General features: G+C 45.4%; 1 protein-coding gene and 1 non-coding gene across 16 annotated transcripts; both read left to right on the top strand.

The window, feature by feature from the left end:
* Window positions 1-7,726: 7,726 nt before the first annotated feature.
* Window positions 7,727-7,830, top strand: LOC117307767 (U6 spliceosomal RNA). The gene has a single exon (XR_004521646.1). It is a non-coding gene; the product is annotated as a U6 spliceosomal RNA (small nuclear RNA).
* Window positions 7,831-19,046: 11,216 nt separating this feature from the next.
* On the top strand, window positions 19,047-121,482 carry ZNF236 (zinc finger protein 236). Of its 15 annotated transcripts, none has more exons than XM_073790828.1 (33): window positions 20,159-20,728; window positions 21,542-21,604; window positions 33,575-33,621; window positions 35,061-35,225; window positions 44,307-44,485; window positions 47,091-47,215; window positions 47,518-47,690; window positions 50,101-50,244; window positions 53,000-53,203; window positions 54,164-54,392; window positions 68,972-69,244; window positions 70,534-70,737; window positions 78,752-78,893; window positions 79,536-79,796; window positions 82,813-83,057; window positions 83,766-83,867; window positions 84,389-84,540; window positions 86,629-86,768; window positions 88,136-88,287; window positions 89,043-89,255; window positions 90,861-91,143; window positions 93,376-93,479; window positions 95,115-95,480; window positions 96,244-96,389; window positions 96,481-96,721; window positions 97,120-97,299; window positions 100,016-100,171; window positions 109,369-109,556; window positions 113,446-113,574; window positions 114,375-114,572; window positions 116,702-116,831; window positions 118,540-118,716; window positions 119,552-121,482. In XM_073790828.1, the coding sequence occupies exons 1-33, from the start codon at window positions 20,665-20,667 to the stop codon at window positions 119,674-119,676; spliced, it is 5,700 nt and encodes a 1,899-aa protein (XP_073646929.1). In that variant the 5' UTR covers window positions 20,159-20,664; the 3' UTR covers window positions 119,677-121,482. The 15 variants fall into 15 exon arrangements, with proteins under 15 accessions (XP_019792792.2, XP_073646933.1, XP_073646929.1 ...); XM_019937237.3 differs by having other exon boundaries at window positions 20,161-20,728; window positions 21,367-21,604; window positions 33,479-33,621; XM_033837849.2 differs by having other exon boundaries at window positions 20,161-20,728; window positions 33,479-33,621; window positions 86,629-86,732.
* The last annotated feature ends 414 nt before the right edge of the window (window positions 121,483-121,896 follow it).

The following is a 121,896-nucleotide window of genomic DNA, read 5'->3' on the forward strand; positions in this document are numbered from 1 at the left end:
AAAGAAAGAAGATACAGTAAAATAAAGTATAATAAAGTTATTGAATTAAAAAATAATTATTTAGAAAAAAAAAGGGACGGATAGAACATTAGGACAAATGGTGGAAGCAAAGCTATACAGACAAAATCTTACACAGAAGCATACTCATGCACCCTCACAAAAAGAGGTAAAGGGGAAAAAATCATAAATCTTGCTCTTAAAGTCCACCTCCTCAATTTGGGATGATTCATTGTCTAAAGGAGGGAGGGAGGGAAGGAAGGAAGGAAGGAAGGAAAAGTATAATAAAGTTAATAAAATTAAAATTAATTATTAAGAAAAAATTTTTTTATAAAAAAACAATGGACGGATAGAACCCTAGGACAAATGGTGGAAGCAAAGCTATACAGACAAAATCTCACAGAGAAGCATACACATACACACTCAGAAAAAGAGGAAAAGGGGAAAAAATCATAGATCTTGCTCTCAAAGTCCACCTCCTCAGTTTGGGATGACTCGTTGTCTATTCATGTATTCCCCAAACGCAGGTGCATCAAGTTGATTGTGGAGCTTTAATCCGCTGCTCCTGAGGCTGCTGGGAGAGATTTCCCTTTCTCTTCTTTGTTCTCACAGCTCCTGGGGCTCAGCTTTGGATTTGGCCCCGCCTCTGCCTGTAGGTCACCGGAGGGCGTCTGTTCTTCGCTCAGACAGGGCGGGGTTAAAGGAGCCGCTGATTCGGGGGCTCTGGCTCACTCAGGCCGCGGGGAGAGAGGGGCACGCAGTGTGGGGCGGGCCTGCGGCGGCAGAGGCCAGTGTGACATTGCACCAGCTTGAGGCGCGCCGTGCGTTCTGCCGGGGAAGTTGTCTCTGGGTCCCGGGACCCTGGCAGTGGCGGGCTGCACAGACTCCCCGGAAGGGGGGTGTGGATAGTGACCTGTGCTCGCACACAGGCTTCTTGGTGGCAGCAGCAGCAGCAGTCTTAGCGTCCCTTGCCCATCTCTGGGGTCCGCGCTTTTAGCCGCGGCTCGCGCCCGTCTCTGGAGCTCCTTTAAGCAGCGCTCTTAATCCCCTCTCCTCGCGCACCAGGAAACAAAGAGGTAAGAAAAAGTCTCTTGTTTCTTCGGCAGCTCCAGACTTTTCCCCGGACTCCCTCCCGGCCAGCCGTGGAGCACTAGCCCCCTGCAGGCTGTGTTCACGCTGCCAACCCCAGTCCTCTCCCTGTGCTTCGACCGAAGCCCGAGCCTCAGCTCCCAGCCCCGCCCGCCCCGGCGGGGGAGCAGACCAGCCTCTTGGGCTGGTGAGTGCCGGTCGGCCCTGATCCTTTGTGCGGGAATCTCCCCGCTTTGCCCCCCGCACCTCTGTGGCTGCGCTGTCCTCCGTGGCTCCGAAGCTTCCCCCTCCACCACCCGCAGTCTCTGCCCGAGAAGGGGCTTCCTAGTGTGTGGAAACCTTTCCTCCTTCACAGCTCCCTCCCACTGGTTCAGGTCCCGTCCCTATTCTTTTGTCTCTGTTTATTCTTTTTTCTTTTGCCCTACCCAGGTACGTGGGGAATTTCTTGCCTTTAGGAAGGTCTGAGGTCTTCTGCCAGCGTTCAGTGGGTGTTCTGTAGGAGCTGTTCCACGTGTAGATGTATTTCTGATGTATTTGTGGGGAGGAAGGTGATCTCTGCGCCTTACTCTTCCGTCATCTTTCTGATTCCCCTTCTTTTTAAAAAAATAATAAATTTATTTATTTATTTTTGGCTGTGTTGGGTCTTTGTTGCTGTATGCAGGCTTTCTCTAGTTGCAGTGAGCACAGGCTACTCTTCATTGTGACGTGGGGGCTTCTCACTGCGGTGGCTTCTCTTGTTGCAGAGCATGGGCTCTAGGTGCGCAGGCTTCAGTAGTTGTGGCACATGGACTCAGTAGTTGTGGCATGTGGGCTCAGTAGTTGTGGCACGTGGGCTCAGTAGTTGTGGCTTGCGGGCTCAGTAGTTGTGGCACATGGACTCAGTAGTTTTGGCTTGAGGGCTCTAGAGTGCAGACTCAGTAGTTGTGGCATGCGGGCTCAGTAGTTGTGGCTCATGGGCTCAGTAGTTGAGGCTCACGGGCTCAGTAGTTGTGGGTCACGGGCTCCGTATTGTGGTTTGCAGGCTCTAGAGCACAGGCTCAGTAGTTGTGGCGCACGGGCTCAGTAGTTGTGGCTCACGGGCTCTAGAACACAGGCTCAGTAGTTGTGGCGCATGGGCTTAGCTGCTCCGCGGCATGTGGGATCCTCCCGGACCAGGGCTTGAACCCGTGTCCACTGCATTGGTAGGCGGATTCTTAACCACTACGCCAACAGGGAAGCCTGGGTTCCCTCTTGACTTCTCTGCTTTGCCCGTTTGGAGCTATGCCTTCCTGGTTCCAGTACGTTTGCCACCACTTACCCTGACTGTCCCCTGGTGTCCCATCCCCCAGGGTCTGAGTCCAGCTTGTGTCCCCCATGTGCCCTCTCTCTAACTTACGGCCTCCGACTGCAGCCTGGTCCCCCAGCGCCGGAGCGGGCCCGTCCCCCAGAGCCCTACTCCAGGCCAGCAGTACCACCTACACACGCTCTCCCTTCTGCTTCTCATCTCTAGTCTGTTGTTGGGTGTCACCCGTACCCGGTGCTGATGGGCACATCTGGTGTCTCTCTGTGGCGCCAAGGCCCCTGAAGCTTGAGCCCCTCTCACGCAGGCTCCTCTGTCGTCTTCCTCCGCATCCTCCCTGCCCCACTTCACTCCAGCTGCCGGGCCCCACGTGGGCTCCGTCGTGCTCTGCCCAGCTGCAGTCGGATGGCACCCTGCCTCGGGGGCAAACCACACACCCTCCCACGTGCACAACCCAGCAGTGCGGGTGTCAGAGGCCAGACACCGGGCTTCTTGATCGAGTCCATCCGGTATGAGTGGTGTCTGTGCTCTAAGTGACTGGCAGATCCTCATACTGGCTGCTTGTCCTAAGGAACAAGAGACATTTCTGGTACGAGGGGCCGAGTAGATGTCCCCCAAACGGACCCAGTTTCCCTTCAGTCCCCAACTCAGTGACTCTGGAGCAAAGCCGCGTGCCTGGAAGGGCTGCCCAAGTTCAGGGTCCCCGCCGAAGACGTGATGCAGGCGATGTGTCCCCTCACATCTCTGTTCAAATCGTTTGTCCTGCAAAAACAAACAAACAAGGAAACGAAACAAAGCAAAGCACCAGGTGTACTGTGGTGAGGGATTGCGGATGACCGTGGTGAAGCTCAGTCTCGGGGACTGTGACGCCGCCTCCTGTCAGCCGCCGGCGCCCGCGCAGTGGGCCAGGCCCAGAGTAGCCACGGCGGCGGCGAAGGAGGACGGCCTGGCTCCCTCTGCAGGGCTGTTCCTGACACTGCAGGGCACCCACCTGGCCGCTCACAGGGTCCCCTCTGAGACCCCACTGAGGGACCAGCCACAGGGGATCCCGTGGCCTCCCGGTGGCAGCTTGGGCAGACCAGACTCCTTCCCGCCTGGCAGGGACAGCGGGAAGGGACACCTTCCTGGACCCCAAGGGACAGGAATGGACTCCAGTTCTGGACGGTGCCACATGCTGAGGCATGCTCCCCCACCCAGAAGGGCAGGTGCAGTGATGTCCCCACGAGCTTTCCTCCCCTCAGCCAGGCAGGTGGTTCTGGGAAGCGCTTCATGAGGCTCCTCAGAAGGTCCCCAGGGGGGTCCACGGTGGCCCCAGCTGGAGACTACATCCCTGCGTTGGCCTCCCTTCCCTGTTCTGCTCCCTGGGGCCCCGTTCCCAAATACGTCCCCAGCACACAGGGCTCTGCTTTTGGTAGAAGCGGGCCAGGACCCCTCTACTCCCCAAATGCTCATTATATGAAAATGAGGACGTGATAGGAGGAGTCCTCTTGTGCATCATTGATTGAGGAAAACAAATAGTCCCATTAGCCTTTCCCAGTCTCATCTGAAATTTCAAAGGCTGTACAGCGTCATGCGCCTCACCTACTTTTCTGACACTCTCCTTTTACCGCCAGGGGAACTGCCAGTGCCTGAAAGGATGAGGTTGTCTGGAGAGTCAAAGAGCATAGCCTCTGAAGAAGGGAGAGAAATGAGAAGGAAGGCAGGCTTCCAGGCAGGCCAGGGGCGTGGCCAGGAAGAGGGGAGGGGCGAGTCGGAGCCACGTCGGAAACTCGGCTCAGCAGCCAATATGGTGCCCAGAGCCCAGAGGCTTAGAAAGGGGCCTGTCGGGCGCAACAAGGGCGGACCTTCGCTGAAGGCTGTCCACGTGCCCAGTGCTGTGTAAGACTCTTACGCACACCGTTTACACTCACAACAACCTCTGAGGGAGGCAGACGGGAAGCAAGGCAGGGGCGATCCTTCAGCCCGTTGGCTTTTCCAACACGCAGAGCTCAGCGGTCCAGCTCTGGGGGCTGGGCTCTCAGGTCAACCTTGGGCTGTTGACATTAACTGTCTAAATGGACGGCGATTGTCTCATTCTAGACTGGAATTTTCACTGAAGCTTTTTCATCGTGCTTTATTCATATTCACTTCTGTTCCTAAACGTGTTCAGCCCAACACCAACACACAAAGTGCCAGGTTGTCACAATCGCCTGGGATAGGCTTGTGATTTTCTACGGACAACTTTGCTGTCTGTTTCAGACCTTAGCTGAGGATAAAGCGAAAGCTTCAATTTCCTTCCTCTTGTGGTGTAATGTCAGAAATATTACTCAACTTTTGTGGACTTCTTAATGTAGCCATTTCCTGTGTCTTAAAGGTAAGTTTCAGGGCTTCCCTGGTGGCACGGTGGTTAAGAATCCGCCTGCCAATGCAGGGGACATGGGTTTGAGCCCTGGTCCGGGAAGATCCCACATGCTGTGGAGCAGCTAAGCCCGCGAACCACAACTACTGAGCCTGCGAGCCACAACTACTGAAGCCCGCGTGCCTAGAGCCCGTGCTCCGCAACAAGAGAAGCCACCATGAGAAGCCCACGCACCACAAAGAAGAGTAGCCCCTGCTCGCCACAACTAGAGAAAGCCGGCATGCAGCAACGAAGACCCAACACAGCCAAAAATTTAAAAATAAATAAATAAAATAAATTTATTAAAAAAGGTAAGTTTCAAAAATCTTTGAATCATAAAAGTGTTAGAACCAGCAAGAACATTTAGCAACCACTTGCTTTATGTTAATAAACTGAGTCTCAAAGAAGTTAAGTGCCTTATACCATGCGTAAATATAAGTCACCGTAAGAACTCTGGCCTCCTGTCTCCCATTCATTGGTGTCACCATACAGAATATCTCTTGGAAAGATCTGGTATGCAATAGAAAGTTGCATCGTCTTTGCTACACATCATTGGAAATTAAAACTCACCTTTGGTATAGTCAGCATGTCTAAAGTTATGCTATTAACAAGACCTACCTCTGGGAGCAGTAGGTATTGTTACTGTCAACTGAAAGAAAAAACTCACAGCATAAGAGCTGTGAGTTTTAAGTTTTATTCAGGGTCTTACTGAGGACTATAGCCTGGGAGACAGCCTCTCAGGAGCTCTGAGCAAACTGCTCTGAAGAGGCTGGGGCGAGTCCAGTGCTTGGGCTCAAGCGTCAAGTATACATGTTGGTAAAACTCTACTTACTGCTAGTCACGAAGAGCAGACATCTCAGGCGAATGATTTTAGTGCTTTTCTATGTACAGAAAGATGCAAGAATCTGAGTTCATTAGAATTCTTGCTGAACTACACTTCTGCCTGTCTAAGGGGCCTGCTTGTCCCAGCACAGAGCATCCTGTTCCCATCATTCCCTCCGTCTGCCTGTCTAAGGGGCCTGCTTGTCCAAGCACAGAGCATCCTGGTACCATCATTCCCTCCGTCTGAGGCAGAGGATACTGTCGGTCAGCAGCTGTAGTGGGTTAACCTTGCAGAATTGCACAAAGCTCTCTGTTCTTCTTTGTTTACATTATGTATGTTATGTATGTTAAGGTATTGTTATGGACTGAACATGTGTGTCCCCCCAAAATTTGTGTTGAAACCCAACCCCCTGTGTGATGGTGTTAGGAGGTGAGGCCTGTTGGAGGAGATTAGGTCATGAAGGTGGAGCCCTCGTGGTGGGATTAGTGCCCTTGTAAATGAGGCCCCAGAGAGCTGCCTCGCTCCTTCTGTCACCTGAGGACACAGCAAGAGGATGGCCGTCTGCAACTCAGAGGAGAGCTTCCCCAGAGCCCGACCATGCTCTCACCTGATCTCAGGCTTTCAGCCTCCGGAGCTATGAGAAATAAATGTCTGCTGTTTATGAGACATGCAGCCTATGGTACTTTGTTATAGCAGCCTGAATGGACTGAGGTATGACAAAGCTAGGAAATAAATATAATTTAAGTCTGCATGTTGAGCTCCCCAGGCAGACAGTGCTGGATGAATGTTGGTGTGTGTTAAGCCTCCTACACCATGGGTCGTAATAGTCCATCTGTTTGAACGCAGAGACATCTAACCGAGGCTGCAGCCTATGAGACGTGAGCATCCACGGATACTATGAGGGTTGTTTAGCTTTAATCATATGTCCACAGAAATGATTCTGTGTTATTGCTGCTATTTCACTTTAATTGGGAGATTTAAATAATATACCCCAAAATGTTGTATGCATACAACAGATGGTATAGGAAATAATTTTAGGCAACACCTCAACAAATATGTTTTATTTAAATATCTCTGTATTTCATATGTATTAAAATATATTGCACAACACATATTGATTAAAAAACTGGTACCCAAAATAAAGTTAAAACTCAACACCAAGAAACCAAACAGCCCAATTTTAAAAATGGGCAAAGATCTGAATAGTTACCTCATGAGGGAAGGTATGCAGATGGCAAGTAAGCATATAAAAAGATGCTCTGAATCATATGTCATTAGAGAATTGCAAATCAAAACAGCAGTGAGATACCAGGACACAGCAATCCGGAACACTGACAGCACGAAATGCTGGCGAGGCTGTGGAGCAACAGGAACTCCATTCATTGCTGGTGGGGATGCCCAAGGGTGCTGCCACTTTGGAAGACAGTTTGGCGGCTCCTTATCAAACTAAATATAGTCTCATCATGTGCTCCAGAAAGCACACTCCCTGGTATTTACCCAAAGGAGGTGAAGACGTACGTTCACACAAAAACCTGCATGGATGTTTATAGCAGCTTTATTCATAGTCGTGAAAACTTGGAAACAAACAAGATGTCCTTCAGTAGGTGAATGGATACGTAAACTATGGTTCATCCAGACAATGGAATGTTACTCAGCACTAAAAAGAAATGAGCTATCAAGCCACAGAAAAGACACGGAGGAATCTTAAATGCACAAAGAAGCCAGTCTGAACAGGATGCGCACTGCATGGTTCTGACTATATGACATTCTGGAAAAGGCAACATAGAGACAGTAAAAAGAGCAGTGTCGGCCAGGGGTTCAAGGCGGGTGGGGAGAGGGTGATTAGGTAGAACCCAGAGAAACTTGAGGGCAGTGAAACTATCCTCTGTGGTACTGTAATGGTGATGCATAACACACACTTGTTACAACCCATAGCACTGCACAGAAATGAACATTAAATTATGAAATTTGGTTAATACTAATGCGTCAATATTGGTTCATTAACTGCACCCAATGTAACATACTAATGCAAGGTCTTATTAATAGGAGAAAGTGTGTATACTGGGGGGAGGGTACGTGGGAACTCCCTGTACCAGATGCTCAATTTTTCTGAAAATGTAAAACTGTTCAAAAATCAACTATTAATTTAAAAAACCCTCAGGTGCTCACCTCGGCAGCACATAGACTAAAATTGGAATGATACAGAGATTAGCATGGCCCCTGAGTAAGGATGACACGCAAATTCCTGAAGTGTTCCATATTAAAAAAAAAACTCCTCAGAGTTGTTGCTCAATGAATATCGTTATTATAAGCGTCCAGTATGTGCCAATGACCGCTTCAGCGCTGGAGGTCAGGCCTGTATCGTAAACGGCCCGGGTCTGCGCTGCGGCGGGGAGAGTGCAGGCGGCGCGATCTGCCACCAGGTGGCGCTCCTCCTCCCCGACTCTGTTTCTCTCATTTCTTCATTTTCTCCATTCTGCTCCTGTCTTTTCCTTCTTTCCCTTCCCGTGTGTACACTGTCATCCCTGGATCTAGTCACCTGGGGATGGAACCCAGCCCCGCCGTCTCCACGAGGGCGGCCTCCACCTTGGCGGGGGGCGCGGGGAGCTCCGGTGCCCCGGGCGGCACGTCGCAGCCTCTGGGTCCCGGCGCGGGTGGAAAGTGATGGTGACCAGCCAGGGCGCTGGGTGAGCGCGCGAGCCTGCTCCACCTGCATCAGTCCCGGGCCCGGGTCCCTTTCCCTGCTCCCCCCACGCCGCCTCTGCCTGTGTGATGAATCTCCAGACCCTGCAGCTCACCCGCTGAGACTCGGCCTCGCCCCTGGCTCCCCAGCCCGGGGTGGCGCGTTCACACCCGGACCACCCCGGGCTGGTCCCCAGCCTCACGCGCCTTGCCTCCCCTCAGATCTCTCCGCCTGGGGAAGCGGATTCGACAATCCAAAACCTAGCGGGGGAGACCCACCCTGCGCTAAGAGACCGGGCAGCATCAAAGTGATTGTGTGACTGTGTGGCTGGGGGCGGGGTGGGGACGACGCGCTGGATGCGAAAGAGGGAGGGCAACCAGCGGGCCCAGAGCGGGGACGCCTGGGTCAGGTCACCGCAGCGCGGGGGACACAGGCTCGGGGCTGGGGAGGGGTCTCCGGGGGAATTAGAAAGGATCACGATGAACAACTTGGATTCTTCTTGCGATAGGGAAAAACGCTGGTCCACGAAATTATGTTAGAATTAAAACTTGCGTTTCTCAAATGACAAACCAAAATGGGCCACAGAATAGAAAGACGTTTATAACACATTTATCTGATAAAATATTAGTATTCAGAATATCTAAAGAATTACTATAGATCTTATAGTAAAAAACATAAACCTAATGCTTAAAATAGGCAAAAATAAAAACAGGCAAATCAGTGAAGAGGAAAAACAAGGGAAGAAAAGTTCAACCTCACTAGAAATTAGGAAAACTCAAATAAGACCCCACAGGTTGACAAAAATTAAGAAGTCTGGTCATACCAGACGGTGATGAGGGTGTTTTCAGACACTGCTGGTAAGAATGTAGATTATTACAATTACACTGGAAAATCATTTTAAATCTCAGTAACTCCATTCCTACAACCCAGCATACTTATGTCCACATGTATAAGAATGTTCAGAGCAATTTTATTTGTAATAATAAGAAAAAGAGAAATAGCCTAAATTTCACCAACAGAATAGATAAGAAAATTTAATATAGTTAATATAACAGAACTGTTTACAGCAGTGAGAATGAACGAGATACATATCACAATATACAAAGAGAAAACAGATGCATAAAGATACGTACATTCACAGGCACTGAGGCTGGCTGTGTTTAGGACTCAGGGCAAATGGGGTGGGATGTGCCCTCCCTTTAAACATGGCTGGTTCTGTGGGCCCGGCCTCCCAGGGAGGCGCTGCCACTGAGCCACATGGTGAAGCTGGGCTCTGAGTTTGCTAGTGAATCATGAGTACATTTTCGTTTTTCTTACAGCCCAGAGTAACGCTCACACCTGTGATCAGTGGGCAAGCAGGACACCCCGACCCCTGATCCCTGGAAGTGTCCTGCTCAAGGGCCACTGACTTTAAACTGTTATCCAACAGACTCTCCCTGGGGAAAAAAAATAGTGTTTGATGGTTTTTGGTTGAAGCACAGAGCAGTCACAGAGTTAAAATCGCTCGGGACCTCAGAGAGACACTAGTTCAGCTTTCTCATTTTACGGCCCGAGACCTGGAAAGGTAAGGCGATTTTCCTGGGCTCACACAGCCTGACACCTGTTTTCTGTCAGCAACTCTGAGGAATCTATGGGAGAAAATGTGTTGGAAGTTTTAAAGCAATTGTTCTTTCTTCTGGTGTCTTAGAGTCTCCTCACTGATGGCAAACTTGATTTTTCCCGCTGTTCCACCCATCAATGCTGATCAGGACCCACATCCACTTTCCTTATTATCCAAGACACTCTCCCCCTGCGCGCATCGTTTGCTTCCTTACTTGAGTGGTGTTTGAATGATGTCATCCCTTACTGCACATCAGCTGACTGTGCTTTTTGAAATCATGCTCTTGGTGGCTCCCGAGTTTACCCCTAACCCCTGCCCCCGGTCGCTTTCTTGCTTTGTGCTCACGCCATCCCGTCCGTGTGGGCCTGTGCCTGTTTTCTTGGGCTACTGAGTGCTTCTTGAGAAAGTCGTGAGACAGGCTGATTGGTGTTACTACAGTTCTAGCTTATACCATTTTATTTATCTACTTATCGTAAGTTATTATTTCTATTATCATGTTATTTCAATTTTCTTAGGTGCCAAACTATATACCTAGTAACCATTTTATTTAGTTATCATAAGTTATTATTTCTATTATCATATTATTTCAATTTTCTTAGGTGCCAAACTAAGTCAGTTTACTTCTGAAAGTACTCCAGGCAGTTTCAGCTTCAGGCAGATTTCAGAGTCTAGTTCAGTTTGGAATCTGTGAATTCAAGCAACTCTGGAGTGAACTCAGATTCCCACTCCCAGATCTCAGCTTCTCGAATGGCGAGGTATGTACTTTCATTTGCTCATCTGGTATGGGAAAGAGCACAGGGCTCTGGATACCTAGAGACCTGCTTTCCAATCTGAACTCCAAGACCTACTGTGTGACCTTAGGCAAGTTATTTAACCTCTTTTGAGAGAGTTTTGTAAAATGGGAGTCTACACTTCTATTCCTGGGACAACTGAAAGAGATTAAACGTGTGAATGTGCCTGGTGGCAAATTAATACCCAATGGTTTTGCTTGCATCTTCATTTTAACTTGAAAACTGGCTGCTGGTATTTAATTCTTGACAGATGAGAAACAAACAGCAACAAATCAAAAAACCTAAACATTATTTCTATGACTTGAAAACTGTGCTAATGCTAAACTCTTCTGTAAAATTCAAGAGGAAGGACTACCTCACAATCCAATCTATGAGACCAGTATTACTCTGACAGTAAGACCAGAAAAACACATTACAAGGAAAACTACACACTACTAACACTCATGAACATAGATGTGAAAGTTCTTAACAAAATTTTAGCAAATCAAACATTCATTCGTGATAGAAACCCTCACCATCTAGGGAAAGAAGGGAATGTCCTCAACTATAAAAAACCAATAGGAAAAATATAATTAATGGGGAAAGACTGAATTCTTCCTAATATGAAAGAGGAAAAAAAAAATTTGCTGTTATCGTGTCTATCCATTAGTACTAGAACTATTATTAGAGGTTCTAGCCAGTGCAACAAAGCAAGAAAAAGAAAAAAAGGCTCCATATTGGAAAATAAGTAAAATACTTAATTTGTAGAAATCATAATCATTTATTTTAAAAACCCTTGGGAATCTACAGAAAAAGCTAGACTGACTTATAAATGAGTTTAACAAGGTTTCTGGATAAAGAGACAATATTGAAAAATCAATTGAACAATCAAGTTGAAGCTAGATAAACAATATATTTAATAAAACCTCAAAAATACGAAATGGGAGGAATACATTTGACAAAAGATGGGCAAGACTTGATCACTGAAAACTACAAATTGTAGCAAAGAGAAATTAAAGAAGACTTGAATAAAGATACTGTGGTCATAGATTGGAGGACTTAATATTGTTAAGGTGCGAATTTACTCCAAATCAATCTAAGGATTCAAAGTAATTCTACTCAAAAACTCAGGTTTTTTTTTTAAAGAAATTGACAAGCTGATTTTAAAATTCAGGAAATGTCAAAATGACTTAGAATAGGCAAAACAACTTTGCAAAAGAGCAAATTTAGAGAACTTAACACTACTAGGTTTCAAGACTTACTATAAAGCTACAGTATTAAAGACAGTGTAGCACTGGAGAAAAAATAAGCAAAAAAGTAATAGAACAGAACAGAGTTTAAAATAGACCAATACCTATATGATCATTTAATTTTAAACAGTGTTGGCATGGCATTTCAATGGAGAAATGATAATCTTTTAAATAAAAGGTGCTGGAACAACTGGATAGTATATTGGAAAAAAAATAAAACTCAACCCTTACCTCATACCGTATACAAAAATTAACTCAAGATGGAGAAAGACCTAAAAGTAAGAGCTAAAACTTCCAGAAGAAAACACAGAAAATCTTAGTGACTTTGGCAAAGTTTCTTAAAAATGATAAAAGTCATGGAACAACTGGTAGTTTAGACTTCAAAAAAATAAAAACTTATGCTATTCAAAAAACACTTTATGGAAATAAAAAGGCAAGCCACATACTAGGAGAAAATATTGCAAAACATATATCTGACAAATAAATTATATTTGGAATATTAAAAAAACTCTACAATTTAATAATAAGATGACAATCCAATTAAAAATGGGCAAAAGATTTGAACAGACAAATACATCAAGGACAATACACGGACAGCAAAGAAGCAGATGGAAAGATGCTCAACATAATTAGTTATTAAAGAAAGGCAAATTAAAACCACAGTGAGATACCATTACACGCCCACTAGAAAGAGTAAAATTCAAAAGGCTGACCATTCCAAGTGCTGGTGAGGAAGTAAACCAACTGGAAGGTCATGCATTGTGGTAGAAATGTAAGACAGTACAACCACTTTGGAAAGCAGTTTAGTAGCTTCTAGAAAAAGATACGACTACCGTATCACCCTGCCATGCCACTCCTAGGTATCTACCCCAGAGAAATGAAAAGTATATGTCCATGCCGAGACTTGACACAAATGTTCACAGCAGTTTTATCTGCAATCAGGGCTGGTATGAGGGCAAGGCAAGTGGGACATTTGCACAAACCTGACAGCGAGCACCTCCTTAAGTTTGCACACAAGGTGCCCTGCTTCTCTCACCCTAGTCCGGATCCTGTTTATAACAGTCAAAACGTGCAAACAATCTAAGCCGCCATCTAAGGTGGGTGGTTAGAGAAGCCGTGGTCCCTCCACACACCGAAACGCTATTCTGTGCTATTTCAACAGCGCGAAAAATGGGACGATACAGAGGAGATAGGCATAGTCCCTACACGGGGACGACTGCAGTTTTGTGAAGCGTTCTGTATTTTTATAAAATAAATAAGTCCTAGGAATATAACGTAACCATAGTTACTAACGGTAACTATAGTTAGTAATACTGTATTGTATATCTGAAAGTTGCTAATAGATCTTAAAAGTTCTCAGCATGAGGAAAAAACTGTAACTGTGTGTGGTGATGGATGTTAACTAGACTTATTGTGATCATTTCACAATATTTACAATTATCAAATCATTACATCGCACACCTGAAACTAGTACAATGTTTTATGTCAATCATATCTCAAAACAAAAGGAAATAATGTTTAGCAATAAAAAGTAATCAATTATTGATTCATGCAACAACATGGATAAATTTCAAAACAATTATTCTGAGTGAAAGAAGTTAGACAAAAAGAATATTGTATGAATTCCATTTATACAAAATTTTAGAAAATGCAATTAATCTATAGTGACAAAAAGAAGATCAGTGGGTGCCAGGGAAATAAGTAGGAAGTAGGGGGAAGGAAGGAATACAAAGGGGAACAAGCAAGTCTCAGGGGTGATAGGATAATTCACAGCTTGATTGTGCTGATGGCTTCACAGCTGTATGTGTCCAACTTACTGAACTTTACTCTTTAGTATGTGCAGTTTACTCTCTGTAAATTACATCTCAATAAAGCTGTGAAAAATAAAATGAGGCACAATAAAAACTTAAAGACATTAACCCTTATTGGATCCTGACTGGGAAAACAAACTTCAGGGCCAATTGGGAGCATCTGAATATGGACTAGGTATTAACCATTTTAGGAGATTATTGCTAATTTCTGTAGGTATAATAATGGTATTGTGGATATGTAAGAAAATTCCAGTGTTCTTAGGAGATACATGCTGAACTATTTAGGGGTAAAATGGGATGTCTACAACTTATTTTAAATAGTTTGGAAAAAAGAAAGAAAAAATAAATAGATAAAGCAAATATGGCAGAAATAGTAAGACGCTTGAATCTAGGTGTCAGTACACAGGTGTTCATTTGACTATTCATTCTTTCAGCTTTTTGAAAGGTTGGTTTGATAATTTTCTCATTAAAAAGCTGGAAAAAGTTACCAAATGGATTTGAAAAAGAACCAAATTACAAGAGATACAACAGAAGATAACTGAATTATCAAACTCAATGAATAGGTTTAACTGAAGACATGGCAGAAGATAAAATCAGTGAACTGCAAAATAAATATTAAAAAAGTATCCATAATGCACTACAGAGAGAAAGAGGCAGAAAATATGAAAGAAAAGTTAAGAAACATGGCAAATAAAATGGGAAGGCCTATCATGAATCTGGTTGGGATTCCAGGAGAAAGAGAAAGTTCACTTATAGTTTAAAATGAATTCTTGAAAGTGTAAATAAAAAGAATCCATACTTAGGCATACCGTGATGAATCTGCATGACACGAACAGCTGAGAGGGGCCTTAACAACTTCCAGTGACGATGATAACCTCCAAAGAACAAAGACTGATGAGACTTCATCACCCATGACAGAAGCCAAGCTAAAAAGTGGAACACTGTCAGTGGACTGAAAGAAAATGATTGTCAACCTAGAATTATTTACCCATAAAAAGTACTTTTAAGAATGAGGGCAGGGCTTCCCTGGTGGCGCAGTGGTTGAGAGTCCGCCTGCCGTGCAGGGGACGCGGGTTCGTGCCCTGGTCCGGGAGGATCCCACATGCCGCGGAGCGGCTGGGCCCGTGAGCCATGGCCGCTGAGCCTGCGCGTCCGGAGCCTGTGCTCCGCAACGGGAGAGGCCACAGCAGTGAGAGGCCCGCGTACCGCAAAAAAAAGAGAATGAGGGCAAAATAATTTTCAGGTGAACAAAAAATGAGAGTGTTTGGCACTAGCCATGCTTACTAAGTGAAGTTGTACAGTACGTGTATGAGACAGAGGGAAAGAGAGAGCAGATGAAGGTCAGAGATACAAGGAATGTGGAGGACAAAAAAATTGGAACATGGAGGTATATTTAGACAAATCAGACTAAATAAAATAATATAATAATATCTTTTGAAGCTTAAAAGTAGAATTAAAACACAGAACTAAGTGGTATATAAATTAGGAGAAGGGTAAATATATTTATTAACATTCAACTTTTATAAGTATTATCTTGAAGTTTCTAGGGTTCCCTTACAGAATACAGCATATAACTTTCAAATTAGAAAGGAGAAAAAGTTGAACGAGAAAAAAATGTCAATCCAAAAGAAGGCAAGAAAGTAGAGAAAAGTAAACTTAGATGATGGAACAAATTGAAAGCAAAAAATAAAATAATAGGCACAAATATTTTTCATACTGTATTTAAAAAATCAACACCAGAAGGCAAGTACAAGACTACTCATAGCAGCATATGTTCATTTACAAACAAAACCATATGACCCAGCAATGCCACTCCTGGGCAGATACCTGGAGAAAACCGTAATTCAAAAAGACACATGCACCCCAATGTTCACTGCAGCACTATTTACAACAGCCAGGACACGGAAGCAACCTAAATGTTCATCAACTGAGGAATGGATAAAGAAGATGTGGTATATATATATATACAATGGAATATTACTCAGCCATAAAAAAGAGCAAAATAATGCCATTTGCAGCAACATGGATGGACCTAGAGATTGCCATACTGAGTGAAGTAAGTCAGACAGAGAAAGACAAATATCATATCAGTTACATGTGGAATCTAAAAGGCACAAATGAACTTATTTACAAAGCAGAAGTAGAGTCACAGATGTAGATAACAAACTTATGGTTACCAGGGGATGGGGGGGAGGGATAAATTGGGAGATTGGGACTGACATATACACACTACTATATATAAAATAGATAACTAATAAGAACCTGTTGTATAGCACAGGGAACTCTACAAATACTCTGTAATGGCCTATATGGGAAAAGAATCTAAAAAAGAGTGGATATATGTATAACTGATTCACTTTGCTGTATCCCTGAAACTAACACAACATTGTAAACTCTACTCCAGTAAAAATTAAAAACAAAACAAAACAGAACTTGACATAACCCCAAAGTCCATCATGGACTGAATGAATACTCTATGGCATAGTCTTACAATGAAATACAACAGTGAAAATAAATGAACTGCAGCTATATGCATCGGCATCACTGTATCTCACAAACACAATATTGAGCAAGGAAGCAGAATTTGGAAGAACTTTAAGAAAATGTTCCAAAGCTGGGCCAACTGACGAATACTTCGTTTATTTAAAGACATCTAAATAGACTGTACAACTGTAAAGGCAAGGGGATGATTATTATAGTATCAGGAGAGCAGGTATCTCTAGGGGGAGGACATTCTCAGTCATCTCACATATGGAGATTCCACGGTGTTGGTCCTGTTTTCTAGCTGTGCCCTGTGTGGTGATTCTGGGGAGGATATGTTTTATGCCCCCTTTTTAAATGTCTGATATAGTTATCAACTTCGAAATGAAAAGGAGGAAAAGAGCAGTCCTCCATGGAACCCTCTGACACACCCAGGAGGGAGAGTATAGAAAACCAACCTATATACAACCTACCAAGGCTGAATCATGAAGAAACAGAAAATTTGGATAAACCGATAATGAGTAAGGAGATTGAAACAGTAATCAAGAAGCTCCCACCAAAGAAAAGCCCAAGACTAGGTGGTTTCACCAGTAAATTCTACCAAACATTTAAAGCAGAATTAACACCAATCCTTCTCAAACCCTTTCAAAAACTGAAGAGAGAACACTCCCAAACTCATTTTTATCAGAATTATCCTGATACCGAAGCCAGATAAAGACACAGCAAAAAAAGAAAACTATAGGCCAATACCTCTCATAAACATGGATGCGAACATTTTCAATAAAATATCCACAAAGTGATTTCAGCAGCACAGTAAGAGGCTCACACACCACGAGCAAGCAGAATTATTCCTGGGAAGCAACGAAGAACAGCACATGGGCTATACCACATTAATAGACAGAAATCATATGCTCATTTCAACAGATGCACAAAATGCACTTCACAAGATTCAACATCCTTTCGTGATAGAAACTCGCAACAAATTGTGTAGAGAAAGAACGTACCTCAACATAATAAAGGCCATATATGACAGAACCACAGCTAACATCTTACTCGTGGTGAAACGTTCAAAGCTTTCCCACTATGACTAGGTACAAGGTACAAGACAAGGGTGCCCACGCTCACTTCTATTCAGCATTGCACTGGAAAGTCCTCGCCAGAAAAAAAGAGAAAAAGAAATAAAAGTCATCCAAACCAGAAGGGAAGAAGTCAAAACGTCTCTGCAGATATGTGTAGGTATACATGTATGATGAAGAAAGAAGCCTACGGAACTACATAGCGGGTACAGTGATGGAGGTGCAGTTCTCTTTCATGGATTAAGTGAGGATCTTGTAACTAATCATGTCCACTTTTCTGCTTGGGCTAAGAAACCTGGAGTTTGATTTCCTATTTGCTTTTTATAAGCATTTCATTAGTTTGGGTGCTGACTCACTTTTTCTATTGTTTCCATTGTCCTGACTTCCTCATGTTTTTCCCCTGATATAAATTGCTTCAAATCTTTTTCAGAACAAAATAGGGTATACATTCACAAACACATCACCATCATCCAAACTGATTTATAAATGACCAAGGATTATTATCTGTCTCCATTTTCTCAGCCTTACAAGGTACTCCAGCCCTAACATGCATATGGTAGTACTGTCATATATATATATATATACATATATATATATATATTTTTTGCGTTACGCGGGCCTCTCACCTCTGTGGCCTCTGTGGCCTCTCCCGTTGCGGAGCACAGGCTCCGGACACGCAGGCTCAGCGGCCATGGCTCACGGGCCCAGCTGCTCCGCGGCATGTGGGATCTTCCCGGACCGGGGCACGAACCCGTGTCCCCTGCATCGGCAGGCGGACTCTCAATCACTGCGCCACCAGGGAAGCCCCTGTCATATTTTGTCTAAACTTAACGTAGACTTCTGCTGTGATGCAACTAGGAGCATGGGGTTAACAGGTAAGCAGATTTGGTTTGCGTCTTGGATTTGCTTACAGGCTATGTAGCCTTAAGCAAATTCCTTAACCTCTCTGAATCTCATTCCTAAAAGAGTACCTTGAAGGAATGTTGTACGGATTAGAAGTATTTTATGTAAGGCACTAAAACATGCTAAGAAGTTAAAGAACAGTAAATGTTCATTGCTAAATCCCATCTGCCATCCACTGGCTGCCTGATGTCGGGAGGTTGAATAACCTGAGCGTGTTTAGTTTTTTCAGGAATTGGATGTATATAAAACCCCTAACAGATAAGACTCATTTTAGTTTTTCCTACTTTACCTCCTTCTTCACCTGTTGCCTCCAGGTAGAAGACCCTTTACCATCTGTTAGCACCCAACCACTTACTAAGTTTCAGTTAAGAGAGGGGTCTTTTGTATTTACTTTTCTAACTATAATTAACCTTGTCCTTCTCAAAGTTCTCTGTGGATTTTTGACTAGTTTTGTGTTTCTTGCCCCATGGTTCCAAGTTTTTCGGGGGGACAGATTGTCTTGTTAACCTTTGTATTCCCTCATAATACCCTGCGTGCAGTTGGTGGTCATTATTTATGGCTTTGCATTAATTTTTCTGAGGATACTAAGACGATGTTAGACTACTTTCTTTTGGCTTTGTTTGACCTCACCTAACACTCTGCCGTCATGTTCCTGTTCGGGTTTTGGGTTAAGTCAGTATGGGCAACAACAACAAAAATAACAGATGGACACATTTGAAATTGTAAATTTTAATGCATTACATCAGAGGATAGGAACACAAGTGACTTCTGGGTGGGTCCTCCTCAGTCCAAGGTCGATGTTTTGGGTAAATTTAGGCTCCCAGCCTTTTTACCCCTGTGGTTTTCACAGGGATGCTCTCAAAGGCCTTCCGGAAGCAACCCGGGGAGATGGAGCGCCCAGTTTTCCTGGAATTACACGAGCATATACACACACAGGACGCAGACTACGCACGCGGCACAGGAAGGACCCGTGGCTGGGTTGTTTCTTTTACCTGACTCCACCTGGAAAGCTCCTTCTCACTACCTCGGCCCGTTACAAGGACACCTTTCCTACTTACTTTCCCGACGGCCTTACCGGCTGCGTTGACTTCGGCTGCCCAACACCTCGGGAGGCGCCGCCGCTAGGTGACCGCGGCCGCTCGCCCTCCGTCCGCCCAGGCCCGAACGGCCGACCGCGCATGCGCACGGCGCCGCTCCCAGCCCCCACCGCGCGCCCGCCCTCAACGCCCCGAACACGGCCCGCCGGGCCATGGAACCCGCCGAAGTTGGCGGGGTTCGAGCTCTCCCGTTCGCTCGCTTGGGCGCCTTCCCCCCGTGAGGCCCGCGGGCGCTCGGCCGGGACTCGGCGTCCGCTTGAGCCGCTCCGCCCGCCTCCGCCGCTCGGCCGGGTGCGCGCCGCGCCCCCGCGTCCGGTCCCCGCGCGTGCGCGCTCCGCCGAGTGTATGTGTGTGAGTGTGTGTGCGGCCGAGGGGTGGGCCGCCGCCGCCGACGATGCCGCGGGGCCGCCCCCCGAAGCCCAAGGAGAGCAAGGCGCGCGGCGACACCGGTAAGCGGCCCCGGCCCGGCCGCGCTGTGCCGCTCCGCGCGAATATAGTCCCCCGATGCGGTGCGGAGGGCGCCGGGAGCGGGCCGGGCCGGGGGCGGCGGAGCGGGCTGGGGTTGGAGACCGGGGGCCGGGTCCGGGCCGGGGTGGGTGCTCCGCCGCCGCCACCGTCACCGCCGCCGCCGCCGCCGCCGCCCGACTGCTGGGTCGCAGGGTGCGGGCGGAATGATACCGGCGCGGCGCGGCCGGCCCCTCCGCCGGGCTGGGCCTACTTTCCTGGGCCGCGCGGGCGGGCGGCGGGGCCGGGGGCGAGGCGCGCGCCGCCGCCCTCCTCCTCCTCTCTCTCCTCTACTCTCTCTTCTCCTCCCCCCCCGTTCCTCCTCCCCCCTCCACACCCCGTCCTCCTCCCCCGTCCTCGGCGTCTTCCTCCCGCTCCCCCGCCCGCCACCTTCCTCCCGCTCCCCCGCCCGCCACCTTCCTCCCGCTCCCCCGCCCGCCACCTTCCTCCCGCTCCCCCGCCCGCCACCTTCCTCCCGCTCCCCCGCCCGCCGCCCTCCCGGCCCGGCTGCCGCAGGCCGTGGGAGGCCTTTCTGACGAGAAGGCGCCGGCCCGGTGTGCATCCCCGGGGTGGCGGGCCCGGCCCGACCGCGAGCTGCCAGGGCCCCGGGGGGACGCCCGCGGGGGGCTCGGGAGCGGGTCCCCCCGCGGTGACACGGGGGCCGAGACCGTGCGGGGCTCGTGTCCAGGTGCACCGTCTTCCGGCCCCGGGCTCGGTGGCCCAGCGTCACCCTCCCCTGAGGCTCGGGACCCAGGCGGGCGGGCGCTCCGGATTTCGGAAGAGAAAGAGGTCGTGTCTGGAAAGGAAGGCCGTTGCGTCCGTTCCATTTTGCCGCTGCGGCGTTTGGGAAGAGAGGAGGAGAGGCTAGGTGTAAGCTTAGCGGCGTTGTCAGTGCTCTTACTGCAGTTGCTGAAGTTCACGGGCATGGGAACCGGGCTGCAGCGCCCGCGAGTTTCCGCTGGAGAGGTGTCGCTGGAGAACAGTCCAGGTGTGCACGTTTGTAGTTGCCTAGTGGCTGCTAGAGTTCTCGTTAGTGGCTGATGGTGTCTGGAAGGAGGTCTTAAAGGCCTCGCACCCTGATCGGGCCTTATTTTGGTCAGTGTTAATTTTTTTCTCGTTAATATGATTTATGCAAAAAAATAAAGTGCAGTGTCCCGCAGTTCTTAGTCACTTGCAAAAGGCTTAGGGTAGAGAAAGAATGTGAAGTTTACATTGCAATACGGCTGCGACCTCTTCTTCCCCCAGTCTTTCCCGTCTGACCAAATGGCATCACCGTTCACCTGCTTTTTCAGGCCCCAAACTGAAAAATAATTCTTTCCCTTCCTCCCCAAGGCGTTTCATAATTTTGTAGCTTCGCCCTCAGAGGCGTGTTTTCAGTCGGCCCTACTCCCTCCCTCTCCAGTGTGACTGCGAGGCGGGCCTCTGTGGGAGCCTTCTGACTGGTCTCTGCTGGTCTCCATCACCTGTCAGCCTGAGGCATCTCTTTCAAATGTAAATAAGGTGGCCACACCCTGATTAGAACTCTGCAGAGGATCCTTCATCCCTTTAACTTACAGTCCCACTCCTTGCAGGACCCTGCCTGATCTGGCCTGCGTCTGACTCTCCTTTCTCTTTCCTTGCCCTCAGTCCTTTGTTCCTGGACGAGGCCACGTTTGTTTCTGCCTCAGGGCCTTTGCTGCTCCCTATTCTGAGAAGCCACCCCTTGCTCATTCTGGGCTTCAGCTTCCCGAGAGAGGCCTCCTTCCTCAGACCCTTCTGAAAGTTGCTTTCCCTGCCTTAGACCAGTCATTCTCTACCACAGTGGTTCTCAGAGTTGGTTCATGGACCCCTGGGAGTTCTGGAGACAGTTTCAGGCATCTGCAAGGTAAATATTCTCGTAGTGATACTAAGTCCGTTGGGCTTTTTCACTTGGTTAACAATTGCACTAATCATACACAGGCCATTAAGGGTGAAACTGCTGACTCTTCAGCAGGAGCCCTGGTGGCAACACCCAACCCTGTGAGGCAGCGCTATATTCATGTATTTCACTCAAAACAACGTATTGCAACAGAGAGAAAGCAGAAGCAGATACGAGCATCCACCTGTCTTCTGTTAAAGGAGACCTTGAAAAGATGTACAAAAGTGAAAACTCCTCTTACTATGTTTTTGGAGAGTATGTTTTACACAAAAATGTGCATTTATGTTAACATGGACTAGATTTATTTTTCAGTGAATAAGCGTTTGGAAAGTTGCTCAGTTTTAATTTCTAGTAGGGCAGCTGTCAATAGGTATAACCTGTAGAAAGTTAAGGTCTTTGGGGTCCTCCGTGATGTTTAAGAATATCAAGGGGTTCTGAAACCAAAAGGTTTGGGGACTGTTGCTCTAACAGTTTACGATTTTAATTACGATTTTAATGTTTCTCATAATCTGAAATTATTTTGCTTGTTTTTCTGTGTCACTCATTATGAATTTTATTCTAAGAAAAACATGGAAGGTAGGAGGTGGGGATTTTTACACAACACCTATATTTCCCCTATATTTTTATAGGGGAAATGAGGCTCAGAGAGGTTAAGTGATATGGAAGGTCTACTCAGCTAGTAAGTGTCAGAGTTGGATTTGAATCTGCCTTTGAGTCCAAAAGGTCCATTGCATTGCTCTGCCCTCATAACTGTAAAGCCCTACATGTGGGTTAATTCATTTCTTCAGCAAGCATTTTGAAGCACTTCTTGTCGTAGGTGGGCACTGTGTTAGGGGCTGAGGGTGCAGAGTTTAAGAAGAGAGACGAGGTCTCTGCCTTGGGTCTCAGGACGGTGTGTGTCCTCTGACGGCAGGAACACTGTTTATGGCAGCAGGTAACAGTCACTGGTGGTCTAGGCTTCCCGAGGAAAATGATGTCAAAACTGAAACCTCCAGAAATGAGGAGGAGGAGGTCTGCTCAAAAACATTTCCTTTTTTTTTAAATGCAACTTAGCAAAGTGATCGTTATACATATGCATATATTGTTTTCCAGATTCTTTTCCATTATAGGTTATTATAAGGTATCCAGTGGAGTTCCCTATTCCCTATTGCTATACAGTAGGTCCTTGTTGTTTATCTGTTTTATATATAGTAGTGTGAATATGTTAATCTCAATTAATCTTAATTCTCCCTCCCCCTCACCCCCAATCCCCTTTGGTAACCATAAGTTTGTTTTCTAGGTATGTGAGTCTATTTCTCTTTTGTAAATGCGTTCATTTGTATCATTTTTTTTTTTTAGATTCTACATATAAATGATATCATGTGATATTTGTCTTTCTCTAACTTACTTCACTTAGTATGATAATCTCTTGGTCCATCCACGTTGCTGCAGATGGCATTCTTTCATTCTTTTTTTTGTGGCTGAGTAATATTCCGTTGTATATATGTGCCACATCTTTATCCATTCCTCTGTTGATGGACATTTAGGTTGCTTCCATGTCCTGGCTATTGTGACTAGAACTGCTCTGAACATTGGGGTGAATGTATCTTTTCGAATTAGAGTTTCCCCGGATACATGCCCGGAAGTGGGATTGCAGGATCATATAGCAACTCTGTTTTTAATTTTCTAGGGAACGTCCATACTGTTTCCCATAGTGGCTGTATCAATTTACATTCCCACCAACAGTGTAGGAGGGTTCCCTTTTCTCCACACCCTCTCCAGCATTTGTTATTTGTAGACTTTTTGATGATGGCCGTTCTGACTAGTGTGAGGTGATACCTCATTGTAGTTTCGATTTGCGTTTCTCTGATCATTAGCGATATTGAGCATCTTTTCACGTGCCTGTTGGCTATCTCTATGTCTTCTTTGGAGAAATGTCTATTTAGGTCTTCTGACCATTTTTTGATTGCGTTGTATGTTTTTTTGATATTAAGCTGTATGAGCTGTTTGTATATTTTGGAGATTAATCCCTTGTCAGTAGCATAAAAACGTGTCTTAAAGTAATAATTAGCTTTAGGACATAAGTAAAGAAGTCAGCCTCATCTGTTACATAAATTGATGGGGGAGTGTTTGTTGAGCACTCACCTTTGTGCCTGGCACTGTCCTGGGAATATAAAGATGAGTGAGATAGGGTTTTTTTTTATCATTGTTATTTTAGTTTACTCTTAATAAGCCGTAATGTGATCTGGATGGAAACTACATTTTGGGATCTTGTGTGGCTTCTGTTTTTCCAGTAGAATGGTGCAAACCTTTTCTGCCTAGCTTGAACCTTTAGTTGGTCTCCTGCTAAGTTTCTGTTTTCTGTTGAAGGGATATTTGTTAATACTTCATTTCCAGAGAGCTGAGGCAGGCAGACCTTGAGCCAAAGGAATAAACAATTCCGTTCTTGCTCAGATTACCAATTCAGGCCATTTTAGATTTTCTCCGATGAATTCAGTAACTCTGTACTCTTCCTTCAAGGGGCGGAGACTGCTAGCATAGCTAACGGAAGTAGAGCTTGAGCTTCTTACAGGGCAGTAGGGGAAGTGCTCTGAGGCTTTAAGGGGACTCTGCTTCCCTGGCAAAACTAGGTGTCATTGGTGGGTAACAGTTAAGGGGAGATAGATTCTGCTTAAAATAATTACTTTCTATCAATATCAGGTATTGAAGGATGAAAAGATTTCTTCAGAAAGGAGCAAGCTGTACTCTCCATAATCAAACTTTTCAGGTAGACAGAAACTCAGAGTGTTTAGTATTTTGAAGAAAGTGTGATTAGATAAGACACAAAATAAAGATTTTATGATCCTGGAATCAAGTAGTGAGTTAACATGGGTTCAAGATCTTGGTCTTTGACACAAACCTAGCCTGGGAAAACCATAGTAAACCTAATTCTTCATTAGATAGAGTCAATTCAGCAGTTCTAAAATGCTTAACGTATATCAGCGTTTTTACATTGTCTCCATACGCAAAGACAGTGCTCAAGGAATTAGCAATATTTTTCAAACTTCTTTTTTGTTTTAGAATTCTCTCACGTGAAATATCGCAGCAAGACCTCCGGTGGTGGTGTTCACCCTTGGAGCGCATTATGGAGTCATGTGGGGAGCTTTTAAAGCTCTCGATGACCGGGCCTCATCCGGTGACATCTGAGCCTATGGTGGGACCTGGGCATCACGGCTTTTAGAGCTCACAGGAGATTCCACTGTGTGGTCCAGGCTGAGGCCACTCTGCTGGGAAGGAGGGAGGGAGGGAGCTGGGGCTCCGAGGTGCCTTTCTCTAGCATTTCTCTCAGCAAACGTGAAACCTGTTGCTTTTCTGGGTTAAAATGAAAAATGTATGTAATCTAATAAACTGCAGGAACAGACTGTGCTCTCTTAATACCTCAATTCTTTAACTGAATTCAAAACCTCAGTTGTCTGTAGGTCAGACACTAATGCAAACTAGCGAGGCAGTTAAAGGTAGTAGGTGATAGCAGTTGATAGCTGGCTCTGGGGTTTCGGAGAATTGGAGTTCCTATTTTTTCCACAGGGGCCGGCTCCTACTTTGCTCCACTTAATTATTGCCACAGCTAATGATTTTTTTTCAGGAGAAGCCAGAAATGTGTTTTTTGAAACTCCTTTATTATTGTATTTAGGTGACTAATTTAATTGAATAGAACATCAATGTAGAAAAGTGCGTAGATTTTAAGTGAAAAGCTTCATGAATTTTCATATGTAACCAGAACATTAGCAGTACCTTAAAAGTTCCCCTTGTTCTCTCTATTACCTGCTGACCCCCACTGTCCTCTTTTGATACCGTAGATTAGGTTTAGCTGTTTTTGAACTAAATTGAGTTCATAGTATGTACCCATTTCTTTCTGGCTTCATTCATTCAATATTTGTTTTTATGAGGTTATCCTCCCTATTATATAGCAGAAATCTGTTCGTTTTTCATAGGTATATAGTATTCTGTTGTATGAACATACTATCATTTAATTTATCCTTTCTACTATAGATATTTGGGTTGTTTCCAGTTTGGGGTTATTACAAATAAGTGCTGCTGGGAACCTTTATGCATTTCTGGGTCATGGTGGGCAGTGGTGAGTGAGTGTACCAGTTTACTCTCCCACCAGTAGGGGATTAACCTTCCATTTGCTCTGTAGTCTTTGCCTTATCACTCTCTTTGCACTTGGCATTGTCCGTCCTTTTAATATTTTAGCCCTCCTGATATGTGTAGTGTTATCTCATTTTGATTTTTAATTTGCAGGTCTGTGCTAATAAGGGTTTTATGTTTATTAAGCATTTGTTCTCTTTCGTGAAGCTCTTAAGTCTTTTCCCATTTTTCTACTGAGTTGGATGTTTGTTTGTCTTTAGTTAGTAGACTTTTTAGAGCAGTTTTTAGGCTTGCTCAGAGTTCAGCCGATAGTTTGGAGTTCCTGTATACTGTACTCCTTATTTATCTCCTCACAGCCTCCCGTTATTAATGTCTTGTTTTAGCGAATGAACCTATTTTGATTCATTATTATAAACAAAGTCTATAGCTTATATTAGGATTCACTGTCTTCATAGCTTTGCCTGCTCCAGAACGGCATATAGTTGGAATCATATAGCATGTAGCCTTCTCAGACTGCGTTTTACTAAGCAGTGTGCATTTTACACGTCTCCATGTCTCTTGATGGCTTGATATAGCTCCTTTCTTTTTATTGCCGAATAATATTCATTATATGGATGTACCACAGTATATTTGCTTACATTTTGAAGGACATCTTGGTTGCTTCCAGTTTTTTTGGTAATTATGAATAAAATTGGTGTATACATTCATGTGCAGGTTTTTGTGAGGGCATGAGATTTCAGCTCATTTGAGTAAATGCCAAGGAGCATGATTGCTAGATCAGACGGTGAGACTATAAACAGCTTTGTGAGAGATTGCCAGACCTCTCCACAGTGGCTGCACCCTTTTGTGTTCTCACAAGCAATGAATGGGAGTTGCTGTTGTTCTGCATCCTTGTCAGCATTTGGTGTTATTGATTATTTTGGACTTGTAGCCCTTCTAATCGGTGTGTGTTATTGGGTATCTCATCGTTTTAGTTTGCATTTCCCTTATGACTTACGATCTTGAGCATCTTCTCATATGCTTGTCATCTGTATATTTTTGGTGAAGAGTTAACATGTATTTTCAGTATTGATCCGTAGGAGTTCTTTATGTATACTGCACTTGAGTTCTTTGTACTTTCATGTTCACTCTTTCAAGGATAATCTTTTCATGAAAGAAGTTTTTAACCTTAATGTTGTCCAATTTATCAGTCCTTTCCTTTATGCGTAGTACTTTTGGGACCTGTTTAAGTAATTTTTGACAATTATAATCATGAAGACATTTTCATCTAGAAGCTTTATTGTTTTACTTCTCACCTTTAGATTGATACACCAACCAAAATTGATTTTTGTTTCTGGTGGAAAGGTCAAGGCTTTTTACATGTGGATGTCTAATTAATCTGCACTATTTATTGGAAAGATCATCCTTTGTTGTACTGTAGTATCACCTTTGTTGTAAATCAGGTGACTGTGGAGGTGAAGAATTGTTTTTGCATTCAGTTCTCTTCCATTGTTTTTTGGTTTCTGCCTATTCAATTTCTTATTGTCTTAATTACTTTTAGTCCAAGTTTTGGTATCTAGTAGTGTAAATGTAAGTCCTCTACTTTGGTTTTCATTTTCATGGTTATCCTGATAATTTTTGGTACTTCTCAGTTTCATCTAGATTTTATTTAAAAAAAATTTTTTTAATATGATTTGAGAGGTTTTAAAAAATACTTATTTATTCATTTAGGCTGTGCCGGGTCTTAGCTGCAGCATGCAGGATCTTTTAATTGCAGCTTGTGGGCTTCTTAGTTGTGGCATGTGAACTCTTAGTTGCAGCATGCATGTAGGATCTAGTTCCCCGAGCAGCAATCGAACAAGGGCCCCCTGCGTTGGGAGCATGGAGTCTTATCCACTGGACCACCTGGGAAGTCCCTCATCTAGATTTTAGAATCAGCTTGTCAGTTCCGTAATGATTAATGACACTGAGCATCTTTTCATGTACTTGTTGGCCATTTGTATATCTTTGGAAAAATGTCTATTCAAATCCTTTGTTCATTTTTTTTTTTTTTTTTTTTTTTTGCGGTACGCGGGCCTCTCACTGTTGTGGCCTCTCCCGTTGCGGAGCACAGGCTCCTGACGCGCAGGCTCAGCGGCCATGGCTCACGGGCCCAGCCGCTCCGCGGCATGTGGGATCCTCCCGCACCGGGGCACAAACCCGCGTCCCCTGCATCGGCAGGCGGACTCTCAACCACTGCGCCACCAGGGAAGCCCCCTTTGTTCATTTTTTAATTGGGTTGTTTGTTTTTTGTGCCTTTTGTAAGAATTCTTTATATGTTCTGGTTACTAGGCCCTTATCAGATGTATGACTTACAAATATTTTATCCCATTCTGTAGCTTGGCTTTTTACTTTCTTGATAGCATCCTTTGATGCACAAAGGATTTAAATTTTGATGAAGTCCAATTTATCTACTTTGTCTTTGGTGTCATATTTAAGAAACCATCACGCCTCCACAGTCATTAAGCTTTTTCCTTTTGTCTTCTTCTGAGAGTTTAATAGCTTTAGTTCTTAAACTGATGTCTTTGATCCATTTTGAGCTATTTTTTGTGTGTGGTATGGAGTGAGGTGGATGTCTCTGATCCACCTTCCTTCTTTTGCATGTGGATATCCGTTTGTCCAAGAACCATTTGTTGAAGAGACTGTTCTTTCAGTGAGTGGTCTTGGCCCCCTTGTTGAAAAATCAGTTTGCGATGGAAGTATGGGTTTTGTTTCTGGACTCTCAGTTCTATTCCATTGGTCTGTATGTCTATCCATGTGCTAGTAGCTCATAGTAAATTTCAAGTATACTTTATACTAAGACATTTTAGAATAAATACATAGCCAGTAAAATTGTGAGTTCTTGTGCTGCCTAAAATCACCTCACAGACTGCTGGTGGTACGCTTGTCACACTTAGAAAACACTATCATTGCACATTTTTAGGAAATATGTAGTTGCTAATCATTGTGTAGCAAACCAAGGCCCTGATGCTCATTGTTGCATTTATTGAAAATGCTTGGCAGAAAGCCTTTAGCGGGTGGGGTAAGAAGACGTGGGGTGAGGTACATAGGTATCGGGCAGAATGGTGAAATACAGAGATAGCTGCCTTTATTGTATTAATTTTCTGAAAATTATTATTTAGGGGAATGTCCAGTCTTTCTATCTCATGACTAAGACAAAGGTCTTAGTTTTGAGGAGATTATGCCTAGGTAAGTGTTAAGCCTATTTACTGTAGAAGGTAAAGCGTGGTCTATGTCAGCCCTTTATGCCTTTGTCACTCTGGGACGTCCCTGGGGTGCACGGAGCTTGGAGGGTAACAGACATTGCAGGGATTGCAGTAATGCTGGCTGGCCGGTGTGGAACCCCGGTTTACCCTCTGGGGCAGGGGTAGCAGGCTTCTTCTGTAGCGCCAGATGGTAAATGTTTTAGACTTTGTGGGTGTTAAGGTCTCTGTTGTAACTTTGAATTGCTGTCGCAGCCCCAAAACTGCCACAGTAGTACGTAAACCAGTGAGCGTGGCTGAGTTCCATGAAACTCTGCTTACCAGAAAGGCTAGACCCTAGTTAGTTGGCCCCAATCTGGAAGAAAAAACAGGAATGAAAAGGAAAGTTGCATATTGTAGCACTTCACTTTGGGGTAAACCTTCTATTGATATATAACATACAGAGAAGAACAGAAATTATGTTCAGTTCAGTGAATTTTCAGAGCAAGAACTTTCTCATATAATCAGCACCCAGATTATATGGGTTGTATTAATAATTCATATAATTATTTATATAATTTCTTAGGTTAAGAAATGGGGCGTTGCCAGCACCCTAGAAACCCCCATGATGCTCCGTGTACTTACAATCAGTACCCTCGTGAGACTAACCCCTGTCCTGATATCTCACAGCCTAGATTTTAGTTTTGCCCATTTCCCTTCAGAGTTTTACCTAAAAAATCTCAGCTGTGCTAAAACCTGAATGCTGACAAATGTGGGAGGAGCAGTAGAAAATGGGAGAAAAGAAAGTAGAAAGGAATTTAAAAAAAAGTAGAAATGAGGGGAAAGAATGGTGGCGATTAGGCAAGGTGGTACCGATTTGAAGTAGGGGGGTGACTCTCAGACTTCCCAGACGCCTGCTTGGTGACTTCAGAGAGCACTGTGGTGTCAGAGGGTGACAGAGTGAGAGCAGGTGGTTGATGGTTAAAGAGCTGGGTTCTTGGAGGAATGTAGGGAATGATGGAAAGAGGGAAGTGAGGCTAGTGCCTGTTGAGGGCAGAGGATGGGGAGAGCAACTCTATTTTGGAAAGATTTTTATTCAAAACAAAATAGAAACAGGTTAAAAGTTTGGGGTTTAGTTACTTTAGAAATTGAAAATGCCTCATCAGGATTTATGGATAGCTGAGATCTTAAATGCACAGTGCTTGAGAGCTTCAGCCGGGAGATGCGAAGTGGAGTTAAATCCCTGAATGCTGTAAATGCAGTAGGTTTTGCTGGAACTTGGCGTCACATCGTAGGTATTTTGCGTGGAAGAGATCCACCTAGGTTCTTCCAGTTGGGGTTGTGGATGACCTTCGCCATGCAGATAAGCTGGCTGGTCTGATGTGCTGGGCCCGTTCTGGGAAGAGCAGTTTGAAAGGCAGCTCATCTTGTCCCCGCCGTTACATGCCAGGTCTGCCTGTGGATAGTTACCATGGGAGAGCGTGGTCTGGAGTGATGGGTAGGGTATTGAGTAGCAAGGACGAGCATTAAAGAGGTGGCCGTGCTCCGAGACGGTTGATGGGCTTTTGTCCCCATGGCACCAGGAAGCGTCGTCTTGTTTAATCTGCACAACTCCGTGATAGGCTGTATCATTTTGGGGTGGTAGAGACACAACTATTATTATATACTGTTTAGAATCTCTGTGTAAAGAGTTAAACTGATTTTGAAACTGTTCTTCAAGTTTTTCTCAGGGAAGCAAAGGTGCTCAATTTCTGATCTTCGTACACTGGTTTTTGTTTAATTTTGATAGTGAAGTGGAGTTCTTGGTGGTGGGAAGGTGAGCAGTTGAGGAGAGCGGTGGGCCTGTGTGTGAGGCGATGTGTGTGTGAGGGGACATGTGTATGGGGACAGTCTGGGTACTGCCTGGGGTCCTGCCTCCGGAGGCTTCCTTGCACCAGTGAGATCTCATGACGACTCCTCCCCGGTCCTCTCAGAGGGCAGAAGCACATAGGTGAGAAGTACTGTTCTGGATGAGCTCTTAGATTTGAGCACTGCCAAATGCAGGTGGCTCTGTGCTTATTCCCATTCTGTCTGGGGGAGCAGTAGGAATATGTGCGGCCCAACGTCAAATGTGAAGTTCTAGCTGCCTCTTAAAAATGCAGCCATACTCAGGAGGACTGATGTGAATTGATCACACCTTGACCGAGATCCCTAGCCCCTTAGAAATCCGGGGGCCCTGTGGCTGCAGAGACCGCTCACCCCCAACAGTGGACACATGCACACGCGTGTATGCTGGTGTGTAGTTTTCTTGGAGTTGGTGGATCTCCTGAAGCCCATCCTAAGGATACGTGAATTTCATAGACCTCTTTCTGAACAAGTACTCTGGGGACCAGACATGTGAATGAACTTGAAGAGCTGGTGCCTAATTGGGGTTGTTTTGAGGCCTAGGACTCTCCCAGAAAGGGCCAACCCTGAGCAGAAAGAAAGCCGAGTGTGGGGTTAGCACCCCCCAGCCCTGGAGAAAGGCTTTGCTCTCTCAGTGCCGAGAGAAACAGCCGCGAAGCAAAGTGAAAGTCTAGAGATGCTGTGGACTTTAAAATTAGACTCAACGTGGAAACTAAAACATGTTTTGTTTTTTTCCTTCCCAGTTACACTGTAATTTGAATTGTTTTAAGTTTGTCTTTGGACCAAATTAATATTATGTTATCAACAGCGGGAAGGGACCTACTGAAAAAGTCATTTTATTACATTTAGAGCTTTGTTAAAGAGCGAAGTCTTGCTGCTTAGGATAAAACTATTTTCTAGGAAAGTCTTAATTCATAAGCAAAATGACATCATTTTTCAGTTTTAAATGTACAGTTTTTTATCTCAGGGGTTTATCTATCAATTGCAGTTAATTAAATCAAATTAATTCTCATTTTTAGATAACATTAAGTAGTTTCAACATAGAGGCTATGAAAATTGTTTCATTCTCCATCCTGAAATAGCATTTTAATTTTGCGTTTTAGAAATTAAGTTGAGGGGCTCTTAGTGTATTCAGGCTTTAGGTTAAAGCACTACTGAGTTCTTAAAACACAGTTGTCAACAGATATCTTACTTGTGCCTTTAGTGTTTCTTCCCATACTACAGACTTTTCAAAAGGGAATAATGTATCAATTAATGTGGTCCCAGCAATCATTTTATTTGGGCCTGGGGAGTCATACAACATTTTGTTATTAGTTTGGTGTAGAGATTTTGAATGTATGGGCTTTGAATGTGGATAGAGTTAAGAATAAGTAGAATAAAAATTATGTGTATCTTTCCCTTAGTAGATCCACTTTGTTTCTGAATGAAGTTACAGTCATTTGAATTACATCAGTGTTTCTCAAAACTGGAATCGCTTTACTGGAGGATCTGCCAGGAGGATTTTTTGGAGTTCTTGTCGGCTTTCTGCATCCGCTTCTGCTCTGTCTCCAGCATGGTTTCACCCCACCTCCCATCGTTGGAATTTCACAGCTCTAGTTTTAAGCATATTCTGCTGTAGACCAGGAGGACTGTTGGCCAAACAGGGGACTGCAGGCCATTTGCTCAGAACAGGCATGTAAAGGTCTAGAGAAAATGCTGGAATGCTGTGTTCCCCACATGGACGTTTGAGAAATAGAAGACACTCCTGAGCTTTATTGAGTCTTAAAATTAGCCCCTCACCCTACTTCCAAATTTCTAATATTTTGGGGTTAAGTTGGATACAAAGAGTTGTACGTGACATATTTCTGTCTTTGTCTAGTTAATATGGATTGTATATTTGTGCCGAAATTATAAGACTTGGAGTATTATTTTCAAGAATTGAAGACATTTAGGAATCTTTATTTTATGAAGTTCTTGGTAAATTTTTGTGATTATTGCGTATTTGTTCTTGTTTGAAAATACTTTTAAGTTTATAGCCATTTACCTAAACGTAAGCACACTGTACACTAGGAAGCACACTGTAAAGCCTGAGGATGGTTCAAAGCACTGCAACTCTTTACCCTCCTAAAACCGTAACTATGTGAGAGAACAAAAGGGTTTGCTTTTTTGACTTTATCTTGCTTTGCAGCAGTTTTCAGAGGTAGATTGAATTAGTGCATCAGCTTTTATATTTCTACTCGAGTTTTGTTTACTGAGTGATTTAAGAAACTGCGTTACTGATGAATGCTCAAAGTGCCTTAGAGGAGAAGGCCTCTGTGACTTGTTGTGACTTAGAAATAGTGTTGAGCAGGCAGGCAAGGCTAAGAGACACGGTGGCTTTTGTGCGTCCTTGAGTGGGTATTAAGCCTCAGGAGTTTGGTTTCAGGTTTCTGACAATCCTGTTAACAGATGTTAGAATCCTGTAGTCCCATGTCTCAGTCATCTCAGCATTTCTCATTTCTAACTTAAAAACATGTCCATTAAAAAAATTTAAGGTACCATTCATTTCATCTGAAATCGCTCATAAATCTGATATAATGTGGTTTCGAAACAATAACCAAATAATTTAGTTTCATTTATATGCTGAGAATAACAACTGGTATTTATTGTTTATACTTATGCAATTTTATAGATGGAGTTTTAACATTGAATGCGGAGAACACTAATTATGCCTGTCAAGTTCCGAGCTTCCATAAATGTGAAATCTGTCTGCTATCTTTTCCAAAAGAGTCCCAGTTTCAACGCCACATGAGGGATCACGAGCGAAATGACAAGGTATGTATTTTAAAAAGGGATGTCAGAAATGTGAGCGTTGAAACTGGAGGAATTGTGAAAATCAACATGTAAACATTTTTCTTATTCCTAAATTATGGAACATTCCATATTATGTAAATAAATATTTTGATGTTTTGTTTTTAGTTGTAGTTGTATTTCTACCCATCATTAGGTAATGAAAGAAAGTGAGAGCTAGTCTGGTGAATCTAATGAAGTTATTTATGAGTGGACAAAGAAATAATCTTAAAATATGACTTTCTTCAGTAGTTTCAATTTCCCTTATCTTTTTTCTCACTGCTGTGGCCTCTCCCGTTGCGGAGCACAGGCTCCGGACGCGCAGGCTCAGCGGCCACGGCTCACGGGCCCAGCCGCTCCGCGGCATGTGGGATCTTCCCGGACCGGGGCACGAACCCGTGTCCCCTGCATCAGCAGGCGGACTCTCAACCACTGCGCCACCAGGGAAGCCCCAATTTCCCTTATCTTGGTGTGTTTTTCTCCAGCAGGCAGTGTTACCTTTAAGTGGTCTTGCATTTTAAGAAGGTACTTGAGATGTTTTAGATCTTATTTCCGCAGGGAGCAGTGCTCTCTTGAATAGGGATTTGAACTCTCTTGCAAGTGTGCCCCTTGTGGGGTATGTCAGGTGTGTTAGTGTGCTAATGGAACGAGCTGCCTGAGAGTTGGAAAGTGGCAGTTAAAACTACAGTGAAAAGAGTGATTGCCGGCTTTTCTCTAGGTTAGGAGGATGTAAGCTAGTGAGCCATCTGAGACCAGAAAAACACCAGGGACCTCTTTTCTGGAGGATGGGATCTGACCAACTCCAGCCCTACTTTCGGCATGAATGATGCTGCTGTAACTATGATAATGTGGTACTGACACCAGTACCAGCTGGCGTTACTCTCCCAAGCTGAAAAATCTAAAGATACTGACCCATTAGGGTCTTGATGTTTACAGGAGAAATACCAGTGATTACTTTATCTTTCTACTAGTAAGTGGCAGAATACCTTCCATTTAGGGGATATTTTAGATGAGGATAAGCAACTCTGTTAAAATCTAGTGAAAGTTTTCACAATTACTTAGTTTACTTGAAGTGATTTTGTTTACAGCAGTGGAGTTGTCATAAAAGAAGGGAAAAAATCCCACCCAGTGAGTTGAAGTGTCTCACTTTTATTTTCGTAGTGGCTACATTCTGATACGTTTATATGCAGCATTTCTTATTAGAAATATTTTCTACATAGATGTGGTGTCTCCTTACACTCCTTTGAGAAATACTGTAAGGAGCTTTACTGTGTCCGTTTTGGATTTATTGACTTCAGGTCCAGAAGGACTTCAGAAGTTCCTTAGAAAACTTATCTGTGGATTATGGTGCTTGTTAATATTTGAATGACATTCATTGTGGAAAGATTGTGTTTCAGTGCTTCTCGACTTTTTTCTCCACCTAGCCACATCGATGTGACCAGTGCCCCCAAACCTTTAATGTTGAGTTCAACTTGACACTTCACAAATGTACCCACAATGGGGAGGATCCTACCTGTCCCGTGTGTAACAAGAAATTCTCCAGAGTGGCTAGTCTCAAAGCACATGTTATGCTGCATGAAAAGGAAGAGGTAATTATTTCAGCCTATACTTCGTTCACGGATTTTTAAAATGCATCTGATCCTTAGTCAGGAGGATGTTAGGGTTAAACTAGTTTTAAAAAGCCTTTGGTATAGGTTTCAAGGAGTCAGTTATCATTAAATTTGCCTTGGCTAGTCTCCAGGTCACTGGTAAAGTGTTTTTTTCGGGGTCATGTCAGCACCTTGGGGTAGAGACATTTTAGTGTGTAGTATATTGGGGGGATCAAAGTATGTCCACAGTGGCTGGCAGAGGTGCCCCCCACTCTTTTTTTCTTAATAAAAATTAACTTTTTTAGGATTCTGAGTGGCCAAAAGTAAAGTTTCTGCCTCTGAAGATGGTAGAATCTCCTTGCTTGGCTCCTGGATCCCCTGACACGTGGGAATTTGGGAGAAGAGAGGAAATTCATGATGACCCAAAGCAGTTTATGCACCACAGTGAATAGTCCTGAAAGGTCCACAGGCCTAGTCTTGGGACAGAGTGAAGGATGACAGGGACGTGCCGCTGGTGTGCACCAGAGAGGCCTGCCTGCTTTTGGGACGGGTGGGCTCACTGTGACGTATACACGGCTGTTGCTTAAAGTATTACCCCCCATTGTTACCATAGAAAACTAGGGAAATGCAAATGTAAAAAGCAGTCACCCAGGGATAATTACAGATAACTATTTGGTATAGTTTCCTCCAGAGACAGAAAAACATACAGCGTTTAAATTGCATATATAAAATTTGCATCCTGAAAATTGAGTTTATTATACTTTGTATATCGGTTTGTGCCCTCTTTTTATGTCTTTAATTTTTTATATAATATAATTTATTTTTATCTTTTAAAATCTTATTGTATAAGTAATACATGTTTATTTTGGAAAAAGTTAGAAACTAAAGATTAACAAAAGTAACGTAAAAGAACCAATAATCACACCAGTGGGAGAGAACGCATATGCAGCTGACCTTTGAACAACGCAGGTCTGAACTGTGCGGGTCCACTTAAACGTGGAGTTTTTCAGTCAGTATGTATGACAGTACTACGTGGTGCGGAGTTGGCTGACTCCAAGGGTGGGGAGCCGTGGCCGTGGAGGGCCGCCCTGAGGTTATGCTCGGATTTTCAACCGCGGGGTCGGCGCTCCAGACCCTGGTGGTGTTCAAGGGTCAGCTGTGTAGTCTTTCAGGCTTTTTTTTTTTTTTAGCTAGACATATACTTCCCATAATAGTTTATATACTTAAGGATAGTTTTTTTAGTGCAAATACATACTGTTTTGTAACCCACTCTTTTCCTTTAATACATTGTGAATACATCTTTTCCTCTTTCACTTACTGAATCATGAGTGTTTTCCCCATGTCACTATTTTAAATTGCTTTGTTAAAGTCTTCAGCATCTGGATATAGCATCATGATATTTTTACCATTTCCTTTATTATTTAACCTTTAAGTTGTTTATACTTTTTCAGTATTATAAACAGTACATCTTTGCATGTATCTTTAATCGTTTCATTAGGATAGATTCCTAGAGTTGGATTTACTGAATTAACAAGGCTTTTACAAGTTCTTTATAGAATGCCACGTTATGTTTTCGAGAGCGCATGCTGCTTTATACCTTCTCCTGCAGACTGCAGGCCTGCCTGTCTCACTCAGCTGTAGCGCTGTCCAGAAATGGCCATTGTTTTCGTTTTAAAAGGCAGAACGTGTTTAATTTTGGAATACGTTCACACAGTGAGACTCAGACAGCAGAGAAAGGGTTAGAGAGTGAGACTTAAGTCTCCATCAGGCCCGACTTTCAGTCCTCCTCCCAGAAGCTGCCTGCACAGCGGTCTCTTCTGCATCCTCCCAGGGGCTTTCAGTGCGCGTACATATCTCTGCATCCCCGGTAATATCACGCAGTAGCAGTATTCTGTGCTGTTTCTTCAGTTGGCTCTGTCTTAGGTATTGTTGCAGCCGCCGCATGGTGTTACACTGTATGCGTTGTGTACACCCGTGTCATACTCAGCAGGTCTCTGCGCAGGTTGTTTCTGCCCTTTGTGTGTAGCTGCAGTGAGCAGTCTATTCATTGACAGGTTCTGGCTCTTACGATTTGCTTAGAAATGCTTCCCAAGTGTACAATCACCATTTTTTAAAATCCCCCCGTGTCTTCTAATGCAGGTCCACAAGATGTAGGGCGCACCTGTATTTCAGAAATCCTGAGTTCACACTCATTCCTCCAACCCCAGCCCCTCTGTACAGGGCGCCCACCTTCCCCCCAGTTCCTGGTTGTGTGTCCCTTCCTCCACGGCGGGGCGGGGCTCCCAGCAGTGCGCACGCCGCTCCCCTCGTGTGCTCGGTGGTCCTGTGTTAACACTGGAAGTCGTTTCACAGTTGCTTGGCCCAAACCACTGTACATGAAGCGCGTTTCGGATCTGGGGTCAGTACAGGGTTGTTGCATTCGTTCGCTTTCTCTTTTAGGCCCCCTTCCCATTCTTACGATCTGCGGCCCTCAGTTTACTGCCCTCAATTAGGGTCGGGCTTGTAAGACCAGAGACAGCCCCATGCAGGCAGAGTAGGGATTGAGGGCCGGGGAGGTAGTCTTTGAACATTAGGGTAGTAAGTAGTAGCCGTCAAAAAGAAACAAACAAGGGGCACTCAGGAGACTGGCTCCTTTCTGTAACCCTGCCCCATTCCTGGGACCACGTTCTTGGTTTTCAGTGTGACTTTGCTGTATTTCTCTTTGTAATGATAAACAAATGTTTGTATGTTTCTTATTTTACTTTTCTGGTTTATTATTAATGTGGACTTTAGAATTTTGCCTAATTAAAAATTAATTGGTATTTTAATTTTGATTGCATTAAATTTTTAGATTGTTAAAGGGGAGAATTGAGCATGTTTAAAATATTGCATCTTTATTGTCAAAATATTCAGTAATGTTTTGTTCAGATGGGTTCAGCACATTATTTAAATTTGTTCTTTTTTTTTAAAAAATATCATGTAACGGCTCTTTCAAACATGTATTATTTGTTATCTGTCTATAGGAAAGCAGTGCATTTTTGTATATTGGTTTTGTAGCCTGCTGTTCTACCAGATTCTCTGAGTTTTCAGGTGTACAACCTCATCTACAAGTAATAATTAGGTGATGAGATTTTTGGTTTGGTTTTGTTTTCACCTAGTACATGGGGGGTTTTAAAGTAAACCAGATCTCACCCCTCGAATTTTCGAACAATTTTGAAATAGTTGCAGGCATCATGTTACTACTGCACCTCTAAATACTTCAGTTGTATCCCCTAAAAACAAAGACACTTTTCCTCATTATCACAGAACAGTTACCACACTCAAGAATTTAACGTTGCTCTAATAATCCACCTTCAGACGTCTCCATGGGGAGGGGCAGGGCCTGACTTCCTATGAGAGTGGGTGGAGAAGGGAGTTGTGAGCAGAAGAGATACCTCTGCCTTTGACCCTAGAAGCAAAGCGTGAGGACAGGTTCGGGTGGACAGGGGATGCGGGTGTGGCAGCGGGAGTCCAGGCCCTTCCTGCTGGCGTAGGGCAGCTTTCCCTTTCTCGGTTTGCAGCTTCCGTAGTCTCTGTGTCTCAGCAAGTTTTCCACTGAGCCAAACGCTAAGAGTTCTTTTTCTGAAGCAGTTAAATCTAAGAGGTCCAATAAGTATTTATGTCTTAAGTAACTTAGTAGCCATTTGAAAAACTACCGTATGTAAATTAGGTACTTCGTAGCTTTTTAAACCCTGCAATTTCCTGTTTCACATTGATTTTCACTCATTCCCTGCTTTTTAACCACAGCGACTACTGAAAGCCAGCTTCACAACGTTACGATGTCATTGAAACTGAACGGTATTGAGCCAGTCGTCCGTGTGACGTGGGACGGTTGTCGAGGGTCGTGTGTCTTCCCTTGAGGGCGTCTGCTGTCCCTTGGCCCCTGCGAGTCTGTTATGGTCACTGCCACCTCCCTCTCGGGCTGGATTGGGGCTGCAGAACCTCATTTTTCTCTGTGAAATGGAGACGTTGCCTTGTCTTCACAGAAGAATGAGGTGGTGGAGGGAGGCATGGGTGTGGGAAGCCTGCTTTTGGGAAGTGGGAGCAGAGCCTGACCAGGGACAGATACGTGGGTTGTGTTCCACGTAATACAGGGGTCGTGGCTGCGAACGGATCTGTGTGTGTTGGGTGGGAGGGGAGCATGTGGCTTCTTCACAGCGCCCTTCAGCCCAGTAGGAGGTCAGATGGTTGTTTGCATCAAGGTTCTGTGACGGGATAGCGAATGAGTCAGTTGTTGGCAGAGGGTTGAAACGATGTAACATGCGGTCTAGGCCGCATCAGCAAGGGGGTGAAGCCTGGTGTGTGTGTGCGCGCGTGTGTCAATCCTCAAGGGGGCTCACTGCGGCGGGTGGGGTGGGGGCAGATGATTGAAGCCGTTCCGACTGTCCTGGCGCCCCGGGTGGACCCAGCCCTGGGGGTGATGGCATAGGGCGGGTGTGCCCCTGAGCTGGGGCCCCGCACCTCTGCCAGCCGCACACCACCGATGCAGGTCAGAGAAACTGCTGTGCTCCATCCTAATGCTTCTTCAGATACACCTTTAAAAATTTTCTCTACCTCCTCCACGACTGGAAAGAGAAATAACAGTAATTCATCATTTCCAGACACTCTTAGGTTTTTATACATTATTTTCAAAACCTTCCCTTCATTCTGTTTTCTCTTCCACACCCTTTGTCCAGATTCTTTTCCACACTGTCCCCCAAGTGGAGCTCACAGTCTCTGATGTCTGCCTTTATCCCGTTTCCTTGTGTTTCTCGTTGCTGTGACGTCGTCTCCTGAGGTGGCAGCCCCGTCATGCGCAGCAGCTGTGACGGCAGCTTGGGCAGCCTGGTCTCATCTGCATCCTTGCTGCAGTGGTGAAGCTCCAGCTGTCTTTGTCTTTCACTGTTGTAGGAGCGTAAACAGTTCATAGTTTCTGGCTCCAGTTTTTTTTTTTCCCAAAAGGCCTTTGAGGAACATAAACAGTTCATAGTTTCTGACGCCCAGTTTTTTTTTCCCCCAAAAGGCCTTTGAGAAGCGTGTATTTTCTGAAACCAGTTGACTTTCATTTCTATTACTACTAACCTGTCTTCTATTTTCTCTCTTGGAAAATAACAGATTCTCTCTTAGATCAGTAAATAATCACAGGAGAGGAACAGGGCTGGAATAGTCAGAAGGGAGGCTTTTGTGTAACTGGGTTGAAGCTGGGGATGGAAACCGTGAAAATGCTTTATCTTCTTGCCCTTGCGCCACTGTGCTGCCGGGGACAAGGCTCTGGAAGTTGAGAAGTGATGTTCAGTAACGTGACCTTAGTAACCCCGTGCTGAACAGGAATTCAGGACTAGTGGTTTCACAGGAGCAGAACAACGACAACAAAAAAGGTTTGCAGTGCTTATTTCTGATGGGAAAATGTGTTGGCAATATGTAAAAAATCGGGTGCTCTTTTTAAAAAAAAGGGTTGTGTTCGGGTGCAGGTTGGGAGTTTTCCTCTCTCACCTAACAGTCTGGTGTCGTACAGTACAGAGCTGGTGGGGTGGCCGAGGTAGTCCGGGACCCCATGTGCTCTGCTCTCTGTGTTTCTTGTACCACGTGGCTTACAGCGGAGGGAGGGAGGGAGGGAGGGAGGTGGCGCGTCTGCTGTGGGAAGGCCAGATCCAGAGGTGGGCGGAGCATCAGCCTGCTGCCATCCTGTCGAGCGGAAGGGGCACGGTCGCCACACAGGGTGGTTAGTGTTAGGAAGGTCGGCACACAGCCGTGTGCTCAGCTAAGAAACCCATCGTTGTATAGAAGAAGAATAGATACTGGAACACAATTATCAGTCTTGTCCATGTATGTTAAATAATGCATTTTAGCTACCTTTGCCTATTTTGTATGTTTTCATTTCTTAGTTAATTGATTTGAATGTGGTATATTAGTATCGACTACAGGAACAATTCCTTACCTTTAGTTGCACTTAAAATTAACCGATAAGAATCCAGCTAAGATGACGTAGACCCTTTGTGCCCCTCTTACAACTGAAAATACATAGAAATCACACAGCCGAGAGATCTAGAGGCTCCTGAGGGCGGGAAGAAGGAGGCGGGCAGCTGAGGGCTTTCAGGACTTGAGGAACGTGTGGCAGCGAGTCCCCTGAGCTACTTTTTTGCCTGCTGTACACCTGGACAGGGTGCTGGAAGAGCCTGCAGCCTTCTGCCAGCAGGCGTAGATGAAAACACGCCAGAAGATTGGTTGCCAACAGCCCAAACTGGGAAGAGGATGGTCTCACAAGAGAAAATCTTGTTGACGCTGCCAACCCTATTCCAGCCAAATACCCACTGAAGAGCTCGGCGGGGCTGGGAGGAGAGCGATGGTCTACGCCAGCCTGCTCTCCTGCAGTCCCCTGCAAGCAGATGGCCCGCTGCTGCCCTGACCCCCGGGATCCAGTAGGGAGCTAATCTTGCATCCGTCTCCTGGCGGATGGAGGTGGCACCCAGATCGCCCCCCCCCACCCCCCCGATGGTGTTAGAGAGCCCAGCTAGAAGCCGGCCTTCCATCCTCTGCCGGGCAGAAGCAGGGCGTATTCTGACTCCCCGCCTGTGTAGTCTCTCCACCGGCAGCACCAAGACTCAGCCAGGTGATGTGGGATGGACCGGTCTGCACGGGGCAGAGGGGCCCTGTGAGGTGGCCCTCCACTCCCCAGCTGGTCCTGCCTCTGAACAGGGTGACACCGGCCAAGAGATGAGCCCAGTGGACGGTGATGGAAACCAGTGCTGCTGGGGCTCAGAGGAGGGCGGTGCCCTGTGGGGTGGGCTAAGGTTTCTCTCCTGCGCTGAGCGCCATTTTGAGGCAGACTCCTGTAGGAAAGGAAGAACGGCTGCTGAGAAAGCGCGGGCAGGGGCAAGGACAGCGCTTGGGCATTGGAGCCTGGGGGCTCTGGGAGAGGGAACGGGGTACAGAGAAAGGTCGTGGGTGGCCCCGGGGGAGGGGCGGCGGGAAGGGCAAGCGTTACGGGGCGAGTAGCCTAAAGGCGGTTAGTATTTAGCGTATTTTATACTGTTTTACTTTTAAAAAGTTATTATATCTTCAGCCAGGTGGGGGCTGATAAGAATGCCATGTTTCCCTGGATGATCTGCTGGCCACTTAGCGGTCACTGGAGTTCCCCCAGGACCGCCTGCTTCTGGGGCAGGCACTAGCCACCGCCTCTGCCTAGAGGGCCTGCCGGGAGCTCCGACTGCGGGGAACGCGGTACAGTGGGCGTCCGCCAGCCGCGCACAGGCCTCGCACTCCCCACTGAGACTTGCTCGAGGTGCCAGGTCCTGGGCAGGGAGGGAGGCCCGTCCCGGCTCCTGGATCTGGCTGGGTGAAACACAGCGGCAGCACGAAACCTTCCACCACGAGGCCTGTTCGGTTGTGGCCCAGCATGTGCTTGATCCTGCTTTCGCAGTATGAGCAAATTGTACATAAACCAGAGTTTCCACTCGGAAAATTCTGGTCAGTTTCTGAGTAGTATCCATGTAGATGTCCCCTGAAATATACGAACCTGTCATTTGGTGAAGAAGTACTTGAAAAGAGGATGGGTCTGAGCCAAAGCAATGAGAGTCAGGGTGCGGGTGGGAGGGTAACAAGTCAGGGTTTATCCGTGATTGTAAGTCATTAGTGAAAGGAGAATCCCTTGCTGTACAGATTCAGGGTGTGGATGCCCCCAGTGCTACACTCAAGATAGGCAGCAAATTTTGTTAGGTGGTTTTTAAATTTTTGACAGTTCCCAAGAAAGAAATTTCTTTATTATCAGCAAGATACTAACAAGATAGTTCATTATTTCCTTAAATTATTATATAGTAACACTAATTTAAAGTTACTTAAGTTGGCGTCATTCTTGGATTGCTCAAAGTATCCCATTCATCCTGTCTTTTCTGCAGAGGATGCGCTGAGTAGTGCCAGTGAGCAGCCTCATGTTAACGCTGTTCCTGTGCATGTACGAGACTGTCAGGTGGGGTAATTAGGAGAAAGTCTGATGGGAAGAAATAGCTATATATTTCGTTGTTTGGAAGTAATAGTTTATTCTCATTGACAGGTTACACTCATTCTTTTCCATGTTTGGATCATTTAAATAAATAATTGTATTATAGAAGGTCACATGAGTAAACTCATTGAACTTTGTACTGAGTCAACAGTTCATTACTGAGTACTTCCTCTGTGCCAGGCACCGTTCAGCATCTTACATGCACCGTTGTACTTAACTTTATAACAACCCTGTGAGGGCAGGCATTGCTGTCACCACTGTTTCACAGACTTTGAGCGGTCAACACCCCCAGATACACACCGCTGGTGACCGGCAGCCTTCACGTGAACCAAGGCCCAACTCCAGAACATCTGGACCAGCGCTATCCTAATTGAAATTTTGAGTAATTTAAAATTTATAGTGGCTATATTTCCAAAAGTTAAAAAGAAAACAGATGAAATATATTTTATTTTAATATATTTATGAAAATATATCCAAAATATTCTAATTCAAATGTTAAAAGTTGAGCTATTTTACATTCTTCCTTTTTTTTTTTTTTCAGTAAGTCTTTGAAATCCTGTGTGTATTTTATACTTATTCCGTAGCTCTGTTCAGGTGCTCAGCCAGGCATTTCTGGACAGAGTCGCGGACCTCTCGTAATCGACTACCCGTAAACCAGATTGAAAGAATGATAGGTGTTTCCGTTTAAAAATTTACCAGCTGTCATTTTGTTTTAAGGTAGTCTATTAAACTGTCACCTTAATTTAAATTCTTTCCTGACGCTTTTGTGGTCATTCTGCTTCTCTTTAAAGTTTTCACAGCAAAGATGGACAAAATGCCATTTACCCAGCAGCCAGTTTGAAACAATTCGCTTTGCTCAGAAATTGTATTGTTCTCTCATCCTTTTCCCTATGTTTCTATCAGGAAAGAAATCATTTTTATATGTTCATATTTGGACATGATGATATTATTTGTTGAGAGGTGAAATAGTGTTTGTTCCAGAGGAAAGCATCCTTTGTGTATCAGCCATTTACAGTATGAGTTCTTTCAAGAGGTGATGGCTCTGAAGTGTTTGCTCTGCTCACGGGCGGTCTTTGCCTTTGCAGAACCTCATCTGCTCTGAGTGTGGGGATGAGTTCACCCTGCAGAGCCAGCTGGCCATCCACATGGAGGAGCACCGCCAGGAGCTGGCTGCGAGCCGGACTCACGCCTGCAAGGCCTGCAGGAAGGAGTTCGAGACGTCATCACAGCTGAGGGAGCACATGAAGACGCATTATAAAATTAGGTGTGAGCCTTTTCTTGGACTAAAAAAATTATACGGTACCTTACAAATGGGCATGCTTTGCTATGACTGGTTCCACATCTTGGCTGCTTTAGAAGCAAGAACAGGGCAACTCATCTCACGTGGTGTCGGGATGTCTTTCGTAGCATGTGTTATGTGTTGTGTGTACAGTAGGACAGGAAAGGTCGAAAATTTAAATGTCAGACTGTATGGATAGACGTTTTTAGCTATATTATAATGTTAAAAGGTATAGAACAGAGTATATTGGCCATACATTTTTATGGGCAGGTAACAAGGTGTGTAGAGTGGATTCACAAAGGCCACATTAGCACCTTCTTACTGAATTGGTTTATTTATACTACCTATTTAGAACTTACATGTTCAAATAGTTACTGTGCTTAGTGTGTATATAAATATATAAGTAAAACTTCATTTAATCCTTACAAACAACCCTTCAGGCCTGATACTTTTATGTCCCCATTTTGCAGATGAGAAAAGGTAGACTAGAGAGACCAAGTAACTTTCCCAAGGTTTTACAGCCATAAGTCAAGTGTTAGGGATTTAAACCCTAGTAGTCTGGCTTTAGTGCTCATAATATTAGCAACCACGCCTGTATTTACATACATATATACATTTATTCCTAGTAAAACTTAACATGGCTTCGAAATTTTGTATTTGACCTATTCCTGATTATATATTTTTTACTGCTATTTCCTTCTCTTAATGATATGAAATGCAGAGTTGTTCCCGGCCCTTTGTGCTAAGTTAGCCAATGGTGGTGGTCAGTGGTCACACTCGTTGAGCTGATCTCTACAACAAACTATAAAAGCCCGTATCGATTAACTTTTTAATGACAGTGTCATCAGTTTAACTTGCCACCCTTCCAAGCTCCAGTATCTAGGAGCTATCTGTACTGTTTCATAACAAGCACCACCACAGCAAAAGGTCCCACACCAGTTAATAAAGTTTGTAAAGTGCCTGAGTGTTTTGTAGTATTTATGTATTCTCTTTGGCATTGTGTTTTGGAAGCGTGGACTGAACATCTCCATATGATCAAAGTTCTCCTGTCTTCCCCACTCCCTTCCTATTGCTGGTTGTTGACTAACGTGGTTCCCACCTGACGCTGTGTTGTTTCGGCGATCTTTAAACTCCCCACATGTAACGCGTGTGTCCTGTCACACTCGGCGATCTTTAAACTCCCCACATGTAACGCGTGTGTCCTATCACACTCGGCGATCTTTAAACTCCCCACATGTAACGCGTGTGTCCTGTCACACTAGATCTTTACTGTGATGACGTTCTAGCACAGGCTCTTTTGATTGTCCCCGAAGGTCTTGGAGAGGCAACTGAAGGTGCGTACGTGGTCACCGCGCACTAGAGCGCGCCGGCCCCTGGGCCTTCCAGGGGCCGGGCAAGCTGCCTCCCTGTCGCGGAGCTGCCGTTTAGCAGGGGAGACAGACAGCGGCCAAGCAATCGGATTAGCCGGCGCAGGCTTCAGGCAGTGGGCGTGTTGAGAAGGAAGTAGGATTGGATTCACCTGGGGTGACGCTCCAGGGATGGGCAGTTGCTGAGGCACCTGTCGGATGTAGGCCTTTCTTAGGATGGCCGTTTGAAGTGGGACCCAGGTGAGGAGCAGGGGGAGACGGCCCTGCAGGTCTGGGGGGCATTCTGGGCCTGGTGGGTGGGGAGGGGGGCAGTTGCCACAGTCTGAGCCGCAGGGGGAGGCCGGTGTGATGGGAGCCGGCTGCGGGGTGGAGTGGAGCTCACGGGGCTGAGTGCGAGGCGGCCGGGTCTCGGAGCTGGAGGGCGCTGAGCCCATCCGGGAACGCAGGTGTTACCCCAAGGGCCGCGGGAAAACCTGGGAAGGTTTGGCCCACGGATCTGGCTGCCGTGTGGGTGAGGTTGAAGCAGGGAGACCCATGGATCGGGGCCACAGAATGGCGGTGCTGCTCTCAGGCCACGCTGGTGGCTGCAGGGTGGAGAGATGGGAGCTTCTTTGGAGGTGTTTTGGGGTGAGACCAGCAGCTTCTGGAGATGGACTTGAAGTCAGGGGTGAGGGAGAAGGAAGAATCCAGTGTAACTTCTAAGGTTTAAACTTCACAACTGGGAGCTGCCGTCTCCTGTTGTGGAAAGGAGCAGGCTGAGAATTAACAGGGCTTCATTTGGGACTGACTAGGTTTGAGGCGCCCAGGAGCCTGCAAGGGGTGTCAGCTAGAGAGTTAGGTGCCCAGGGCTGCTGCACAGAGGAGGAGTCCGAGTTGTTGGAGATCATCAGCGTCTAGGAGGAGCCTGGAGCAGGCAGCGCACACTCGTGTCGACGTAGAAACCACACCTGCACAGGTCTGTGTTTGATCATCACAGGGAAAGCTTTATCTAGAAGAGACATTCCGACTCTCCTCCTCCCCAGCCAAAAAAATGAGTTTTATGATATTGATACACAAAACTAATCCATGGGTGTGTGTGTGTCCTACACACTTCTGTGTGATTGATTTCTCATTAAAGCACATGCTGATGGCCAGTCGGCCTAACCTTTCCCATAGGATTTTGATTTAGAAGTGGTGGCACAAGGGATTCGACTTACTGAGTATTTTCCCTCTACTTATACTAGGGTGTCAAGTACAAGGTCTTATAATCGGAACATTGACAGGAGTGGATTCACGTATTCATGCCCACACTGTGGAAAGACGTTCCAAAAGCCAAGTCAGTTAACTCGGCATATTAGGATACACACAGGTACGAGACACATTGACTTTGGGGTGATTTCCCGTGCGACCTTAAGGGAAGAAACGGTGCTTTAGAGCCAGCTAGACCTGAAATGTAATCTTGCCTTTTCCATAGTTTGCTGATAACCTTGGTGTTACTTGTGAGGTTTTGAGTAGGTAGTGAGACGTGTGAGTCTGCGGCCACAGGGGAACGTTCTGCCTGGAGGGGTAGGTTCGGGGTCTTGAGTGTGGGTAACTTAAGTATTTTCTTTTAATCCGTCAGATGCTGGCACAGTATGGAATGATGTTTTGATCATTTTTCTCCCTCTCTAGGTGAAAGACCATTTAAATGTAGCGAATGTGGAAAAGCTTTTAACCAGAAGGGGGCGCTGCAAACTCACATGATTAAGCATACAGGTGAAAAACCCCACGCCTGTGCCTTTTGTCCTGCCGCTTTTTCTCAGAAAGGGAATCTCCAGTCACACGTGCAGAGAGTTCACTCAGAGGTAAGCGTCACACTTGGGGGTGTGGTCCTCACAGGTGTGCAGTACGTCACAGGCTGCACGGATGGCTCTTGAGTTAAGAGTGAACCTGAGAAATTCTCCATTTTAAATGTAGACGAAGAATTTGTGCAGAGCAGACCCTGTTTAAAAAAATACATATATGTGGGCTTCCCTGGTGGCGCAGTGGTTGAGAGTCTGCTTGCCGATGCAGGGGACACGGGTTCGTGCCCCGGTCCGGGAAGATCCCACATTCCGTGGAGCAGCTGGGCCCGTGAGCCACGGCCGCTGGGCCTGCGCGTCCGGATCCTGTGCTCCACAATGGGAGAGGCCACAATAACACACACAGACATACACACATACATGCAGACACACACATATACACACACACAAGACATACACACATATACACACACAGATATACATACACATATACGCAGACACACATATATATACACACATTTGAACCTTTCTGGCCTATTATACATGGGAGAAATATAAAATACTATTTTTTGTCTTTTCACCAACAGTATTATACCTTTGATGAATAAATGTTTGGAAATAATCATAATACCATTCTTAGTTGTGGTCCGTCAATCTGAATGTTAACCTATGTCATCCCTTTAGTGAACCTGAAACAGACACTTCCAAGTGTAAGAAATTGAGAGACAAATGAAATTGAGGAGAGAGTATTTTTCTGGTGCTATATTGCTGACCTTGCATATGGGCCCATTCACATTTTCTATCAAACAGAGCCCTGGTCGGTGTATTTCCCTCCACACTGCATGTTAGCTAACTATTTCAGCCAAACTGATGTTCCTAATTTTTTTGTTGTCTCCAGGTAATACTGATTTGCAAACCCTGGAAGTATTTCTCTTAAATTGGTTCAGCTTTGCTCTTATTATTATTTTTTTAAATATTTATTTATTTTTGGCTGCATCGGGCTCTTGGTTGTGGCACGCAGGCTTCTCTCTGGTGGCCTGTGGGCCTCTCTCTAGGTGCGGCGTGCGGGCTCAGTAGCCATGCGGCATGTGGGATCTTAGTTCCATGACCAGGGATCGAACCCGTGTCCCGTGCATTGGAAGGCGGATTCTTAGCCACTGGACCACCAGGGAAGTCCCCACCTTTGCTCTTGTTAATTGTCATGATTTGGTCTTATTTAGTCTAACTGTAGATTGTGAAGAAATATTTAAGCAACACAAATACTTTTATCATGGATCATTTATTTTATATAACTACAATACTTTGGAGGATGAAAAGCATCACATTCCTAAAAGCATATGTATATCTTTTAATTTTTTCCCTGGAGTAAATCCTTAAGTAACACTAAAATGAAGAAAACCCTACATACTTCATATAGTTTGTAAAGAGACTGAGAATTTCATATGCAGTGAAGTTGCTTTTAAAGACTAAGTTTTATTATCTAAGACCCAGAGACACTAGGCAGAGCATGTACGTATTCGTGAGGTTCCCTTCCGACCTGAGAAGAACAAATGTGGGCTGTGTAAGTGACCCTCGTGGAGCTCCCTCTGTGTGAAGGTTGCTGAGGAATAACAGTGTGTTTAAATGCACAGCAACTGGAAAGTGGCCCCTGAGAACAGTCCCAGGCGTCCTCGTTGGTGCTCCCGGCTTTAGGAAACCCTTTCAGGGAAGGCCGGGGACTCGCCTGCCCCCAGCCTGGGGACACCCTGGGACCTGCGGTGGGACGGGAGCAACCTCTAAAGATTGCTTGTAACATTATCTAATCCTGTGATGAGTCTAAAGCCGTAAAGTTCATTCTTAGCAAGGTGCTAGGTGGAGTGGAGGTCTTAGCCAAGTTCAGAGCCGGCTGGGCTTGTTGAGTAGTGCAGAGAGGATACTGTAGGTGCTTCCTCTGTGCCTGGGTGGCCCTGTCCCTGATATTGCCTTGTAGTCCACTCTTGGCTCTGTCGTAGTGTTAAAAAGTAGTCACTATTAAAAAAAAAACCCAAAAAATGCAGTCACCGCCGTGGACGATTGGACTTGGTGATGGAAAATGTATACATTGCGTGGCCATCCATCCTGACTTGTATGTTCAAGGCTCAGAGTAAAATTATATCTAACTGTCTGGCCTTCATTATTGCACACTGTGCTTAACCATTTAAGAAGTTGAGAACATGTCAGACATTTTTTTTACTAGAGCACAATGACTGAAAACTATGATTTTTCACTTAACCAGTTCTGATTTATAGAAAAGACTGAAATTTCAATTAATCTCATACTGGCAATACTGATTAAAGAGTTGGGTCATTGATTCTAGACCTACCTAACTTATAAGAAAAGGTATGATAAAGGGTTAGATTATTTCTGTCATTTTAATTGAATGATAAATTATGATTTGCCATAATTTAAATATTTTAATCTAACAATTGTAAAAACTTCTTTTTTCTTTTTTAAGGTCAAGAACGGCCCTACCTATAATTGTACAGAATGTAGTTGTGTATTTAAAAGTTTAGGTAGCCTGAACACTCATATCAGCAAGATGCATATGGGTGGGCCACAGAATTCAACAAGTGCTGCAGAGACTGCTCACGTTTTAACGGTAAGCTTAGTAAGCTGGTTGATAGCAGGTGTTCTTTTACCAAAATCTGTCATCTTAATTATGACCTTGAAAATTGAATATTATTTAGAATAGTATTTAGCACCGTAAAGATGCTATGGAAGTTTCCTGTATGGAAGTACGGTGCTACTTTTATTTGTTTGTTTAATGAGTGAAAGGAAATCAAATTTTTAAAAACTTTAGAACAATATTAACGTGATTCTGATTTATGGACTGTCATCTGAACCGGTTAGAAATAAGACAAAATGTAATCATGTAATCATTAATTTATGAAATTGTAATTCCTATGGTCAGTGTTATTGATGATTGTTATTGAATATTCTTTATCCTTATGTTATACTTTAAGAATCACGTCTCTCTTTAAAGTAATATTTCTCCAGGTCTACTGTGACAGTGATACTTTTTCCTGAGACCTTGGACTTCTGGGAAACTCAGTTGTATTTTTCAGTACATGTGTTTGAAATTGTATGACCCCCCAAACACACCCCCTTTTACTCCTTTTTTGTAGGCTTTCATAGCTCAGCCTCGATCTGCTACTTCTACTACCCTCCCAATTGATCATAAATGGCAGCATCTAAGCATAGAGTTTGGTGTCCTAACCAACAGCAGAGACTTTGGACGTACAGGTCTCGGGAGTGTTGAAGTAGCTCATGAGTGCCGTCAGCCGATAGTCTGTGTTCAGTCAGCAGCTGCCTCCTCCCAAACTAGAAAATAGGCCTAGTTTGTATTTAGTTCCCAAGCATGAGGTTCACATGTAGTGTTTACTTTTTCTTTTCTTTTCTCACAATATTTGCAGCTTAGGATGATTCCTCAACTTACTCTTGATCAGGGAGGATGTTGTAAAGAAGTTCTAAAACTGGAGAATAATTAGAGTCTAATAATTATGTCTTAAATTCTATTTTGGACTGAGTATTTTTTAAATAAAATTTTCAGTGTATAAATCAAGCAAATATTCATTTCCTTTGGCAGTATGCGAATCAAATATGTAGATGTAGTGAATTACCTGGAATGATAATACAAATCATTTTTAAAATTTATAGTTTCAGTAAAAAACAGAAAATGTAGTATAGGGGTTTGGAAACCTGTGATCCACGCCACCTTTTACCCTCATCTGCGTGTGTAAGAGCGCTCTGTGTCAGGTTATACGTACTGTTTCTCAGGACTGTCTAGGGGTCAGTGTCCAGCCCCCTGAACACTGTCTCATTTTGCCTCTCCCATTTTCTAAATCTTGACCTTTGTGCTTTACTTTGGAGGGTTTTTTTCAACTTTATCTTATAATTCTTTCCTTGAATTTTTTTTTAAGCTAGTAAGGTTTTTAATTTCTGAGATCTTTCCTTGTGATCTGGTTGTTTCTTTTTGAAGATACTCTTTTCTGGTTTGATGTACTTTCCTTTGAAATCTAATCAGCATTTTCTCTTAAAAGTTCTCTTCCAGTCATTGAATTGTCTCTCTTGTGCGTCTCCCCACTCCTTCTTCTTTCAGATGTCTTATAGTTCTTGGTTGCCTGCATTTAAGAAGGGGAGCATCAGGAAACCTGCCTCTGAACTTTTTATGTGTGAACAGAGCTGGTTGAACTCCAGCGTTACTGATAATTGGCCAGGGAACCAGCTCTTAAAATTGGGGTCCCTGGTGGCAGAATGTAAACGATTTTTTGTTTAATCTAGGGAACTAAGGGCCACAAAAGGTGCCCTAGCTCTCCCCAAATAGTTTTTTCATTTTTATCTCTTTTAGAGGCAATCCCCCATTTTTTTGCCTGAAGGTAAGTGCCTAATTGCCATCTTTTCTATGGAGGAAGACGGGATTCATTGTCAGTGATAAGTATTTTAATTAATAGACTTTATTTTTTGGAGCAGTTTTAGGTTAATAGTAAAAGTGAGCGGAAAGTACAGAAAGCTCCTGTAGACTCCTCTCCAGCAACCCACATAAGTTATTACCCCCGTTATTACCCCTTGCATTGGTGAGGTGCATTTGTTACAGCTGATGGATGAGTACTAGTGTATTACTATTAACTAAAGTCCACAGTTTATGTTAAGGTTCACTCTCGGTGGAGCACGTTCCGTCGGTTCGGGCCAGTGTATAATGCCCTGTTATCCACCATTACAGCATCGCGCAGGGTAGTTCTCTGCCCCTACTGTCTTCTGTGTATGCGTTTCACATTCCTGGGTTTCTGAGGAATCAGATCAGCTCTCTCTTCACAAGTTCTTGGCTGTAGCTTTACAGAGCATTTATTCCTCCAATGCCCCTATTTTTTGAGAATTAAAAGAAAAATTTTAAACCACAGTGATCTCTTGCTTATTTTCTATATTTTGTAACTCTTTTACTCCTTCATTTTAACGGACTAAGAGGGAGATGAGGCTTGTGTGCTTCACCCCCATCTTGAAGCAATAGTCTCTACCGCCGCTTACAAGACTTGAATTGTAGTAGAAAAAATTCATTGAATATATTTTTTTAAGGGCCAATTTTGTGTCTAACTTAAAAATCAGTGAGGCATTTTATTTAAAATTTACGTTTGGATAGGTATAGCTGACTCACTTTGTTATAAAGCAGAAACTAACACACCATTGTAAAGCAATTATACTCCAAAAAAGATGTTAAAAAAAATTCATGTTTGGGATACTAATTTTGGGATTTTAATGCTCATAAGGGAGATATGCCTGTTTATTTCCTTTTTAAAAAAAATTGGTGTACAAATTAATGTAATTGTTTATATTTTTAACGAAATGTTGCTGTGTTTCAGGCCACGCTGTTTCAGACCTTACCTCTTCAGCAGGCGGAAGCCCAGGTCACGTCTGCTCCGAGTCAGCAGAGTTCCCAGGCGGTGGCCGATGTCATCCAGCAGCTGCTGGAGCTGTCGGAGCCGGGGCCTGCGGGGTGCAGCCAGCCGCCTCAGGCCGGCCAGCAGCTGAGCATCACGGTGGGGGTCAGCCAGGACATCCTACAGGTGAGCCACACTTGCCTGCTCCTGTCTGTGTTTGTCAGGGGCTGGGCGTCAGCACTGACAACGCAATATGCAGGTCTTGTCAAAGGAAAGGGGTCTTCATGCAAAATGTGTCGTCATTGAAAAACTGTATTGAAACAAAATATGCTTGTTTGAGTACTTATGGACAGTGCAGTATTTGAAATGATTTATCACTCGATAAATACAAAGTTTAAAACTATAATTTTTTCTCTGTAAGTGAATTTTCTTGAAAAGTATAGGTGTTTCAGAACTTCCTTGTATCTACTCTTGTTGACAGAGGGTAAGGAATATTTCCTCCTTTCCCACTGCGCTCCTTGGAGATAGCACTGCCTGTCTTGACAGTGTGAGCGTCCCTGCTCCTGTGGCGCTGGAGCGTGCGGAGGGCAGAGGGCTCTTCTGAGTCTTCCTCCCCGCCCAGCTCCATAGTCAGCGCCTTCATTCCCAAGCAGAGACAGCCTTCTCTCTCCTGTCCCTCTGTTTACTTACTGACGTGAGCACTAACCTCTCCCCTCTACCTCTGTGGTGACAAGTTGGCCGGGGTGTGAAGAATCTCAGGTTGTCATGACGGCTGATGTCGTGAGGGTGACCCCGCTGTAGTTTCAACCAGGGATTCCTAAATGTGTTACAGACAGCTAGGGTTGTCTGAGAGAAAATTTCTAAAAGGCAAGTGAATTAATTTCAGTGCCCTTGAATTTAGAACTGTAAATGCTTGCCACACCAGACTTTGGGTGGAGATGAGATGTCAGATATCAGGAGGGATGTTTCGGCCTCCAAGGGCTGGGCGTTTCGCTCAGAGATGACTGCTTGGCGATGTAGCTCTTAACGCCCAGTGGGGTGGAGTCAGAGTTCCGTAGGTCAAGCTTGGTCGCGTCTTTGTAATTGACTTTGGCGGGCAGGTGTGGGCATCGTGCCTCCTAACCTCCTAGTTCTGTTCTGTCTCAGCAAGCCTTAGAAAACAGTGGGCTGTCTTCAATTCCAGTTGCAGCGCATCCCAGCGACCCCAGCCACGCCAAGGCCGCGGCCGCTCAGGGCCAGACTCCAGACGCTCCCAGCGTTTCAAGGGAGCCAGCTGACCCTACGGCCGCAGAGCGGGAAGAAGAACAGGAGAGCCCAGAGAAGTTGGATAAAAAAGAAAAAAAGATTATAAAGAAGAAATCTCCGTTTCTACCTGGTAATTGTAGTATGCTTTAAGGTTTAGACACTTTGGGTGGCCTATTGCTGGTTTTTAAGAAACACGCCCTCCTTTTTCCTTCTGAAGGTGGTATGTTTGTTGAAGTCTCTGGTAGCGTCTACCTAATAGCATTTGTTTATCGTAAACTTCGTTAAACTTACCGAGGTCCCTGTGATTAGGGCCCCTCCTGACTTGTCCCGCCGCTGCTGTCAGGCCCCTCCTTCCCTCCAGCCCTTCCCGCCAGTCTCTGCCCCTTTGTCCCCCAGTGCCGCCGGCCCTTTCCTGCCGCACCTGCTCCGGCACCTGCTCCGTTTCTCAGCCCACAAGCCCTCTGCAGCCTGCCCCAGCGTGCATTTCTGTCTTCCCTCCCGGGTCACCTGGTTGCAAGCTTCTGTTATGGTAAACTTGGATTCCTGCTGTTCTCAACGTTCTCACGTCTTCGGAATGACGTGGGTTTCCCCAGGCTTTTCTGCATCGTGAATGTCTTCTTCCTCCCCCTCCTCTCCTGTTCTCTGTGCAGACTCGGGTGGTCATTTGAGGCCAGATCATGGTGCCTCGTCGAGAGCACAGGTCTCCCCCTCTCAGTCCTGCAGACTAGAATGTTTAGGACCCCCGCGACCCCTCACGTCACTTGTGGACAGCTAGAACACATTCCCTTCGTTTCCGAACACCCCACGGTGCTCAGTATGGCTCATTGCATGGGAGCACGCATTAATGCATCTTTCTTGAAGAAAATAGATTCCTGCCTTTTGGGAAAAGCGTTCCTTTGAGAACATTTTCTCAGTGAATATAACTACTCTGCCCCTCCCAGGTGTCTTGGGGGCAAGTGCTTTCTTTCTGGAGAGCATGGAGTAACCCTGTCATCTCTGTTAACACTTCAGAGAATGTATTTTCTCATTGTTAACGTGCGATTGTGAGATCCTCGTTTCTCAACCCACAAAACATTGTGGCCCTACTCTCCTTTTTCTTTGGGTCTGGCCCCGTCTCCCCAAGTGAAAAATAGGATGATGGAATCTAAGCAGTTTATTGTCTGTGTTTTCCTGGGATCTAGAGAGGCAAGAAGGAAATAAAGGGCCATTGCCACATATTTTTAATAATAGCTCTATGATAGCCTTGTAGGTTACACGTTTAGCTGTGCGTTCTTGAACGTCTCCTCTATGTGCCCCTGATAAACTGATGGAAACCCATAGGTCTTGCGAAACGTTTTGTACGAGTTAACTGCTAGTCGTCATGCTGAGCCTATGAACATGCTCTGATGTGGCTGCAGGCAACATACACGTCTTCAAGTGAAAGGCCAGACCTGGCTTCCTGAAAGTCACGAGGAAGGGAGGCTTCATCCTGGGCCGTCCCATATCTTTAGGTGTTAGAAACAGCTTTCTCTTTTGCACTGAGCATTATTAGGTGGAGATTTCAAAATGGAACTGCAGTTAACCTTATTGTACATTGTTTTAATGTGGAGTGTTGTGTTCATCGAGTGTAAAGATTATGCAGATTAATTTTTGAGATACTTGGATAAATGAAGTACTTAGAGCACTTAGCAAGCTTATGTAGTTCTAGTAAATTTTAGATTAAATGTGATCCTTACTACAGGTTGGAGCCAGCTTTTTTTGTTTTAACCATCTCTCTGATATTGTGATGAGAAAACTATCATGGGGACATGTTTCTATATAAAGATATTCCCCTTGATTAAAACTTTATAGGGACCAGTATACGTTTAATGTAATGACTGTTTCTGAAAATACCTCTTCAGGAGTAGTTGACACCATCTGATACCCTAAGAAGACCCTGAGCAAACTATTATTGTCTCGTAAGTTGTAACACTTTCTTAACAGCTTAAAATTAGCCTTAATTACATTTCCAATTGTACTCTGCCATCTATAGCTGTCACTATTTGATTTATTCAGTTTTGTGAGAGGGAATATTTTTAGGAGAATTTGCTTTGTTATTTTAAGAGGTATTTTGTGTATCGGTTAAACGTTGAACAAATGCTTTTATATTTATCATAAACCTTGTGATGTATAAATCATTATGAAGCTTTTTTTTAATCTTTTTTTTTAACATCTTTATTGAGGTGTAATTGCTTTACAATGGTGTGTTCGTTTCTGCTTTATAACAAAGTGAATCAGTTATACATATACATATGTTCCCATATCTCTTCCCTCTTGCGTCTCCCTCCCTCCCACCCTTCCTATCCCACTCCTCTAGGCGGTCACAAAGCACCGAGCTGATCTCCCTGTGCCATGCGGCTGCTTCCCACTAGCTATCTACCTTACGTTTGTTAGTGTATATATGTCCATGCCTCTCTCTCGCCCTGTCACAGCTCACCGTTCCCCCTCCCCATATCCTCAAGTCCATTCTCCAGTAGGTCTGTGTCTTTATTCCTGTCTTACCCCTAGGTTCTTCATGACATTTTTTTTTTTCTTAAATTCCATATATATGTGTTAGCATACGGTACTTGTCTTTCTCTTTCTGACTTACTTCACTCTGTATGACAGACTCTAGGTCTACCCACCTCATTACAAATATCTCAATTTCGTTTCTTTTTATGGCTGAGTAATATTCCATTGTATATATGTGCCACATCTTCTTTATCCATTCATCTGATGATGGACACTTAGGTTGTTTCCATCTCTGGGCTATTGTAGATAGAGCTGCAATGAACATTTTGGTACATGACTCTTTTTGAATTTCGGTTTTCTCAGGGTATATGCCCAGTAGTGGGATTGCTGGGTCATATGGTAGTTCTATTTGTAGTTTTTTAAGGAACCTTCATACTGTTCTCCATAGTGGCTGAACCAATTCACATTCCCACCAGCAGTGCAAGAGTGTTCCCTTTTCTCCACACCCTCTCCAGCATTTATTGTTTCTAGACTTTTTTGATGATGGCCATTCTGACTGCTGTGAGATGATATCTCATTGTAGTTTTGATTTGCATTTCTCTAATGATTAATGATGTTGAGCATTCTTTCATGTGTTTGTTGGCAGTCTGTATATCTTCTTTGGAGAAATGTCTGTTTAGGTCTTCTGCCCATTCATGTGTTTGTTGGCAGTCTGTATATCTTCTTTGGAGAAATGTCTGTTTAGGTCTTCTGCCCATTTTTGGATTGGGTTGTTTGTTTTTTTTGATATTGAGCTGCATGAGCTGCTTGTAAATTTTGGAAATTAATCCTTTGTCAGTTGCTTCATTTGCAAATATTTTCTCCCATTCTGAGGGTTGTCTTTTGATCTTGTTTATGGTTTCCTTTGCTGTGCAAAAGCTTTGAAGTTTCATTAGGTCCCGTTTGTTTATTTTTGTTTTTATTTCCATTTCTCTAGGAGGTGGGTCAAAAAGGATCTTGCTGTGATTTATGTCAGAGTGTTCTGCCTATGTTTTCCTCTAAGAGTTTGATAGTTTCTGGCCTTATATTTTGGTCTTTAATCCATTTTGAGCTTATTTTTGTGTATGGTGTTAGGGAGTGATCTAATCTCATACTTTTACATGTACCTGTCCAGTTTTCCCAGCACCACTTATTGAAGAGGCTGTCCTTTCTCCACTGTACATTCCTGCCACCTTTATCAAAGATAAGGTGTCCATATGTGCGTGGGTTTATCTCTGGGCTATCTATCCTGTTCCATTGATCTATATTTCTGTTTTTGTGCCAGTACCATACTGTCTTGATTACTGTAGCTTTGTAGTATAGTGTGAAGTCAGGGAGCCTGATTTCCTCCAGCCCCGTTTTTCGTTCTCAAGATTGCTTTGGCTACTCGGGGTCTTTTGTGTTTCCATACAAATTGTGAAATTTTTTGTTCTAGTTCTGTGAAAAATGCCAGTGGTAGTTTGATAGGGATTGCATTGAATCTATAGATTGCTTTGGGTAGTAGAGTCATTTTCACAATGTTGATTCTTCCAATCCAAGAACATGGTATATCTCTCCATCTATTTGTATCATCTTTAATTTCTTTCATCAGTGTCTTATAATTTTCTGCATACAGGTCTTTTGTCTCCTTAGGTAGGTTTATTCCTAGGTATTTTATTCTTTTTTGTTGCAATGGTAAATGGGAGTGTTTTCTTGATTTCGCTTTCAGATTTTTCATCATTAGTATATAGGAATGCCAGAGATTTCTGTGCATTAATTTTGTATCCTGCTGCTTTACCAAATTCATTGATTAGCTCTAGTAGTTTTCTGGTAGCATCTTTAGGATTCTCTATGTATAGTATCATGTCATCTGCAAACAGTGACAGCTTTACTTCTTTTCCGATTTGGATTCCTTTTATTTCCTTTTCTTCTCTGATTGCTGTGGCTAAAACTTCCAAAACTATGTTGAATAAGAGTGGTGAGAGTGGGCAACCTTGTCTTGTTCCTGATCTTAGTGGAAATGCTTTCAGTTTTTCACCATTGAGGATAATGTTGGCTGTGGGCTTGTCATATATGGCCTTTATTATGTTGAGGAAAGTTCCCTCTGTGCCTACTTTCTGCAGGGTTTTTATCATAAATGGGTGTTGAATTTTGTCGAAAGCTTTCTCTGCATCTATTGAGATGATCATATGGTTTTTCTCCTTCAATTTGTTAATATGGTTTATCACATTGATAGATTTGCATATACTGAAGAATCCTTGCATTCCTGGAATAAACCCCACTTGATCATGGTGTATGGTCCTTTTAATGTGCTGTTGGATTCTGTTTGCTAGTATTTTGTTGAGGATTTTTGCGTCTGTGTTCATCAGTGATATTGGCCTTTAGTTTTCTTTCTTTGAGACATCCTTGTCTGGTTTTGGTATCAAGGTGATGGTGGCCTCGTAGAAGGAATTTGGGAGTGTTCCTCCCTCTGCTATATTCTGGAAGAGTTTGAGAAGGATGTGTGTTAGCTCTTCTCTAAATGTTTGATAGAATTCGCCTGCGAAGCCATCTGGTCCTGGGCTTTTGTTTGTTGGAAGATTTTTAATCACAGTTTCAATTTCAGTGCTTGTGATTGGTCTGTTCATATTTTCTATTTCTTCCTGATTCAGTCTTGGCAGGTTGTGCATTTCAAAGAATTTGTCCATTTCTTCCAGACTGTCCATTTTATTGGGATAGAGTTGCTTGTAGTAATCTCTCATGATCTTTTTTATTTCTGCAGTGTCAGTTGTTACTTCTCCTTTTTCATTTCTAATTCTGTTGATTTGAGTCTTCTCTCTTTTTTTCTTGATGAGTCTGGCTAATGGTTTATCTATTTTGTTTATCTTCTCAAAGAACCAGCTTTTAGTTTTATTGATCTTTGCTATTGTTTCCTTCATTTCTTTTTCATTTATTTCTGATCTGATTTTTATGATTTCTTTCCTTCTGCTAACTTTGGCGTTTTTTTGTTCTTCTTTCTCTAATTGCTTGAGGTGCAAGGTTAGGTTGTTTATTCGAGGTGGGCTTGTATTGCTATAAACTTCCCTCTTAGAACTGCTTTTGCTGCATCCCATAGGTTTTGGGTCATTGTGTCTCCATTGTCCTTTGTTTCTAGGTATTTTTTGATTTCCTCTTTGATTTCTTCAGTGATCACTTCGTTACTAAGTAGTGTATTGTTTAGCCTCCATGTGTTTGTATTTTTTACAGATCTTTTCCTATAATTGATATCAAGTCTCATGGCGTTGTGGTCGGAAAAGATACTTGATGCAATTTCACTTTTCTTAAATTTACAAAGGCTTGATTTGTGACCCAAGATATGATCTATCCTGGAGAATGTTCCATGAGCACTTGAGAAAAATGTGTATTCTGTTGTTTTTGGATGGAGTGTACTATAAATATCAATTAAGTCCATCTTGTTTAATGTATCATTTAAAGCTTGTGTTTCCTTATTTATTTTCATTTTGGATGATCTGTCCATTGGTGAAAGTGGGGTGTTAAAGTCCCCTACTATGATTGTGTTACTGTCGATTTCCCCTTTTATGGCTGTTAGTATTTGCCTTATGTATTGAGGTGCTCCTGTGTTGGGTGCATAAATATTTACAATTGTTATATCTTCTTCTTGGATCGATCCCTTGATCATTATGTAGTGTCCTTCTTTGTCTCTTCTAATAGTCTTTATCTTAAAGTCTATTTTGTCTGATATGAGAATTGCTACTCCAGCTTTCTTTTGGTTTCCATTTGCATGGAATATCTTTTTCCATCCCCTTACTTTCAGTCTGTATGTGTCTCTAGGTCTGAAGTGGGTCTCCTGTAGACAGCATATATATGGGTCTTGTTTTTGTATCCATTCAGCCAATGTGTGTCTTTTGGTGGGAGCATTTAGTCCATTTATATTTAAGGTAATTATCGATAAGTATGTTCCTATTCCCATTTTCTTAATTGCTTTGGGTTCGTTATTATAGGTCTTTTCCTTCTCTTGTGTTTCTTGCCTAGAGAAGGTCCTTTAGCATTTGTTGTAAAGCTGGTTTGGTGGTGCTGAGCTCTCTTAGCTTTTGCTTGTCTGTAAAGGTTTTAATTTCTCCATCATATCTGAATGAGATCCTTGCTGGGTAATCTTGGTTGTAGGTTTTTCTCCTTCATCACTTTCAGTATGTCCTGCCACTCCCTTCTGGCTTGCAGAGTTTCTGCTGAGAGATCAGCTGTTAACCTTATGGGAATTCCCTTGTGTGTTATTTGTTGTTTTTCCCTTGCTGACTTTAATATGCTTTCTTTGTATTTAATTTTTGACAGTTTGATTAATATGTGTCTTGGCGTGTTTCTCCTTGGATTTATCCTGTATGGGACTCTCTGTGCTTCCTGGACTTGATTAACTATTTCCTTTCCCATATTAGGGAAGTTTTCAACTATAATCTCTTCAAATATTTTCTCAGTCCCTTTCTTTTTCTCTTCTTCTTCTGGGACCCCTATAATTCGAATGTTGGTGTGTTTAGTGTTGTCCCAGAGATGTCTGAGACTGTCCTCAGTTCTTTTCATTCTTTTTTCTTTATTCTGCTCTGCAGTAGTTATTTCCACTATTTTATCTTCCAGGTCACTTATCCGTTCTTCTGCCTCAGTTATTCTGCTATTGATCCCATCTAGAGTATTTTTAATTTCATTTATTGTGTTGTTCATCATTGTTTGTTTCATGTTTAGTTCTTCTAGGTCCTTGTTAAATGTTTCTTGCATTTTGTCCATTCTATTTCCAAGATTTTGGATCATCTTTACTATCATTATTCTGAATTCTTTTTCAGGTAGACTGCCTATTTCCTCTTCATTTGTTAGGTCTGGTGGGTTTTTATCTTGCTCCTTCATCTGCTGTGTGTTCTTCTGTCTTCTCATTTTGTTTATCTTACTGTGTTTGGGGTCTCCTTTTTGCAGGCTGCAGGTTCGTAGTTCCCGTTGTTTTTGATGTCTGTCTACAGTGGCTAAGGTTGGTTCAGTGGGTTGTGTAGGCTTCCTGGTGGAGGGGACTAGTGCCTGTGTTCTGGTGGGTGAGGCTGGATCTTGTCTCTCTAGTGGGCAGGTCCACGTCTGGTGGTGTGTTTTTGGGTGTCTGTGGACTTATTATGATTTTAGGCAGCCTCTCTGCCAATGGGTGGGGTTGTGTTCCTGTTTTGCTAGTTGTTTGGCATAGGTTGTCCAGCACTGTAGCTTGCTGGTCGTTGAGTGAAGCTGGGTGCTGGTGTTAAGACGGAGGTCTCTGTGAGATTTTCGCCGTTTGATATTATGTGGAGCTGGGAGGTCTCTTGTTGACCGGTGTCCTGAAGTTGGCTCTCCCACCTGAGGCAGAGCCCTGACTCCTGGCTGGAGCACCAAGAGTCTTTCATCCACACAGCTCAGAATAAAAGGGAGAAAAAGTAGAGAGAATTAGTAGAAGTAGGAAGAAAGAAAGAAAGGAAGGAAGGAAGGAAGGAAGAAGGGAGGGAAGGAAGGAAGAAAGAAAGAAAGATAGAAGGAAAGCAGGCAAGAAGGCAAGAAGGAAAGAAAGGGAGGGAGGGAAGGAGGAAGGAATGAAGGAAGGAGGGAAGGAAGGAAAAAAGACAGAAAGAAAGAAGATACAGTAAAATAAAGTATAATAAAGTTATTGAATTAAAAAATAATTATTTAGAAAAAAAAGGGACGGATAGAACATTAGGACAAATGGTGGAAGCAAAGCTATACAGACAAAATCTTACACAGAAGCATACTCATGCACCCTCACAAAAAGAGGTAAAGGGGAAAAAAATCATAAATCTTGCTCTTAAAGTCCACCTTCTCAATTTGGGATGATTCATTGTCTAAAGGAGGGAGGGAGGGAAGGAAGGAAGGAAAAGTATAATAAAGTTAATAAAATTAAAATTAATTATTAAGAAAAATTTTTTTATAAAAAAACAATGGACGGATAGAACCCTAGGACAAATGGTGGAAGCAAAGCTATACAGACAAAATCTCACAGAGAAGCATACACATACACACTCAGAAAAAGAGGAAAAGGGGAAAAAATCATAGATCTTGCTCTCAAAGTCCACCTCCTCAGTTTGGGATGACTCGTTGTCTATTCATGTATTCCCCAAACGCAGGTGCATCAAGTTGATTGTGGAGCTTTGATCCGCTGCTCCTGAGGCTGCTGGGAGAGATTTCCCTTTCTCTTCTTTGTTCTCACAGCTCCCGGGGGCTCAGCTTTGGATTTGGCCCCGCCTCTGCCTGTAGGTCGCCGGAGGGCGTCTGTTCTTCGCTCAGACAGGACAGGGTTAAAGGAGCCGCTGATTCGGGGGCTCTGGCTCACTCAGGCCGCGGGGGGGGGGGGGGGGAGGGGCACGGCGTGCGGGGCGGGCCTGTGGCGGCAGAGGCCGGCGTGACGTTGCACCAGCGTGAGGCCCGCCGTGCGTTCTTCCAGGGGAGTTGTCCCTGGATCCCGGGACCCTGGCAGTGGCGGGCTGCACAGGCTCCCCGGAAGGGGGGTGTGGATCGTGACCTGTGCTTGCACACAGGCCCCTTGGTGGCGGCAGCAGCAGCCTTAGCGTCTCCCAACCGTCTCTGGGGTCCGCGCTTTTAGCCGCAGCTCTCGCCCGTCCCTGGGGTCCGCGCTTTTAGCTGCGTCTCGCGCCCATCTCTGGAGCTCCTTTAAGCAGCGATCTCAATCCCCTCTCCTCGCGCACCAGGAAACAAAGAGGGAAGAAAAAGTCTCTTGCCTCTTTGGCAGGTCCAGACTTTTCCCGGACTCCTCCCACTAACCCCCTGCAGGCTGTGTTCAAGCCGCCAACCCCAGCCTCCGCTCGCAGCCCCGCCCTCCCCAGCGGGTGAGCAGAGAAGCCTCTCGGGCTGGTAAGTGCTGGTCGGCACCGACCCTCTGTGCGGGAATCTCCCCTCTGTGCGGGAATCTCCCCGCTTTGCCCTCCGCACCCCTGTTGCTGTGCTCTCCGCCGCGGTGCTGAAACTCCCCCCTCCACCTCCCGCAGTCTCCGCCCGCGAAGGGGCTTCCTAGTGTGTGGAAATGGCTCCCTCCCACTGGTGCACGTGCCGTCCCTATTCTTTTGTCTCTGTTTTTTCTTTTTTTTCTTTTGCCCTACCCAGGTACGTGGGGAGTTTCTTGCCTTTTGGGAGGTCTGAGGTCTTCTGCCAGCATTCAGTAGGTGTTCTGTAGGAGTTGCTCCACGTGTAGATGTATTTCTGGTGTATCTGTGGGGAGGAAGGTGATCGCCGCATCTTACTCTTCCGCCATCTTCCCAGCACCCCCCATTATGAAGCTTTAATAAAGTCAGTTAACCTTTAAAATGTCAGCTTCCTCATCTGTAACAGGGGTAGGTAAAAGGGATAGAATAAATGGAAGAGAACTGAATAGCGCCTGACACATACCAAGTGCGTAATGAATACGTACGTTTTTAAGTTATTTTAAAAGCAGATGAAACTTGCTCGTGCCCCACAATTCAAAAGGTACACGATGGGGTACAGTGGAAAGCAGGGAGTCCCCTGCCTGCTCATCTTGGTCCTCCATGCACCCCTCCCTCAGGCAGCTGCCGTCACTGGGGTCTTCTGTGTCTTTTAAACAAGCTTAGGCATATTATTATATATTATTGTTTTTTAGCAGGATGTATGGCATACTGCATGTATTATTTTGTGGTTCACTTTTTCCCACCTGATAGCTTGTTTTACAAGATGCCTGAATAGTATTCCGTTTTCTGGGTAAATAATATTTAGGTATTTGCCAGTACCAGTAATGCTGTCATGGATATGTGTATATCTGTAGGGTACATTTCTGGAAGTGTCAGAGCTTTCAGAGGGTAAATTCTGTAAAGATTGTTTTAAAGTACTGATTTTGAAATAATTGCAGGCTTGCTAGAAATATTGCAGGAACAGTAAATACGGAGAGTTGCCTCTTGCCTTCATCTAGATCCTCCAAGTGCTAAATGCTCTGCTGCATTCGTTTTCTCTTTACCTAGTAGTGTTTTGTGAGCTGTATCTGTGGCATGTATTCTTTTCTAATTTGTTTGGCTTTTGAGTTAAAAGGGAGAGGTATTTTCTTTTTATATAGTAAAAGGGGGAGAAATGTTTTTATGTAGCCAAATTTGTCAGTGTTTTATGACTTTTGGACTCGTGTAATACTTAGAATTCAACACTGACATTATGGAAAAAGTGCCTCTTTTATCTAACACTTATACTTTCATTTTTTTATACATCATTACAAAATGATCACCATGATATGTCCAGTTACTATCTGTTTACTCTCATATTTTAAACCAAATCTTTGACTCAGTTTTATTTTTTGTTTCCAGATGGGCATCCAGCTGCCTAGACACCATTTATTGAATAAGTCACATTTTTCCTGCTGGAAAGCAATGCTACCTTTATCATGTATTACACTCTCAAACCTGTATGGGTCTTTTCTGGACTTTATTCCAGTTATCTGTCTTTTTATTCATGTGTTGTGATACCAAATGGTTTTAGCTTTATCGTGTGTTTTATAACTAGGATACCTAGTCCTCTCTCACTACACTTTTCTTTAAAGTGTATTTTTTACTGTTTTCACATATTTATATTTTCATATGTACTTTAAAAGCGACTGCTAAACTTCCAAAACTAGTTCTAAAAGAATCCCTATTGGTATTTGTATATAAGTGATTTGATCAGAGAGAATTGATGCCATTATAAATTTTTGTCTTTATACCAAAGAATAGGGTTAATAGGGGATTATATGAAATCATGTGTGTGAAACTTTTGAAAATTGTAAAGCACTATAGAACTTAAAGAATCTTTCATTCAATAAAAAGAATAACTTAAGAAAAAAGAATAGGGTATGTATGCATTTCCATTTACTCAGATTTTTTTTTTATCCATATTTTAGTAGTATTTTAAAATCTTCTTCTGGATTTTGTTGGTAGGTATGAAGGATGTTGATTTTCACGTATTAAAATGTGGGCCTCTTTCTGAGTTTTAGTTTTTTAGGTGTATAATCATATCATTTGTAAACAATGATTTTACCTTTTCCTTTATAGTTATTACTGTGCATTTCTTTATCTTATCTAGTCATGTTGGCTGGTATCTCTCAAACATGATAAATTAATGGCAGTGTGATAGTGGACTCTTTCCTCACCTTAATAGGATTGCTTTTAGTATTTTCCTGTCAAGTCAAATGTTGTATTGATATGTTTTATTCACCTCCTCCTGTGTTTAGGCAGTTTTTTAAAACTTAAAACTAGACGTTGAATTTTAGTAAATACCTTTTCGTCTTGAAGATGATTATGCATGTTTTTTCTTTCAAAATTTATTAATGTGTTTGAAGAGAAAAGCTATTGCCCAGCACCAAGAAAGATTGCCACGCGGGAATGCAGAACTGGTTTTCCAGATCACTCAGTTTGTCAAAGGGTCAGAAATCTGGATTCAGTTTTCTTTTTCTAACACTGCCTGGGCCAAACAAAACGTATACAGGCCAGATTTGGAGACAGCTTCAGGTTTGAAGCTTCAGCTGCCAGTTTGTATCTCTCTTCCAGTTCATTCCCAGAAATAATTAGAACCTGGTGACAGTTTTATGTCATCTTATGTAATTAGAGACATATTTTCATTTTTGTTTGGAAAAAAAATCTGATTTGGGGAGATGATTTCCAGATTTTAACTGACAGATATTATGGTTCTGTCTTATCTCTTTGTACGTTGTTTTTCTGATTTGTCATGATAAGACCTTTAGGTAATTATTGCACTTCTTGTAATACCTATTAGTTTTAAGCAATCTTAAGTTTTAGACTTCCTTAGTATAAGCAGTATCACCTAAAATAAATATCTTTCTCTCACTTTAAAAACCATTTCCTTTGTTTTCTACTCTTTACCCCCCACCCGCCGTGGTGTGTGTATGTTCCTCTCTTTGTTCTTGTTTTTAGAAAAATATTACTTTTCATTCTTTTACCTAACCTCTTTCTCTACGTTAATTAGTCCCATAAAAAGTGTTATATTCAGGAAAATACATTTTCTCTCCTTACAGATTCACCAACACGTAAGGAAAATTCCTTGTATCGACTGATAACAAAGAGAAGGAAACAAAGAGCTTTCCTTTTCCCTAATAAAACTATGTCTGTAAAGACACAGTTAAATAAAGAGTGAAAATTTTCTGATGAATTTCATCAGCAGGGCCCAAATCTCTTTGATTTCAAGTGTATTCCTTACCTTATTGTAGGTGTCTGTTTAATTTCTGGCGAATACATCTAATTGAAATTTAAAAAGCTGATTCTGCCAAATTAGAAATTTGCCAATTTAGGTATTATTTTACTAATTATATTTCCATAAATTCCACTTGTGATTTTTCTTCTGAGAGGAATAGCTTCAAACCTGGATCAAGGTTGAATAACAGTATGGGGTTGGCCAAAATGTTTGTTTGGTATTTTCCGTAAGACGGGTCTAGTAGCACTTAGTTGTCTTTAACTCATTCGAAGCAATTTTGTTAGATTGTATGTGACAGCTGTCCTATCAGCGTGCATTTAAAAAAAGACTTAACTGGTGAATTTTTGTGTAGCCATTTTAATATTGAAGAGAAGAAAAAAAGCAACATTTTCAGCATATTACGCTTTATTATTTCAAGAAAGGTAAAAACGCAACCGAAACACAAGAAAAGATGTGTGCAGTGTATGGAGAAGGTGCTGTGGCTGATCGAACGTGTCAAAAGTGGTCTGTGAAGGTTCGTGGTCTGTGAAGGTTCGTGCTGGAGATTTCTCGCTGGACGATGCGCCGTGGTCGGGTAGACTACTTGAAGTTGATAGTGATCAAATCGAGACATTAATTGAGAGCAGTCAACGCTATGCCATGCGGGAGACGGCCGACACACTCCAGGTATCCAGATCAGGCGCTGAAAATCATCTGCACCAGCTTGGCTGTGTTCATCGCTTTGATGTTTGGGTTCTACATGAGTGAAGCGAAAAAAACCTTGACCGCATTTCCACATGCGATTCTCTACTTAAACGTAATGAAGAGAAAACCTTCCGTTTTTAAAATAAACTGTGACGGGCGATGACAAGTGGATACTGTACAATAATGTGGAACGGAAGAGATCACGGGGCAAGTGAAATGAACCACCACCAACCACACCAAAGGCCGGTCTTCATCCAAGGAAGGTGATGTGTATATGGTGGGATTGGAAGGGAGGCCTCCATCATGAGCTCCTTCTGGAAAACCAAACAGTTCCAACAAGTACTCTCCCATTTAGACCAACTGAAAGCAGTACTCGATGAAAAGCGTCCAGGACTAGTCAACAGAGAACGCATAGTCTTCCATCAGGATAACACAAGACCGCATGTTCATTTGATGACCAGGCAAAAACTGTCACAGCTTGGCTGGGAAGTTCTGATTCATCCGCCATATTCACCAGACATTGCACCTTCAGGTTTCCGTTTATTTTGGTCTTTACAAAATTCTCTTAATGGAAAACAGTTTAATTCCCTGGAAGATTGTAAAAGGCACCTGCAACAGTTCTTTGCTCAAAAAGATAAGAAGTTTTGGGAAGATGGAATTATGAAATGGCAGAAGGTAGTGGAACAAAAGGGTGAATACATTGTTCAGTAAAGTTCTTGGTGAAAATGAAAAATGCATCTTTTATTTTTACTTAAAAACCAAAGGCACTTTTTGGCCAAATGCAATATTTAGCGTTGCAAAAGAATCTTCTATATTTGATCATAAATCATGAACTCATTCATGATCAAATATGTTATTTCTTTATTTTAACTATTTATCAGTTCCTTTCTGTAGCATAAGAATTTACCATTTCCTCATTTTTATTTGCATTTTTTATTAGTGATAACAGATCAGCTCAGACGATACTTATCGTAAGTTCATTCCTTCTTTTCATGTTCTTTGAGTTAATTTTGGAGTCATTTGATCACACCTACTGTTACTTACACTTATAGCAGACTAAGTCTGCTGATTCTTGATTTATATCATAGTACCTGTCTAGTTAGCGTTCTTATCTCTCTTAGGCTATGATTTGTGTTCATATGGGACTGTTAGGATTTTCTGCAAGATTCAATCGTAGTCATCAGTCATTTCAGTTATTATGGAAATTTCAGCTTTTTCCACAGTTGATCATATATCCTCTGCTGTGGCAAAAGGTCTATAGCTTTTTATACGTATGATGTGCTGTCTAAATCTAAGCCTAGAAGGACATTAATAATTGGTGAAATGCGGCTTCGAGGCCAAGCTGGACCCCTTCTCATTGTAATCTTCCTCCAGGGTCGATCCGCGAGGAGAACGGTGTGCGATGGCACGTGTGTCCCTACTGCACCAAGGAGTTCCGCAAGCCCAGCGACCTGGTGCGCCACATCCGCATCCACACCCATGAGAAGCCCTTCAAGTGCCCGCAGTGCTTCCGGGCTTTCGCCGTGAAGAGCACGCTGACAGCCCACGTCAAAACGCACTCGGGCGTCAAGGCGTTCAAGTGCCAGTGCTGCATGAAGAGCTTCTCCACCTCGGGGAGCCTCAAGGTGCACGTTCGCCTGCACACAGGTACGGGCCTGCCGCCGCAGGTGGTTCCCGGCGGGGTCTGCGCTGGTGGCTGGGCGTGTGGAGCGCCCGTTGCTCTTTATTTCAGCGAGTGTGACCGTGACCTTCTGCGGGCTGGGCACACGGCACACGCTGTTGAACAAAGTCCACGTGACCTTGGTCCTCATGGAGCCGATGGCCCGAAGAGGGAGCGTTAAACTGTACCACTTACGAGTGAGGGCAGGAGTGCAGGGAGTGAGGAGGGGAGACCGCTGTGGGTGACGGGATTCAGATGCAGCCCAGGAGGGCCTTCCTGAGGAGGAGGCCGGCATCGCCCCCGTGGGGCCTCTGGGTTTTAGCTGGCGCCCTTCAGGCTGGGACCTTAATATCAATACCCACTCTGCCTGTCGGATATTTTGTCATCAGTATTAGGGCACGAGAACTTCCATGTTCAGGCTCCAGTTCTGTTCATAGCAGTTTTATTGAGATATAATTCACAAATCATAAAAATTCACTCTTTTAAAGTGTGCATTTCAGAATTGTGCAACCCATGCCACTATCTAATTTTCTAACATTTTTATCACCCCCAAAAGAAACGCTGTACGCATTAGCAGTAACTTCTCCTAACCCTTTGAGGTTCCTGGGCTGAGCTGAGCATGTGGATGGGTATTTGAAAAAGCTGAAATGAGACTGTTTTGATATATGCCTTTCTTTGGAATCTGCATTTTCATTTGCCAATAAAATTGTAAGAAAAGGAAGTTTCCTTCAGAAAAGGGAAGTCATAGCAGAGGATTGTTAAAAGGATGTTATCACTGTCATCAGCAGCAGCAGTGACATTGTTATTTACAAACAGCCACCATTTACTGCTCGTTTACCCAATGCCGGGCACTGCTAAGTGCTCTTCAAACACAAGTGTGTAGAATGCCAGCAGCAAACCTGGGGCCCCGTTGTTATTCCAGTTACAGAGAGGATGATTTGAGAGAGGAGAGCAGCCTTACTCACGTTAGTGTCTTAAGGACTACTAGTTGTTTGAACATCCATTTTACAATTTTAGGCTTTCTCCTGAAAATAGTAAATGCCCTTTTTTTTTTTTTACTTAAAATGCTCTTATTACATGCCTTAACATCTGTAACGTGCACTGTATGCAAACGAGAATAACTGTTAATTTATAATGTCCATGAAATTATAAACATATGGCATGAAACAACAAATTGAGAATTCAAATCAGTATTAAAATACTAGAATTTTATGTTGGCGTTAACTGAGATGTATCTCTTTGGAATAATTCTACAGTCTATTTTATTTTTTATCAGGAGTCAGACCTTTTGCTTGTCCTCACTGTGACAAGAAATTTCGAACCTCAGGCCACAGGAAGACTCACATTGCTTCTCACTTTAAACACACGGAGTTAAGAAAGATGAGGCACCAGCGTAAACCTGCAAAAGTTCGTGTTGGCAAGGCGAACGTTCCGGTCCCCGATATTCCTTTGCAGGAGCCGATCCTCATAACAGACGTAGGTAAGATTGTCCTCCCTTGGTACTTTGCAAAGGGTGTATGAACATTATGGTCTGCGTAGTTAGATAGTTGTATGTGTGGTGCCGGTGGAGTTGTTGTTAAGGATTGTTTTGCTTTATGGGCCAGCAAGTTTCACAATTAAATTAAGATCCTAGTTCTGGCTCAACTGCTGCTCAGATTATGTTCTCGGTAAGAGGGAAGTGCTGTGTAAGTGAAGATGTTCATATGTGAGTCCTCACCAAGGAAGACTGTACCTCAGTGGACCTGTGGGGTGGATGGGTGTCCTGAGTGGGGCACACAGTATGCTGTGTCATTTACATCTTAGAAGCCCCGCAGGCTGTGTAACAGATCATTATCTGGGCTGCTTTAACCTTTGGATTAAAAGGTAAGTCTGCCAGCTTTTAAGTTCTTTTTAGGCTTGGTGTTGTTATGATCAAGGTAAATTATGATTTTGTTAGCTAACTAAAAAGAAAACATTGTTCATGAGAATCTTCAGAGAAATGATTTTTGTAGGTCCTAAAACAAAATTAAAGGAAACTCATTAAGTTTTTTGCAAGAATTTACATGTTTATGCAGTTCTCCTGTATTTCATCGTCTTAGGTGAGATAATCTAGTCTGTGAACAAAATTAATATCAAGTAAAACATAATTTAATATAAATAAAGCTTAAATGGTAAAAAAAAGAGAGATACTGTAGACTAATGTCAGCTATAGTCCACTAATAAGGTGATCTATAGTCACGAGCCTTTATGTATCTAGGAGCATAGCATCAAAATATGTAAACCAAAAACAGAAGAAAGGAGAGATATTCAAATTCTGAACCAGAGTGAGAGACCCTCAATTAGATTGGTGTAAACACAGTGAGACTGAGGAGGATTTGAAGCGCACATATCAAAAGGGTGATTGAATGGCTTTAAAGCCTTCTACTCCAAAGTACACACTCTTTTAAATATGCATGGAATAGAAGTTGATCACATTCTAGGGTATAGAGAAGTTTCAGGTTTTCAGAAATAGGTACTGTGAAGGATACAGTCTTTGATTACAGTTCACTGAAAACATAAATTAATAGAAAGTAGCTATCTAAAGTTTCATTCTATGGAAAAGTAAGACTCAAAACTGCAATTACATCCTAGAAATGGGAACGTTTTTATAAACAGTGGGATGGACCAAAGCTATTATCAGAAAAGACTGATAACAGCTTTTAAGAAGTATTTCTTACTAAAAAATAAGAACAAAAATAAATAAAATATATAACTCAAAAAAGTAGAAAAATAAAAAAGCAAGTAGCAAAAAGTAATTAATAAGTACAATAATTTAAGATAGAAGACAAAATTCTAGTGAACATAATTTTACAATTTTTAAAAAGTTAACAGTAGAATAGATAGCTTGACACGTCTCTAGTAAACTAAAGACCAAGAAAATATCTGTAATATTAGGAATGAGAGTCAAGCTGTAAGCACAGATACAGATGAGATAAAAATTGTTTGCAGATACTCTACAACATTTTACTAATACACTTGAAAATTTAGATGAAGTGGATTTTTTCTAGAATAACGTGCTTATCAGAACTGACTCTAGAAGAAATGGAAAACCCCCAAGAGACGACAAGTTTAAGAGCATACTCCCCAAATACCAGCCTGCAATGATTTTACGTATGATTTCTGCTAAGCTTCCTAGGAACTGTAATTCTTAGGGTGTTTAATTGTTTAGACACTGATCGGAACTCCCATGGTAGGTTAGAACACTCTGATGTCCTTGTGCAGTTGTGGCAGCTCACAAAACAAAACAACAGACCAATTTCACTTAATGTGTATTTAACTTCACCGTAGTCTCTAGGTTCTCAGTGATTTGTGTTATTCTTGAAATGCAAAAAAATCTCTAAAAGTTAGGACAGACTAAAAACTTACTTACCTTCATGCTTGAGGGTAACCCTCAAATTACCAGTTTTTTCAGGTTGCCATGACTCAGGTTACACACCTGTGGGTTTCTTGCCGTTAAGTTTACAAATCCTTAGTTGAGTTGAACTGGAGCCCTGATTCTCCAGACTTTCCGAGGTTAAAATGGAGAACATTGTGCTTTTAGCTTCACAGACACCTGTATCTTAGACGAAATTAGTGGAAGCAGAATTCTCCTTTGTTCTAGGCTGAGTGGGACACATGGGGGAAGTGATTCATAGAGCTGGCTTCACGTTGTAAAATATTTAAATACTTATTTTACACTTCGTCATTATTTGTATTTGTGTCTGTCTCTTCTCGCAGAATCTGAGCTCCTTGGGGCGTATGTAGAAAAAGTGTGACTGTAATTATGTTTGGGGGACAGATCTTGATAAAAACATGCCAGAGAGGGTTTAGCATAGATTAGTTACAGTTATTTGACTTAACTGGGAGATGAGATGTTCCAGTCCAGTCTAGTTACTTGAAGCTCAATACCTTTTACACTAATTACTGTCGCTTAGGAAAGTATTAGAATACATAAAAAAATACTCCAGCAAGTAACTTAATGTCTGCATATTAAGGGAGCATTGTTGGATAGAACAGTTCCATATAGTTGTGTGATTCTAAAAACTTCCAGAGCTGCGTGGGAACTTAAAAATAGTCTTTCCCAAACTTGCCTACATTCCTCACTCTTCATTTTCACAGATGTAAAATGTGGGCCCTAGAGAGGGTTCTAACATTGCTTTTAGGTTCTACAACTAGAGCTCATGGTAGGACTAGAACCTGGGTCTTCAGACTTCTGGATCAGGGTGTGGTCAGTAAAGCTCACTTCCTCCCACACCCGTCAGCCTTGCGCCCCCGGCGCAGGAGTGTGGAGGAGCCGCCAGGGGCCCAGATGGCCACTGGATCTTGGCATCGAGCACCACTAGTCTTTACTGAACACAGATACCGTGTAGTTCATTGCACTTGGGGCTGTTTTCACTAGACATGCGGTGTACTGTACTCTAAATGCTTTCTCTTCTAAATTCAAGAACTAAGTTTAAATAAAACAGTGTGCAGACTGGGGAAGTATTGGAGTCAGGGTGATCGTAATATTTTGATCTGTAGCTGCTTCTGGATTTTCAAATCATATGTGTATACGACATATCTATTTTTTTTTTAAAGAAATCACTGTGTTTTCTATATATGACTGTGCGTATGTGTGAGTTTGTGTAATGGTGTATGCTCCCACCATTTTTGTGGAGCATAGATGTTTGAAAAATATTTTCTTCGAAGTGAGCCAGGCTTTGGTTATCTATTATTTTTTAAATTTATTTATTTTAAATTAAAAGTGGGGCTTTGTTTTGTTTTTAATTAATTAATTAATTAGTTAATTATTTACTTACTTATTTGGTCGCACAGGGTCTTAGTTGCAGCGGGCGGGCTCCTTAGCTGTGGCTCATGGACTCCTTAGTTGCAGCTCGCCAGCTCCTTAGTTGCGGCATGCAATCTCTTAGTTGCGACATGCAGGATCTAGTTCCCTGACCAGGGATCGAAGCCTGGGCCCACTGCGTTGGGAGCGCAGAGCCTTGACCACTGCACCACCAGGGAAGTCCCTGGTTATCTATTATTTTAAACCTCAGCGCTGTAATGATTGATCTTCCAAGTTTATATTCATGTTTTAATCATATTGATATTAGTGCATTTATCTTGCTTTTTTTTTTTTTGCGGTACGCGGGCCTCTCACTGTTGTGGCCTCTCCCGTTGCGGAGCACAGGCTCTGGACGCGCAGGCTCAGCAGCCATGGCTCACGGGCCCAGCCACTCCGCGGCATGTGGGATCTTCCCGGACCGGGGCACGAACCCGCGTCCCCTGCATCGGCAGGCGGACTCTCAACCACTGCGCCACCAGGGAAGCCCTAGCTTAGCTTTTTAACAGAACTTTGTAAAATTATTAGACGTGAAAAATAAAGCATCAGAAAAATGAAGGCTGTTATTTCACATTCTGAGGAGCTCAAGGTGGGACTCCTCCCCTCCCCCCCAAAGATGTCAGAATCATCTGGGGTTCTGTTTAAAAATAAATATACCTGGATGCTGCCCAGAGACTATAATTGTGTGTCTAGCGGGGAGACACTAAGGTAACAGTTGTATATACTGGATTGTTTATTGCAGCCCTGCAGTAGTGTACAGTTAGAAACAGGCAGGATGTCCGCCAGAAGTGCATTAAGGGAACTGGGTACACTGGTACGGTGGAATTCCTTGCCAGCATCCAAAGGGTGATGGGGATGATGTCATATGTAATGACTTGGAGAGTTAAGTATATGTATGAAGTATGGACAGGTAGTTCCAGAACAGTGTGTATGGTTGATCCCACTTATGTTTTCACATTACAAACTCTTCTGTTAGAGTGGCTACTAAACCGTTCACTGTGGTTGTCTCTGAGGGGTGTTACTGGGCACATTCTTTTGTTTTTCTTTTTACGATCTTGTGAATTATTTGAGAAAGGGCCAGAGGACTTGCACAAGAGCGTATTGGCAAGGGACTGGGTAAAGGGATTCGGTTCGTGGAGGGCAGGTGGGACTGGGGAGGAAGCGAAGGCAGGCTGGGAGGCGGAGCTGGGCCGGGACAGGAGGCTCGAGCTCCTCAGGCTCGGAGGGGGCCTTAGGAGCCGGAGCGTCCAGGCCAGCCGCTCGACCACAGACCTGCTGTTTCGGAAAAGAAAGGAGTAACTGAACATTCTGTTTATGGGACCTGTTTATGATGGAGAACTTGTTTGCTGTGGAACGTAGGTTCCAGAAGCCACAGGAGAAAGAGCTGGGAGAACAGTGGGGCTGGAGGGGGGACCCTGCACCAGAATGGGGGTGACTTGGAGAGGAGGATGGTCTGTGGGCCTTACAGGGCTCACAGCTTCAAGGCCTGGCGCAGACAGCCCGTCTGGAGTCTCCCGGTAGGTTCTGGCGTCAGGCTGCTTCCGTGCAGGCTGGAAGTCAGGGCCTGCCGCGGCAGACGGGTGGCGAGCTCTCTGAAGGTGCTGAATCGGGTGCAGCCTGGAGCCTTAGGGGTGCAGCCCGGCTCTGCCGTCTGATGAGCTTGTGTCTGCACTGCAGGCTAGGGAGGTGCTCACCCGGAACCCCGCTTTGCTGACTGACCTCAGGTCTGACTGGGAGGCAGTGAACCCCTGCACAGCCCTGCCCCCAGCACCCAGTACGGCTTTTTTTTTTTTTTTTTTTTTGATGTGGGAAATGGCAAAAGCAATACTTTGTTTCCTTATTTGTGAATATCTTATTTTTTCCCCTATGAAACAGATACAAGATGACTATAGGAGGGCTTTTTACTTTTTAAAAATTACCTTGTGAATTTCATTTACTTTACGTACTTTCACGAATTTATACAATTTATATAACTAATTGCTTAAAATTATTTCACTTTCCTGTGTTGCTTTTTAATGTATATCTTGTCTGATGAAGTCTATAAAATTAATGTCTCACGTTTGTACAGCCCAATTTAATTGTGGGAGGAGAGTTTTAAATTTTTTTATTGGTGTTTTTCTTAGAAATCACTCATTCCGTTAAGTTCAGCAATGAACAAGAAAATGGCTTATCAGATATTACTTGGAGCTACAGTTTTAATTAAGTGGTACTTTATGCTAATAGTTACTGAACCTGTTTGCATAAGATACTGGGGAACTGTGCCTAACAGCTGCTATTATGTGTTGCCTGTGGACCTTCCTTGCAGAGCATTTGAGGTTCACAGTTTCACAAGCTTCGCAGTGACCAGAGGAGCCACCCTTTTTGGCTGCCAGTTTGGAAAATACTCACTTCAGTTTTCTGTTCTCTTCATAGAATCTAACATGATTCCCTGAAAGTAGGTGTCCAGTAAAGGTTGAGTGTCAGACCGGGAATCAACGACCTTGGTTGGAATTTGTGCGTGCTTCTTTCCTTCCTTTCCTTCTCTGATTTTGTAAACACTGAGAACAGGATCATTAGTATATTCGATCGTATCTACGTGTCCTACCTGGCCAGTGCTCTTTGGCTCAGGGCTACATCTATGACCATGGGGCAGGCCCCAGGCTCCAGAAGCTGTAGCCCAGGGAGTGGGGAAAGAGAAAACAGAACCAGCAGTGACAAGTGCTGGGACAGAAGTGAGTCAACGTGTGGAGGTGGGACAGTGAGGCTCGCTAAGAATCGCAGCACGGAGCTGCCTGGGGAGAAGCCGGCGGTGGGTGTGGAGAGAGGTGGGGACCGGGGCCAGGAGGCCGGGCCTGGTGGTCGCGGTGGCCCCGTTCTCGGTGGCAGACCACGGGAGGTGGTTGAGCAAATTGCCGTTCGGGTCCCGGCGCGCTGTGCCAGGGACATTCTTCTGCTGGTGACACGAGAAGGCAGAGCAGAACATTCAGGAGGCTGGTCTAGGTGCGTGTCTGACACAGAGCCACGCAGAAGAGTGAACGTGCGTCTGGGTTTGGGAATCGGCCCTTGGACGGCCATCTTGCCTCTGAGCGCCAGGCGTGTCAGCCTGTCTGCAGCAGACTTAGCGCATGTGTCCTGGGGAAGGTGGTGGGGTGGACTGAGGGACTGAAGTTTTCTCTTCTTGAGCGCGAGAGAGGAGTCGTTGGGAAAAAGCAGGGCGATGCCGTGAAGGGTAGAGCGATGCTGGAGCTGCCAGGAGGGCAGGGCTTTGCGTGGTCCCCATGCGTCTCCCCAGTCCTGAATCCCTGTGAAATGGGAGAAGGTTTGGCAGCTCTTCGAGTGTGTGCCCTGTGGGTTGTACACACATCAGTCACAAGGGAGGTTCTGGTATTTTTTTTAAATTTTTTTATTTTTTGGCCATGTCACACAGCATGTGGGATCTTAACTCCCTAACCGGGATCAAACCTGTGCCCCCTGCCTTGGGAGGGCAGAGTCTTAACCACTGGACCACCAGGGAAGTCCCACAAGGGAGGTTCTGAATTCTCTTTGAAAAGTAAATGAGCTCTCATGCAGCATCAGGAAGTGCGGGTCCATTCAGTTAAGTCTCACACGCGAGCGAAGCGAAATAGAAATAGCAGTGGAAATAGAAACGAGGAAACAAGTTTAAGAACACTGGAAAAGTGGGATCTCCAGGACTGGCAAATGGCAAACTTGACGAGCGGCTCCAGAAGTCTGGAATCCCCGGCCCCCGCATGACTAGGCGGATGGGGTTCCTTACGTACAACTAGGAGAGTTGGGAGGAACAAGCGGGTTTTAGGGGACAGGATCGAGCTGTAACCCGCACTGTTAGGGACAGTCTGGACAGCAGTGTGTTAGGAGGTGCCTGTTGGTAATCATCGCATGGAAGTGAGTGGCACAGCTGAGGGAGCAGGGAGTGTGGCCAGTCCAGAGTCTTGGCTGATAGCTGCACTGTCTGGGAGAGAGGAGGAGCAAACAGCCCAGGTAGAACTGACAGTGTACATCTTCCTCTCGTTCCAGGTAAACATTAAGTGATTCAGAGGGTTCAGGTGTATGTTTGTTCTGCATTTCATAAATAATTCAGTTGCTTGATCAAGACATACTTATTACACGGTCAACCTAAGGGCATTCTTTATTCACTGAAAGTATGTAAACCTGAAATATTTAAGGTTGTAATTTTGCTGTTTACAGATTTTCTTTTAATAAAATTTCTATGAAAACCCTGACTTTCTTAGAACAAAAGGTCATGTTGGAATCATTTCTGTCTGAGTTTGTTATAGTACCTAGAGTACAGTCTTCATACTGAACAAATAAGGGACTTAAAAACTCTGATTAACCTGCATGTTGATGTACTTATATAAATTGCATGCCAACAGATGCTCATATAGAAAGTTAAATGTAGAAATCTATGAAAAATTGGCTCTAGAACAAGGAGAAGTAATTGTGACAATATAAATGTTCCTTATGTCGAAAAGAATATCTATCTCATATTAACTCTCTTAAGTGTTTCCTGATAGGTGTGCTTTAAATAGCGAGTCCCTAACACAGTTAACGTAGCGATTAGTCGCGACACTGGAATCTGGCTCCTTGGGATGTTTATCTTCTGGGTAAAGCAGGTGCCTTTTGACATTTCTTAGTAGCACTGATAGTGAATTATTCCTGATTTTCTTTTGGTTTGTAGGTCTTATCCAGCCCATTCCAAGAAACCAGCTTTTTCAAAGTTATTTTAATAATAATTTTGTAAATGAAGCAGATAGACCGTACAAGTGTTTTTACTGTCATCGTGCCTATAAAAAGTCTTGCCATCTTAAACAACACATCAGGTAAGGTAATGTAGATTCAGAGATGGAAATTTATAGTTACAGTGACTCAGTGATCTGGTGACTTGTGGAAATACTAAGAATGGTAGTGTTAGCTTTTGTTATTTAAAATGTCACTTTTGACCCCAAAGTATTTACTGATAATTGATATTTTCATTCTTCAGTGTCTTGACCAAAATGTTTTACCCACAAACCGCCTATTATATTTCACTCCTATTACATTTCAGTATTTGCAATCTCTGGGACATGTCAGAGAAATATTTGGTTTGTTTCATGAGGATTATGCTCTTTCACAGTTTCTCGGGTGTATTCATCAGGTTAATTCCTGGCGCTAGCAACAGTGAAGAGGAAGTATTGATAGAAACCCGATCACAAGAGACAGTGAGGGGTCATGAGAAGAGGACAGAACGTAGAAGAGGATGTGGGGTCTGGTTTTGTGTCGGTTGTATGCGAGCCCCGGACTTCAGATGAGCCACCTGAGTGCTGAGTCTCAGGTCCTGTTGTGGGGACGTGAGAGCTGAGTCTCTCTGCTGCTGAGCTCAGAAAAGGGGTGGCCAAGTGAGATAATTACTAGAGTGCGTTCTAAATTAGAAAGCAGCGTGAAAGCGTAAGACGCTTATTCATTACCATTTTTATTCTTTTTAGATCACACACAGGTGAAAAGCCTTTTAAATGTTCTCAGTGTGGAAGAGGCTTTGTTTCTGCAGGAGTGCTCAAAGCACACGTCCGAACGCACACTGGACTTAAATCTTTCAAGTGTCTGATATGTAATGGAGCTTTCACTACTGGTGGTAGCTTACGGCGACATATGGGCATCCATAACGACCTTCGTCCCTATATGTGTCCCTATTGCCAGAAAACATTTAAGACCTCACTGAATTGCAAAAAGCACATGAAAACCCATAGGTAGGTATGATTCTGATGGTCACTTCTTAACAATCCTTACAATTCCCAGATGATGGTGGGGAGCGTTTTGAAGAAATAGTTGTCTTTGTTCCCTTTATTATTACTTCTAGCAGGAGGTGTATGAGCTAAAGAAACTTCTGTATCAGTGTTTAATGACCTATTGAGAACCATAGACTGAAGCACATCATTTTTATTTTTAATGTAGTGTTGAAGTAGTCAGTGTTGGCCTAAATGCTTTCTAAACTCTCTTAAAACTAATAATCAGTAGTAGATAAAATGCTAGATAGACAGTGTCTACTATAATGAGGTAATGAAGGTTTCAAAAAAGAAAATCTTGGTCAACTCTGGGCCCTCTAGGCATATCATTAGTGTTATCTGAATGGTAATTATTGTAGGTTGTTGACAGAAAAAAAATATGTTTTAGCCAACACATAAATCCATCATTAAAGCTAACTTAGATTTTTTTTTTTTTTTGCGGTACGCGGGCCTCTCACTGTTGTGGCCCCTCCCGCTGCGGAGCACAGGCTCCGGACGCGCAGGCTCAGCGGCCATGGCTCACGGGCCCAGCCGCTCCGCAGCATGTGGGATCTTCCCGGACCGGGGCACGAACCCGTATCCCCTGCATCGGCAGGCGGACTCTCAACCACTGCGCCACCAGGGAAGCCCTAACTTAGATTTTTGCTTGCTTAGAGGGCTGCCTCATCTGTAAATGGAGGGGACCCAACGAGCCCTTACAGAGACGCATTTCTGACTGTGTCTGGAGCTTATTCAGTGGTGCTTCTGTGAAGCCACAGAATTCTGTATTGTGACGGAAAGCATGGACAAGGTGACCATGACCACCTCCTAGGAGACTTTGAGAACAAGAGTTACCAGGCTTACCAGGAAAGAATATTAGCCTTCTGCCCTAGAATGTTTACCTTTGAGCCATATTTTAACCCGGATGTCTCTGTCCAGGTATTACCTACCAAACAGAACTCCCAACTGATAGAATAAGGTAACTCGGAGAAATGGTGTTCTGGTTTCATCCCTCTGGCTGCCGAAGCACACTTGACAGAATTGACTCTCCTCGACTTTGGTACGGCTGATCGCGTAGCCGAGGAGTTCAAGTGCTTCTCGAGACCATCTAGGGAATGTGAGATTGGTGGTGTCAGTTAGGGGACTCTTGCCAATTATATGTCCAGTTATACTTGGCTGCATTTTATGGAGGAAGCTCTGTGCTTCACACGCATTCAGGGGCTGGGGAGTTCATGGGGGCGGAGACGCTCAGAGCGTGCACTGCTGCCCCCCTGCCAAGAGAAATGGGGCGCGGCCACAGCTTGCGCAGAGCATGGTGAATGACGCCTCTCTGCAAGACGCCCGGCCTTCACAGTGTGCTTTTGTGGTGGTGGTGGGAGTTCAGTTTACAGGCTCAAGAGGCCAGTGCTGTAATTTCTGGGAAGAGGGTCAGCTGTTTTTAGCCGGGTCATTTCTGTCAGTGGAGTGTTGCTTTGGCCACTGCTTGTCCAGGGTTCCGCTGAGGGACACGTGCCATGCTTACGCCAGGGGAGAGTGTGCGTGACTTTCAGGTGGCAGCGTAAGGACGGGTAGGTCTGTCATTGCAGAGTTGGGGGTTTATCTTATAGATGGCGTGTACTGTGAACCTGCCTGCGAGCAGGCAGCAGCTCCAGTCGTTTGATCCCTTTGTTTGAAGTCTTGGGAATTCCTAAAATGCCATATACACTTACATTAAAAATAAAAAGTCGCTGTAGTAAGAGTTGTGAAAACACCCAGGCAAACAAACAGAAAACAAGGCTCCACCAGTCACAACAGAGGGCACATTTCCTCTCCTTCAGGGTGGTGGAGAGGACCCCGTGAACCCACGGCACCGCTGTACAGTCACCCTGTGGTGGAGGTGTGACAGTGCGTGTTCTTTCCTTTGCTGCTTTTCAGTACATTTTTGTTCCCCCCCCTCAGTAAAAGTAGTCGAGAAGTGACTTTTTTTTTTTTTTTGCGGTACGCGGGCCTCTCACTGCTGTGGCCCCTCCCGCTGCGGAGCACAGGCTCCGGTCCGGACGCGCAGGCTCAGCGGCCATGGCTCACGGGCCCAGCCGCTCCGTGGCACGTGGGATCTTCCCAGACCGGGGCACGAACCCGTGTCCCCTGCGTCGGCAAGTGGACTCTCAACCACTGCTCCACCAGGGAAGCCCAAGTGACTGTTTTTGATATCAGAAAATGAAGAGGAAAGACTTTGTTTGGAACTCAGAATGGAATTCTGAATCAGCAGATTCACGTGATTCTGGCATCCAGCGTCCGGTAGAGCTTGTGTGAGTCTGACTGGAGTAGCCCCTTCGTGGCTGAGATACTGTACAGCCTGTTAATCAGATCATTGTTTGACCTGGGTTTTTGTTTGTTTTTTCCCCAGTGTTTTTGTTCATTCACTGAATTCATTGTTCATTTTTCTCTTTGAAAGAGAAATTGTTGGCCTTGATGATAATATGCCAGGTATGCTTTGTACACGTAAAAGTAATATTAACAGGAATAATGATTTTGCAGAAAACCATCGCAGCCACATGCCTCGTGGTCCAGGTTCTGCCGCCTGTGGCCCACTGGTCAGTGAGCCGCACACGGCCTGGCAGGTTGCACGATGGTCCCGTCTCTCCCACGTGTGTGTGTAACACTGAAAGCAGTCTGTCAAGACGCTGCCTCATCTCATGCAGTTCTTGTTTTGAACACCTCAGCTCATCACAGAATTTGAATTGGGAGAGTTTAGCTTTGAAACGTGGCATCTTTTGTATCGTTCAGATTTTGAAAAATCCTTGTTGCCTTCCGGCCCCTATGGTCTGTGAAAGCACTTAGAGATAAGGGCACGGGGGTTTTCTTTCAGATTATTTGTAGTGTTTAACTCTCAACTGGATTGCCGCCGCGACTTCAAAGTGAAACAGTTTAAAATGAAAACTGTCACTGAATAAATCGCACCTCGCGTGCCCGCGGTGTTTGACAGCAGCTGACGCTGCGGACTGTTGTCCATTTTTTGAAGATTTGAGCTTGCCCAGCAGCTCCGGCAGCACCAGCAGGCCTGCCCGATAGATGACGGCGCCGTGGACCAGCAGGGCATGCACGTGCCCACCCAGGTGCAGGTGGAGATTGAGAACGCCGCACTGCAGCCGACCGCTGAGGCCGTGGCCGACAACCCCGGGGCCGTGCTGGACCTGGGGCCGCCCGCCGGCGTGGAGACGGGGCTCGGCCAGCAGATGGCGGGGCAGCCTTTGGAAGCAGATGAAGGTGAGCGGTTCAGGGCTTTTAACTCTCAGGAGTTTTGCAGCCCTTTGTACTCCAATCCCCGCTGGCCCTCTCGTCCCTGGCCTTTTAAAGCGCAGTTTGTGCCATGTGTCTGAGCGTGAGAGAGTCTGCGGTGCATTTAGAATCGTAGAAATGGGACCTTCCGATACGTGCTGCTTGTCACCCACTTTCACCCCTGAGCCTACCGCGAGAGAGTCTTTGGTTTCCACTGAGTGCCCATCTGCGTGATCACGCGTGTCCTGGTGCATGGCTCCCGGACTTCCCAGCGTGAGGCCGTGGACTGGGTGCCGCTGGCTGCGGGAGCTGAGGCCCCTCGGCCAGCGCGCTGCCTCCTGCGGGGAGGTCTCGCTGCAGAAAGATGCCGGCTCACCAGGGGGACAGTGAGCTCAGTGACAGAGTCGGCTCAGGCTTCCGGCCCCCTGCGGGCCTGACAAACGGTTGGCCGGTCAGCTTGCTGTTTACTTTATGGGTGTCCCAAGAAGTATTTGGTCTGTGAGCAGGGTTTTGTGCTTTTTAGCCAACATATGTAAGTTTGTACCCTCTGTATGAATTGTCTTCCTACTGTCTTTTCCAAACAAGGAGGCTGCTTTTTGGAAACTCACCGAAGCATCCTTTTGGACAGGTTGGTAGATGTGAAGCAGCTTCCGGGTTTACGAATTTTCCGCCCTCGTCTGTGCTTCTTGTCTTCAGACAGGCTTGTGGTCCCGCAGCACACTCTGGAAGGGCACGTGGGCCAGTACGAGGAGCAGGCTCCCCCGCCGCAGCCCTTCGAGCCAGCGGGTCTGTCACAGGGTCAGTGGTGGGCCTTACCCGGGGCTCTCCAGTGAGCTGCGCCTGGTTGGGGTTAACTTTACAGCAAGCTTGAGTGTTTCTTTTAGTGCTCTTCTGAAATTTATGACCAGTTATCGAACCAGATAACGTCTTGCGTGGGTAGCGTGTGCATGTGTGTACACATGCACGCATACGCTATTTTGTAGTCTGTTCAGATTTTCCAGAAGGGGACTTTAATGACCATTCTACACCTGGTCTCTAGCCAAGGAAAGGTAATTGAGTAGAAACTGGGACTTATTTGTGGCTGGTGTGTCAGTCTGCCCTGCAAGGATGGGAGCTGAGCGTAGCCTCTTGCCTGTGAGCAGATCACTTTAGAGCCTGCTGGTAAAAACTAATAATCCTGATTCCCGTTCAGAAAATAGACGTGTTCCTTTAAATACCTTTATTTGTAAAACCAACCTTTTTTGGTTTTGTGTGTGTGTGTGTGTGTGTGTGTAACTTTACTATTTTTTGTAGAACTCATGTCTTCTGATTTATTTCAGGTTTTACAGTGACTGATACATACAATCAACAGACTCAGTTTCCACCGGTCCAACAGTTACAAGATTCCAGCACACTGGAGTCTCAAGCCCTGTCCACGAGCTTCCATCAGCAGAACTTACTTCCGGTTCCTAGCTCTGATACGATTAATGTAGTGAGTATTGCAGAAGTCTCATCATTGAGCAGATTCTATCTTATTCTTCACTGTAATTATTTAAAATTTGCTTACTTAAGAGGGCATGTTAACTTGTTGCAACTTTAAGATTGCTGCATCACCTGTGGAAACCTCAGTGTTTATCATATAGGGCTTCTATTTCCTTAAAACATTTTTGTTTTAAGATTTCATTCCCATGATGTGGCTTTACCTTTTCTGTTAAAAGTCAGGAAAGTCAGGAGAGTGTAACTGACTTCAGTAACATCTGAAGGATATCGCCTTGCTTTAGCGAGAAAACCAAAGCATTTTAATATGTGGAATCTTAAAGAAACATGTTAGAATGAAAATATAATGAAGGCTGACATACTAAAGATACATATTTAAATGCATCATTTAAAATTTTCCTCTCTTAGTCAAGTTGGAGGCATTTAAGTTTTTGTTTTGGTATTGATTTTGCCATTTTTGGAAATCTTTCAGTAGTGGTGAAAATGATTGGCAAATCAATTGTTTTCTCTCTTCTCTCTTTTTTTTGCGGTACGCGGGCCTCTACACTGCTGTGGCCTCTCCCGTTGCGGAGCACAGGCTCCAGACGCGCAGGCTCAGTGGCCATGGCTCACGGGCCCAGCCGCTCCGCGGCATGTGGGATCTTCCCAGACCAGGGCACAAACCCGTGTTCCCTGCATCGGCAGGTGGACTCTCAACCACTGCGCCACCATGGAAGTCCTCTCTCTCTTTTTTTTAATATTTACTTTTTTAATTTTTGGGGCGCTGCGTTGGGTCCTCATTGCTGTGCGCAGGCTTTCTCTGGTTGTGGCGAGCGGGGGCTACTCTTGGTTGCGGTGCGCGGGCTTCTCATGGCGGTGGCTTCTCTTGTTGCAGAGCACGGGCTCTACGTGTGCGGGCTTCAGTAGTTGTGGCTCGCGGCCTCTAGGGCACAGGCTCAGTAGTTGTGGCGCACAGGGCTTAGTTGCTCTGCGGCATGTGCGATCTTCCCGGACCAAGGCTCGAACCCGTGTCCCCTGCATTGGCAGGCAGAATTTTTAACCACTGCGCCACCAGGGAAGTCCTTATTTTCTCTCTTTAAAAGACCCTGTGGGTAACTTTTGCCAAGTGGAGGACCTGGACCCTCCAGTGAAATTTTCAGAGCACGTTTTCCCAGCTCGAAGCTGCATAATTGACAGTAGGCGCTGAATCTGGGTGGTGGGGGGCATGCATCTCTGTGGCTTGCCTTCACTCGGCCCTCTGAGCAAGACTGCACACCCGCTCACTTGTGGCTTTTCGGGGCGGGTCCTGGAAGCCACGGGAAACGCGTGCACGCAGGCAGGTTCTCCACTGTTCTGGCCTCTCCTGTGCCTGTCCCCCATGTCCTGAAGGTCAGCCTGTGCTCTGTCCACTGAACGTGGGTGTTTCCTGCAGATCTTTGCCCAGTCCCTGGGCTGCACCACCTGTGGCCGGAAGGTGTTGAGTTAAGGGGCTGCTGTCTCCAGGCCTGCTGCTCCTGGGCTGGGAACATGCTTTCTCCCCCTGTGATTTTGTGACAAGCGAGGGGACTTAGTATTTTAAGAAAGCAGGGCGTTTTCACTCTCAGTAAGAATAGAGCAGATGAAAGAGTAGTCTCTTAATAGACATAAAAAATATGGAAAGATTGGGCTTCCCTGGTGGCGCAGTGGTTGAGAGTCCGCCTGCCGATGCAGGGGACACGGGTTCGTGCCCCGGTCCGGGAAGATCCCACATGCCGCGGAGCGGCTAGGCCCGTGAGCCATGGCCACTAGGCCTGTGCGTTCGGAGCCTGTGCTCTGCAATGGGAGAGGCCACAACAGTGAGAGGCCCGCGTACCGCAAAAAAAAAAAAAAAAAAAAAAAAAAGAAAGATTAAAGCAAGTTAATGGAAAATAAAATAAGTATTTCTTCATTAAAATTGGTATAGATGATTTTTGTTATTAATTTGGCCCAAATGATTGCAACAACCTAATTGGGGTTTCTCCCTTTTAAATCCACATTTATGAGTGTTCTTATCCTTAGTTGTTCGGTGTTTGTATTCATTCATAGATGCTCATGCAGTCTGCTCTGTGCTTCTACTATGTTTTAGACAAGTCGTTTGGTTCAGGAGTCACCCCAGCAGGAGCTGGGGCTGCAGGCGCCACGTCCCCCGTTCCTGGACGACAGCGAGGAGCAGAGCCGGCGCTCCTACAGGTACGCGCGCTCCTCCGGGTGCGCGCGCTCTTCCGGGTACGCACGCTCCTACGGGTACGCGCGCTCCTCCGGTGCGCACGCTCCTACGGGTACGCGCGCTCCTACGGGTACGCGCTCTCCTCTGGGTGCGCATGCTCCTACAGGTACGCACGCTCCTACAGGTACGCACGCTCCTCCGGGTGCGCGCACTTGGGCTGCAGCCCGTCCTGCTGCGCCCAGTGCCCACCTGCACCGTTCCTGCAGCTTCACAAAAGCTCTGGGAAACAGGTCCTGTCGTCACCCCCATTTTATAAAGAAAGTATCTGAGACAAAAGAGACTCACTTGCTAAAGCTTCTACAGCTAATAAGTGACATGGGCAGGGTTTGGACGCAGCAGCGTGTACCCATAAACTACTCTGCTGTAGCTTCCTGTCCCCACTCTAGGCCGCTGTTACCGTGTTTTCAGAAATAACTTGAATTTATATCGTGCCTTTTTGTCCACGGCTCTTTGTGTGTTTTATATATAACCTCCTGATACTTAAGTCACACTTCCATTTATTCAACAAGTATTTGTTTGTTAATGTTTAATTTGGGATCTTGCACGGGTATTTTTAAGTGAGATTAGTGTAATGTTTTCTTGTGATTCCTTTGTGACATCTGCTTGGGCATTCCTGGACTTCTGGCCATTCATTCATTCCCCATTCGTTCATTCACCACTTATTAAGACCTTGCTGCTGTGTGCCGAGCTGTGTGCTCTGTGTACCTTTCTATCACAGATTAAAACCTGGAAATGGAAAAAATAGGGAAATAAAATGGAATAAGCTTTCAGAATTTTAAAAAACTTTTAATAATATGTGAATAGGAATTTTGAAATTTATAATTGTTTCATCCTTAATTTTAATATATTTCATAACAACTGAGAGGAAAATAACACTACATATTTATATATTATTCAAAATAGCTCTAGTAGCATCTGTTTGGTAAAGTATTTTATCAGCTAAAGAGTATACGAACTGACATTTCCAAGTGTCTAGACTCAGGTGATTCTGACCCTCATGCAGCGGAAGGGTTTGCAGCATCTTATGACTTGGTAAAGAAAGTAGCACATGATAAATTCCCTGTTATGTTTAAAGGAATAGTTTGTAGTTAATCAAATTTTATTTCTCCTGGAGAACTGCTGTAGGTTTTACTAACTTTGAAATAATAAAATATGTTTAAGGGTGCAGTCGGAGCAGAATTTGATCTAACAAGTTTTTCTCGCTAGTATCTCAGTGTTCTAAGTGTTGGAAGCACACCTGGTTTCTGTAACGGTTAGGCCTGATGGTTTACTGATTGCTGGTGAAGCGTGTTTGCTTTTCTTCCCTTTTCAGGTGTTGCATTTGTGATCAGGCTGTGAATTAATGTGGTCTGTGTTGTGTGTATAGATGTGACTATTGCAACAAAGGCTTTAAGAAGTCCAGCCACTTGAAGCAGCACGTGCGGTCACACACCGGGGAGAAGCCCTACAAGTGCAAGCTCTGTGGACGTGGCTTCGTTTCCTCTGGGGTCCTCAAGTCCCACGAGAAGACACACACAGGTCATTGTCTCCCTCGCACTGGACGTAAACACGTGGAAAACCATACGTGATTCTAGAGCATATGAATTCTAGCGCATTTTCATCACACCCCTCAGGGCCCCCAGCCCCAGGCAACCACTGACCTGTTTCCTGTCTGTGTGGTTTTGCCTGTTCCGGGCTCTTCCTGTAAACGGAACCATACGACACGGTGCCTTTTGTCACTGGCTTCCCTCACTCAGCACGTGTTCAAGGTCCACCCACGTTGTAGCATGTGTCACACTTATTTTTATAGCCAAACAGTAGTCCACTGTGTGGAGAAACCACGTTCTGCCTGTGCGCTCATCAGCTGTTGGACAGCTGAGGTGTTGCCGGTTTTTGGCTATCAGGAATAATCTTGCTGTGAACGTTTTGTGCGTTTCTGTGTGGATGCAAGCTTTTGCTTCTCTGTTTAGGAGTGGACTTGCTTGGTCATACGATAACTGTTTAAACCTTGGGGTTTACCAAACCAGAATGGCCTTTCCAGAGTGGCCGCACCATTTTCCTTGTCCACCAGCAATGATTTCACATCTTGTCAGGGCTTAGTATGATCTGTCTGCTTCATTATGACCGTCCGTCTTCTTAAAATAACCTTCTTGAAAGACCCTCTATTCCTAAAAATTGGAGACCACAGCAAGTACATGCTCTTCGGTTTTGCAGCTTGTTGAGCGCATCTTTGCTTTGACCGCGTGCGGTTTTCAGGTAACGAACGTGTTCTGACCCCGTCTCTGCTGTCGCAGGAGAAAAGGCGTTCAGCTGCAGCGTCTGCAACGCTTCCTTCACAACCAACGGCAGCCTCACCAGGCACACGGCCACGCACATGAGCATGAAGCCCTACAAGTGTCCGTTTTGCGAGCAGGGCTTCCGAACCACAGTCCATTGTAAAAAGCACATGAAGAGGCACCAGACAGTCCCCTCGGCTGGGTCAGCACCGGGAGAGGCAGAAGGAGGAGGTGTGGTCCCTTTGTTGATTCAGGTTTATCATCAGCCGATGCTGAAACTTAGTGATTAACTCATTGCAGAGGTGATTTGTACCAGTATATTAACTTATTTCATTTTCTGATTATGAAAGCAATCATAATTTGCTCTTTGAAAGAAAGATTCGGGAGGCACGAAGAGGAGAACTTCTCACCTCACTGGTCACCAGGCACCAAAATACCAGCGTCCCCGCACAGGGCAGGCTGTCGCCCACGCATGCATGTACGCACGCGTAGGTGGACCTGAATTCCCTGATAGGAAAGCACGTTACATGCAGTGTTGTCGTGCATGGGTGTTCATTACAGGCGAATTTGGTATTAGTGAGCACGGGTGTGCATCAGTTCTAACGCCTGCACGGAATTCTGCTGTGTTTCATTACACGGTTTCCTGTTGCTGGATGCGCAGTGGCTGCCCAGTGCTGCAGTGTAACAGGAGGAGCTGGCGGTCAGGGGGCCCTAACCCTCGGCGCTGTGCTTACTCACCACGCACATTCTCATCTGATCGACACGAGATACCGTGAAGCTGACTTAAGCGGTAGACGAGCTGATGGGCCCAGTTCCCACCCCAAGTATAGGAATCCCAGGAGGATTTTGTGCCTATGCTCTTTGTACCTGTGAGATGATTTCTTCTTAGCAAGTTCCAGAGTGAAATTACAGGGGCGGAACGTGCACCTTGCATAGATCCTGACACAGGGCGCCAGTGCACAGCGTTCTAAATCTTTTAAACGACCTTGTTCCATGTGCAGCGTGAGTTACGCTATCGATAGTTTACACGGTGTCCTGGGGCCTGGGCTCCTGTCAGTGCTGCAGCCGGCACTGTGCACCTCACACCGTTGGTGCTGGCGGAGTGAGCGTGCTGAGATGGGGGTGCGACTTCGAGGGCCATCCGTCAGTTTTTAGTTCACTGTTTTGGCTCTGACCGCCGTCCGTTTTGCTAGTTACTGTCTCTACTGTTTTTTAAAAAACTTTTTTAGCCATCTGTGCAATAATAAAGTCCCCCTGTCCCCTGTCCCCAGCCAAACCTTTTTTTCCTTCTCGGTTACATTTTAACAGCAGCTTATTCTTTCTTTTTAATGGATGTAAATATATCCTCACATTTCACTGAGAGAATACTTCAACATACATATTTTTTAAGTGTTTTCTTTCCTTTCAGTGAGTCTTTTTAATTGGCGGCTGTTTGCCAGTTATCAGTTTGGTCTCTTCCTTCGGGCTGCTCGTCCTCTTACGCTAATTCACTTTGTGTCCGTGTTGATAAATGAACGTCTGTGTGTATGAGCACTGTTGACTTGTGCGGACACTGACCCGTTCAGAGCCCACTGCCAGCCTGCTGGCAGGGCTGGCGGAGACCGTCAGCCAGGGCATCTGCCCTTGGCAGTGACCCCTCCCCCGAGGCATGGCCTTTCCACCCTGACCAGCTTCTCAATAGACAGTGGTGGGAAAAAACCCTTTACCATCCCAAATATAGCCTCATTGAGTTGCTAATTTTAACCTTACATATTTAAGTTAAATGTTTTGTTTTAGTTGTTCTGTTACATTTAGTTTTTTATTAGGATTTGATCCTTTTTCCTACATGTTGTTTAGAGATGGGTCTGGAGGAAGAGGAAGACAGTTCTGAAAGAAACGTGTGTAGAAAGGCTCGTCCCGAGGTCATCACCTTCACAGAGGAGGAGACGGCGCAGCTGGCCAAGATTGGGCCGCAGGAGAGCGCCACCGTCTCAGAGCAGGTGCTGGTGCAGTCGGCCGCCGAGAAGGACCGCGTCAGCGAGATGAAGGACAGGCAGGCGGAGCTGGAGGCTGAGCCCAAGCACGCCAACTGCTGCTCCTACTGTCCCAAGAGCTTCAAGAAGCCCAGCGACCTGGTCAGGTGCGGTGCAGGCCCGCTGCCCCGGGGGTGGGCGTGCGGTCTGCGCGCTCCTCGGCAACCCGTGCTGACGCCTTCTGAGTGGCTCCTTCCTCTCTTGAGTCCTGGTTGCAGGCCCGTGTGCGTTTGGAGGCTTCCTTGCGAGCTCATTGAGCACGTTAGCTAGAAGTCTGCTTGCTCTGTGGGTGTTTGTGCTTATTTCTGTGTGACGGTGGTAGCAGTAAAAGAATTAAAAATGATCTCCTGAGGAAGATGTGGCGCTGAGCCCAGCCTTGTAGGCGCTCAGAACAGCAGCGGGTTCCTGCCCGCCCCACAGGGCGACCGGTCTGTATGGCGCGAGGCTCCATCACACGGGGAGGTGGCCCGAGCGCTGGGGGTCGAGTCCACATCAGCCGCGAGGCGGTGATCGACGTGCGGTCTGGCAGAGTGGCGGAGGGCAGCTGACAGACGGGCTCCAGGAAAGAAGGCCGAAGTACAGCACTCTCTTAAAACATTTGGAGGATTTTCGTTTACGGGGTGGGGCCGGGGGGGCGCTCGTCTTTTGCTTCAGGAGGTGGAACTGCTGGGTAAAAGGTAGAGGGTGATTGAACGGAGGAGCTGTCGGGATTTCAAGACGGGTAATAAGAGAGCCGGCTGCTTCAGAAAACCAAAGAGGCGTCTTCCTGTCCCTCTCTGTCGCACAGAGCCCTGCATGTGACGGGAGGGCAGACAGGCTGCCCGGAAGCTGCTAGGCTGGAAGTGCTCCTCGCGTGAGCGCAGCTAGTAACGCCTGCCCTTGTATTCCTGCCGGGCAGGAAGGGGCATGTGCCAGTGAGAGAGGGACGGGTAGACGGGCGAGGGGCAGTGGGCAAGGCCGGGCCAGGCTTGGGCGCGGAGCCGAGATGGCGTCGTGTCCCGGCGGGTGGGGAGGAGGAACGAGCTAAGAAGATGACAGCATGTGGACTCCGAGGCCGGGAGTGAGACGCTGGAACCCTCAGCTAGGAGAGGACCGGGCGGTGGCCGCAAGGGAGCAACACGCTGGGTGCGGGGCGGGGCAGGGCCCCAGTGGGAGGCAGGGGTGTGAATCGCGGACGAGGGCGTCCTGCTGGGCAGCCCCGTGGGCATCGTCGCGCCGCTGAGAAGGTCTGCAGCGCGTAGCCGGCGGGTGGTGCTGACGAGCAGCCCGCCGGGCCCAGAGGTGCGCCCCGGAGGCGGGACTGCTGACCCTGCACCCCCGTGAGGGGGCGAGGCGGCAGGTGCCCCTGGAAACGAGAAGCCTGCTGCGGCCTGGCAGCCGGCCTGCCTTCTCCTCTGTCCTTCATTTAACAATCGTGCGAGGCTCAGCTGCCCGCACTGCGTACTGGACAGACGTCCTGGTGAAGCGAGCCAGGACCGAAAACAGCGGAGGAGGCTATGAAGGGAGAGCCTTCATAGACAAGCCCAGAGACAAGCGCTATTAGCAGTTTCTTCTGTGCGTTTTTTCAGAAATGTCTACTCATACGTCAGCATTAACTTATGCAATTCTGGTCTCGGTTTAATTGTTACATATTGTGGGGTCTCAGACAGCTTTGTCAGTACCCGCCCACCTCTTTCATCCTTCACGGCGACGTCTTGTTGTCGTGTGGGCATCCCAGACCCCTGTTGATGACTGCCTAGTTTTCAGTGTGGAATCACTAGGCCAGCCCCACTGTCCTGTGCTCTGTGTGCACCTGTGTGGGTGCCCGGGGTCAGTGCTGATGGACACACCCACTGGCCTCCGAGGGCTGTGCCGTTTACATCCCCCAGCCTCTGAACACCTGCTCCTAGGCCACCCAGCCGACAGTGGGTCATCATCAGACAGATGGGAAAGGGATGGCTTGTCATTTTAACTTGCTCTTTTTAAATTCTGAGGCTGGGGAATACCTTTTCATGTGGCATTTGGGTGCGTGTGTTTCTTCTCTACGCTGCCTGTGTGTTGCCTGTTTTTCTGCTGTGATATTTCTTGTCTTACTGCTGATTTGTAAGATTCTCTTTGGTTTTCAGGAAAGTTAGCCTTGTTTTCATTGGTCTTGCAGATTACTTTGTTGTGGATTTGTTTATGGTGTTATTTATATAGAGTGAAGCTTAAAAGTTTTGTATTGCTAAATTTATTCAGTACATAGTCACGCATAATTTTTATTTATATGGATAGCTATAAATTTTAAATCATGAAGTTGTTTGTAAATTGCGTATAAAGTTAAAAAGAAAGACACTTAATTGCAAATGCTTTCTGGCTAGGCATGTTCGAATCCACACTGGAGAAAAGCCATATAAATGCGATGAATGTGGGAAGAGTTTCACTGTTAAATCTACCCTGGACTGCCACGTGAAGACTCACACAGGTAAGAGCAAACACCTGCACTGTTGGTAGGTGCCTTCCGACAGCATTTTATACTTGTTCCTATGTATTTTTTTTGCACACATACTTTCAAGATGAAACAAAGCTTAAAAATCAGGAACCATGAAGAAATGAATATAGAAGATTTGTGATTCCCAACACGGAGAAAGTGATCTCTGACACCAAAGGAAAGGATCTAGGTCTCAGATGTGGCGTTGTAAGTTGTCTTACTCAGAGTTAAATACCTGTGTTAGAAAGATTACCTCTTAGTCTCATTCAGGCCAGAGTTTCAGTTTGTTGAAATTCTGTGAAAACTGGGGATTTCACAAATCTGATTACACTTACCAGGTAGCAATTCTGTTTCTGTGGGGGGAAAATCTGATAAAGGAAAACAATTAACGTCCAAATTTCATGGCCATTTTCTTCATCTTACGTGAGGAACTGAAGGTTAATCATCCTAAGTGAAGCGTGCTCAACCTCCGCTTCTTGACTGTGCACGGTGCGCCCTCGTGGGCGAGGAGGCGGCCCTGGGCCTCTGCCCGGTTGGAGTCTGTCCTCACTTGTGAGCTACTTCTCTGACCCGCCCATCCGTCATGCAGAAAATGGGGCAAACACGAGTACCCTCCCCCCACCCCCCGGTTTAAATTGCCTAGAAAAGTAAAAGTGGCACCTGGTAAACACGGAGTAAACGTTAGCGTCGTGAGGACGCGTAGGATTATGACTGTCAAACCAATTTACACTCTGAAGCTTTGGCCGTAAGCAGAATTGACCAAGGGAGTACAAGTGGAATTTCACACATAGGCGTAAAGTCCTGTGATTCTTTTCTGATGGGTTCGTGTGTGGAATTAGGTAAACAGATACACGAAGTCCTTCAGCTGCCTATTCTACGGACAGTTCTTCTGTTGTTTCCTTAGGATCTGTGCTTGACCCTCCCCTGCAGCCCTGGGCACTGCCGAGGGTCAGGAGGGACCCGCTTAGTGGCTTTGTGTCCCGGGTCTCGCGTGGTAGCTCACGCGGCAGGTGCCGGCCACCCTAAGGACGCCTCCTGCGCACCAAGCCTCCGTGTGGGCTCCCGGGCATCAGGACTAGGAAGAGAATCTCTGGGAAGACACCTTCCAGGGCCCCCCTCAGCTGACTTCTGCGGCCCGAGCAGCGCGAGGGGAGCAGGCGCCGCCAGTCCCGGGGCCCTGCCGCCGCGCCCAGCCCCGCCTGCCGGGCCTTCTTCACCCCGCAGCACGCGTGTGTTAGAGGACTTGGTGCCCCAGGAGCTGGGCACGTGCGCCCGGAGCGCAGTCTGCCGGGCGGCTTCCACCTGTGCTGGCAGCTCAGGCGCCCCTTTGTCAGCGGAGAAGACCGGTGAGGCGTGAGCTCACGCTTCGTAAAATCAGGGAGCGGAGCCCGAGATGCAGGGCGGGTCCCCGCTTCCGGCAGGGCTTGGTGTGCCTCCGTGTCGTGGAAAGACTGAATTCGGATCCTCGACAGTGAACTTCGCTTACTTTTAAGTTTTCCAGCCACCGGCCCTCCGGAGCGAGGGGCCCCGGGGAGCGTGGGGGATGGTGGACGCAGCGTGGTGGCAGCCAGGCCGCTGGCCGACGGGGGCGACCCGGCCAGCCCGCTGACGCACGGTCTCTTCTCCCAGGTCAGAAGCTCTTCAGCTGCCACGTCTGCAGCAACGCCTTCTCCACCAAGGGGAGCCTGAAGGTCCACATGCGTTTGCACACAGGAGCAAAGCCGTTCAAGTGTCCCCACTGTGAGCTGCGTTTCCGCACGTCCGGGCGGAGGAAGACTCACATGCAGTTTCACTACAAACCGGACCCTAAGAAAGCCAGGAAGCCTGGGCCCCGGGGGCCGCCGGAAGGGCCGCAGCCCGTGAGCGCGCCCCCTCCGCCCTCCTCCGACCCCAGCGTGTTCATCATGAACAGCCCCGTGCTGGCGGGGCAGCTGGACCAGAGTCTGCTGCAGCAGGGCCTGCTGGGCCAGGCCGTCCTTCCCGCCTCCGTGTCCGGTGAGTAGGGCTGACAGGCACCAGGGCTGTGGACGCCGGGACGGGGGCGGGGGGTGGGGTGGGGGGCGCGACCTTCAGCCTCAGGACACTGCCCTTCCTGAGGGTTTCCCGCGAGGTCGCGGGAGGTTGAAGTCTTGACTTCCAGGCGCAGCTGCCTTTCCGTTTCCCATTCTTTCTAACGTCACTTCTGCATTTCAGGCTTCAGCTCTTTGTTTAGTTTGATGGGCTTAAACCTGTTTCTTTTTTAGTATTCTCACAAACTTAATAGCGAGACGTAATTTATAGCTACCCGTGAACCTTGCTTCTCATATACGAGTTATCCAATTGCTCTTGGGTCACACAGTATTTGAAAAGCATTAAATTTTAGTCAGTTGGGTTTTCTGTGCACTCACAAATAACGCAGCAACTGTTCGTAGCTACTGGGCATCTTAAGTGGCTTTCTTCCAGTTCCATGGCCCATGGTGCAATCAAAGCATAATAAGACAAAATAACAGCGTTGTTTTAAATCTTGGGCTGATCAGTGTGATCTCTTTGAGCCTAGTTTCCTGATGTGTTTAAAATGGATAATATTATTTTCTATTTCACAAGGTTTGTTTTGTGATGATTAAATTAGATATGTGTGTGCCTGTGTAAAGTAAATATTAGTGTTTGTTAACTAGGTCATGTCGGTATGTGTTTAGAACTTCTGTATTTAGAAACCCAGTGCGTTTTTCCTGTTTGAGAAAGTGTCTGGTACGCAGTCATTCCTGTTCTTCCTCTGCAGCTGGTGGCGACTGGACAGTGTCTCTGACAGACGGAAGCCTGGCCACCCTCGAGGGCATACAGTTACAGTTGGCTGCTAACCTGGTTGCACCCAGTGTTCAAATCTCTGGGATCGACGCTTCCAGCATTAATAATATCACGCTACAGGTGCGACGCCCACCAGGCTTTTCTGTGCTTTCAGATGGTCTGAGTCACACTCAGCGTGAAATTTCCATCACAACAACCTCTGTGCTTTCAGATTGACCCAAGCGTCCTGCAGCAGACGCTACAGCAGGGTAACCTGCTTGCCCCACAGCCGACCGTGGAGCCCGGCCTGGCCCCGCAGCACAGCTCCCTTCAGACACCAGACAGTACAGTCCCGGCCAGTGTGGTCCTCCAGCCCATCTCAGGCCTGTCCTTGCAGCCCACGGTGACGTCTGCCAACCTGACCATAGGCCCGCTCTCGGAGCAGGATTCCGTGCTGACCACCAGCAGCAGTGGTGAGAGCTGCCGCTTCGGTTGGTTGTGACAGCTGGAGTTTCGGCTCGCTGCTGACATCACAGATTTGGTTTGGGGACACTGGGATGCTGTTTCCTTCTCTTTATAAAGCTTAACGAATAAATGTCCTAAGAATAAAGTAAGCTTTTCTGACGATAAATGATGTTTAGTCAGTATATGCACAGAGATTGCATTCATGGAACCGGCTTCCTATTTCCTCATAAGGCTTTTTGTTTGTTTTTAAATGATTTCAGATTAAGGAATTAGAAATGACTGATACTGTATTTTGAATCTTTCTCTTTTTAAAGTAACAGTTGCACTAAAATATTTTAATATGGACAAGGAGGAAATGATTATTTTTTTTAAGCCCAGCTTTGTTCTGTTTTATAACGATGACCAGGGACGCAAGACCTCTCTCAGGTGATGACATCACAAGGCCTGGTGTCCACCTCCAGTGGCCCCCATGAGATCACCCTGACCATTAACAACTCGAGCCTGAGCCAGGTGCTGGCGCAGGCTGCCGGGCCCACCGCTGCGTCATCCTCGGGGTCGCCGCAGGAAATCACCCTGACCATCTCCGGTTAGTCTTAAAATTTTTTAAATCCTTTCACCTGCAGTTTAGGTAACTCTTTTTTGTATCTTTTTCCTGTAAGACTGAGCTTTGCCTAAATCCAGTGCCTCAGGAAGTGTTTGCAATTTATGTGAGAATGATCATCCTGCAGCTCCCATCTGATACCAGGGATTAAACGTGGTGGTTCCTCACGGCACGTCCAGTTTGAGCCAGGTAGCTTTGTCAGATATATTTCGTTTAACCAAGAGCAGAAAACCATGGCTTCATAATTCTTACCATGCTCCTTTGAGCTAAAGGAGTTGAATCGGTATAAGTGGTTACACTAGGAGATTACAGATACCTACCCCCCTGACCTTTTCAGAATTCTTCTCAGATTATGTAGAAAATTATGGTAGAACTAGGTAAGTGGGTGGAAGACACCCTTTGGCAGCCCAGGCCACCGAGGTTGGCAAGCTCATCCTCCATGTGAGTCACCAGCTGATGTGCTCCCTGTTCCAGGCCTGTGACGTTCACGGTCAGCTCTTCCCCTTACAGAGCATCAATTCTCACAGTATGTTCTCATCTTAGTTAGCCTGGAGCATATTTTACAGGTGCGCTTTGCCCACATGACTCTTAGCTATGAGCTCTTCATGTTAACTGAGTGGTTCTTAAATTTAGCAAAAATTTTTTGACCCTTACAGTGCACCAGGTCCTGTTCTAGTAACTTTGACAAATATTAACTCATTTAAGTGTCATAACAACCTTATGAGATTGTTGTTTTTTAAAGAAAAGAAAAAAGAAAAGAACATTTTGCTGGGGTCAAAATAACCTCCCTGGAGACAGAGTATGGCAGTGGCTGGAATACTGGGCTGATAGCCGTGTGAGCGGTCAGTGTAGTTATTACCTCTGTTGCCTGAGATTTCTGCAAAAATCATTATTGGAAAAGAAAGAGTAGTTATTGAGAAGAAAACCAAAAGCTTGCTTTCTTGAGGGGCGTCTTTATTCCTTTCAGTTTACGTGAGAATTTGAGGAACTGTTCCTGGATGGAGCTTTGCTTCTCAGTGACACGCAGTGGTGTTTAGGTGCTAGCAGGCAGCAGAAGTTAACTCTGAATTTTATCTAATTCACTAACTCTCTTCTTTTTTATTTAATATATGTGTGTGTGTGTATATATATATATATATATATATATATATATATATTTGAATTGTAATGTTGGAAACATGGAAGAGTTATTTTCAGAAAGCTGTTTTGTTGATCAAATTAACTTTTTTTGCATAATCTCAATATCTGAGGGGTTGTGCTAGTCCTATATAAAAAACACATAACATACAGTTCGGCAAATGTGTTTTTGTGGCTTGTACTTCTGTTTCTCCTATGTTTTCCTATTATCGATCATTTAGTTATTTTATTGTTAATTTTTAGTGTATTAGGTGAATATAACTGCAATTTAAAAAAAAAAAGCTTAAAAGGGTTATCCTAGGAGAAATCTTTGTCAGTTGATGAAATAAGGGTTGCCCAAACTCTGCGCTTAAGATTTCCTATTCCTTTACTTCTCATTATTGTGTGTAATGAGAATTGGCTGTGGGGACTACTAACTCAACATTTTCGTGTCGCATTCTGAGAAGTCTAGAAAAACTTTTAATTTGTGGTCACCTTGGAGAGCATCTAGCTGTGCTATAGAAATGTTTGGTTATTCTGTCGAATGTTCTGTTTTCCATGAATGCACAGAATTATAAATGCTTACGAATGCTAGAATGCAAATACTACTTCAGTTAAGGTGTACAGACCTTTAGCAGTTCCTAAGCTGTTTGGGAAAGAAGTTAAACATTGGGTAAAAGGCGAGGAGGGTCCTCAGTCTCCCCCAGTTGTCGTGTAAGTAAAAGTGCTCCTACCTGATGTCTTTAGTTATTAATAGAAAGCCACGTCAAGCAGAGAGTCAGAGAAACGATGCCTACACGATTTTGAGCATTTATCCGCAGGTCTTTGAAAATGGGTCTGCTCTGCTGGTAGGAGTTCTGAACGTTTTATTTTGCCCACACTTCCACCCCTGTTGCACAGACTCATTCCCCAGTTCTGTGTCTCTAGTGTGGCATGAGGGTGTCGGTGATTATGAAGCTGAGTGCAGCATCCTTTTGTCTTTTGGTTTTCATTGAAACAGCTCGGGTTTTTAATTTTCATGTTCCTCTGTTTCCATACTATCTGATTACATTATACAATTATGCTGTAATGTAAAGGTTACAAGCTAATGAAGCTGACAGAAGCCCATGTCTCTCGGTGGGAGTACATCACGGCGTGCTTGAGCCTGCTGTGCGCGTCCAGAGCGCCGTGGGGCAGTGACCCTCCCGTAGGAGACCTGTAGCGGCCACTGCTGCCGCAAGGGAGGCCTTGGTACCCTCCCTCGTGCCCCTCGGTGCTGCAGCTGGGAGTCCACCATGTTTGGAAGTATTTCCAATTCAGTTTAAGTTTTATTCAACAAAGTGTGTAGCTCTAAGTGCCTAAATGCTGGGTTAAAGTAGAACTCTTAAGACGCACTTAAAAACTTTATAGCTTAAAAAGTGTGAACAGGTAGTTTCATTTTGGGAAATGTATTTCATGGTCTTATTTTAATTTTTTTTCTCTTTAAATAGTGTTAAAAATGAAATAGCTTTCACTTTTAAAAGGATGTTATTATATGTTTAACCTACTTGCCAGTACGTGAATTAATGTGTTACTCTCAGATATCACAGTATTAATTTCTGTTTAGGTCAGGATCTTATTCAGCACAGTTCTAATGGAAGTAGTGAACTGAACGGAAGCATAAGATTGTCAGCACCTGCAATCAATAATCAATCTACGGGTGCCACCTTGACCATAAGCAATGACCAGCTTCTCTCACAGAGTGCAACATTAAACGCTTCAGGTATGCAGCTAATGATCCAGCCACGAGAGGCTTCATGACGTTTCATAGTTACAGGGCTCTGCACCTGGTCAGCAGAGAGAAGTCACCTGTCTTCTTGCGTGACGAGTGTGTCAACTGCACGTTCTAATACGTTTGATGTGATTCTGTGATGATTAGTGGCTTATGTATAATTCTAGGACACAGAACTGTCTCGAGTGTTATTAACCTTTTAAGGTCGTTTCCACCTTCTAAAGAACAAAGGTAAATAATCTTATTCAAATGTGCAAGGCATTGTGTATGTCTGCAAGTCACAAAGCTGTCCCTGTGTCACCCAGGCTGAAAGTGCCTCTGGCTCGTTACTTTGTGCCCTGCGGTGGGAATGTTTGGGCACCAGCTGAATGTAGGATGGCAGAATTAAAAGAAGACATCTTACTAAGGTTTTGAAGTATAGGCTTTAATAAAAAATAAAAGAGCTCCAGTAAAATAGGTCACAGCTTCATAAGTAAACGTTAACAGTTGAGGATGCCATACCTGTTTGCCTTACCTTGTAGAGATTTCACTACTTTCTTAGCCCTCTTTATTTTCCAACTCTGTATATCATTTTTTGAGAAAAAAATTTAATCTTTAGATATGTTTGTACCCCCAGCTAGACTTTTCTCCTTGCTTAATTGAAATGCTTTCTTAGCCAGTAATTCTTCTATTCACTGAAAGATTGTGGTGCATACTGTATGGTAAGAAGTATACTAAATCTGGGTGTGTCATGTTGGGCAAGGCAACTACGGTCCCCTTGCATTTTGGGTCCTAGAAACGAACAGAGCAGACGTTTATTGAAGAAGCCGTAAATCAGTGTAGGATTAACGGCAGTAGGGATACACAAAGGGGAGAAGGGCGCCCAGCGAGCACGTCTCGGGTGGGGGGTTGACCTGGTCGGGGCGGCCTCCCGAGGCGGGAGCCCTGGCCGTGGGGGGGGCATTTCTCCCCCGCGAGTGAGGGCTTGATGGATCTGCAGATGCTGCAGGGTGGGGACTTGCTGAACTGAAGCAGGTGGTGAGCTGAGGCAGCTGCACACAGTGAGGTTCCACTCAGGACCCTGAGGGGCTTTCTGTCCACCCCTCCCCTTTGCTAAAGGGTAAACTGACACCCGGCTGGTTAAGAGCCGTGTTGGAATCACGTGTTGGCGGATCTGGGCAGATGCAAAATCTGGACTTCTGGCCGATGACCGTTTCCACTGTACCACTGCTCTCCGTGTGTTCCTGTCTCTACTTTGCTCTTAACTCTGTCCCTCCTGCGTCGGTTTGCTTGTTTAATTTTGGGGCTCTAAGAAAATTGTATCCCAGAACTGAATTCTTGTACTTATTAATTTGAAATGAGAGTCTTTTGGTTTTGTTTGCAATTAAGGGGAATTTTGTTTTATATTCTAATTGGCTATGAAAGCTAGTACTTTCAGGTTATAATTTAGCCTGTAATAGGTAAGACTTCTACAGTATATCATGTACTACTCAAGTTACATAGCAAACTTGTTTCTGCAGCTGTTTCCTGAAAGTCTTAGTTTGTGTCTTTTTGTAAAGGACTAGACACTGTGTTCTTTCTTGTCACCTCTGGGGTTCTGATCACCTCTCCCACCCTGCGTGGTGCGCGGTGCGCGGTGCGTGTTGCAACATGAAGATGTGTCTCTTGTGTTTGGCCCTAATGAGTGGTGTCACGCTCTGGTGGGGGTCTATGTCCTGGAATGCTGGGATGTCAGGCTCTCCCCGCCTCCTGCTTCCCTGAGGAGTAAACTGGCTGTAGGTGGTGGAATCTTACATCTCCTTGGAAGCCCTGCTTCATGTCTGTAGTGAGTCCTGGGCAAATCGATGGAAAGACAAGGAGAGTTTTAGGTGTTTCCCTGTAAATGGAGCGGGGGTGTTTTGCGCTACTTGGTGACCCTGGGCGTTCGCTGGTACAGCAGATTACTTAAAGCTGGTGATGTTCTGATCAGAATGGAGAAGCGGATGGAGGGAGGGCCCAGGAACGCAGAGGGCTCTGTTCTGGCCACCTGTATTTCTTTTAACCTCTGTCTTCTGTGAGTCAGACAATGGGTGTTCCACCTTGTACATCTGCCTCCACAGATACAGAGTGATGGTCTCACGGGCAGGGGAAGAGCGGTCAGTTGTGTACAGGGCTCCTGTATGCCATGCACTGATGTTTCTTTAAAAACAACACGCATGCCCCTTCTGATTTAATTTTTTTTTCTCTCTTAAGACTTATTGTTGTAGAGCCAGCTGAGAACTTTTCTCTCTTCTTCTTTTTTGATGCCACTTTAGCTTAATTTGGTACCTTAGTAAAAAAATTGTTTTTCAGGAGTTTCATGATATTAGAAAATAAAAGATGTGCTCATAACTAAAGAACATTTGTTTAATAATGTAGTATCAGTTATTATAAATACAGGATTAATTTTATATAAGCAACTCAGTTGTATTACGATCTCAAATACCTTTGGCATCTTTGAATAATCCTGAATATAGGAAAAGATTCTTCATATGCTGAACCACTTGATCCTTGACTCTAAGCAGATGTTTTTAGAGAGGTTTGCGTATTCCACTAGTGCTAGTTATAATTAAGTGGCTGATTTCATCTATATTCTATTGTCAAGAGATTGCATCTTAATGGGCAACATTTATCTTAGAATCAGTCAGCCCCAGGCCGAGCTTCAGGCCACACCAATAAGAACTGAAATTGAAGTGACTTTGAGATTAAACATGCCTCTTCTAAGATGAGCACCAAAATACAAACTTTCGGTGTCACCCGGTGAAAGTCATGTTGCAGGCCCTTGATCACCTGTGGAAAGCATCTGTCTTCTGTGAGTCAGACATTAGGTGTTCCACCTTGTAAATCTGCCTCCACAGATACAGAGTGATTGTCTCACGGGCAGGGGACGAGCATGGTGACTGTGCGCACGGTTGTCGTCGTTAACTGTCTGTGTGAGCAGCACGTGGTGGGCTGCCAGCTTCTAGGGCAGCTTCTGGGCTCTTTGCGCCTTAGTTGGAAGTAGGCTGTTACCATTTAGGGATTTACAAATAAATCAATGTGCCCCGATGAGTCAGAATTTCACATCCAGAACGAAAGCATGTGCTTTTGTTCAGATGTGTGATATGGGTTTGAAGGCCATTTCCAGATCCGATCCAGGTAACACCCATGACAAAGGGTTTTCCTAGAAAACGGGCAAGTATTCTATAAGTACCCTTTCAGAGGCAGAAAGTTATTATTAGTAGAGGCTTGAAATTTAGCACAGCTTTTTAAGGAATTTAACATTGTCTTTTTGTTCTTACCTGAGTCTTTTTTTTTTTTGATTTTAGAATACTTTATTTATTTATTTATTTATTTTAAACATTTTTATTGGAGTATAATTGCTTACAATGGTGTGTTAGTTTCTGCTGTATAACAGAGTGAGTCAGCTGTACATATACATATATCCCCATATCTCCTCCCTCTTGCATCTCCCTCCCACCCTCCCTATCCCACCCCTCCAGGCGGTCACAAAGCACCCAGCTGATCTCCCTGGGCTATGCGGCTGCTTCCCACTAGCTCTCTGTTTTACATTTGGTAGTGTATATATGTCCATGCCACTCTCTCACTTCGTCCCAGCTTACCCTTCCCTCCTCCCTGTGTCCTCAGGTCCATTCTCTGCATCTGCATCTGCATCTGCATCTTTATTCCTGTCCTGCCCCTAGGTTCTTCAGAACCTTTTTCTTTTTTTTTTTGTTAGATTCCATATATATGTGTTAGCATACGGTATTTTTTCTCTTTCTGTCTGACTTCACTCTGTATGACAGACTCTAGGTCCATCCACCTCGCTACAAATAACTCAATTTCGTTTCTTTTTATGGCTCAGTAATATTCCATTGTATATATGTGCCACATCTTCTTTATCCATTCATCTGTCGATGTACACTTAGGTTGCTTCCATGTCCTGGCTAAATAGAGCTGCAGTGAACATTGTGGTACATGACTTTTTGAATTATGATTTTCTCAGGGTATATGCCCAGTAGTGGAATTGCTGGGTCATATGGTAGTTCTATTTGTAGTTTTTTAAGGAACTCCCCCATACTGTTTGTAGATTTTTTCATGATGGCCATTCTGACTGGTGTGAGGTGGTACCTCATTATAGTTTTGATTTGCATTTCTCTAATGATTAGTGATGTTGAGCATTTTTTCATGTGTTTGTTGGCAATCTGTATATCTTTGAAGAAATGTCTGTTTAGGTCTTCCGCTCATTTTTTGGGTTGGGTTGTTTGTTTTTTTTGATATTGAGCTGCACGTGAGCTGCTCGTAAATTTTGGAGATTAGTCCTTTGTCAGTTGCTTCATTTGCAAATATTTTCTCCCATTCTGAGGGTTGCCTTTTGATCTTGTTTATGGTTTCCTTTGCTGTGCAAAAGCTCTGAAGTTTCATTAGGTCCCATTTGTTTATTTTCGTTTTTATTTCCATTTCTCTAGGAGGTGGGTCAATAAGGATCTTGCTATGATTTATGTCATAGAGTGTTCTGCCTATGTTTTCCTCTAAGAGTTTTATAGTGTCTGGCCTTAGGTTTAGGTCTTTAATCCATTTTAAGTTTATTTGGGTGTGTGGTGTTAAGGAGTGTTCTAACTTCATTCTTTTACATGTAGCTGTCCAGTTTTCCCAGCACCACTTATTGAAGAGGCTGTCTTTTCTCCATTGTATATTCTTGCCTCCTTTATCAAAGATAAGGTGACCATATGTGCGTAGGTTTATCTCTGGGCTTCCTATCCTGTTCCACTGATCTGTATTTCTGTTTTTGTGCCAGTGCCATACTCTCTTGATTACTGTAGCTTTGTAGTATATTCTGAAGTCAGGGAGCCTGATTCTTCCAGCTCCGTTTTTCTTTCTCAAGACTGCTTTGGTTCCTTGGGGCCTTTTGTGTTTCCATACAAATTGTGTGTTTTTTTGTTCTAGTTCTGTGAAAAATGCCAGTGGTAGTTTGATAGGGATTGCACTGAATCTGTAGATTGCTTTGGGTAGTATAGTCATTTTCACAATGTTGATTCTTCCCATCCAAGAATATGGTATATCTCTCCATCTATTTGTATCATCTTTAATTTCTTTCATCAGTGTCTTATAGTTTTCTGCATACAGGTCTTTTGTCTCCTTGGGTAGGTTTATTCCTAGGTATTTTATTCTTTTTGTGGCAGTGGTAAATGGGAGTGCTTCCTTAATTTCTCTTTCAGATTTTTCATCATTGGTGTGTAGGAATGCAAGAGATTCTGTGCATTAGTTTTGTATCCTGCTACTTTACCAAATTCATTGATTAGCTCTAGTAGTTCTCTGGTAGCATCTTTAGGATTCTCTGTGTATAGCATCATGTCATCTGCAAACAGTGACAGCTTTACTTCTTCTTTTCCGATTTGGATTTCTTTTATTTCTTTTTCATCTCTGATGGCTGTGGCTAAAACTTCCAAAACTATGTTGAATAATAGTGGTGAGGGTGGGCAACCTTGTCTTGTTCCTGATCTCAGTGGAGATGGTTTCAGTTTTTCACCATTAAGAATGATGTTGGCTGTGGGTTTGTCATATATGGCCTTTTATTATGTTGAGGTAAGTTCCCTCTATGCCCACTTTCTGGAGGGTTTTTATCATAAATCGGTGTTGAATTTTGTTGAAAGCTTTCTCTGCATGTACTGAGATGATCATATGGTTTTTCTCCTTCTGTTTGTTAATATGGTGTGTCACATTGATTGGTTTGCATATACTGAAGAATCCTTGCATTGCTGGGATAAACCCCACTTGATCATGGTGTATGATCCTTTTTAATGTGCTGTTGGATTCTGTTTGCTAGTATTTTGTGGAGGATTTTTGCATCTATGTTCATCAGTGATATTGGCCTGTAGTTTTCTTTCTTTGTGACATCCTTGTCTGGTTTTGGTGTCAGGGTGACGGTGGCCTCATAGAATGATTTTGGGAGTGTTCCTCCCTCTGCTATATTTTGGAAGAGTTTGAGAAGGATAGGTGTTAGCTCTTCTCTAAATGTTTGGTAGAATTCGCCTGTGAAGCCATCTGGTCCTGGGCTTTTGTTTGCTGGAAGATTTTTAATCACAGTCTCAATTTCTATGCTTGTGATTGATCTGTTTATATTTTCTGTTTCTTCCTGGTTCAGTCTCGGAAGGTTGTGCTTTTCTAAGAATGTGTGCATTTCTTCCAGGTTGTCCATTTTATTGGCATAGAGTTGCTTGTAGTAATCTCTCATGATCCTTTGTATTTCTGCAGTGTCAGTTGTTACTTCTCCTTTTCCATTTCTAATTCTATTGATTTGAGTCTTCTCCCTTTTTTTCTTGATGAGTCTGGCTAATAGTTTATCAATTTTGTTTATCTTCTCAAAGAACCAGCTTTCAGTTTTATTGATCTTTGCTATTGGTTCCTTGATTTCTTTTTCGTTTATTTCTGATCTGATCTTTATGATTTCTTTCCTTCTGCTAACCTTGGGGGTTTTTTGTTCTTCTTTCTCTAATTCCTTTAGGTGTAAGGTTAGGTTGTTTATTTGAGATGTTTCTTGTTTCTTGAGGTAGGACTGTATTGCTACAAACTTCCCTCTTGGAACTGGTTTTGCTGCATCCCATAGGTTCTGGGTCGCCGTGTTTTCATTGTCATCTGAGTCCCTTTTTAAGGTAATGTTGATGAATGAATTGAGTTCTGCTTTCAGTGAGAGAAGGATCAGTTCTTTGTTTACTAGTTCTTTGTGAGGTTATTTTGACCTCCGTTTCTCCTAGATTTAAGTGCAGTCAGTTACTTACTTCCCAACAGCTCTGAAATGTTAACGGCCCCTACCAGTGGGTGCACTTTACCATCAGGCGCTCTTCCCACTCTTCCTGGGGGTGAGGCCAGTCAGGGCATCTTTCCCGTTCCCGACTCCCCGTCTCCTCTCACCACTTTTTTGTTAATCTCAAGAAAAAAGTGATCTCACACCTTGTCAGCTTGTTATGAAACCCTCCAAAATTATCATTAAGTTTTCTTAGAGGCTGTGAAGACTTATCCCAACAAAGACTGAAAACAGGGTGGGTTTGATGAACATACAGAACTTGTTAATCCTTTAAAGGTTACTCTTTTTGAGTTAGAGTCATGCAGTGAAGTAGGGCTTAGATGGCTGTGATGTGTCCCAGGAGAACAGAAGAAATAAGAAAAAGTAAGTGGGAACTAAAAGGAAGAGTCTACAGTGTTTACTTCAGTGTTGAATCTTCATTCTCCTGTTCAGAGTATTTAATTTGAATTTTAAATTACGGCTTCTAGAGCTTTAAGCAGATACTTTCATACGGCTAAGAGCTCTATAGTAAACAAATATAATGACAGCTTTTAATTATTTTAATCATTTAATTGCATGCGAAAGAAAATTTTTAAACACAGGTTCTTTTCGACCATATTGAGACTAGTTCTGCCTGAACTAGGGTCATCCTTCTTGTGGGAAGTCTCTTGAATTAAGAACATTATTAAAGGTTGCATCACCACCACACTGTTTGAGTTGAAATATGAGCTCTGGCCTTCCGTGAAGTTGTTCAGTCTTTTCTCTGAACTTTGCGTCAGGGTTCACCTTAGTTAATGAACTCGCAGGCTTTTGTTTTCTCTTTGCATTCCTTGTGCTGCACGTCGTCCTGGAGCCTTCCACTACCTTAACCGTCCTCAGAACGTTGGACGTAGTTCACTGGTCGGAAGGGGAGAAGGTCTGCGTCTCCTTAGTTGCAGGAGTTGTGGTGAGGTCTGGAGTCCTGTGGCTACTCCGGGATGATCCCTGAGCCCATGGTGGTGCTCTTGGCCGACGTGGCCCTCACACCACCGTGCTTCTCCCAGCCCGCGCCCTGCGGCCGGCCCCGTCCTCTCCTTAGGGTTCTGACTGAACGGCAGCTCGTGGAGCTGCTCCTCGCCAGGTCCTGCAGGGTCCTTCTTGTTCATCCTCACCCCTCCCGATGGCGGGTGTGTGGAGGGGATGCCCGGTGAGGAGGTGGCCCGGGTACCTCCGCAGATCCACACTCCCCTCCCGTCCTGGCGGCCGGGCACGCGCGCTGTGCAGACGCGAGCGAGGGGGGGCTGGCGAGGTTCTCGGGAGCCGCGTGGCTGCTTCAGAGCGGAGACTCCCAGCCTCCTAATGGTTGTACTGCTTTTGAAGGTTCCAGGTGTGTGCAGCACAGTGTGGGACTCCGGGAGTGTGGATCTGTGGAGGACGCCAGTTACAAGTAAGTAGCCTGGTTCCCTGTGCCCGACGCGGGCAGACCCAGGTCTCAGCAGAGGACCGCGGGAGTCTCGTGGTGTTTTGTGTTCAGACCTAATTAGGGACTAGTGTTCGGAATTTCTGCTTTAGGTGTCATCTTGGGGTCGCTAGCACCTGGAACGGTGGCTGACGCAAGTGGGTGATAAGTCACGTTTGCTAGGTGAATGGAAGGACAGCTTGTGAGAATTGTGCGTGTGTGTGTGTGTACACGTGCATGTGCATGTGTGTTATGCTTACAAGTAAAAACTTTAAACAGTTGTGTTTTGTTGGTGCCCGCCACAGGACTTTGACAGTACCATGCCAAGCCCATTTCGTTTGCCAGTAGGTGCATGAGTTTCAGTGTTGTGGAAGAGAAGGCCTTCCTTTCTTTGCCCGATCTGTCCCAGACGTCTTCCTTTCTGTTATATCATTAGCTACAAGGGGAAAATATTATAGTGTTTTGTTTTGTTCTCCAAAGAAGATTAAGGTGCCCTGCAGGATGAATTAGTATTTAAAGGATTGCATGAGGTTGATTTTGATTGCCTGTGTTTCAGAATAGGTGAATGTAAGCAGAGTTGTCAGATGTTACGCTGTGGAGCTGGTTGTCGCTCAGTGGGTCCCATTTCATTCCTCTCTCCAGGCTGGTCTCTGGTCCTGGATGAGGACAGTGTCCTGGAAATTCTTGTCTGAGTCTCCTTCTGCACCGGCAGCGGTGACTGGGCCTCAGGGTCACTTTCTCACTCTCTTTTACGGCTTTTTTCTCTGTTTACACTTCAGAAGCAGAGTACATTTACGTGTAAGGACGTGTAGATACTTACAGAAGCCTTGCCATGACGTTGGAATCAGAGATACTGTGATGCCTTCCTGCACTTTCACAAGCTTAGGCGCTGTAAATGCTGACTATGGCAGATGCGTCCCTTCATGAGAATTGTCTTCCCGTGCGAATAACATTGGACTTACCTACTTTCCCGTTTTGCCTCTTCTGTAGAACTTAATGCCACAGCTGGAAGCCTGCCTTTGACAACACCCATGTCCCCATCTGCCACATCTGCCCAGAACCTGGTCATGTCCTCATCGGGAGTGGGGGCAGAGGCCAGCGTCACGCTGACCCTGGCTGACACTCAGGGTTTGCTCTCCGGGGGGCTGGACACGGTCACGCTCAACATCGCTTCTCAGGTGAGTTCCTGTGTTCCCCCCGCCCCACGGGGTCGTCCCGGGGAACTTATCACTTTCCTGAGTGTGTGTTCTGAATACGCTCTTTCAAAGCTGAAGTGGTTTTTTCTGATTAAATTGAAAAAGTAATTTGTTAAATGCAAAGTGGGGAGTACAAGAAAATCCAGACAATACAGAAAAGCATTTAAAAAAATCCACTACCCAAACGGAACTGCATTTAACGTTTGAGTGTGTCTTCCCTTCTGAACCTTTCTATGCATACGTACAGATGCATATTTTCTAACTTTTACAGAAATGAGCTCACGTATATATCGTGTAGTGTAAACTTTTCCCCCTCTCATTAGTTATATTGTGAATATCTTCCCACCAATGATTTCAGCAGTGCAGACGTTTGTAATGGCTGTACCACCGTTCGTCTTGTAGATGAGTTTACTGAGGGGCACTGCATTGCATCCAGGGTTTGTTATTAGTAGGGTGGAAATTCTTATGCTCTGTATCACTTATGTTCTTAGATGAATCCCTGCAGGAGATGTGCTGGATAGAAGGGTGTACATTTTAGATAACGCATTGAGCTTAAGATGCCGAAAAACCTTTCACAGCTTAATTAGAAAACTCATGAGAAAGGATGATTAATTACAGTGATGAATCCCTGTAGTAAAGCGCTGTAGGAGTTTCGATAGCGGACCTGTCTGCTGGTCCCTGTCTGTGCGTGTGCCCGGCTGTGCGTGTCCCTGGCTGTGTGTGCGCCCGGCTGTGCGTGTACCTGGCATGTGCCCGGCTGTGCGTGTCCCTGGCTGTGCGTGTGCCCGGCTGTGCGTGTGCCCGGCTGTGCGTGTCCCTGGCTGTGCGTGTCCCTGGCTGTGCGTGTGCCCGGCTGTGCGTGTGCCCGGCTGTGCGTGTCCCTGGCTGTGTGTGTGCCCGGCTGTGTGTGTGCCCGGCTGTGCGTGTCCCTGGCTGTGCGTGTCCCTGGCTGTGCGTGTGCCCGGCTGTGCGTGTGCCCGGCTGTGCGTGTCCCTGGCTGTGCATGTCCCTGGCTGTGTGTGTGCCCGGCTGTGCGTGTGCCCGGCTGTGCGTGTCGCTGGCTGTGAAGAGGCAGGCTGGGCAGCAGAGTAGACAGTCACCTGCTCTCCTGGCTGGAGCCTCGTCTCCGCTCTGGGCTCTCACTGTGCAGGGAAACGCTGATGGCTGTGGCATCCAGAGCAGGGTCTCTTCTGATCCTGCCACAGGTGCGTGCTGGCTGTTTTGACTGCAGGAAGATGGGTTAGCTCTTCTAGGTCCTCCCTCTTTCCCTTTGTAGAACGGTCACGTGTCCTCTGCTCGCTCTGGGCTCACGCCCTGTGAGATCCCCTGCCAGCATGCCCGGCCCTTTCCCCAGGGAACACGTGGGACACTGCATGCGAGGGGCTTCTGTCCCGGCCGACCAGAACGCTCCCTCCCAGGCGATTTTGACTCAGCAGCCTGGGCCCCCTGAGCAGTTGAGGGGTCTACAAAATTCATGTGCACTTGGGGAATGAGAATTATTACAATTTCCACCTCAGTGTAAATGAAATATAGTAAAGAAACAGACTGCAAGTAATAATACAAACCAAAAATAAGTGACTTCTAGATGATGCCATTTTAGCGGATTCAGGTGATCATTTCTGTAAGTATAGCTAATTGTTGAGCATTTATTTTATTAGGCACTTGATTTTTGAATCAGGGCATTTGCATTAGAATACTTAACATTAGCCTTTGGAACACCAGCCATAAGCTAGTAAATCACGTCGTATTCAGGATTCTTTTTAATTAAGCTTTTTTATTTTGAGATAATTGTGGATTCGCAGGCAGTTGTAAGAAATAGCACAGATCCCGTAGACCCCCTACCCAGTTTCTCCAGTGGTAGCATCTTGTAAAACCAGGGCACCGCACCCTCCAGGTGTTGTCATTGGCACAGTCAGGACGCAGAACACGCCCATCCCCACAAGGATCCCTCAGGTTGCCCTTTTAGCCACATCTGCTTCCCCTTCCCCCTGACAACTGCTGATCTCTTCTACAGTGTTGTCATTTCAAAACAAAAAGGAATTGTAATTTCCCCTTGATAAACCTGTATGAGCTAAGAGTCTCAAATGTCTTAGCTTTAGTTGGGAATATATGAATTTATTGAGCCAGCACTTCTTCAGGTGTGTCAGAATTTCTGGCCAGCAGTTGTATTTGTTCTTGATTAATAAAATAAGGAAATGTGAATTTATTAATTTTGATTGACAAATTTGATTGATTTTTCAAAATTGGGTACCAACACTGGGTACCAACTGTCTAATCAGAGTGGGGGCCAAAGCCAGACACAGACACGTAGAAGTGCAGCAGTAACTGCTACTTGAAGATAGCAATATTCAACCGACTTCCCTGTGTAAGGGGGGTAGTGGACATGATGCTTTATTAGGGTACATAGGAACTTTTCAATCCATCCCACGTTTGTGTAAGAAAATTGGACTGATGGATGGAGATACCTAAAATGTTATTTCACTTTTTAAAAAATCGCCTATGGAAAGTAAAGAATCTTAATTGAAGCTCTCTTTTTTCTAGAATCTAGATGACCTTGTAAATTTATTTTCTGCCCCATATATCCCATATTCTACCCCGTTGCCTTTGTTTCCCCATCTGCCTTGGGCGGCGTCTTTGCAGTAAGAAGTGCACCTGAAATCCTCTGGTGGAGGAAGTGCTCACAGTGCCGTCTGGCCCTGCGTTTCATCTCCCTGCCCGCTCCTTGCCTCTGTCCTCCCGGTTGGGGCTCAGCCTGTGTCAGTCCCGTGAGGGCATTGAGCAGCAGCCCTCCCCTTCAGCTTGCAGGCCCCCAGCGACATGGGCCATGTTCTGTGTGGCCGTGTGACCCCTTACCCCTTAGCATCGTGCATTGATGGGGATTCTTCAAATCCATGGTTTTGAGTGAGTGTTTTGAGGATGTGTGAAATACACTTAGAATCAGCTTTAATGGTAGCAGTTCGAGTTGTGTTCTTAGTATGGAGCCTGCATTTGCAGTACAGTGTTGGTTCCTTTAGGTTGAACTTCGTCTCTGCACTCATTCCCTGCATCGCCCTCACCACATCCATTCTCTCTCTCTGTCTCAGATTCACAGTCAGTTGATAAAGGTGTGCTGGCGTGGCAGTAAGACTCAAAGTAGTTTTGTATGTCTATTTTTAAACAAATGTCCTTTATATATATTTTTTTTTACAAGGTTACTGAGATATAATTTATATATCGTAAAGTTCACCCATGTATTTAAAGTGTGCAATTTAATGGTCTTTAGTATGTTTGCAGAGCTGTACAACCATCACCATATCTAATTTTAGAACAGGTCATCACCTGAGAAGAACCCTTGTCCCATTAGCAGTTAGCAGTCACTCCCCAAGTCCCTCCCTCGACCCCAGATCCACCCCACCCCTGCAGGTCTCCCCCAGCCCCTGGCAACCACTGATCCACTCTCTGTAGATTTGCCGATTCTGGGCACTTCCCATAAATGGAATCATAAGACTCTGGTCCTTGTGACTGGCCTCCTTCACTGGCTTGCACACGTTGTAGCCGTGTCATCATCATTCTGTTTTATTGATGAATACTGTTCCATTGTATAGCTGTACCACATTTTGTCTGTTGGTTCATCAGTTCATGGATATTGGGGTTCTCTGCCTGTTTGGGCTGTTGTGAATGGTGCTGCTGTGCACATTCCTGTACAAGGTTTCAAGTGGATGTAGGTTTTCGTTTCTCTGAGCGGAATTGCTGAGTCATATGGTGATTCTGTGGTTAGCGTTTGAGGACCTGCCAGCTTGTTTTCTGAAGTTACTGCACCATAAGAGATCTTTTAAATTACAACTGGATTTGATCATGTCACAACTTCTAAAGCAGTAATCACCTCTGCCAGGGTCAGCAGTTCCCAGCCTTGCTCACGGACCCCGCTCTCTCGGGCCCTGGGGGTGCGGGCTCGCCCCAGGTCATCCTGGTGAGCCCCACTCCACAGCCGTCGGCAGCCTGTGAAGAAATCGCCTATCAGGTACAGCACAAGTTTTATCCACAATCTCTCATAGTTTTCAAAAAGCGTAGCTTCAGAAGGGATGGGATGGAGGGTCCTGGAGAGTCCTGCATGGCCGGGCTCGGCGCCAGCCTGAAGACGTGTGTCTCCCGAGAGACGAGCAGGTGCTGAGCAGGAAGGACCCGGGGGTGGGGGGTTAGCACTGGGTCTCGTTTGTTCCATGATTTTCCAGTAATGCGGAAGTGTAGTTTTAAGTCTATCACTGTCTGCTTTACTTGCCCACTGATCAGATTGCACGTGGCCATTTACTTGCCTTTGTTCTTTTTGTAGGATTTCCTGTCACACCTTTGCTGATTCTTTCAAGTCTTGCTATACTTTTTCATAGTATACACGTTCACGTGTGTGTGCATGACCTATTTCTCCTTTGACTAGTCCTTTTTCTTAAACGCAGTTTGGCAGCGGGGGTGAGGGTGGACGAACACGTAGTAAATGACAGAGTTCCACATATAAAGGCCTAAAAACTCCTGGAACTTTGCAGAGAAGTAAAGACGAGGGGTGAGGACCTCGCCCGCACGACAAGTGACCTGGGGGCCGGGTCTGCGGCTGGGGTCCCAGCCGGCGCCGTGCTCTGCTTCCCAGAGCCTGCCCGGTCAGCGTGCTTGAGGCACGCCTGAGCTGCTCGTTGCAGCTGCTCCCACGGGAGGCCAGGAGGCCGGCCGCCTCCCACAGATGACAGCCGAGCTCGGGGGCTGGGTTCGGGGCGGGGCTGCCTGTACCCCTCGCGCCGGTCCCGTCAAGCCGGGATTTCTGACCCGCTCCAGGTGACGGACGTGTCTCCTAACCTGGCCCAGGGTGGGCAGCCCGAGAAGGAGGGCCGGCTGCACCAGTGCCTGGAGTGTGGCCGCACCTTCGCCTCGGCCGCCCTGCTGCTGCACCACAGCAAGGAGATGCACGGCCGGGAGCGCATCCACGTCTGCCCCGTGTGCAGGAAGGCCTTCAAGCGCGCCACGCACCTCAAGGTACGCCCCCGCCCCCCTCCCGGCAGCGTCGCCGCTCTTCACTTCAGGTCAGAGGCGCTGCACGGGCCTAGGACTCGGTGGGGTCAGGACTCTTCCTAGTGAGCGACACGGTTCCCATCTCTTTTCAAGGAAAGGCCCATGGAGGTGAACATATTTACAGATCACCTTGAGATGCCGTTTCTCCCATCGCGGGGACACGTATGAGAGCTCTGTCGGCACCTATGAGCAGGGCTCTGGGGAGGCAGGAACTTCCGTGACGGCTGGCAGGCTGCAGAATTGGTCTGGCATCCTGCAGGGGAATTAGGTGATACCTAACCACGCGAGAGCGGCTCCCACCATGAGAATTGGCACAAAGGCATATATGCCCGCCCGAGCTCAGGGTTAGGTCAGCGTTGTTCGTAGCTGCCAGTCATTGGGGACAACCTGAGGGTCCCACTCTGGGATGTCCACACAGTAGAGGAAAGAATGAGGAAGGGTACTGTGATGTGACTTCCAGGACCACCGGTCAGGGGGAGTGCCCAGGCCTGTGACTTCCAGGCCAGAACCCCTCCTCTGCTGCTGCTTAGTTACCAAAAGCACGAGAATCCTGTGACGCCTGATTGCACAGTGAATCCCACTCTTCCTTTTTCAGGGCCTTTAGAGGAGACGGTCAGTCAGTAAACCGAGTTTCTGTTCTCCAGGCCTCCATCTGCCTGGCACCTCTCGCCTCTTTTTCTACTGTTTTCTGAGATGAGAAGCCCCAGTATTAATGTGTTCTGAAAAGAGACTCCATGTTCGTTTTTAAAAGCAAAACACTGACTGTCAAACGAAGTCTTCTTGCAGAGGCTGCAGCGCGAGGTCGGTGAGGTTGGCGAGCGCTCCTTATGCCTGAGGGGCCCCCAGCCCCGCCCGACCTCTGTGTGCCTCTGCCTCTGCCACTTAGAGCCTCTGTGCTCCTGGTCGGGTCACGTACCGTCTGCAGCTTCAGTTTCCTGCTTTATAAAATAAGGGTGTTAATACTTACATTTTAGGGTGAGTTTGAGGAATATAAAGCACTTAAGGCCTGCACTGAGCTCTTAGTAGACAGTACAGAAATTATAACTATACTAACGTTACAGCCTGATAGAGAAGAAATCCTTTTGAAGAGGGAAAAGAATAAAAATGGTTCAAGAAAATTTAAGATGTTTAAAATCGTATATGTTACTATACATAGACATAACTCTTCCATAAACATCCACAGTTTGAAATACTAAATTTGGCCTTTTAATACTTATAAGTTACTTTCTCTTGATGACCTTCAGAAATCTGGAATTTTTAAAAAATTACATTGTGCCAGAAAATAAGGAAGTACCCATCACACCCACATGCAGTGTATGACGGGGCCGCGTCAGGGGACGCGGGGGCAGCTGAAGGAGTTCCTGGGGCGAAGCTGGAGCAGCCGGGGCCAGAAGACAAAGTAGAATTGGGTGATAGCCCACAGTGCAAAACCTCCACGATCGTTACTGGTGGAAACATGATCGGCTGAACAGGCTAGTCTCCCGTGCAGAAGAATCCCGAGTAGCCCCTGTGGATGCTGTCCCCAAGAGGGGGTGGCCCCACTCCTTAGGGGCGAGCAGCAGCAAGGGCACGTGATGGGAGGGGGTACAAATGGCCGCCCTTCTCTGGAGAAACCTGACAGATGCTGCCTGCGTGATCAGAGTCAGTGCCAGCAGTGATGATACTGTGGGATGGAAATGGCACGGAACTCCCCACGGCCCACACCCCACAGCCCACAGTCCTGGTCTGGTGATGAGGAAAACATCAGACACCTCTCAGTTGAGGGACATCCTGCAAAATATCCAGCCGGTCCTCTAACAACTGTCACGGTGGCCGACAGGGAGGGAGGCCGAGACACCACCCCGCCCAGATGCAGCCCAGGGGCTCGGGGGGAGCCTGGGTCTCCCTGGCAAGCTGCAGGCCCGGCCTCCCATCCACCGGGTACCACCTCCGACTCTGCTCCAGGAACGCCCACGAGGGTCCGGATCGGAGGCGAGCCTGTGGTCCTCCTCCCACTGACGGGCCTTTCTGCGCCGGGTTTTCCTCTCCTGTTTCAAGTCTAAAGTTCTGGTATGATCTTCAGTATTCCTCACATGTGTGTTTGTCTTTACCAGGAGCACATGCAGACGCATCAAGCCGGTCCTTCCTTGAGCTCTCAGAAGCCGAGGGTGTTCCAGTGTGACACTTGTGAGAAGGCCTTTGCCAAACCAAGCCAGCTGGAGCGACACAGCCGCATCCACACAGGTGACCGCGCGGCGGGACCCCCACAGCCGTGCTTCGTTCCCCCTCCGCCCCTTCGTCTCCTCGGGACCACGGGCTCGGCCTCCCACCCTCTCTGATCTTCTGTGCACCCCTCCAGGCCTCTATTCACCTGGCAGCCGGGCCAGAGCCCTCGGAGGCTCCCCCTGAGCACCCCCGGCAGAGCCCGCCAGACCTCCCTGAGCCCCCGAGGCCCCACGGCCACAGGCAGGTCTCTCCCCGCATCCAGCTCTCTGTCTGGCGCCCACCCTTTTCCCGGTGCTCTCTGGTGGGTCATCGTCTTCCCAGCCCTTCTGTCCCTTTGCCGGCCGTCTCTGACTCACCTTCACACGGACGCCTCCTCCCGAGAGGCCCTGCCCCGCTGGTGCCCCGGCTGGCATGAGGGCCTCCTGTGTGGTCAGCAGGTGCCCAGCAGCCCTCCCCGGCCTGCGGGCCATGTGTCCTCAGGGATGCCCCTTGCCTGTCAGCGCAGACCCGGCGCCCACCGGGTGTCCAGCAAGTAGCTCTTGAGTGAAAAACAACCATGTGGTTACTTCATAATGCATTCGTTCAAAAGCATAATCAAGAGAAACGACTGCCGTTTTTACTAGCATAGATGCACGTGAAGGGTTTGGCATGTGTGTAAAGTGGGCACCTTGTGGCTGTCACTGGGGCCACGTCCCTGCTCACATGGGTGCCCCGTCGTCACTCCAGCTCCTGATGTCTTCAGCTTCCCCTTCCGTCTCCAGAGAATCCCAGCTTCTGAGGACGATGTGATCAGGGTGGGCCCGCAGGGCAGTCTCCCTTTTGGTCACTCCCAGTCATCTGACGAGCGACCTAGTTCATCTGTGGCCGTTCTCGTTTCTCAGGCATGACGTCATCATAGTCCCAGGCCCAGAGTTCAGGGCAGGAGACCTTGGGGGGCCATTTTTGGGACTCTGCCTGCCCTAGGCAAGCTGCAGGAAGACCTCCTTTGTCGTTGGCTGTGGAGGGACACCTGGGGGGCTGAGGACCAGGTGCTCCCAGGACAGCCCTGGGGGTGCTGGCACGTGACCCCGAGAGGCAGCGTGGCAGAGCATGTGGGAAAGAACCTTCAAGGCCGGGGGAAGGGCTGTGCCAGGCCCTGGGGCAGGAAGGGACCCGGTCCCTGGGACTTGGAAGTGGGTGCGTGACAGCGAGGGGTGGCAGGACTGCCAGGGCCGCGGGGGGTGGAAGCAGAGAGATGCTGCGTGGGGCGGGCCGGACTCCGCAGTGTGGCTGTAGGGCAGGCGTTCACCTGGGCAGGCCCCCAGCGGAAGTCAGCTTGGCGACTTTTCCCTCCATTTGTCAGTTTCCACGTCAGCTTGAAAGCAATTAAGTACCGTTTGAAGCATATTGTATAAACCATACTTTTAGTCAATTGGATTTGATATTCCCATGTCCTTGATGTCTTTTTGCTTTTCTGCTCAAAATGGATTAGAAACATTTTGTTTGAACCATATGTGCTCTACCTTTATTTCTGGGTGCTTCTAGGACTTTCCATAGCTTTTGATCAAGGTGTCTTTCATGGCTCCCCATGGAGTGGCCTTGCTGGAACCCTGTGGGTTAGCATCCTGAGTGAGGAACGTCCTTAGCCTGCTGTTAAACTCGCATCCCTTCTTCGGAGTTACTCTGTGCTGTGTGTGCTCGTCGAGCGCCATCTATCAGGGACGCTGACTGTGCTGTCTGTCCCCAGGGGAGCGGCCATTCCACTGCACCCTCTGCGAGAAGGCCTTCAACCAGAAGAGCGCGCTGCAGGTGCACATGAAGAAGCACACGGGGGAGCGGCCCTACCGGTGCAACTACTGCGTCATGGGCTTCACGCAGAAGAGCAACATGAAGCTGCACATGAAGCGGGCCCACAGCTACGCGGGTGAGGCGTCCTGGCTGCACGGTGCGCGGGGCTCTGTGAGCTGAGCGGTCCGCGCCCGGCCGGCCCCCAGGGGTTGGCCCTGCGTCCCCGCCTCAGGCTCAGGGTCCAGGTCGGGCGAGTCTGTGCCCTGTGGCTCCGCAGATGGGCCTCCGTGTCCCCGAGCTGACTCCCCCGCATTGGTGCCGGCAGGGCAGGGGCGTCCCTCTGTCCGCCTTGTTTCCCGCGTTGTCCAGGAATGCCCGCACCCTTTATGGAGACAGGCAGGGGCGGGGGGCTTGGGGCGGGGACTGGAACGCAGCCCGCGGAGTGTCTGCAACAAGTCAGGGAGGGTTACAGCCTGCGTCTTGGGCTTGCTCTGCCGGTCTGGGTGCTGTGGCCACGAGGGGAGTCGGACGGCCTGAGCGTGGCGGGAGTAGTGCCCAGGGCTTTCCTGGAGCCACAGGGGTAGGACCCTTCGTGTTGTGAAGTTTTTGAGGAAGAGGAAGTTCTAACATCTACACACTAGTGCTTCGTGCTTTACTTTCTGTTAGAAAACTTGTGCCTGTCGTTATCACTAGTATTAATTAGTAATCGCTCATCAAGGATGTCATACGAACATAGGCTTTATGAGCATAGGGAACGAGCGCTCTGTGCGTATTCAAGTATTCGTATTCAAGTAACAGTAATTGTCGTCACCGACAGAATTATGAAACCTGCAGCTCAGATGACTTTTTTCACCGGGAAGGAAAACAAATCAACTTAGGAATTTCTTGTCTCCGTTTAAGTTGTCCTTATTTAAATGTGAATAATTTTGTGCTAGTGAATGTCTGGGACTCTTTCTTTATCACCACGGCAGGAACCTTGCAGGAACCCGCCGTCCCCCAGGAGCACGGAGGGGAGGTGCTGAGCCGTGCGCTCCACCTGGAGGAGGTGGAGCCGGAACCCGCGAGCGAGTGGCAGACCCTGGCCAACGTGTTCTGACACAGCCCGGCCCCGAGAACGTTTCCAGAGTGAAGTGTGGAGAAGAACAAAGCACTTGGGATTTCTGTTTTGAAGCCTCAAGTGTTAAAAATGTTACCACAATAGCTATAAAATTATCTAAAGAATCATTGGCTTTCAGAGACTTCAGGAAGAAAGCTGGGAAAGGTGGAAGCACGTTGCTGTTGTTCTGCAAATCACTGAACTCAGGTACTACGTCAGCAGTCTCGCCTACTCCGTGGCCAGTGCGTCTAGTTAAAAAGAAATTAACTGGATCGGACTCTCATTGTAGTGTGATTTCTTTGTATTAGCAAAGACAGAAGTTAACGTGGAAAAACCCAGATAGGTTTTCCTTCATGCTTTCTGTTATAAGAAGCATAGCTCATGAAACAAACATAAGATAGGTGCATGAAGTTCGGAAAAAACGTTACAACACGCAGGGAGGTTTTTTCCATCTTTTTCTCTGTGAATTTTGAAATTAGTAGAAATTGACTCTAATTTTTAGTCTACCATAAGTTAATATAACTAATACCTTGAGAGATGGCCGGACCAGTTCTCTCTCCATTACAAATATCTAATCGTTAGTGACAAGAATGCAGTGTCTGGGGCGTACACCCGGGGAGTAGAGCAAGCCTGACACACACGTGAGGATCCAGCTGTCCGCGCGGGATGATGCCACTCGCGCTGCCCGAGTCGATACTCGGGTACATGGGTCGGGCTACCGCAGAAAGCACAAGCCATGCACTGCAGGTCCGAAATCACAGAATGGTCTCCTGAGAACAAAGGGACTGCAGCCCTGTCCGCCTCAGTGAGTAAGAAGTGTATTTGTACTTTGAGGGTAAGAACCTGTATGAGCCCCGTGGTTTTCTCTTCGTGCATAAGCAGGTGTATTTTTTATTTCAGGGAATTCTTTAGTATCATCAATGGTGCCACGTTGAACATGTCCCAAACCAAATCCTACCCCGCGCTGCCCACGCTGGGGCAGAGTGTGTGTCGTTCCCACAGCATTCCAAAGATGGAAACTTCTTTACTTCATGTGAATCTCTCCTTTGAAATTATTTATATGTTCTATATATAAATACATATGTACATATACAGATATATGGGCCTCTGTGTGGCCGAACAGTATATTTTGTAAATAAGCACTAGTCCCAGTTACAGAGAGAGCGACAGAGTTTTTACCTCCCAGCGAGCACTTCAGATCAGTATTGTATTCATTTTATTAATAAATGGATATCCTTGTCATTGTGACATAAAGCTGGGGTTGGTTTTTTGTTTTTGTTTTTCCTGAAAAATAATCGCCTTTATTTTCTCTCTCATTGCCTCGCTGGTTTCAGAAGAGAGCAGTTTTATGGTATAAATATTGTATGGACTTTGTATATTAAGAGAGGAGCTCATTTCAGATTCCTGAAGAAAGAGACATTTTCCTGTTATTTTTTGAAGGGGCGTCTTTTGATTTTTTGTTGTTCACGCTTCTGGCATATGTATATAAGTAACATCGATAGTGATATAAAACCTTTTGTTATGTGAAAATATTTAAGTCAGAAAACTGTTAAATAATATTACTTTTTTTTTTCAAACGGCTTTATGTATTGTATATTTTTTTAAGGGAGAAAAAAAAAAAAGCCTTATTTGACTTATTCTTGTGATGCTGGACTTGTATACCCTGAGGTTTTTCTTGGATGTCAGTGTGTATACCTGGCTGCAGTCTGTTATTCAGAATAATTGTCATTGCGCCAGAGTTAAAGGTTCTGCTTTTATTGCACTTTTCTTTTATAATTTTGTATTAAACTATTTTAGAAATGTTGATTAATTTTGGTGAACAAATATCTCCGAAGTTGAAATGATTGAAATCTTAAAAATTTTGTTTTTGCTAGGTTATTTATTTTGGTTTCAGCATTAAATGTCATCTCAGGTCAGTCTCTAAAAGGGGTTTGTTTAATTCCTAATTGTATAGAAAGCGTAGTTCAGTGAATTGTATTGGTGCACTGCCCAAGTAAGGCCTTACCAGGTGAATCTAAAGCCTACTTTTATTTTGGTTAATGAAAAAACAAATCTATCAATAATCTGTTTTGTGAGTTTTCTCAGTTTATTATCAGGCAAACACAAGACATTAATGTATTCTTTTGATTTACTTCCTAATTATAAAAGCTGCTTCTTTGCAAGACATTCCTTGAAAAATAAGGTTTTGTAAAGACATAATATCACTTGAACTTTTTGGTG

Source organism: Tursiops truncatus, chromosome 13 (genome assembly GCF_011762595.2).
Source record: "Tursiops truncatus isolate mTurTru1 chromosome 13, mTurTru1.mat.Y, whole genome shotgun sequence".
In the NCBI taxonomy this organism is placed as follows: domain Eukaryota; kingdom Metazoa; phylum Chordata; class Mammalia; order Artiodactyla; family Delphinidae; genus Tursiops; species Tursiops truncatus.

Excerpts from the sequence above, each read along its gene's own strand:
- ZNF236 (XM_033837849.2), top strand. The coding sequence starts at position 20,665 with ATGGGAACCGGGCTGCAGCGCCCGCGAGTTTCCGCTGGAGAGGTGTCG. Across the intron at positions 97,300-100,015 it reads AATCACCCTGACCATCTCCG|GTCAGGATCTTATTCAGCAC; the intron begins GTTAGTCTTAAA and ends ATTTCTGTTTAG. Across the intron at positions 109,557-113,445 it reads CGCTCAACATCGCTTCTCAG|GGTCAGCAGTTCCCAGCCTT; the intron begins GTGAGTTCCTGT and ends CACCTCTGCCAG.